The sequence below is a fragment of the Podarcis melisellensis genome, assembly GCF_964234715.1.
Source record: "Podarcis melisellensis genome assembly, chromosome: 3".
Classification (NCBI taxonomy): Eukaryota; Metazoa; Chordata; class Lepidosauria; order Squamata; family Lacertidae; genus Podarcis; species Podarcis melisellensis.
Genome location: NC_138530.1, coordinates 7,094,398 through 7,237,299, shown reverse-complemented (window position 1 = coordinate 7,237,299; position 142,902 = coordinate 7,094,398). Strand labels below are relative to the sequence as shown.

General features: G+C 44.2%; 4 protein-coding genes and 7 long non-coding RNA genes across 13 annotated transcripts; 2 read left to right on the top strand and 9 right to left on the bottom strand.

Moving 5' to 3' along the window:
• Nucleotides 1-22,791: 22,791 nt before the first annotated feature.
• Nucleotides 22,792-25,452, bottom strand: LOC309366103. Of its 2 annotated transcripts, none has more exons than XR_014166506.1 (3): nt 25,120-25,452; nt 24,712-24,810; nt 22,792-23,001 (listed from the first exon to the last, which is right to left on the bottom strand). It is a non-coding gene; the product is annotated as an uncharacterized lncRNA (long non-coding RNA). The 2 variants fall into 2 exon arrangements; XR_014166507.1 differs by having other exon boundaries at nt 25,167-25,452.
• Nucleotides 25,453-71,177: 45,725 nt separating this feature from the next.
• On the bottom strand, nt 71,178-75,282 carry LOC309366799 (uncharacterized protein). The gene is made up of 3 exons (XM_081905627.1): nt 75,021-75,282; nt 73,097-73,222; nt 71,178-71,373 (listed from the first exon to the last, which is right to left on the bottom strand). The coding sequence occupies exons 1-3, from the start codon at nt 75,271-75,273 to the stop codon at nt 71,366-71,368; spliced, it is 387 nt and encodes a 128-aa protein (XP_081761753.1). The 5' UTR covers nt 75,274-75,282; the 3' UTR covers nt 71,178-71,365.
• Nucleotides 75,283-77,321: 2,039 nt separating this feature from the next.
• On the top strand, nt 77,322-79,774 carry LOC309365922. The gene is made up of 3 exons (XR_014166297.1): nt 77,322-77,566; nt 78,925-79,050; nt 79,576-79,774. It is a non-coding gene; the product is annotated as an uncharacterized lncRNA (long non-coding RNA).
• Nucleotides 79,775-84,083: 4,309 nt separating this feature from the next.
• Nucleotides 84,084-86,567, bottom strand: LOC309366612 (uncharacterized protein). Its single transcript, XM_081905300.1, has 3 exons — nt 86,338-86,567; nt 85,633-85,758; nt 84,084-84,337 (listed from the first exon to the last, which is right to left on the bottom strand). Exons 1-3 carry the CDS (start codon nt 86,492-86,494, stop codon nt 84,207-84,209), a joined length of 414 nt encoding a protein of 137 aa, XP_081761426.1. The 5' UTR covers nt 86,495-86,567; the 3' UTR covers nt 84,084-84,206.
• A 5,608-nt stretch (nt 86,568-92,175) lies between these two features.
• Nucleotides 92,176-94,635, bottom strand: LOC309366224. Its single transcript, XR_014166591.1, has 2 exons — nt 94,368-94,635; nt 92,176-92,432 (listed from the first exon to the last, which is right to left on the bottom strand). It is a non-coding gene; the product is annotated as an uncharacterized lncRNA (long non-coding RNA).
• A 2,074-nt stretch (nt 94,636-96,709) lies between these two features.
• Nucleotides 96,710-98,060, bottom strand: LOC309366226. Its single transcript, XR_014166593.1, has 2 exons — nt 97,757-98,060; nt 96,710-96,972 (listed from the first exon to the last, which is right to left on the bottom strand). It is a non-coding gene; the product is annotated as an uncharacterized lncRNA (long non-coding RNA).
• A 2,057-nt stretch (nt 98,061-100,117) lies between these two features.
• Nucleotides 100,118-102,675, bottom strand: LOC309366225. Its single transcript, XR_014166592.1, has 2 exons — nt 102,516-102,675; nt 100,118-100,380 (listed from the first exon to the last, which is right to left on the bottom strand). It is a non-coding gene; the product is annotated as an uncharacterized lncRNA (long non-coding RNA).
• A 5,963-nt stretch (nt 102,676-108,638) lies between these two features.
• On the top strand, nt 108,639-112,389 carry LOC309366202. The gene is made up of 2 exons (XR_014166569.1): nt 108,639-108,804; nt 112,126-112,389. It is a non-coding gene; the product is annotated as an uncharacterized lncRNA (long non-coding RNA).
• A 4,300-nt stretch (nt 112,390-116,689) lies between these two features.
• On the bottom strand, nt 116,690-133,407 carry LOC309365942. 2 transcript variants are annotated; one of them, XR_014166310.1, is made up of 2 exons: nt 133,248-133,407; nt 116,690-117,040 (listed from the first exon to the last, which is right to left on the bottom strand). It is a non-coding gene; the product is annotated as an uncharacterized lncRNA (long non-coding RNA). The 2 variants fall into 2 exon arrangements; XR_014166311.1 differs by lacking the exon at nt 133,248-133,407 and adding an exon at nt 118,746-118,945.
• On the bottom strand, nt 121,145-122,845 carry LOC309367699 (uncharacterized protein). Its single transcript, XM_081907244.1, has 2 exons — nt 122,669-122,845; nt 121,145-121,466 (listed from the first exon to the last, which is right to left on the bottom strand). Exons 1-2 carry the CDS (start codon nt 122,796-122,798, stop codon nt 121,294-121,296), a joined length of 303 nt encoding a protein of 100 aa, XP_081763370.1. The 5' UTR covers nt 122,799-122,845; the 3' UTR covers nt 121,145-121,293.
• Nucleotides 133,408-135,901: 2,494 nt separating the features above from the next.
• LOC309366595 (uncharacterized protein) lies at nt 135,902-137,569 on the bottom strand. Its single transcript, XM_081905274.1, has 2 exons — nt 137,403-137,569; nt 135,902-136,200 (listed from the first exon to the last, which is right to left on the bottom strand). The coding sequence occupies exons 1-2, from the start codon at nt 137,530-137,532 to the stop codon at nt 136,028-136,030; spliced, it is 303 nt and encodes a 100-aa protein (XP_081761400.1). The 5' UTR covers nt 137,533-137,569; the 3' UTR covers nt 135,902-136,027.
• Nucleotides 137,570-142,902: the final 5,333 nt, after the last annotated feature.

Genomic DNA, 142,902 nt, shown 5'->3' with positions numbered 1-142,902 from the left:
ATAGGACTCATCGCTAGATTCCTCGTAAAGATTATGGAAGTGTGTTTCCCAGGCTTTCATTGATATGCAGCAGGATAGTTGTGATAGGCCCGTATCCGGCTGTATAGCTACGATTCTCCAGAATAATGATGGGTTACTTGATTTGGAGGCCTCTATCAGTTGCTGCCATAATAGCTTCATTGCGTACCTTTTCTTTGTGTCAGGAGTTTTTTGTAACTTCTTTTGGCTTCAAGCATCTTTTGTCTGTTATCCTCTGTTGGATTATCCTTATGGCAGGTGAAGGAGTGGATCAATGATTTCTTGGAGGCTATACACTCATGATCGAACCACTCCCTGGAAGTTTTCCTATGGTGGGGAGACTTGGAATTCAGTTTTACAACAAACTCTTGAATTTTTTGTATAAGCATTTCATATGTTGTCATCATGTTCGGGGCACTCTCCTCTATTTCTAAGCACCCTTCCATAATTGCTTTTGAGAGACGGTAGCTCTCCTCAGATTTGTACCAGTTAGATATCCGCTCGCTCACTTGTCCATTCCATCTGATTTTCTTGAGGCCTGTTCCGGGTGTTAGATCTGGTTGATATCTGTGTTGTGGTTTGGGCAGATCAAAGGGTAAATCACACACGAGGGATAAAGGTAGGTGATCACTTTCAGCTCTTGCTGTAATGGTGAATTTTGATATCCTAGGGATCAGGTCCTGGGAAACAATGCAATAATCTATCATTGACAGTTTTTGTCCTGACCAATATGTATATTGACCAGGATAATCTCCTTGTATAGCCCCATTCAGTAAGTGTAGATTCTGTCTGTAGGCCATCTGTGCTAGATGTAGTCCTCCAATGTTGCATGTCTTATCATAGGATGATCTTGTCATTAGGGGTGGGATAATTTCCATTTCTGGAGGCCATTGGTGAAAATGTGCGTATAGGGCGTTGTCGTTGGGGCCCACTCTTGCATTTAGGTCACCAGCTAGTAATATCATGGCTGACGGGTGTTGTCTCCTCCATTGCACCACGTGGGCTTCCACTTCTTTCCATAGTTGTTCTACTTGTGCCTGCCGTCGACATGTAGGTAAGTATAAATTTATGCATAGCAGTTTGATTTGTCCAAAATCTAAAACTGCTGCTACAGACCATTCATCATTGGAGGGTAATTGGGTAATATTAGCTTGTATCTGCGTTGAGAACAGTAAGGCTAAGCCTCCTTTGGGTCTGCCCCCTCTTTGACTAGGTGTTGCTCTTTTTATACACGAGTGGTAATTATCCAGGTAGAGCTCGTCTTTAAAAGTTCAAAGTCCAGCCATAAAGCCATTAATTAGGAGCTGGCAGGCTTCCCGGAGCAATGAGCACATACCTCTCATCAATCTTCTTGACGCGCAGAGCAGATAGCGTTTGATCTGTCCCTCTGCCTCTGCCGGCATTCCGATCCTCTGTTTCTCTGTTCCTTTGCCAGCAGCCATTATTCAGTCAGATTCCGTTTTTCTGGGCACATAACCAGAAATGTGAGATTTTGAGCAGCTTCGGCCCATCTGAAGCTGATAAAGGCTCGTCTCATCTTGTTTGTTTGTTTTTATAATTTTTTTATTAGGGTTTTTACAATATTACAAAATTTTACAATATTACAAAATAGAAAAAAGAAAAAAGAAAAAATAGAAATAAAACAGTTAAAAACAATCATCAATCTTTTCATCACTTATTTTTCATATACTTGTTTCCTGGACCTCCTCCTACCTCCCTTTTTTGTATTCCAGTTCTATTTATTAGTTCAGCAATTTCTTCCCCTCTTTATTTTACCCTGATCTTTAATCTTAAATTATTATAACATTAAATTTTACTTATAATAAACCATTTTTTCCTATTCTTTTGTACCATTACAGCTAGAAACCACTTAATTTCAATCCAACATTGTTCTAACATTCATTAATTTTGCAATATCTCTGTAAATAGTCTTTAAATTTCTTCCAGTCTTCTTCCACCGACTCTTCTCCCTGGTCTCGGATTCTGCCAGTCATTTCCGCCAATTCCATGTAGTCCATCACCTTCATCTGCCATTCTTCCAGACTGGGTATGTCTTGTGTCTTCCAGTACTTTGCAATAAGTATTCTTGCTGCTGTTTTAGCATACATAAATAAAGTTCTATCCTTCTTTAACACCGATTGGCCGACTATGCCCAGGAGAAAGGCCTCTGGTTTCTTCAAGAAGGTATATTTAAATACCTTTTTCAATTCATTATATATCGTCTCCCAGAAAACCTTAATCCTTGGGCACGTCCACCAAAGGTGAAAGAATGTGCCTTCAGTTTCTTTACATTTCCAACATTTATTATTGGGCAAATGATAAATTTTTGCAAGCTTGACTGGGGTCATGTACCACCTGTATATCATTTTCATAATATTCTCTCTTAAGGCATTACATGCCGTAAACTTCATACCTGTGGTCCATAACTATTCCCAGTCAGCAAACATAATATTATGTCCAACATCTTATGCCCATTTAATCATAGCAGATTTCACCGTTTCATCCTGAGTGTTCCATTTCAACAGCAAGTTATACATCCTTGACAAAATCTTAGTTTTGGGTTCTAGCAGTTATGTTTCTAATTTTGATTTTTTCCACCTGGAAGCCAATTTTCTTGTCCAAATTATATGCCTCCATTATCTGATAATAATGAAGCCAGTCTCGTACTTTGTTCTTTAGTTTCTCAAAACTCTGCAATTTCAATCTATCTCCACCTTGTTCCAAAATTTCCCAATATTTCGGCCATCTACCCTCCATATTGAGCTTTTTCTGAGCTTTTGCTTCCATCGGTGACAGCCACCTTGGGGTTTTATTTTCAAGTAGGTCCTTATATCTTATCCAGACATTAAACAATGCTTTCCTGACAATACGGTTTTTAAATGCTTTATGTGCTTTGACCTTATCATAGCATGAATATGCATGCCATCCAAATACATTGTTAAAACCTTCCAAGTCCAAAATATCTGTGTTTTCAAGAAGTAGCCATTCTTTCAACCAGCAAAAAGCTGCTGATTCATAGTAAGGTTTAAAGTCTGGCAGGGCAAATCCACCTCTTACCTTTGCATCTGTTAATATTTTAAATTTTATTCTGGGCTTCTTGCCCTGCCAGACAAATCTTGAAATATATCTCTGCCACCTCTTGAAACAGTCCACTTTGTCCACAATTTGCAATGCCTGAAACAAAAACAACATTCTAGGCAATACATTCATTTTTATGGCAGCAATACGACCCAGCAGTGAAAGCTTCAAATTTGACCATATTTCTAAATCTTTTTTCACTTCTAACCAACATTTATCATAGTTGTCTTTAAATAAGTTCCCATTTTTTGCTGTCATGTTAATCCCCAGGTATTTCACTTTCTTAACCACTGTTAAACCTGTCACATTCTGAAACCTCTCTCTCTCTCAATTGGTATTAAGTTTTTCTCTAAAACTTTGGTTTTTGACTTATTCAGTTTAAACCCTGCAACTTGACCAAATTCTTGAATCAGTTCTAAAACCCTTTTAGTACTAGATTCTGGCTCCTGTAACGTCAATACTAAGTCATCTGCAAATGCTCTCAAATTGTACTGTTTGGCTCCGACCTGTATACCTTTAACCAACTGGTCCCTTCTAATCATATTCAGCAGAACCTCCAGGACCGATATAAAAAGCAAGTCTCATCTCATCTTGAGCCCATGCAGAGCAGTCCACACAGCAGAAGGATAAGCAGTATGTGCCACATTCTTAACTTTATTTCCACTCTATGCTGAGAGAATACAAACATGCATCTTGTGAGAGCAGAGAAGCAACCGTCTCTCTAACAAAGAAACCGAGAGAACAGTGAAAAACAGAAAACCAGTGTATGTCACATCCAGTCTCCCATTTCCGTGGGAATCCAATAGTAACTCTGACTGTGGAATGCAGTTGCTGCTCAGTGAGGGAAATAGAAACCAACACAACCAAGTGCCTCAGTTTTAGAGAGAGAAAATCATTTCTGGCCCCGTCAACGATCATCCCAAAATTGCTCTGTAAAAGCTCTAATTTGAGGGTGGGTGAGACGGAAGTTCTCAAAGCAAAATGGCTGTGAGCTCCAGGGGAAGCAGTCCTACATAGGATTTCCCTTCCCCTCCACAGCAAAGGCTCATGCACAGGGCTGAATTTAGATTTCATTAGGCCCTAAGCTAATGAAGGTAATGGGGCCCTTTATATGTCCAGCTTTCTTTTGTCAACAACAAATTGTCACTGTTTTTTGTGTTGAATATATGCTATATGGTAATTTATGGACATAATATGGAGCCTACACAACACAAAACACTGTTGCTGCACGTAGGTTTTATTTTATTTATTTTTATCTTATATACAGTGGTACCTCGGGTTACATACACTTCAGGTTACATACGCTTCAGGTTACAGACTCCGCTAACCCAGAAATAGTACCTCAGGCTAAGAACTTTGCTTCAGGAAGACAACAGAAATCGTGCTCTGGTGGCACAGCAACAGCAGGAAGCCCCATTAGCTAAAGTGGTCTTCAGTTTAAGAACAGTTTCAGGTTAAGAATGGACTTCCGCATAGAATTAAGTACTAAACCAGAGGTACCACTGGCAGCTCGGTGTTTACATCACATGATGTGGCTAGCAGTGAGAAAGAATGTTCCCGGAAGTTCACAGGATTCCCAGGGCTTTGTTCTGTGTGTAATATGAAACCTTCCTGTTGCGTATGTGAAGGAAGTCTGTGTCACTTGCTCAGAAGAGACTGAACTGATCGGACATGTTTTTTGTAGAGTTGAACAGTCAGAAATAAGCAAGATGTAAAAGACTTTCTGACTATCTTCTTTCCCCTGCTGGTATGCAAGGAAGAAGGGGGGGTGCATCTACCACACAGGGAGATGTCACCTATCAAGATCTTCCTGGACTGCCGGGGCATCGACAACCAGAGTAGATCACCGGTAAACAAACCCCTGGGAGCCTGAGAGAGGGGCCAGCCTCCCCCAAGGGGGCAAGTTTTCCAACAAGTGGTAGCACGTGGATGGTGAAGGCTACAAAGCATATCTAAGGACAGCTGGAGCACCCGGTGGAGACGTTTTTGCTGATTTGTGACGTTCCACGGACCCCTGACGGTTGCTGATTGATGGCTGCATGATGAACGCGGATTGAACGGTTCTCCGGTTCACTGAAGAACTGCTGTTTTTGGATTAAAACAGACAGAGAAAGCCACATTACACGCATTCCGGGGGAGCCTGATAAGAACTGCCGTCGCCTGCTAAGGAGTCGTGAGTACTTTGGGGCCGATTAATGGGCTCATTAAGCATGAAAGGCAAGAGGGAAGCAAGCCACAGCAGTAAAAGGCTCAGAGGCTGGAAAAAGGCTGTTGGATTTTTCAGCGTTAGCTTGCTGCAAAGGGCTTGCAGCTTGTAGAATACAGCTGTAAACAGCTCACACACTGTTGGATTTTTCAGCTCTTAGCTGAAAGCTGTAACTTGGAATCAAGATGGATGCCAAGAAAGGGGCGGGTTTACCTTATCCACCCCACCCACCAACTAATGACAATTATTCCTCATGGTCTATGAAAATGAAAGCCCAGCTTCAGAGTCAGAGGATATTTGGAGTGATTGAAAATCCCATCCCAGCAGCACCCACAAGAGCTTGGAATGCCCAGAATGTGAAGGCAAGGTCAGCTATCATTCTATGTGTTTCGGACGATCAACTTGTGCATATAGGGGATTTGGAATTCGCGCGAGAGATTTGGGAAACTCTACAGCAAATTCATCCCCCTTCATGGATCACTGCCTTGCCGTGGCGAAGGGGCTTGAATAACTCAGAGAATAACAAGAGGAACAGCCATTTTAGATCTGGTCCTAACCAATGTTGATGACCTGGTTAGTGGGGTAGAAGTGGAAGGATCATTAGGCGCGAGTGATCAATCATGCTCTTCTGAAGTTTACTATACAGCGGAAAGGAGCAGCCAAGCATACTAGGACTCAATTTCTTGACTTTAAGAAAGCCGACTTCATAAAACAAAGGGAAGTGCTGGGTGAGATCCCATGGACAGGAATACTAAAAGGAAAGGGAGTTCATGATGGCTGGGAGTTTGTTAAGAGGGAGATAGTAAAAGCACAACTTCAGGCAATAGCAATGAGACGGAAACATGGAAGGTGCCTAAAGAAGCCAGGGTGGCTATCTAAAGAACTTTTAACTGAGTTAAGATTAAAAATGATGTGTACAAAAAATGGAAAAGGGGGGAAACCACCAAAGAGGAATTCAAACAAATAGCCAGCACGTGTAGACACAAAGTCAGAAAAGCTAAAGCACAGAATGAACTCAGGCTTGCTAGAGAGGTTAAAAGCAACAAAAAAGGCTTTTATGGGTATGTCCGTAGCAAAAGGAAGAACAAAGAAACAGTGGGGTCACTCAGAGGAGAAGATGGTGAAATGCAAACAGGGGACACAGAAAGGGCTGAACTCCTCAATGCCTTCTTTGCCTCAGTCTTCTCCGATAAAGAAAACAATGCCCGACCTGAAGAATTTGGAGCAAATGATTCAGCAGAGGAAACACAGCCCAGAATAACTAAGGAGATAGTACAAGAATACTTGGCTAGTTTAAATGTATTCAAGTCTCCAGGGCCAGATGAACTGCATCCAAGAGTATTAAAAGAACTGGCAGATGTGATCTCAGAACCACTGGCAGTCATCTTTGAGAATTCCTGGAGAACAGGCGAAGTCCCGGCAGACTGGAGGAGGGCAAATGTTGTCCCTATTTTCAAAAAGGGGAAAAGAGAGGACCCAAATAATTACCGCCCAGTCAGTCTGACATCAATACCAGGGAAGATTCTGGAGCAGATCATTAAGCAAACAGTCTGTGAGCACCTAGAAAGGGATGCTGTGATACCAATAGTCAGCATGGATTTCTGAAAAATAAGTCATGTCAGACTAACCTGATCTCGTTTTTTGACAGAATTACAAGCCTGGTAGATGAAGGAAACACAGTGGATGTAGCCTACCTTGATTTCAGCAAGGCATTTGACAAGGTGCCCCATGATATTCTTGAAAAGAAGCTGGTAAAATGCAGTCTTGACTATGCGACCACTCAGTGGATTTGTAACTGGCTGACTGACCGAACCCAAAGGGTGCTCATCAATGGTTCCTCTTCATCCTGGAGAAGAGTGACTAGTGGGGTGCCACAGGGTTCTGTCTTGGGCCCGGTCTTATTCAACATCTTTGATGATGGACTCAAGGGCATCCTGATCAAATTTGCAGATGACACTAAACTGGGAGGGGTGGCTAACAAGCCAGAGGACAGGATCACACTTCGAAATGACCTTGACAGATTAGAGAACTGGGCCAAAACAAACAAGATGAATTTTAACAGGGAGAAATGTAAAGTATTGCACTTGGGCAAAAAAAATGAGAGGCACAAATACAAGATGGGTGACACCTGGCTTGAGAGCAGTACATGTGAAAAGGATCTAGGAGTCTTGGTTGACTACAAACTTGACATGAGCCAACAGTGTGACGCAGCAGCTAAAAAAGCCAATGCAATTGTGGGCTGCATCAATAGGAGTATAGCATCTAGATCAAGGGAAGTAATAGTGCCACTGTATTCTGCTCTGGTCAGACCTCACCTGGAGTACTGTGTCCAGTTCTGGGCACCACAGTTCAAGAAGGACACTGACAAACTGGAACGTGTCCAGAGGAGGGCAACCCAAATGGTCAAAGGCCTGGAAATGATGCCTTATGAGGAACGGCTAAGGGAGCTGGGCATGTTTAGCCTGGAGAAGAGGAGGTTAAGGGGTGATATGATAGCCATGTTCAAATATGTAAAAGGATGTCGCATGGAGGAGGGAGAAAGGCTGTTTTTTGCTGCTCCAGAGAAGCGGACATGGAACAATGGATCCAAACTACAAGAAAGAAGATTCCACCTAAACATTAGGAGGAATTTCCTGACAGTGAGAGCTGTTCGACAGTGGAATTTGCTGACAAGGAGTGTGGTGGAGTCTCCTTCTTTGGAGGTCTTTAAGCAGAGGCTTGACAACCATATGTCAGGAGTGCTCTGATGGTGTTTCCTGCTTGGCAGGGGGTTGGACTCGATGGCCCTTGTGGTCTCTTCCAACTCTATGATTCTATTCTATGATTCTAAGCTATGAACTATGCCGAGCAGGGCACCCAAGATGGTCATAGTGGAGAGTTTTGACCAAACGTGATCCACCTGGAGGAGGAACTGGCAAGCCACTCCAGTATCCCTGCCAAGAAAACTCCATGGACAAAGACAAGAGGCTTATAAAAGTTATGACGCTGGAAGAAGAGCCCCTCAGGTCGGAAGGCGTCCAACATGCTACTGGGGAAGAGCGGAGGACAAGTACAAGTAGATCCAGAGTTGATGAAGCGGCTGGGCCAAAGCTGAAAGGACACTCAGTTGCGGATATGCCTGGAAGCGAAAGGAAAGTCCAGGGCTGTAAAGAAAAATATTGCATAGGAACCTAGAATGTAAGAACCATGAACCTGGGTAAGTTGGATGTGGTCAAAAATGAGATGGCAAGAATAAATATTGACATCCTGGGCATCAGCGAACTAAAATGGACAGGAATGGGAGAAATCAGTTCAGATGACTGTTATATCTACTACTGTGGACAAGAAACCCATAAAAGAAATGGAGTGGCCCTCATAGTCAACAAAAGAGTGGCGAAAGCAGTACTGGGATGCAATCTCAAAAATGATAGAATGATCTCAATATGAATCCAAGGCAGACATTTTAACATCAAGGTAATCTAAGTTTATGCACCAACTACTGGTGCTGAAGAAATTGAAATTGACCAATTTTATGAAGAATTACAAGACCTTATAGAAGTGACACCAAAGAAGGATGTTCTTCTCATTATAGGGGACTGGAATGCTAAAGTAGGGAATCAAGAGATAAAAGGAACAACTGGCAAGTTTGGCCTTGGAGATCAAAATGAAGCAGGGCAAAGGCTAATAGAGTTCTGTCAAGAGAACAAGCTGGTCATCACAAACTCTTTTCCAACAACACAAGAGACGACTCTGCACATGGACATCACCAGATGGGCAGCATTGAAATCAGATTGATTATATTCTCTGCAGCCAAAGATGGAGAAGCTCTATACAGTCAGCAAAAACAAAACCTGGAGCTGACTGTGGCTCAGATCATCAGCTTCTTATAGCAAAATTCAAGCTTAAACTGAAGAAAGTAGGAAAAACCACTGGGCCGGTAACGTACAATCTAAACCAAATCCCTTATGAATACACAATGGAAGTGAGGAACAGGTTTAAGGTTTTAGATTTGTTGGACAGGTTTAAGGCTTTAGATTTGTTTCATCCCAATGAAAAAGAAATGCAAGAAAGCAAAGTGGCTGACCAATGAGTCCTTACAAATAGTGGGAGAGATAAGGCAAGCAAAATGCGAGGGAGATAGTGAAAGATACAGAAAATTGAATGCAGATTTCCAAAAAATAGCAAGGAGAGACAAGAAGGCGTTCTTAAATGAGCAATGCAAAGAAATAGAGGAAAACAACAGAATGGGAAGAACCAGAGATCTGTTCAAGAAAATTGGAGATATGAAAGGGACATTTCGTACAAAGATTACCATAATAAAGGACAAAAGTGGTAATTTCCTAACAGAAGCAGAAGACATCAAGAAGAGGTGGCAAGAATACACAGAGGAACTATACCAGAAAGATATGGATGGCCCGTACACCCCAGGTAGTGTGGTTGCTGACCTTGAGCCAGACATCCTGGAGAGTGAAGTCAAACGGGCCTTAGAAAGGACTGCAAATAACAAGGCCAGTGGAAGTGATGGTATTCCAGCTGAACTATTTAAAATTTTAAAAGATGATGCTGTTAAGGTGCTACACTCAATATGCCAGCAAGTTTGGAAAACTCAGCAGTGGCCAGAGGATTGGAGAAGATCAGTCTACATCCCAATCCCAAAGAAGGGCAGTGCCAAAGAATGCTCCAACTACCGCACAATTGCACTCATTTCACACACTAGCAAGGTTATGCTAAAAATTCTACAAGGAAGGCTCAAGCAGTATGTGGACCGAGAACTCCCAGAAGAGCAAGCTGGATTACGAAGAGGCAGAGGAACCAGAGACCAAATTGCAAACATGCGCTGGATTATGGAGAAAGCTAGAGAGTTCCAGAAAGACATCTACTTCTGCTTCATTGACTATGCAAAAGCCTTTGACTGTGTCGACCACAGCAAACTATGCCAAGTTCTTAAAGAATCCCTAGCCAGAATTAAGATTGCCGGAAGAAATATCAACAACCTCAGATATGCAGATGACACAACCTTGATGGCAGAAAGTGAGGAGGAATTAAAGAACCTTTTATTGAGGGTAAAACAGGAGAGCGCAAAATATGGCCTGAAGTTCAACATCAAAAAAATGAAGATCATGGCCACTGGTCCCATCACCTCCTGGCAAACAGAAGGGGAAGAAATGGAGGCAGTGAGAAATTTTACTTTCTTCGGCTCCATGATCACTGCAGATGGTGACAGCAGCCACGAAATTAAAAGATGCCTGCTCCTTGTGAGGAAGGCGATAGCAAACCTAGACAGCGTCTTAAAAAGCAGAGACATCACCTTGCCAACAAAGGTCCATATAGTAAAAACTATGGTTTTCCCAGTAGTGATGTATGGAAGTGAAAGCTGGACCATAAAGAAGGTTGATCGCCGAAGAATTGATGCTTTTGAATTATGTTGCTGGAGGAGACTCTTGAGAGTCCCGTGGACTGCAAGAACATCAAACCTCTCCATTCTGAAGGAAATCAGCCCTGAGTGCTCACTGGGAGGACAGATCCTGAAGCTGAGACTCCAATACTTTGGCCACCTCATGAGAAGAGAAGACTCCCTGATTTTGGGAAAGATGGAGGGCACAAGGAGAAGGGGACGACAGAGGACGAGATGGTTTTATAGTGTTCTTGAAGCTACCAGCATGAGTTTGACTAAACTGCAGGAGGCAGTGGAAGACAGGAGTGCCTGGCGTGCTCTGGTCCATGGGGTCACATAGAGTCGGACACGACTAAATGACTAAACAACAACAACAACAGCGAATTCATCAGAGAGATGCCGCTGGCACAACGCTGTTGCATTTTGAGAAGCTTACAAACATGAGACTGGCGCCTGATGGGGATGTGCAGGTGCATTTGACAGAGATGAAATTTCTACGCCAGCAGATGGCGCAAAGAAACTTTCCTCTTCAGGAAGAAATATTCTGTTTTATGATTATTAACAGCTTGAACCGGACTTACAAAATGGTTGCAAGTCAACTTGGTTCTCTACCTGCCGCGGATCTGACGGTGGAGAGGATTTGTTCTGTGATTCTGAAGGAGAGAGACCGACTTTCTGCAATAGCTGTTGCTGATGGGGGGCTGAAGCATGGAGTTCAAGCAACCCCACTGCTGTTGCTGGAGAAGAGCAAGCTGTAGCTCTGAACATTGTTCGTTGCTACAATTGTGGTCAGCCTGGGCATATTCAGAAGAACTGTAAAAAGCCACGTCAGCAGAAAGGAGCAAACGGGGCTCTGTAAAGCCTGAGGCTTCAGGCAAAGGTCACGCCAAGTCGCAGGCAAGACCAGCAAAGGTTTTGATATCACCAAAAGCCTCTTCATTGGTTGAAAACGCATTTATTCTGGACACTGGAGCCACCCAGCGCCTCATGTTACACAGGGAATTGTTTTCTACATTTGAGAAGCAACGCTTCACTGTGAAACAGGCCAATGGTCAAGAGATTGATGTGACCGGAATCCGGACTGTGTACTTGGAAAGTCTGAACTTGACTATAAATAATGTTTATTATGTTCCTGATTTGAAGTTCAATTTGCTGAGTGTTTCTCAGATGACAAAGAAAGGACTGGTGTTGATAAGGAGATAAGGAGAGTTGCAAAATCTTTAAAGACGGAGAGCTGTATCTTTCTGCCAGAGAGAAAGATGGACTGTATCTATTGATTTTTTATGAGTCTGATTACAAAATGTGCACTGCATGTGAATCTAAAATGTTTTCTCTTGCAGGTGTATCGAAAGGAGCCAAGGATAAGAAAGCAACAAAGATTACCAGTGTTTTTCAGCAAGTGTATGCTGACGTAATTGGTCCTCTAGCACCATCTAGAGGCAATGCTAAATACTATCTTCTATTTGTTGATCACTACTCTCAATATGTATGGATTTACATATTGCAATCACCAGAAGAAACCTTAGCAAGGTTTAAAGATTTTTGTGATAAGGTTAAAACTCTTCATGATGCTAATATTGATTATCTTTTCACAGATGAAAAGCCAATTTTTCTTTCACAGGATTTTCAGGATTTCCTCGAGCAACAAGGGATAGAGCATAAAATTGCTGTCTCTGAAGCTTCATGGAACCAGTGTGTGTGTGTAAAGGTGAACAAAGAGTTGCAGAATGGCATGAAGGCACAATTGCTGAGTTCACACTTGCCACATGAGTTCTGGGCTGAATCTTTATCCTCTTTCTGCTACACTTGGGTGAGAAAGGTTTCAAAAGGTATGGAAAGTTCTCCTTTTGAGAAGCTCTTCCACAGGAAACCTTCTGTAAAATACTTTGGATCTCATGTGCAAGCGGAAACTCCAAAAGGGGTTAAGAATGCAAAAGGCATTTTTGTGGGTTATGAAAAGGGTCTCTACAGAGTAATTTTGTTTGAATCAGGTCAGGTGATTCTCACAAAGTTTCTAGAGAGCACACCTAGACAAGAGAGAGAGGTTATTCATACATTTCCCACTGATGACAGTTCAGATGAATATTCTGATACTGAAAGTGACACAGAGAGCTCAGAGAGTTCTGCTGACACAGTCATTGAGAGAGGTTCACACACAATGTCTAGACCTTCACAGGTTAAGGCTGAACTAGAATTGAAAGAACCATTGTTTACTGTTGGGCGTGGTTCTCCAAAAGGTCCAGTGGATGAACCAGTCAGCAAGGAGGATTTGCACTTTATTCGCAGATCTGAAAGAGTCACAAAGGGCGTACCACCCAAGAGGTATTCTCAAGAGTTTGCTAACTCAGCTGTTGCATGTGTTACTATTGTTAACAACTGAAGCCAGATTAAAGGTGTGTCTAAGTCAGAGACAAAGACACGACTGGGAGTTGCTAAGCATAACACATCCTTCCTTAGCCAAAGTAAAGCAGAAGCACTCATTCCTTGGAAAACAGACATCCAGAAAGTTACACTGGTGAAACCAGTGGCAGGTAGTTCCAAAGGTGGAACTGAAACAACAGGGGATTGTTATGTGTGTAACAACTGTTTGTTTTCTTCTCTGGATGAAGTCTTGTTCGCAGCTAATGTTGATTCATATGGGGGAGTATGTTGGAATATGAGTACAATGCAGCTGCAAACTGGCAGCTTGGTGTTTACATCACATGATGTGGCTAGCAGTGAGAAAGAATGTTCCCGGAAGTTCACAGGATTCACAGGGCTTTGTTCTGTGTGTAATATGAAACCTTCCTGTTGCGTATGTGAAGGAAATCTGTGTCAGTTGCTCGGAGGAGACTGATCGGACATGTTTTTTGTAGAGTTGAACAGTCAGAAATAAACAAGATGTAAAAGACTTTCTGACTATCTTCTTTCCCCTGCTGGTATGCAAGGAAGAAGGGGGGTGCATCTTCCATGCAGGGAGATGTCGCCTATCAAGATCTTCCTGGACTGCCAGGGCGTCGACAGCCAGAGTAGATCACCGGTAAACAAACCCCTGGGAGCCTGGGAGAGGGGCCAGACTCTCCCAAGGGGCAAGTTTTCCAACACTGTATACTATTCATTAAATTGAAACAATATGAACACTGTGGTTGGAAATAACAGACCCTCCAAGTGTCCCTATTTTCCAGGGACATCCCAGATTCACAGAAGCAACCCCGATTTCTGATTTGATCCCAGAATGCCCCACTTCTCCTTAGGACATCCCAATTTTCCTTGGAGAAATGTTAGAGGGTAGGGAGTAATGAGGGCCCTAAGCCAAGGAGATGAGTAACTATGCAACCTTTAGAAGACATCTGAAGGCAGCCCTCTCTTTGTATGTTTATATGTATGTGTATGTATACACGTGTGTGTGTATACAGTGTATACAGTGGTACCTTGCGTTACACATTGTGATGGGATGATGAGCTGCTTGTGAGTAAAAGCTTAGTCCCTCAGAGTTTGGGCATGGTTCTCAAACTCTGTCCTTAGTGGAGCCCTTAAACATGACTCCCTTAATCGCTGGCAGAATCCGACAGTGGGCGTTTACGGAATCTATTCCAGCATAAAAGCTCCTTAACGGAAACGCGTCTTCTGGATTCTCTGCGTGACAGTTTCTGGCGAGGAGTGGGTGTACCCATAGGAGGTCCTGAGACTTCTCCACTGTTCTCGCTAGAAGACTCCCTGAGCCATCCCTTCGACTCACTTTCTCTCTGATCTCCCTCTCTCCCCCTGCTGGTACCTTCCTCCGCTGCTGAGTCTCTCCTAGCTTCCGAGAGCCCCTCCACCACCTGCCTTTCCAATGGCAGTTCCCTGACATCCACCTCCCCTCCAGGGCCCCCTTCACCCCCTCCCGCCCCCTCCTCTACTGGCAGTGAGGATGGAAAACCCTGGAAAGAACACTCCTCATCGTCAGAGGATTCAAACACTTCTCTCCACTGACGCCCGTCTCTTCTCCCTGATTCCTCCTCCTCGTCGGAGTCTATTCCCTCTTCCAGCCCTGATTCTGGGAACCCTTCAAACTCCTCTTCCTCATCGGTGGTGCCGAAGTGTTCCCTCCCGAACCGTGCCACGGGCTGGGGTTTCCTTGGGAACCGTTGATAAAACGTTTCTATTAAAACCTCGTCATCGACCTCCTCTGCCGGTACCCATGTGTTTTCTGACTCCGGTTCCCCTTCCCATTCTACCAAATACTCCACCTGATTCCCTTTCCACCTGGAATCAATGATTTCTGCCACATGCATGTTGTGTTCCCTTTCTTCTATGACTGGTGTTTGAGTAACCTCCCTCTCACGCCCCCCCACTCCCGCCCTCTCGGTACGGCGACAGTAAGGACCTGTGAAATACTGGGTGCAGTTTCATGTGGTTGGGCAACCTGAGTTTGAATGCTACCGGGTTGACCTGTTGTATGACCTCAAAGGGTCCCAGCCGTTTGGGTCTCAATTTCTTACACCCTCCCTTGAACGGCAGTCCTTGGGTGGATAGCCACACCCGGTCCCCCACCCTTATGGTTTCCCCTTCCCGTCTGCTTCTGTCTGCTTGCTTCTTGTATTCTTCCTTGGCCCTCTCTAAGTTAAGTTGGAGTTGCCGGTGGATCGCTTCCATCTCTTCAACAAAGTGTTCTGCTGCCGGGACACTCCATCTTTCCCCTCCTTCTCCTGGAAATGCCCTGGGATGACACCCATAATTAGCCAGGAAGGGACTCATCCCTGTGGACACATTCTCCGCGTTGTTGTAGGCAAATTCTGCCAGGGCCAATTTATCTACCCAATCATTTTCTCTGTCATTAACATAACACCTCAGGTATTGTTGTAAAATACTGTTTGCCCTTTCCGCCTGCCCATTTGTTTCTGGGTGTCGGGCAGTCGAAAAATTGACCTCTACGTGCAGTAAGCTCATAAGCTTCCTCCAGAACCTGGAAGTAAATTGTTTCCCTCGGTCTGAGAACACCCTCAAGGGGGCGCCATGCAACCTAAAAATATGTTTTACAAACAACTTGGCGGTTTCTTCCGCTGTGACCGCATGCGAACAGGCTATAAAATGGCACATCTTAGTTAATAGGTCTACCACCACCATGACAGCTGTTTTCCCTTTGGATTTTGGCAGATCCGTCATAAAATCTATGGATACTGCCTCCCATGGCCTTTCTGGTGTGGGTAAGGGTTCCAGTAGCCCCGCTGGTGCCAGCCTCTCCCCTTTTGCTCGCTGGCATCGGTCGCACCCCCTTACATATTCCCTTACGTCTTCCCTCACCTTGGGCCACCAAAACTCCCTGGTAACCAGCCACATGGTTTTGTCTTGCCTGAAGTGCCCCGCTGTGGGGCTGTCGTGCAATTGTTTGAGTACCCGGCCCCTCAAATCTCCTTCGGGTATGTACAGTGCCCCCTTGTAATACAACGTTCCGTTCCTTTCCTCAAACCTCCCTGTGTTCTCTCCACCCCCCCCCCCCCCGGAGTCCTCTGAGCTTCTCTTGGGCGTATTCATCGTTCTCGGTTCCCTCTACCAGTTCTCTCGGCCCCACCACTGCCGCCCCACACACCCAGTGGTCCTCGGGGATGATATGTCTCTCCTCTGGCACTCCCTCTCCCTCTAAATACTCTGGTTTTTGAGAGAGAGCGTCCGCTCTGACATTCTCCTTCCCGGGCACGTAGCAAATTTCAAAATGGAATTTGGAGAACTCCTGGGCCCATCTCACTTGTCTCTGGTTCAGTACTCGGGCAGTTCTCCAGTATTCTAGGTTTTTGTGGTCGGTGCGCACTTGGACCTTGTGCTGCGCTCCAATCAGCAAGTGTCGCCATCTCCAGAACGCTTCATGGATGGCGAGTAGTTCTCGGTCGTACACGGTGTAGTTCCTCTCGGATTTGTTCAATTTCCGCGAGAAGAAGGCACACGGTCTCCATTCCGATGTATCCCTTCCCGGCTGAAGAAGCACCGCCCCCACCGCTCGGTCTGATGCGTCGGTCTCTACTCTCATCGGTTGCCACAGATCCACGTGCAAAAGTTGTTCTTCCGACACGAACGCCTTCTTTAACTTTTCGAACGCTCGCTCCGCCTCTTCCATCCAGACAAATTTCTTCTTGCTGCTGAGACAATCCGTGATGGGCACCGTTAAGTGGACGAAGTTCTTGATGAACTTCCGGTAGAAGTTCCCAAACCCCAGGAACCTTTGCACATCCTTCTTTGTTTTAGGTGTCTTCCATTCCAGTACCGCTTGAACCTTGCTGGGATCCATGGCTAATCCCTTGTCTGACAAACGATACCCCAGGAATTCCACCTCTCTGGTATGAAACTGTCACTTCTCCAGTTTCACCCACAGCTGGTTTGCTTGCAGCCTGCTCAGTACCTCTCTTACGTCCCGCACATGCTGCTCCTCATTCTTTGAGTACACCAATACGTCATCTAAGAATGCCACACAGTTTTTGTAAAGTAAAGGTCCCAGGACGTGGTTCATAAATGATTGCAAACAGGCTGAGCCTGCCTGTAGACCGAAGGGCATAGCGAGGTACTCAAAGGCCCCCAAGGGGGTGAACATGGTAGTTTTCCATTCGTCTCCCTTTCTCATTCGTATCAGGTTATAAGCCCCCCTCAGGTCCACTTTGGTGAAAATTTTCTCCTTCCTCACTCGGGTCAAAATGTCATTGATTCTGGGCATGGGGAAAGTCACTGGTTCTGACACTGCATTTACGGCCCGGTAATCCACGACCAATCTGGGTTTATTCGTGTCTTTTTTGTCCACAAAGAACACTGGACTACCCCTCACCGCTCGTGACTCCCTGATGAAACCCCGTTTGAGGTTCTTGTCAATGAACTCCCTTAACTCCTGCATCTCCCTGTCAGACATGGCGTACAGCTTGCCCACTGGCAGCTGGGCTCCTGGGAGTAGGTTAATTTGACAGTCAAAGGGTCTATGCGGGGGCAGTTTATCTGCATCTCTTTCGCTGAAGACGTTACCCAGATCGGCGTATTGTCGTGGTATCTTCCCCTTATCCGTTACTTCCATCCCTGCTAGAGTGGCCTGGGCTCCTCCCTGAGCCTCCCCCTCTTTGCAGTGTGCTAGGCAATGTGCTGACCCAAAGGAAACTACCCGCTGGTGCCAACCCACTAGCGGATCGTGCAGCGCTAGCCAGCTCATTCCCAATATGATGGGCGCTCCTCCCAGGGTGGCCACATTGAACTCTATTTCTTCCGTGTGTCTTCCCACCTTCATTATCATGGGGACAGTTTGTTGGTTAACTTCTCCACCCAACAGTTCCCTCCCATCAATCGCTGTCACCTGCAAACGGTTACTCAAGGGGGTAGTCTGTATCTGGTGTTCAGCTGCAAACTCCTTGCTCATGAAATTGCAGGAGCTGCCTGAGTCCAATAGCGCCTTTATCTTTAGCGGATGTCTGTTTGGCAGCTCTAGCACCACCTCTACGACAAGCGCTGGTCTTGGGGGTTCAGGTTTGGGCACATTCACTGATCTTTGGCCTGGCTGCTGTGCCCCGATGCTGGCAACCAGGCGTTGGCTTTTACCTGCTCCTTAACCCCCTCCTCTTCACCCCCAACAGCTCCCACCATTCCTTGCCATCCCTTCCTTTGAGGGCAGACTCTGGCAAAGTGACCTGGCTGTTGGCAGAGGAAACATTTCTTGGCGCTCTTTCGCTCCTTCTTCCACCCTTCGTTGGTGTTTGAAGCTCCGCGCGCGCGCGCTGCTCCAATTTCCATCGGCTCTACTGGCGGGGACTGCTCTGGCATCTCTGGAATGCGGAACTCACTCCAACATTCTCCTTTCCCTTCCCGCTTTTCCAAGGCTCTCGCCTCCTGGCGTGCTCCAATGGCAAGCGCAGATTTGGTCAGCTGGTCCATAGACTCCGCCCTGGGCACACGGGAAAGTTCGTCTTTCACCGCCAAGGACAGCCCTTCTTCGAACAGCATTTGAATGGGGTCCGCAGACAGGTCCCACCCCAATTTATGGATGAGCATGGTAAACTCTGTCCAGTACTCTCGGACGGATCGGTTCCCCTGTTTACACGCCATCAACTGTCTGCGCACCACCCCTTGCTCAATCTCGCTGGAAAACATCAGGTCCATGGCGCGGAAAAACTTTCTCGAGTCTTTTAGAGCGTCATTGTTCGCTGCCATCAGGGGCCTCACTCAGTCTTTCGCCCGCCCTTCGAGATGCCCAATGACAAACGCCATTCTCGATTCCTCATCGGGAAAGTCATCAAACTGCAGATTGAGGGCGTATTGCATCTCTGTCCTAAAGGCTTGATAATTTCTGGGATCACCCCCAAACTTTTGCACCAACCCTGGCACCTTCCTTGCGAGTGGGGTGGTTTTCCCATTGTCTTCATCCTGAGCCCGCCTCTCTTTTGCAGCACTAGCTGGAGTTCCAACACCCTGTACCTTTCTTCCAGGCTTGGACCCGCTCCAGCTCCTCCTGCGTCTCCGGCTCCGGTTGGGTTGCTCATGATGCCTCTCCTTGCACAAGCGGCTTTCAGGGACTGTCGGATTGCTGTGATGGGATGATGAGCTGCTTGTGAGTAAAAGCTTAGTCCCTCAGAGTTTGGGCATGGTTCTCAAACTCTGTCCTTAGTGGAGCCCTTAAACATGACTCCCTTAATCGCTGGCAGAATCCGACAGTGGGCGTTTACGGAATCTATTCCAGCATAAAAGCTCCTTAACGGAAACGCGTCTTCTGGATTCTCTGCGCGACAGTTTCTGGCGAGGAGTGGGTGTACCTATAGGAGGTCCTGAGACTTCTCCACTGTTCTTGCTAGAAGACTCCCTGAGCCATCCCTTCGACTCACTTTCTCTCTGATCTCCCTCTCTCCCCCTGCTGGTACCTTCCTCCGCTGCTGAGTCTCTCCTAGCTTCTGAGAGCCCCTCCACCACCTGCCTTTCCGATGGCAGTTCCCTGACACACATGCTCCAGGTTACATACGCTTCAGGTTACGGAATCCACTAACACAGAAATAGTACCTCGGGTTAAGAACTTTGCTTCAGGATGACAACAGTAATCGTGCTCTGGTGGCACAGCAGCAGCTGGAGGCCCCATTAGCTAAAGTGGTCTTCAGGTTAAGAACAGTTTCAGGTTAAGAACAGACCCCCCAGAACGAATTAAGTTCTTAACTCGAGGTACCACTGTATTGGAAATGTACATCCAGTTCCCCCCCTTTAATTTTTTTGGGGGCCCCCAAGAAAGTGGGGCCCTAAGCTATGGCTTGTTTAGCTTATATGTAAATCTGGCATTGCTCATGGGACAGCTTTTTCCCATAAGCCCAGTACACAGAGGAGATTTTGCTGCACTTTATGGGCCACAGCGCCGCCAGGAAAAGTTGGTGAGAGCCAGTGTGGTGCAGTGGTTAAGAGCGATAGACTTGTAATCTGGGGTACCGGGTTCGCGTACCCGCTCCTCCATATGCAGCTGCTGGGTGACCTTGGGCTAGTCACACTTCTCTGAAGTCTCTCAGCCCCACTCACCTCACAGAGTGTTTGTTGTGGGAGAGGGAGGGAAAGGAGATTGTTAGCTGCTCTGAGACTCCTTAGGGTATTGATAAAGCGGGATGTCAAATCCAAACTCTCTTCTTCTTCTCTTCCATGCTTATTGGGCACCGAACGGGGCTTATAAGAGAAATAAGTAAAATGAGCAGAAAGGGAAGAAGCACACACAGATACTTTCGTTGCAGACAGGTACAATTTTATTCTTCATTCCAATGAGCAGGAGTGTAAGAGCAAATGTAAGTACCTCCTTCAGCCTATTGGTCTGTGAGAGAAAAGGAATAAAAAGAAAAAAAATAAGACAAAGTCAAATTTGACCTAGAGCCCTTGAACAAGCGCACTACTCCATCTGTTGCTGATTTGTGGTGTTCTATTTTTAAAATAAAGTATTCTTGCCATTGATATTATTATTCACAACAACAAGCGCAAGAACAACCACCTTCAGGAACTGTATGCCTTGACAATATCTGGGGCAAGTGTAATGTGTGTGCAAGCCACCAGCAAGAATATTTCTAACACACCATCTTCAATTCACTTGCAAGTGAATCAATACTTTAATTACCAAGTATTTTTCATAGAATCATAGAAATGTAGAGCTGGAAGTGTCATCAGGTCCAACCCACCACAATATCTGGGAGCTTCATACTTACAGATTTGTGCAGCATGCAACATTCTCTGCACATTTTCCTAAACGAATATTTCCTGGACAATTGGATTTCTCACAAAACCCAAGGACCTTCTCACATTGCCTTTCATTTCTTACAGGAAATAGTTCTGCATATACACAGAGAGAGAAAGCAAGTGAAATGCCATCTATATATAATACCCTAAACCAATATTTCCAATTCTACATTAATTTAGCAAAAGTTATCTGGCAGAAGAATATTTGTAATTTTCAGAGCTCAATCCACTTCACTTGAACCTCCAGGTGGAAAGTCTTCTCTTGATGAAGGGGCAGAGAGTGTGGTCTTCAAAGACTTCCTGGGTATCAGTAGACGTCCAGCAGGCACTAACGTTGGTAGCCTCAGCTTTGAGCAAAGATTTTCAGTTCTATCCATTTCACTTTCTTTCATGTTCTTCATTTTCCATTCTTAATTTTTTAAAATGACACTATGCAAAGATAAATATTTGACTGACCTTTGTGAAAACTTAGAGCTGGACAGAACTGGTATCTTACCTAGATGCAAATCTGTACTCTACAAGGGAGGAGTGGGTTTTATTTCTTGCTGTTAGTATGAAATTCTGCTTAGGTTTGGATAGCCAATTAAATTAAATTAAAGTTATTGATTTTCTACTTGTGTATACCATTCTTCATCTGAAGATCACAGAGTGGTTTACAACATCAAAATACAAAACGAGAATACAATGCAAAACCAAACCAAACCAAACCAAACCAAACCAGAACCCATTCCCTCAAACCTATTTCAAAGGTCACGTATGGTTTTATCAGCCAAAGTCCTTTTTATACATTTTTTATTTTCCCCCCATGATGATCTTTATTAGGTTTTTTGTGTGGTTTTTTTGCCTGGGGAGAGCATTCCATAAATGGGAATTCACCTCAGAAAAGACCTGTTCTTGGCTTACCACCCTCTTGTGGAGGAGGCAGACAAAGGAGGACCTCAGAGGAATTTGGCAGCTTTGGGTCGGTTCATATGGGGAGAGCCAGTATTTGAGGTATTGCAGTCCTGAGTCATTTAAAGGCATTTCACGCTATATAGGTCAGCTTCCTCTCTTTTCTCCTTGGGTCTACTCTGGGCACCCACTGCCTTGGTCCCCTGCCTACCCAAACGAGAGGTGCCTCTTCAGGCCACCCCACAGGGGACTGGGAAGAGGATGCCCCCAGCCTAAGTGTCCAAACAGTGCTTGGCCAAAGGTGAATGTGAGGCCAGCACCTTACTCACCTTGGCAGGCGGCAGCTGGTGCCACCAGGCCACTCAGCTACCAGGCAAGGACAAGAAAGGCCAGCGTGGCAACTGCCTGTCTGCCCAGCCTCCCACTTGTCTGCCCGTTCCCAACACCAAGGGCTGGCAGCCTGGCTTGAGGGCTCCCTCACCCACTTGTGTACTCTGAGGCCACCTCAGCTCTTGACACCCAGCACCCTCTGGCTAATACTCCCCAAGTATCACCCTTTGGAAACATCCATCCAAGCGGAACTAGAACCACCGCAAAGCAGTGCCACCCACTCCCAACTCAGACAGTCCCTTCAGAAGCATGCCATGCTCAGTGGTTTCAAAAGACCCTGAGAGGTTGAGGAGAATTAACAAGGACTCATTTCCCCTGACAGAGATCAGCATACAGGGAGTTTCTGAGCCAAAACCAGGTCTCAACTGCAATTGAAATGGATCTAGAAAATCATTTCCCTCCAAGAATGTCTGGATCTGGTCCATGATCATCTACTCAAGAACATTGCGTAATAAGGAGAGACCAGCAACTAGCCAGTAATTACTTAGATCTTTTGAATCTAGGGAGGGCTTCTGAACTTGTGGTCTTACCACTGCCTCCTTCAAGCAGGGAGGCAATATCCCCTCTCTAGAATAGGCATTAATTAGCTCCCTGGTTTCCCAATACAAGTCAATAGGACTGCCAAAGTTTTTCATTTCATGGATACAGGATGGGCTGGGTTGGTCCAGAATCAGGCACAATCTAAATTACAAACTGGACCAGAAATCAGATCCGGTTATAGGGTCTTTATTCTTACCGTAAAAACAGCAACGAAGCTTTCCTCCACAATTTCCAATGACTTTAAAGTGACGAGGGCATTCCTTCAACACACAGTACCCTGCCAGATCGCCATACATGCATGATTCTTCATCTGTAATTGCAGTGAATCCTGTAGTAACAGAGCAGCAAATGGCCTTTAGCTACCTATCCACTTACAAGAGAATTCAAGTAGAATGGTGGGTATGATAAAATCTAATAAATAACAATACCAGCAAAAAATATTTAAGAGAATGCAGAGAAACTCAGGTGGATGTTTTTTTAAAAAAACAAGCAAGCAAGCAGACAGGCAAGCACCTATTTTAACTAAAAGAAATTGCAGAGATGGGTGCAACACAGAAGAACACATCAAAAATGGAATATGGCAGTCTCCTTCCACCTCCCTTCTTGCTGTAAAAAGGTAAAGGTAAAGGTACCCCTGCCCATACGGCCCAGTCGTGTTTGACTCTAGGGTTGTGCGCCCATCTCACTTAAGAGGCCAGGGGCCAGCGTTGTCTGGAGACACTTCCGGGTCACGTGCCCAGCATGACGATGCTGCTCTGGCAAGCCAGCACCAGCGCAGTGTGAGGAGAATCAAAACTTACAAGGTTAAACAGTTCTGAGTGACGTCTCACATTCTGAGGCGTGGCTATATTCACATACGGGAACCTTTCTCTCTGTGTGTGAGCTCTTTCGTTTTTGACAGAGAAGCGAAAGGATGCCAGCCAATTCGCCGGGCTGATTTATGATGTGCTACTCATTAAAGACTGTTGGAGATTAGAAAGAAAGCCTGCATTCAGTCTGATTTATTACCCACACAAAGCAACAGTTTTCTGCTGCTGCGAGGACTCTGCTAAGGACTTAAGTAAGAGAGCCAAGGGAGCTCGTGTTTTCTATCGGCACGGACGGACAGTGGCGGAGCAGGAAACGTGCCGGACGCCATCTTATCTTACATGGAAACGCTGTTTACCTTCCCGCTATAAAGCGGTCCCTATTTATCTACTTGCACTTAGGGGTGCTTTCGAACTGCTAGGTGGGCAGGAGCTGGGACTGAAAGACGGGAGCTCACCCCGCCATGGGGATTCGAACCGCCGACCATGCGATCGGCAAGCCCTAGGCACTGAGGTTTTACCCACAGCGCCACCCGCGTCCCCCTTCTTGCTGTACGTATACCCAAATTAAGCTTTAACCTAACCTTAAACTTAACCCACAATCCCCACACAAACCTGCCACTGGTACCCCATGTACTAAGGCCTCTGCCATGGTTCAAAATTGCATGGCAGGTGTGTTTAACCTGCGTGATTTCCATTGTAAGGGACAAGGTGAGGATGCTGTCGTGAGATGTCACAAGAAGTCAGTTTATCCTGTGACACCATGTAAGGGCATCCCTACCAGTCCCTGACCTGCATGATGATCGGCCTTTGCCCAAGAAGAAAGATTGAGAGTTTAAAGCTTTTTTCGCACCAAGTAAGTCCAATCAGATGCAGTGTGAAAAGAGCATTTAACTGTTCACCTTTCTTCCATGGTAATGCCTTTTCAGCGAGCCTGGTGTTTAGTTGGAAAAGACGTGGCTGGTGCTGTGGTCTAAACCACTGAGCCTCTTGGACTTGCTGACTGTAAGGTCAGCAGTTCGAATCCCCGCAGTGGGATGAGTTCCCACTGATCTGTCCCAGGTCCTGTCAACCCACCAGTTCACAAGCACACAAGTGCAAGTAGATACTGTATATGGGAATTGGAAATGTAGATCGGGGAAATGGGGAAAAAAGAGGAAGAGGATAAGCATTGGCCCTACACAGTGGTGTTACTCATTCCCGTCCAATTTAGGACTCAAATAATTGCTTACCTGGATTGGGAATGAGTAGCAGAGCAAACACAATATACAAAAAGTATATGTTCTTCATAGCTCCCAGAAGGTCAAGGTGGATGCTCCTTGTATCCCAACCTGAAAGGAAATGAAGAGGCAATGTGTTTTGGTGTGTCTTATACACCTCTGGGTATTAAAAAATATCCCTAGGCATTATACATTAAATTATAAATTGCCTTCCTGTATCACTGCTCAAGAGACCATGGTACGCAACTGAGAGTAAACTGTGGCAGAGTACATTAATCTGGCAATGCCTTCGCGGTTCAGCCGGTTGGAAAAATGGTTTCAATGTGGCTCAGATCCTACAGATAACTGAGGTCCCTATCAAGCAGCACCAGTTTTCTGGTTCTTCTTTGCTGTTCAAGAAGTTCTGTAGAGTACATTAACCTGACAATGAAGTGAAGATTCACTGGATTGGAAATATTGTTTCATACCCCCAGAAGCACCTATAGATCCACTCCATCATCATAGTCACTGATCAAAACAGTCAAAACTGGTAGGTTTCTGTTATGCCACTGTACCATTCTTGGAGTCACAAGACTCTATTGACATTCCAGACTGTTGGAAGTCTCATGGGAGACGGGAAATGGATATTGAAGTTACTGGTTTCCTGTTTCTTTGTTCCTGTTGTTTTCTGTCTCTCACAGAGAGCAGATGCATATTCTTTTCTGTCTTGCATAGTTAGAAATAAAGTAGCAATGTAGTACACATTTCTGGCTCCTTCTGCTGCTGTCTGAGTATTCTGCGCAATGGAGAGTGTGCCCGAAGTCTCATTCAAAGGCTTAGGCTGTTAATCACAATCGGAGGAGAGCCTAGATGGGGTTCCAAAGATACCGGAGGAGTAGCCATTACAGCTTGGTCGTACGGAGGCTGTGACCGGTATGCAACTGAGAGGAAACTGTGGCAGAGTAATAATAATAATAATAATAATAATAATAATAATAATAATAATAATTTTATTTATACCCTGCCCTCCCCAGCCAAGACCGGGCTCAGGGCGGCTAACAACCAATAATAAAAACAACTTGATTAAAATACAATTTAAAAGATTAAGATACAACATTAAAAACAATTACGGGAGGAATCTCTTCATAGGAGGAGAAAGGAAAAAGAAAGAGGGTGAGGGAATCAAACTGATTCTGAGCCAAAGGTCAGGTGGAACAACTCTTTCTTACTGGCCCTGCAGAAAGAGATCAGATCCCGCAGAACCCTGGTCTCAAGAGACAGAGCATTCCACCAGGCCGGGGCCAGTGATGGGCTTTAAAAGTCAAAACCAGCACCTTAAATCTGACCCTGTACTCCACCGGCAGCTGGAAAAGCACTGGGTGAATATGCTCCCATGGCAGAGACCCTGTGAGGAGCCTCACTGCAGCATTCTGCACCTGCTGGAGTTTCTGGGACAGCTTCAAGGGCAGCCCCGCATAGAGCAAATTACAGTAGTCAAGCCTGGAGGTGACCATCGCATGGATCACTTTGGCCAGGTGAGGGCAGGAAAGGTAAGGGACCAACTGTTTGATGTGGCAAAGGTGGGAAAATGTTGCCTTGGCTGTTGTTGTAACCTGTGCCTCCATGGAAAGAGAGGCGTCAAGGATTACACCCAAACTCTTAACAGAATGCAATGGCACTAATTGGGTCCCCGCAAGAGAAGGGAGTTTTTCCCTCATCCCCATACCATACCGAGGCAGCCAGAGGACCTCTTTCTTTGAAGGATTTACCATATTTTTTGCTCTATAAGACTCATTTTTTCCCTCCTAAAAAGTAAGGGGAAATGTGTGTGTGTCTTATGGAGTGAATGCAGGCTGCACAGCTATCCCAGAAGCCAGAACAGCAAGAGGGATTGCTGCTTTCACTGCGCAGCGATCCCTCTTGCTGTTCTGGCTTCTGAGATTCAGAATATTTTTTTTCTTGTTTTCCTCCTCCAAAAACTCGGTGCGTCTTGTGGTCTGGTGCGTCTTATAGAGGAAAAAATACGGTAGTTTCAGTCATCTCCCATGAAACCATCCAGCCACAGCTTCCAAACATCTGGTCAGTGTGTTAGGGATTGAGTCGGTATGGCCATCCATCAGCAGATAGAGCTGAGTGTCATCAGCATATTGGTGACAACCCAGCCCAAAGCTTCGGATATCTGGGCAAGGGGGCACATAAATATGTTAAAAAGAATCGGGGAGAGAATTGAGCCCCGCGGCATTCCACACACCAAAGGGTGGTGCGGCGACAACTCCCTCCCTAGTGACACTCTCTGTCCCCGACCAGAGAAAAAAGAACACAGCCATTTATGGGCTATGCCCTGTATCCCCACATCAGTGAGGCGGTGGTCCAAAAGATCATGATCGACCATGTCAAAGGCTGCTGACAAATCTCAGGGAATCAGCAGTTCCAACCCGCCTCGATCCAGTTGTCCGCGGAGATCATCTGTTAGGGCGACCAGAGCCGTCTCAGTCCTAAAACCAGGACAGAATCCAGACTGAAATGGATCTAAAGCCCATGTTTCCTCCAGAAACCTACCAAGCTGTTCAATTGCCTTACCCAGATATGGGAGATTTGAAACTGGGTGGTAATTGGATAGATCTAAAGGATCTAGTGAAGTTTTCTTTAAGAGCGGACACACCATTGCTTCCTTCAGCTCCCCTGGGAATATCCCTGTGTTAAGGGACAAATTGATAATTTCAACCAGGGGGGTCTGTGCAATATCTGGGCACGCCCTAATCAGCCAAGACGGGCACGGATCGAGGAGCCAGGTGGTGGGCCTACCAGCTTGGAGGAGTCTATCCACATCTGCAGGGAGTATCCAATCGAAATGTTCTAACACTGGACCCGAAGACAGTTGAGGGGCCTCCAGTTCTGTGACAGTATCTAAATTGGCAGGGAGGTCACTGAAGTGAAGGCACGAGACAGGTGTTGATCATCATGTGAGCTGCGCACAGGTAGTCTGAAGCGAGCTACCACCATTCCTGTGGAGCCTCCTTTTACTGAGACAAATATGCAAGCTAGGCAGATACATGTTTGGGCTGTGACCTTTACACATCTTCTGTCCCAGGATTGTGGGGTGGTACAAAGCTATTTTGGCACCTGTTCCACAGCGTCATTTTCCCCTTGCACAGTGTATGACGTAGGAGACAAAAGGTCTCAGGGAAAAAGTTACAGACAGGACTCCGCTGACTTCTGAGACCGCAAAAGGTCAGACACAGGGGACGATGTTCCGACAGCCATGGCTTGTCTGAGGGGTTTTTTTCCCTGCACCCCAAGGTCACACGTGCAGGCAGATTGTGGCTGCCTGCTGGCGGGGAAGTGTGCTCCCTCCGGAACCCACTCCCCACTCTGCGATATCCCTACAGCTCACGGTCGAGCAACAGGACTTTCTCCGCAGAAAAGCTTGCAAATGCCTCACAGCTGTGGGTTGAATTTGTGCTTAAATTTGGTTGTCCTGTTAAGGATGTTATTGACCTAATTATTCTAAAAAGTAGTGCCAGGGGAGAGCTAGTGGATGCAATGGAATCTGCAAAGTGAGATTTCTTAGCAGCTTTCATAGCCATCTCATAGGCTTTCATAAGCGTCCTATAAGATGTTCTTGAAGCTCCGTTACGAGTCTGTTGCCATACTCGCTCTAGCCTTCTGAGATCCCGCTTCATTTTCCAGAGCTCCACGGTAGACCAAGGGGCCCGGTTTCGATGGGGTCGCAGAGAGCGCTTAGGAGCAATCTCTTCAATGGCCATCAAGAGCCAGTTATTCCAGTCCTTGAGAAGGTCATCTAATGAGTCGCCAGGAGGAGCAGGGTCTTTGCGGTTGAGCCCAAATAGGCTTGCCACCTGAGCAGGGGAGGAGCAGGAAGTCAATCTGGGCTTTCAGAGCGTAGTGATCAGACCATGGCACTTCCACAGGGGGAGCATGATCACATGTATGCCAGCACCAAAGATCAAATCCAGTGTGTGGCCTGCTTGATGGGTCGGGCCCATAACAAACTGGGAGAGCCCCAGTGTTGCCATGGAAGTCACTAGGTCCAGACCCTGTGAGGAGGGGGCATCATCGGCATGGACACTGAAGTCTCCCAAAACCAATAGGTTTGGGAACTCCAAGGCCCAGCCTGCCGCCACCTCCAGCAGGTCTGACAGGGTGGCTGCCAGTGCGCTAGCTGGTTGGAACACCAGCCAGACAGCCAAGTTCTCCTCAGTGCCCCAAATGAGACTAATGCATTCAATACCGGAGATTGCCGGTGGTGGCAGAGCCCTGAAAAAGCAATCCTCCCGGATTGACAATGCTACTCCACCCCCCTGACCCAGAGTCCGCGATTGATGGAGGACAGAGAAACCTGGAGGTGTTATCTCATGTAGAGAGATTACTTCACCTTCCCGTACCCATGTCTCTGTCACGCGAGCCAGGTCAATCCCCTGCGAGACAAAAAAAGTCACGAATGGTGGTGGTTTATTGCCTATGGACCTGGCATTGCACAACACCAATGACGGAGGTGGGTAATCCCTGCTCACCCTACCCTTGTCCCTTGGGATGGGGCGTAGATGGGAAGGGATTCGAGCATCACTGCATCTCATAACCCTTCGCCGATAGTGATATTTAGCCCCACCGCCATTCTTCCCTAGCCCTTCAATAGTGGGAATCCCAGACCCCATACTAGCCTCCCCAATAGAGGGGTAAGATCTCCTCACTAACAAGTCATCTCTGGGCCAGGACTCTTGGGTCAGAATGGTATGAGGAAGAGGTGAATGTTCGATAGGGTAATTATCCCTAGATCAACCCAACCAACCGCAACCTGAGCAAAGAAGATGTTCAGTTCCTCTGCCAATGAGGTATCAGTCTTAACCATGTTCCTTGTATTGTCCTTGTGGTTGGTTAGGTGCTGCAGTCGTTGCCACTTGTTTCATGATGTTATCAGCTACATAATTTTCCACCTTCAGCTTATACTGTTGTTTTGCTGCCATAATGCCTTTTTTGAGATTTATTCTCGCCTCTCTGTATACAATGGTGCCCCGCAAGACGAATGCCTCGCAAGATGAAAAACTCGCTAGACGAAAGAGTTTTCTGTTTTTTGAGGTGCTTCGCAAGTCAAATTTCCCTATGGGCTTGCTTCGCAAGACGAAACGTCTTGCGAGTTCTTGCGAGTTTTTTTCCTTCCTCCCCTTTTTCTAAGCCACTAATAGCTGCTAAGCCGCTAAGCCGCTAAGCCGCTAATAGCGCTAATCCGCTAAGCCGCTAATAGCGCTAATCCGCTGATCCGCTAATAGCCATGCTTCGCAAGACGAAAAAACCGCAAGACGAAGAGACTCGCGGAACGAATTAATTTCGTCTTGCGAGGCATCACTGTATGTCTATATTCCCTGTCTTAAAGGCAGAATCCCGGATTTTCAAGAATGTTCTTACTTCAGGAGTCACCCATGGTTTACAGTTCCCATAGTGTCTAATGCATCTCTGCAATGTTACATTATAAATGCACACTTTAATATAGGAGAGTATAGCATCGGTGTATCTATGCAGATCTTGATGTTCAAACACAAGTACATTAATCTGGCAATGTATTCGCTATTCACCCGGTTGGAAAAATGGTTTCAATGCAGCTCAGATCTTACTGATAACTGAGGTCCCAATCAAGCAGCACCAGTTTTCTGCTTCTTCCTTGCTGTTCAAGAAGTTCTGTACAGTACATTAACCTGACGATGCAGTCAAGATTCACTGGATTGGAAATACAGTTCCATATCCCCAGAAGCACCCAGGGAACCATCATAGCTACTGATCAAAGTCTCTTCCATCTCCTTTTAAAAATAATTTAAGCCATCAACCGTCTCCGTTTTCCTGTTAGGCCTCTTTCTTCCACCCACCTTTCCCATGCATTAAAAAGTACCAGTTTTTTTAAAAATAATAATAATAATAATAATAATATTTATTCAAGATACACAAAAAATTTAAAGCATAAACAAACAAGAACAGAAAAAATGCAAAAGAAAAAAAGAAAAAGAGAAGAAATATATATATATATATATATATATATACACAAGATTCAAAATAACTTCATTTCTTTATATTGTGTCTTAGACCTCCTCATACCTCCCTTTTTTTGTAATGCAAATAAATCCTTATTTCAGCAAATTCTTCCCATATTTATCAAAAAAAGATTAATTTATCTTAACAATCTATTCCAAATTTGTCAATATTACCTTTAACTTTATGTTTACTTCCAAAACCATATACCTTTAAATTTAGACTTTAAATTATATTTATACTTATTATCTTCAAATCTTTCTACTAAAGCCAATTATTTCCTTTCTGCCACAATCTATTGTTTTACAAATATTACTCAGAAATAACCAAATATATAATAAACAGGTTCTCTTCTAGTTTAATCCATCGTCCCTTTCTTCCTGGTTTCGGGTTGCATCCGCCCTTTCTTCCTTTTAATCTTAATTTTCAGTCCGGCGTTCTAATGTCTGAGGCTCTCAAGCCACTTCCATGCCACCTCTGCCAATTTTCTTGCTCCTGGTTATGATACAACGCTTTCTTGTCCCTTGTTAAAGTCTTTCGTACTTTCTCCCCCTTTTCCTTGGGGAGTGGATCTTTGGGAAGTTCCATACAGTCATAGTCTCCATTTTCATTTATCAAGTTGTTCCATTCCCCCCAGTTCCACTCCCCATTGTTGAATTTGTAATCCAAACGGTAGTTGCTCCAAAAGTACTTATTCTCTTGTTTCACAGTCCCACTAGAGCTAAGAATCCCCTTAACTCCAGAAGTTTGCAGACACCCTTTGGATTCCACGACATTAGATCTCTCATTTTGTAGCTTTTGAGGCATATTAACAATCTCTTCCATCTCCCACTGCCCTTGGGTTTGCTTTAAGTCAGTTTCCTGGGTCAATTGTTGTAAGGTTTCACTCTCTTCTTCTTCTGTCAATCCATACTTTCTGGCTACAGCAGCCATGGCATCTAGTTTCTCATCTACCAAGTTCATAGCCTCCTGCAGCTGCTGCAGCATAGCATCCACTTTAATTAGGGCAGCAAGAAAAACTTCGTTCCTGTTCATTTTTAGTCAAGGTCAGATATCTGGTCTCACGCTGATTTCCACAGCTGTTATGTCTCTTTGTGAGCTGCAACAAAGAAACTAACAAACTCTCTCTAGAGGGCAAAACTTCTGTTAACCTCCATCTTTAAAATGTATCAAACAAAGGAGAATTAACTTTCAGTTTTCCAATACTTTGTTTCCTTGCAACAAGCACAAGCAGAAAGCGACATTAAAGTCTATTTGTTTCTATCTGTCCAAGTCCATTTCCTTCAAAGAATCTGTCCTGACGTCCCGTCCCCAGGTTGGGGGCAATGGAAATTTATTCCTTAACTTTCTATCTGCAGGATTAGATAATTAAAGTTCTTTTACCCCCTTTCCTCCTGCCATCAAGGGGGTTTTGATGGTCCTAAGTGCCGGAAATTTCAATTTTTAAATCAAATTCAAAGCTAATTAGTTTATACGATATTTGCTTCAGTCTGTTTACAAAAAACAGGAGGCAGACTTCCTTTTTATACCTTCCTGCTTCGCGCCTAATTAAAAAAAAAATTCCCTTAGTCCAATCCTCCGTTTTTACTCACGGGTACTTGTTTAGAGTCCAAATGTCATCAGGGAAAAGTCAGCACTTTCCGTCGATGGCTGTGCGGCTTCCCTCCGTGAAAGTAGCAGTTGGTTCATTTGCACCACGCTGCTCACACCACTTCCCTCCGGAGCCACAGAAAAGGGTTTCCTGGCGAGTAGGGGAGGCGCACTCGGTGCTCCGCCGAACCCCACATCCCCAGGCTTCTCCGCCTGGGGTTTCTAGCGGGTCCTCACCTTCGCCGCGGTGGGAAGACCTGATTTCCACGGAGCCCGTTCCTCCAGTTGGAGGAACTCCGGCATTCGACGATGGCGTCAACCCGGAAGTCTCCAAAAAGTACCAGTTTCAACCAGAACCAGGAATAAGCATGGAGACACAACTCAGTGGACTAAACCAGGGCCACATTTCACATACATGTTTTCCACAATATTACAGCCACACAGAAATTCTTACAGAGAGAGAGAGAAAGTAAAACGTTGAAGAGGACAGGCTTGTTTCTCTCACACAGAGAAATGAGGAAGATAGAGAATGTACATTTTACCTTATATCTCAGGTTCTCCTGACCTATGTATGGGGTGTTAGGGGAGGGGTAGTACCTCTGGAAGGGGGAGATATTGTTCTCCCCCTGTAGTAGTTCTTCAACAATTGGTCCCCAACCTGCACTCAACTCTACCTGTGGTTCCTAGAAGCTGTCTACGGGCCATTTAACCAGGTGAGGGTAGCTGATGGGTCTCAAATCCTGAGTGAATTAGGGACTTGTCTGTCCCCTGCGAATGTAGGCAAGCTTCAATGAATTGAGTGGACGAGACAAATACTGGGCCCAACAGTCAAGAAGACAGTTTCTGCACATGTGACAGCTAGACTGGCGACAGGGAGTGGTCGCCGAGACTATATAACACCAGTCCTAAAATACCTGCATTGGCCCCCAGTACATTTCCAAGCACGATTCAAAGTGTTGGTGCTGACCTTTAAAGCCCCAAACGGCTTTGGCACAGTATACCTGAAGGAGCATCTCCACCCCCATTGTTCAGCCTGGACACTGAGGTCCAGCTCCAAGGGCCTTCTGGTGGTTCCCTCACTGCAAGAAGTGAGGTTACAGGGAACCATACAGAGAGCCTTCTTGGTAGTGGTGCCTGCCCTGTGGAACGCCCTCCCATCAGATGTCAAGGAAATACTACCTGATTTTTAGAAGACATCAAAAGGCAGCCCTGTTTAGATAAGCTTTTAATGTCTGGTGTTTTATCGCCCCCCCCATGTTTTCAATTATCATTACAGTGGTACCTCGGCTTACATATGCTTCATGTTACATACGCTTCAGGTTACAGACTGCCCTAACACAGAAATTGTACCTTGGGTTAAGAATTTTGCTTCAGGATGAGAACAGAAATCGTGCTCAGGCGGCGCAGCGGCAGCAGGAGGCCCCATTAACTAAAGTGGAGCTTCAGGTTAAGAACAGTTTCAGGTTAAGAACAGACCTCCGGAACGAATTAAGTACTTAACCCGAGGTACCACTGTAATTCTTTTGGGAGCCACCCAGAGTGGTTGGCGAAACCCAGCCACATAGGTGGGGTATAAATAAATAAATTAACATTATTATCATCATCATTATCATCATTCTGTTGCTGAAGCTCATGTCCTCATCTTGGACTCTTGGACTTTGACTCTTGGGTGGTCCCACCATCCTTTCATCAGTGACAACTTTTTTGGGGGGTGGAGGGGAATAACTCTCTTGTTCAGGAAAGATTTGCCCCTTACTTCCAAGAAAGAGTCTCTGTCGTCACGTTCTGTTTGCAAGCATTGCATATATTTTGATTCTGCATGGAGTGAGTGGATGCAGCTGATATGCTTCACAGCATCATTTAAGTTTGGGTTTGCTGTGGTCAATCCACCCCCCAGACCCCTTATAGGTTCCCCCCTATACTATGTTGATCCTACACAAGGCCATTTCCGCCCTCACACAAACAATGTTCTTCAGCCTAGCAAAGGAAAGCCATAATTTTACTGAAGGAAAGGCAAAACAACCACAACAACCAAGTGTCTCAGTTTTAGAGAGAAAAATCAGTTCTGTCCCTGTCAACTATCAACCCAAAATTGCTCTGTAAAATCTCTAATTTGAGGGTGATTGAGAGGGAAGTTCTCAAAGCAAAATGGCTGTGAGCTCCAGGGAAAGCAGTCCTACATAGGATTTCCCTTCCCCTCCACAGCAAAGGCTCATGCACAGGGCTGAATTTAGATTTCATGAGGCCCTAAGCTAATGAAGGTAATGGGGCCCTTTATATGTCCAGCTGTCCTTTGTCAACAATAAATTGTCACTGTTTTTTTGTGTTGAATATATGCTATATGGTAATTTATGGAACTAATATGGAGCCTACCGAACACAAAACACTGTTGCTGCATGTAGGTTTTATTTTATTTATTTTTTATCTTATATACAGTGGTACCTTGGGTTACATATGCTTCAGGTTACATACGCTTCAGGTTACAGACTCCGCTAACCCAGAAATAGTACCTCAGGTTAAGAACTTTGTTTCAGGATGACAACAGAAATTGTGCCCTGGCGGTGCAGCAGCAACAGGAGGCCCCATTAGCTAAAGTGGTGCTTCAGGTTAAGAACAGTTTCAGGTTAAGAACAGACCTCCAGAATGAATTAAGTTCTTAACCACTGTATTGGAAATGTACATCCGGTTTTTTTCCCCTTTAATTTTTTTTGGGGCCACCAAGAAAGTGGGGACCTAAGCTATGGCTTGTTTAGCTTATATGTAAATCTGGCATTGCTCATGGGACAGCTTTTTCCCATGAGCCCATTACACAGAGGAGATTTTGCTGCAATTTATGGGCCACAGTGCCGCCAGGCAAAGGTGCCCCATGCTTATTGGGCATGGAACGGGGCTTATAAGAGAAATAAGTAAAATGAGCAGAAAGGGAAGAAGCACACACAGATACTTTCGCTGCAGACAGGTCCAATTTTATTCTGCATTCCAATGAGCAGGAGTGTAAGAGCAAATGTAGATACCTCCTTCAGCCTATTACTCTGTGAGAGAATAGGAATAAAAAGAAGAAAGACAAAGTCAAATTTAACCTCTGTCCCTTGAACAAGTGCACTACTCCATTTGTTGCTGCTTTGTGGTGTTATATATATATATATTTAAAGATATTTATTAAAAGTTTTCTTAATACAATAAAAAGAACAAACAAACAAAGTGACATAATCATACTTTCTTCACTTCATTGGACTTCCTCGAGTCCCTCGTTCCTGCATTCCAGGTTTATCAAATTTTATGCAGCAATTTATCACCTTATTTCAATTTCTTATTTTATAACTTTCAAATATTGTATCCCTAATTTTAGATAATTTGACCCAAACCGTAGAAACTTAATTTTGACATAATATTTATCCAAAGTATAACTTTTTCTTATATTTTAACTTATCTTCATACTCATTTCAACTAGTTTAATGGTGCCATTTTATCTGTAATCTTGCATCTTTCTTAACACTCATTCAATTTACAATATTTTTGTAAATAGTCCTTAAATTTCTTCCAGTCCTCCTCCACTGCATCTTCTCCCAGGTCTCGAATTCTGCCGGTCATTTCTGCTAGCTCCATATAGTCTATCAGTTGCATCTGCCATTCTTCCAGTGTGGGTAAATCTTGGGTTTTCCAGTGCTTGGTGCAAGTATCCTTGCTGCTGTTGTTGCATACATAAAAAATGTTTGGTCCTTCTTTAGCACCCTCTGGTCGACAATGCCTAAAAGAAAGGCCTCTGGTTTCTTAAGGAAGGTATACTTAAATACCCTTTTCAACTTGTTATATATCATTTCCCAGAAAGCTTTAACTCTAGGGCAGGTCCACCAGAGGTGAAAGAACGTTCCTTCAGTTTCTTTACATTTCCAACATTTATTATCAGACAAATGGTATATTTTTGCAAGCTTGACTGGGGTCATGTACCACCTATATATCATTTTCATAATATTTTCTTTTAAGGCATTACATGCCGTGAATTTCAAACCGGTGGTCCATAACCTTTCCCAGTCAGCAAGCATAATATTGTACCCAATGTCCTGTGCCCATTTTATCATAACTGATTTGACCGTTTCATCTTGTGTATTCCATTTTAACAGCAAATTATACATTCTGGAAAGTACTTTAGTCTTAGGTTATAACAGCTCCGTTTCCAACTTTGATTTTTCCACCTAGAATCCTATCTTTTATCCAATTTAAAAACCTCTTTAATCTGAGCGTAATGTAGCCAATCTCGCACTTTGTCTTTTAATTTCTCCATACTCTGCAACCTCCAATTATCTCCATCCTTTTCTAGTAATTCCCAATATTTCGGCCATTTGGCCTCCATATTGGGTCTTTTCAGAGCCTTAGCTTCCATAGGCGACAACCACCTTGGGGTCTTGTTCCCTAATAAGTCTTTATATTTTGTCCATACATTAAATACTGCTTTCCTAACAATATTGTTCTTAAAAGTCTTATGAATTTTAACCTTATCATACCACAAATATGCATGCCATCCAAACGTGTTATTAAATCCTTCCAAATCTAAAACATCAGTGTTTTCGAGAAGCAGCCAATCCTTCAACCAGCAGAATGCTGCTGATTCATAATACAACCTTAAGTCCGGCAGGGCAAACGCCCCTCTTTCTTTTGCATCAGTTAAAATTTTAAACTTAATTCTGGGCTTTTTACCCTGCCAGACAAATTTAGAGATATCTCTTTGCCACCTCCTGAAACACTCCATTTTATCCACAATCTGTAAAGTTTGAAACAGAAACAGCATTTTTGGCAATACATTCATCTTTATCGCAGCAATTCGGCCCGACAAGGAAAGTTTCAATCTTGACCAACCTTCTAAATCCCTTTTAATTTCTAACCAACACTTTTCATAGTTATCCTTAAATAGACTCAAATTCTTAGCTGTTATATTTACCCCTAGGTATCTTACTTTTTTAACCATGTTTAACTCTGTCTCTTTCTGAAACCTTTCTGATTCTGAAGGTGTCAATTTTTTCCCCAATACCTTGGTTTTCTGCTTGTTAAGTTTGAATCCCGCCACCCGACCAAACTCCTGAATCAATTGTAATACCCTTTTCGTACCAGATTCTGGCTCCTGTAAGGTCAAAACTAGGTCATCTGCAAAAGCTTTAAGTTTATACTGTTTCACTCCGACCTGAATTCCTTCCACCAACTGGTCCCCTCTAATCATATTCAAGAGCACCTCCAGGACCGAAATAAATAACAAAGGAGAAATAGGGCAACCTTGTCGTGTTCCTTTTTCAATTTTAAACTCTTCTGTCACCACATTGTTAACTATCAATTTAGCCTTTTGTTCTGAATAGATTGCATCTATCCCATTTTCAAATCCCCGTCCCACTCCCATCCCTTCCAGGTTTTTCTTCATGAACTTCCATGAAATGTTGTCAAAGGCCTTCTCCGCATCTATAAATATTAACACTGCTCTTGTATTAATGTTTGTTTGCAAAAGTTCCAAAATATCAATAATGTTCCTTGTGTTAGCAAACAAATGTCTACCTGGGTGTTATATTTATAAAATAAATGTCTACCTGGTGTTATATTTATAAAATAAAGTATTATTGATATTGATATTATAATTCACAACAACAAACGCAGGAACAACCACCTGCTGGACCTGTCTGCCTTGACAATATCTGGGGCAAGTGTAATGTGTGTGCAAGCCGCCAGCAAGAATATTTCAAACGCACCATCTTCAATTCACCTGCAAGCGAATTAATACGTTAAATACCAAGTATTTTTCATAGAATCATAGAATCGAACAGCTGGGGGACGCCAAGGGTCATCAGGTCCAACCCCCCCACCACAATGTCTAGGAGCTGTATACTTACATTAAGCGGCAGCATTCAACATTCTTTGCACATTTTCCTATAGGACGGTAATGCTCATTGCATCGGGTTTTGAAACATAACACCTTTTTCCTCCTACATTGCCCTTCATTTCTTACAAGATCTTGTCCTGCAGATACACCCAGAGAGAAAAAATATATTGCACAAGTCTTCATTCCATCGCTCGCTCTCTCATTCTCTTTGATAGGTGAACGCAGGTTAAAGGCCATCTGAATATAACAACCTAAACCAATCTTTCTTATTCTACGTTGATTTAGCAAAAGTTATCTGGCAGAAGAGTAATGTAAATTTGAGGGCTCAATCCACTTCTTCCTCACTTAAACTTCCAGGTGGGATGTTTACTCTTGATGAAGGGGCAGAGAGTGTGGTCTTCAAAGACTTTCTGGGTACCAGTAGAGGTCCAGCAGGAACTAATATTGGTAACCTCAGCTTTGAGCAAGGATTTACTGTTTTATCCATTTCACTTTCTTTCATGTTCTGCATTTCCCATTTTGTAATGGCAAATATTTCGGTAACCTTTGTGAAAACTTAGAACTGGACAGAAGTGGTATCTTACTTAGAGGCAAATCTCTACTCTACAAGGGAGGAGTGGGTTTTATTTCTTGCTGTTAGTACGAAACGCTGTTTAGGTTTAAATAGTCAATTAAATTAAATTGAAGCCATCTATTTACTACTTGTGTGTGCCATTTTTTATCTGAAGATCACAGAGTGGTTTACAACATAAAAATATAAAATGAGAATACAAAACCAATAATAAAAAACAGAACCCATTCTCTCAAACATATTTCGAATGTCACATATGGTTTTATCAGCCAACGACCTTTTTCTAAAGACACTTCTTTTCTTTCCTGGGGAGAGCCTTCCATAAATGGGAATTCAGCCCAGAAAAGACCTGTTCTTGGGTTACCACCCTCTTGTGGAGGAGGCAGACAAAGGAGGACCTCAGAGGAAGTTGGCAGCCTTTGGGTCGGTTGATATGGGGAGAGGCAGTGTTTGAGGTACTGCAGTCCTGAGTCATTTAAAGGCATTTAAGGCTATATAGGTCAGCTTCCTCTCTTTTCTCCTTGGGTCTACTCTGGGCATCCACTGCCTTGGTCTCCTGCCCACCCCAAAGAGAGGTGCCTCACCATGCCACCCCACAGGGGCCTAGGAAGAGGATGCCCCCAGCCCTAGTGTCCCAACGGAGAGTGGCCCAAGGTGAACATGAGGCCAGCACCTTATTCACCTTGGGAGGCAGCAGCTGGTGCCACCAGGCCTGTGTGGCAGAATGGCTCCCCTTTGGCACCGGCCACTCAGCTACCAGACAAGGACAAGAAAGGCCAGCGTGGCAACTGCCTGTCTGCCCAGCCTCCCACTTGTCTGCCCTTTCCCAACACCAAGGGCTGGCAAACTGGCTGGCTGGCTGGGCTCCCTCACCCACTTGTGTACTCTGAGGCCACCTCAGCTCTTGACACCCAGCACCGCCTGGCTAATACTCCCCAAGCATCACCCTTTGGAAACAACCATCCAAGCTGAACCAGAACCACCGCAAAGCAGTGCCCCCCACCCCCAACTCAGACAGTCCCTTCAGAAGCATACCATGCTCAGTGGTATCAAAAGACCCTGAGAGGTTGAGGAGAGTGAACAAGGACACATTTCCCCTGTCTCTCTCCTGAGAGATTTTCTGTGCCAAAGCCAGGTCTCAACCGCAATTGAAATGGATCTAGAAAATCAGTTTCCTCCAAGAACGTCTGTATCTGGTCCATGATCATCTACTCAAGAACATTGCGTAATAAGGAGAGACCAGCAACTAGCCAGTAATTACTCAGATCTTTAGAATCTAGGGAGGGCTTTTGAACCTGTGCTCTTACCACTGCCTCCTTCAACTCCCTGCTTTCCCAACACAAGTCAATAGGATTTCCAAAATTTTGCTTCAGGGGATATGATACCATTTTCCCAATTCAGTGAATCTTGAATGCATCATGAGGTTAATGTACTGTACAGAACTTCTTGAACAGCAAGGAAAAAACAGCAAATCAGTGTTGCTTGACAAGGATCTCGGTTATTAGTGGGATCTGAACCACATTGAAACCATATTTCCAACTGGGTGAATCGTTAATGTACTCTGCCACAATTTCCTCTCTCTGGAATACCACAGGCTCTGGAAGGGTAACACAGGGAAGGCATTTTGTAATTCATTGTGTAATGCCTAGGGCTCCATCACTGGAGATTTTGTAATCTCTAGAAGGGTCCACATTGCCTCTTCATTACGTCTCAGGTTGGGGTACAAGGAACATCCACCTTGACCTTCTCAGAGCTGTGAAGACCATATAGTTTTTCAATGTTGTGCTTGCTCTGCTAGTCATTCCCAATCCAGGCAAGAAATTACTTGAGGAGAGGAATGAATAATATCACCATGTAGGGCCAAAACGTATCCCAGATTCTTCGTCCTCTTCCATTTTTGTTTCCAAGTTCTGCCTTTCCAATTTCCATATGCAGTAGCTTTGCACCTCATGTAGGTGTTTGCTTCCAAGGGCAAAGCACATGTGCAAAATTTTGCATATAGACAAAATTAGGTTATCTTTTGATTCTGCCCTCAGCTACCTAACCTGCCTTCCATAAGGTGACTTATGAGGCAGGGAGAACCCGACACATGGCAGGTTGAAAATGCCTTTCCAGGGAAGCAAGGTGAAGAGCTCAAAAGCTCTTTTTACACTGGTCTGCTTGGGTTTACTTGCTGCGAAGTAACCACTCAGCTTTAAGCAAAGGCCTATCATCATGCAGCTCTGGGACTGGTAGGGATGCTCTTATATGGTGTCACAGGATAAACTGACTTCCTGTGACATCTCACAACAGCATCCTCACCTTGTCCTTTACAACTGAAACCGCGCAGGTTAAATGCACATGTCATGCAATTTTCAACAATGTCAGAGGCCTGAGTACACTGGGTACCAGCGGCAGGTTTGTGTAGGGATTGTGGTAGCTTAAAGTTGGGTTTCAGTACAGCAAGAAGGAGTCTGTTGTATTCCTTTTCTTTCACTGCGCAGCGATCCCTCTTGTTGTTCTCTCATCTATTCAGTCATTGGAAGTTGTGTTAAAGACATTTGTTGCTGTTATTCTGGTAAGAATAAATATCCTATTTTAAAAAATGCTTAGTATGGCTGTGAACAGATACCTGGATCTGATTTCTGACCCAGTTTGTAATTTAGATTGTGCCAGATTATGGACCAACCCAGCCCATCCTGTGTCCATGAAATGAAAATTTTGGAAATCCTATTGACTTGTGTTGGGAAACCAGGGAGTTGAAGGAGGCAGTGGTAAGAGCACAGGTTCAAAAGCCCTCCCTAGATTCAAAAGATCTAAGTAATTACAGGCTAGTTGCTGGTCTCTCCTTATTACACAATGTTCTTGAGTAGATGATCATGGACCAGATCCAGACGTTCTTGGAGGAAACTGATTTTCTAGATCCATTTCAATTGTGGTTGAGACCTGGCTTTGGCACAGAAAATCTCTCAGGAGAGAGACAGGGGAAATGTGTCCTTGTTCATTCTCCTCAACCTCTCAGGGTCTTTTGATACCACTGAGCATGGCATGCTTTTGAAAGGACTGTCTGAGTTGGGGGTGGGTGGCACTGCTTTGTGGTTGTTCTCGTCCAACTTGGATGGATGTTTCCAAAGGGTGATACTTGGGTAGTATTGGCCAGGCGGTGCTGGGTGTCAAGAGCTGAGGTGGCCTCAGAGTACACAAGTGGGTGAGGGAGCCCTCAAGCCAGGCTGCCAGGCCTTGGTGCTGGGAACGGGCAGACAAGTGGGAGGCCGGGCAGACAGGCAGTTGCCACGCTGGCCTTTCTTGTCCTTGTCTGGTAGTTGAGTGGACAGTGCCAAAGGGGAGCCATTCTGCACACAGGCCTGGTGGCACCAGCTGCTGCCTCCCAAGGTGAATAAGGTGCTGGCCTCATGTTCACCTTGGGCCACTCTCCGTTGGGACACTAGGTCTGGGGGCATCCTCTTCCTAGGCCCCTGTGGGGTGGCATGGTGAGGCACCTCTCTTTGGAGTGGGCAGGAGACCAAGGCAGTGGATGCCCAGAGTAGACCCAAGGAGAAAAGAGAGGAAGCTGACCTATATAGCCTTAAATGCCTTTAAATGACTCAGGACTGCAGTACCTCAAACACTGCCTCTCCCCATATCAACCGACCCAAAGGCTGCCAACTTCCTCTGAGGTCCTCCTTTGTCTGCCTCCTCCACAAGAGGGTAGCAACCCAAGAACAGGTCTTTTCTGGGCTGAATTCCCATTTATGGAAGGCTCTCCCCAGGAAAGAAAAAAAGTGTATTTATGAAAAGGTCTTTGGCTCATAAAACAATATGTGACATTCGAAATAAGTTTGAGGGAATGGGTTTTGTTTTTTATTATTGGTTTTGTATTCTCATTTTATATTTTTTATGTTGTAAACCACTCTGTGATCCTCAGATAAAGAATGGTATACACAAGTAGCAAATAAATGGCTTCAATTTAATTTAACAACTCAGAAAGTTGTGGATTCTCCTTACAGGGCGGAGGTTTGATGGCCATCAGTCATGGATGCGTTAGCTGAGATTCTTGCATTGCAGGAGGTTGGAATAGATGACCCTTGGTGTACCTTCCAACTCTGTGATTCTATTATTCTGATTTCTGACAATATTGCCCAATAGAGTTGTTTCATTTGGCATACTCCTCGTCATGTCAAACGTGGTGAAGAGGTTTTTGGAGTACTCAGTGGCAGACTGTGAGTGCATTGCATGACACTTCAAGGATGAAATCACTTAGCAAGCCATGACCAATGTTTCATCTGATTGGGGTACAAGGCACATCGAAACAATATTTCCAGCCCAGTGAATCCTCGAATGCCTGGTCAGATTAATGTACTGTGTGTTAACTTCCTCTCTCTCATACACCATGTTCTCTTCTGCCAACTGCATCACAACAGAAAGATTAATGAACAGAGCTGACACGTCAGCATATCACAGAGCCCTATAAATAAGCAGAGACTTGGCATTCGAGAAGCTGCAGAACAGTCACAGAGCTCTTTTCCATTATTGCTGTCTAACCTGAGATCCCTTTTGAGCATCAGCTATGAAGGTTCAATGGCTTTTCCTTGGTGTCCTTTCAGGGCTATGCCTGGTTTCTGCTGGTAAGACATACATCTGTTTTTGAAACATTCAGGCATAACTTATAGGATGTGGTGGTCAAGAGGTGGTCCTCCAGAGCTTAGAGGACTTCAACTCTCATCATCCCCATCAGCATTGTCAATGACCAGAGATGATGGGACAAAATGTAGAGGGCTAATCTTTAGCCAGCAATGTTGTTGTTGTTGTTGTTGTTTAGTCGTTTAGTCGTATCCGACTCTTCATGACCCCATGGACCAGAGCAGGCCAGGCACTCCTGTCTTCCACTGCCTTCTGCAGTTTGGTCAAATTCATGCTGGTAGCTTTGAGAACACTATCCAACCATCTCGTCCTCTGCTGTCCCCTTCTCCTTGTGCCCTCCATCTTTCCCAACATCAGAGTCTTTTCCAGGGAGTCTTTTCTTCTCATGAGGTGGCCAAAGTATTGGAGCCTCAGCTTCAGGATCTGTCCTTCCAGTCAGCACTCAGGGCTGATTTCCTTCAGAATGGAGAGGTTTGTTCTTCTTGCAGTCCATGGGACTCTCAAGAGTCTCCTCCAGCACCATAATTCAAAAGCATCAATTCTTCAGCGATCAGCCTTCTTTATGGTCCAGCTCTCACTTCCATACATCACTACTCGGAAAACCAGAGAATTAACTATATGGACCTTTGTTGGCAACTATGTCTCTGCTTTTTAGCCAGCCATGATACAGATGTTTAAAGCAATGGGCTTGAAGGAGTGACAAGTTCACATTTGGGGAGTAATCTATCCATTATGTGGAGTTCCATACTTCATTCTGCTACATTTTGGATTCATTGTATATCATCTCTCTGTGGGGGCTTCTCTCTACCATTATAGCTAACAGCCCCTGATAGATTGATTACTAAGAGATAGCATGGGTTTCTCAAAAAGAAGCCATGCCAGATGAATATTATTTCTATAGAGAGTTTCACGCTTGGTGGATCAGGGGAATGCTATGTCATAGTATATCTTGATTTCAGCAAGGCTTTTGATGGCTTTCTGCATGATATTCTTGTGGAGAAGCTGGTAAGATGATGTTCCCCATCGTCCTAGAAGAAAGTGACAAGTCAGGTCCTGCAGGGTTCTCTCCTGAGCCTGTTATTTTACAATGTCTTTATGAACGACTTGGATCAAGGAATTGAGGGGATGCTCAACAAATTTGCAATTGACACCAAACTGGGAGGATAACTAATGCTGCAGAAGACAGAATCAAGATTCAATATGGCCGTAACAGATTGGGACAAGTGTAAGGTTCTACTGTTAGGGAGGAATGATCAACTGCACCAATATCAGATGAGGGGCACATGGTTTGTCAGTAGTACATGTGGAAAGCATCTAGGGATCTTAGTAGACCACAAGATAAACATGAGTCAGTAGTGTGATGCAGCGGTATAACATAATGTTATTCCAGGCTGCATTAACAGAAGTATAGTGTCCAGATCAAGGGAACTAATAGTGCCGCTCTATTCTGACTTGGTCAGACCCCAGCTGGTGTACTATGTCCAGTTCTGGTCACCACAGTTTAAGAAGGATATTGACAATCTGGAACCTGTGCAGAGAAGGGTGACCAAGATGATCAGTGGTCTGCAAACCAAGCCTTATGAGGAACAGTTGTAGGAGTTTGGTATGTTTAACCTAGTAAAGAAGACTGAGTGGAGATATGATAGCTATTCTTCCACCACAGGCAGTGCTTATCCATCAGTGCTTAGGCATCATTTATAAGGGAGCTGAATAAATGAGAGGACTTTTAGCCTTACAGAAGACACAGAACTGTCACAGAGTTCTGTTGTCATTTTCCTTTCTGGCAGCCTAACTTGAGATCTTTGTCAAGTACCCGCTATTAATGTTTGTTGGCTTTCCCTTGTGGTCCTTTCAGGGGTATTCCTGCTTTCTGCAGGGAAGAAAAGTAAGACATAACCAAATTTGAAATATTTTGATATGAAATATTGACTGGGATGGTCAAGATGTGGCCCTGCAGAGCTTAGTGGACTCCTGTCATCCACACTACCATTGACAATGCTCTGGGTTGATGGGACAAAATCAAGAGGGCTACACTTTAGCTAACCATGCTGCAGGTGTTTAAAACAACGGGACTGAAGGAGGGACAAATCCACAATTTGGACATGATCCATCTGTTATCCTTCACTCTATGCCACTCATCGCCCTGCAAAAGAGCAGGCACAGAAGAAGGAGGAGGAGGATTCCTACAGGAGGGGGGAGAAGCAGTTAGTCAAAGGAAAGGCTCAGATAGTGACACAGACAAAGAAATAGGGAGAGGGGAATCACCCCGATCGTGTAGACTCATGAGATTAGCTGAGAAATGTGAAAAGTACAGGAAGGGGAGGTGGGGGTTTTCCTGTTGGGGGTGAAGGGGGCGAAGCTCATTCCTGGCAACAGTGGAATCGAAGGAAGATTGAAATTTGCAGAGCTCCAACTGGGGCTTTTTGTTGAACCAATAAATCTTAATAAATTAACTTCTAGAGTCGTCTCATGTGTGGGGGAGAGACCTAAGCCTCACTCTTATAATTTGTCTTGATTACATGGATGTAGAAGAGAGGCATAGGAGGGACGCAGGTGGCGCTGTGGGTTAAACCACAGAGCCTAGGACTTGCTGATAAGAAGGTTGGCGGTTCGAATCCCCGTGACGGGGTGAGCTCTCGTTGTTCATTCCCTGCTCCTGCCAACCTAGCAGTTCAAAAGCATGTCAAAGTGCAAGTAGATAAATAGGTACCGCTCCGGCGGGAAGGTAAACGGCATTTCTGTGTGCTGCTCTGGTTTGCCAGAAGCGGCTTAGTCATACTGGCCACATGACCCGGAAGCTGTCTGCGGACAAACGCTGGCTCCCTCGGCCTATAGAGCGAGATGACTGCACAACCCCAGAGTCAGTCATGACTGGACCTAATGGTCAGGGGTCCCTTTACCTTTATTCTGCCTGGGTTAGACCACACCAGGAATATTGTGTCCAGCTCTGGGTGCCACAATATGTGCAGAGGAGAGCGACCATGATGATCAGGGGTCTGGAGGGTAGGACATGAAACAATAGATTCAAGTTAGAAGAAAGGAGATTCTGACTAAACATCAGAAATAACTTTCTGATGGTAAGAGTTTTGACTGTGGAACGGACTCCATCAGAAGGTGGCGGACTCTCCTTCATTTAAGGTTTTTAAGCAGACGCTGGATGCTATCTGTCATGGATGCTTTACTTGAGATTTCTGCATTGCAGAGTTGTGCTAGATGACCATTAACATCTCTTCCAACTCTATACAATGGTACCTCGGGTTACATATGCTTTAGGTTACATACGCTTCGGGTTACAGACTCCGCTAACCCAGAAATAGTGCTTCAGGTTAAGAACTTTGCTTCAGGATGAGAACAGAAATCCTGCTCTGGAGGCACAGTGGCAGCAGGAGGCCCCATTAGCTAAAGTGGTGCTTCAGGTTAAGAACAGTTTCAGGTTAAGTACGGACCTCCGGAACGAATTAAGTACTTATTCCGAGGTACCACTGTAATTCTATGATTCTATGCCAAGGGCTCCATGACTGTTATATCCTCCATGAATTTGTCTCCTTTTCCTGCCAGTCCCCAAACCACTGTCCATGGATTTAATTGAGTGTCCCCAATTTTTAAGATCATAGGTAATAGAGAAATGTTTCCTTTATTTAAATTTAGAGATAGTGGAAAATCTCATTTGAAAATGCCTTATTTTGCAGAGAATTTGTAGGTTTCCAATCTGGAAACCTCTGCCCTTATCAGACTCCCACTTGCATCAAGCGTCTGCTCATGTTCAAGCCGTTTATGCATTACTGGTGTTAAAAATAGCTCAATAATTTATATGTAAAATTATAGACATATAGTTTTGCAGAATATGTGCATCAGTTTAGATGGAGTGTATATGTGTATACTGTTGAATGAAATACCGTACTTTTTCGTGTATAAGACGCCCACATGTATATGATGACCCCTATTTTTAAGCCCAAAATTAAGAAATAAATATTTTAAACATTCCATGTATAAGACGACCCCCAATTATAAACTTTTGAAAAATGGCAGAAAATATAGTCTTATACATGGAAAGATACAGTATATTAGAATGGTTTCAGTTATGATTCTCCACTTTTTTTCTTTTTAGATATTACTACTAAAAAGGAATGTGAAGACTTTCATTCTTATTGTGTTCGCACTTGTGACGACCATTCCGTACAGGTTGGAAAATGTGGTGGAGGTCTGGTTTGCTGCAGGCCCACTGGGTAATCTTTCTTATTTTCCTTCCATGGCACCCAAGTGATGCATACATTCAGACAATTCCATTCATGGGTGCCTTATTTTAATTCAAGGCAGCCATTTTCCATTTTAAACTTTCATCCATGCACATGCATTTTTCATTTCTGTGCAAATTAAATCAATTAAATCAATTATACCTAACAAAAATTAGGGCAGAGTTTTGAGATGGAGTTGCTGAAACAACACACTGACCTAAACCAATTCCTTTCAGAGTGTCTAATCTAACAGTGATTCACGGGAGAAAAAGGTCTGCCTCTCTTCAAGAAGCACAGGGAGCCCCAGCTGCTGAAGCGCCTCTGTCCTAGCTGACAAAGCCTCAAGGTGAGTTAAGCAGGGAGAGGGTAAGTAACAGCCATGCATTCTATTTTTTAAAAAATAAATTTTTATTAAGATTTTAAAGGTTACAGAAAAAAACAGAAAAAAACACACCAAGTTAAACAAAAAAGAGAAAACAATGCATAAAAACAAGTCACATCAAAAAAAGAAATAAGAAAAGAAAACAAACAAAAAAGAAAAAAGATACAATCAAAAAAGAACAAATCAAACCTTTACACAACTTTCTTTCCTTAGCTTATTTCCTTGACCTCCTCACACCTCCCTATTTTGTATTCTAGTTCAATTAGATATTTCAGCAAATCCTTCATCTTTGTTTTTATCCTAATAATTTATCTTAATATACTGTAATTTTACATTCTCTTCTTTCACCAATTAACAATCCATTTTTACTTTATTTAATTTTATTTCTCATTAAAACTAATATATTTGAACTTAATCTCTTAAGACATTTCCCCTAGGGTCATAAAAATTTCATTCCACAATTTTTCCATCTCTCATTAAATTTTTTAAAGTCTCCATATATACACTTTAAATTCCCAATCTTCTTCCACCATCTCCTCTCCCTGGTCTCGGCCCCTGCCATCAGTTCCATCAACCCCCAACAGTCCATCAACCTGGAGATCTTATATCCGAGGCTCTTAACTCTTCTTCGTGTCCCTTCTGCCGATCTTCTTGATAATCTTTGATGCTAAAAAGCAGATCTCGGGGAAGCTCCAACCCAACAATGCTTGTATTCCTTCTTAACAGGTTGGCCAGATTTCCATAATTAAAGCTAGGACCCATAAAGTATTCCAAATCTTGTTTCACAATTCCTCCAAGTCCAAAGGCCCCCAAAACTCCAATCTCCTCCTGGCCCAAATCCATATCCCAAAAGTCAATTGATCCCTGCATAAGGGGATCTCTCCAACTTTCCTTTTCCAGACCAGGCCAGGCTCCCATCTTCAAAATCTGGCTTTTCCTAGTTACAGTCATATAGGGCCTCAACTTGTAATCCTCCATTTGCCTCTGTAAGGTTAAGGCTCCCCCTTGTATTGCTTTATATTCAACAATAGTAACTTTCTCCTTCTCCGATTCATCAATTTGTTCAATTAAAATAGATTCCTGTGCCGGATTCTTGTCAACTTCTGTGCTGATGCCCACTTTTGTTTCCAAGATATCAATATTAGTAGCCATGACATCTATCTGTTTATGCAGCTTTCCCAACAGATAAATTGTCCTATTCAGTACAGACATTACTTCTTCCTTATCCGACATTCTTGAGATGTTCAAGGTCAGAACTGGTTTCCCACAGTCTTTATCTTAAAGCCAATTTCTCCAGCTGCACTCTTGTAGCCATGCATTCTATCATTTAATCAAAACAGCACAGACTAAGAAGGACTCAGGTCATTGTGCACTAGGAGTCAAATCCTGAAAGTACATAGGAGCTAAATTCCTGGGGTGTGAAGTCTCTCGAAAAGCTAGTGTTCAGGATTAGCCTAGAAGTCAAGCTTGAAGGGGAATAAAGTCCCATTTTGGAAAAGGGGTAAAAAGAAAATTTCAATATACTTCCATACAACAAATATCTAGCTTGTGGGAGAGTGAGCTTAGTTCTTAAAATAAGGTTAAGTCTTCTTTAAGAACACACCCACCCCACAAGTTCTGTCAGGAGCAGCCCAGTTTGCCTGAGTGGTTAGGAATGCCATTTACCAGCACTGACTGACATGAAGGTTTCTGGACTGGGATAGCCTGACTACGGCCATCCCTGATAACTTTCACAATGGACTCTATGCAGAGCTCTGTTTGTGGTTGACACGGACATTGCAGCTGGTTCACAACACAGTGCCTCAACTGCTCACTTGGGCAGAATATCACCATCATATTATGCTAGGGTTAAAAAGATTGCGCTGGCTGCCCATAAGTTACCGGACTAAGTATACCAGTTATCTTTCGACAAGGGCAGATGTTGATTCCAAAATCCAGCATTGCCTGAGCTCTTGGAGTACAGATTTCTCCCAACTGAAATGCAGAGAGTTTGAGGACTGGGACTTTCACAGGGTAACAAAAATGCTTGTTTACAAAGCTATCGTACTACCAACCTTACTGTATGCTTGTGAAACATGGACCACTTATAAACGCCATCTCCAACTCCTTGAAAGATTCCATCAATGGTGTCTCCATTTTTTTTTACACATCACCTGGGAAGACAGACAAACTAATGCTAGTGTACTGGAAGAAGCAAAGATCACTAGTGTCAAAGCAATGATTCTTCAACATCAACTTTGTTGGACTGGTTGCACAGATGCCTGATTATCATCTTCCAAAGCAACTACTCTATTCCAAACTTAAAAATGGAAAATGTAATGCTGGTGGTCAACAAAAGAGGTTCAAAGACTCTCTCTTTTTCTTTTTTTCTTTCCCCCCACATTTATTATCTTTATTGCAAAAAAATACAACACAAACAGACAAAAACAATACCACAATGACAACTAAATGTTAATTGACTACACATATCTAACATCACACATCTTTTTGACTTCCTAATCACTTCATTGTGCTTTCTAAATATTTTAAACCTATACACACTTCCTATTATATCTATTACATACGGATAATTTTTCTTACATTTATAATTTTCTTTAATATTCAAGATACAATCTATACCTGTCAGGAGATTTGCATTTTCACAGTATTGTTTGAAATATTCTTTAAATATTGTCCATTCTTTGCTCACTTTCTGATTCAAGTTTCCTGTTATTCTCCCAGTCATTTACGCAAGTTCCAGGTATTCTATCATCTTCACCTGCCAGTCAAGCTTTGTAGGAATTAAGTCACCTTTCCACGTTTTCGCTACCAGAATTCTGGCCGCTGTGGTTGCATACATAAAGATGGTCCTAAAGGGTTTTTTTATTTTATTTTTTATTTCAATGAACATAATGCCTAACAGAAAGACGACTTCTTCTTCTTCTTCTTCTTCTTCTTCTCCTCCTCCTCCTCCTCCTTTGAAAGGAGAATTTAAAGATCTTTTTAAGTTTGTTGTATATTATGTCCCAAAATTCTCATATCCTCACACAGTCCCACCACATGTGCATTAAGGTGCCCTCCCCTTTTTTTACATCTCCAACAAAAGTTTGAGGTTTTTTTAATACATTTTGGCCAATTTAGCCAAGGTCAAGTACCATCAATAAAACATTTTCATCCCGTTTTCTTTCAAGTTATAACAAGCGGTAAACTTTATATTTTCTCTCCAGAGCTGTTGCCATTCATATAGATATTATCTATATGCCATTCATATAGATGTTATGTCCAAAATCCTTTGCCCGATGGACCATAACTTATTTAACCTCTTCCTCCTCGACTTCCCAGTCAAGGAGGAGATTATGCATCTTAATAAATACTTTCCTTTCAGTTGAATAAATTTTTCCTCTAATTAAGATATTTCTATGGCACAGCCTTTTTGAGTCAAATATCTGTTGGTGAATTTGAATCCTCTTTCTAGTAGGGTGGGCTGCCATGACAATATAAAGGACAAGTGCTTTTGATGCAGCAGGTGAGTTATTGCCTTTAAATATGGAAAGCTGGCACAGAACTGGACTAATTTGCCAAAAACTGTGCTGATTTCCCCCATCACTGCACCCCAGAAAGAATTTCAATTTCCTCCCCAAGATCATGTTCCCATACTGACTTCAAAGCAAACAACAAGGGATTTAACAGGGAAAGAAAATGAAACATTTAATTATCTTTCTGTTGTTATCTTTCTGCAGATTTGTAGTTGGAGAAGACTCTTCTCATTAACTTCAGCATCATTATCTTATGTGACAAAATCACTTATTTGACCTCCAGAAAAAGCAACTGAAGAAGTGAGCTCACTGATCGCTGATTAATGAAGCCCTCCTTCTGAAAATGAATGAATAAAATGATTGGAATAAACACAATATGTCACTGAAATCTCCCTGTGTGTTTATTGTGAAAATCCACAGGACATTCCTGCAATTATATGTGCATCTCTAAATGTACACACTTTGGAAACATGCATCTCCAAATGCATTTGGATACATGATCTTAGCAAAGAACTGGGTTGGATGATCGGGGAATTTCAAAAGCTAGTAGATAATTAAGTTGTGGATCATAGAACCATAGAATATTAGAGTGGGAAGGGATCTAGTCCAATCCCCTGCAATGCAGGAATCTCAGCTAAAGCATCCATGACAGATGGCCATCCAACCTCTGCTTAAAAACCTCCAAGGAAGGAGAATCCGCAACTTTCCGAGCGAGACCATTCCACTGTCAAACAGCTCTCACAGTCAGAAAGTTCTTCCTGATGTTTAGTCAGAATCTCCTTTTTTGTAACTTCAAGCCATTGGTTCAAGTCCTACCTTCCAGAGCAGGAGAAAACAACCTTGCTCTATCTTTGGATATTAAAAAATGGCTATCAAATCTCCTCTCAGTCTCCTCTTTTCAAAGCTAAGCATACCCAGCTCCTTCAACTGTTCCTCATATGGCTTGATTATCTTGGCTGCCCTCCTCTGCACATGTCCCACCTTGTCAACATTCTTCTTAAAGGATGTGTGCTTGCTTGGAGTTGTGAGATCCTGGCTCTCACAGTACAGATTTGCTCCTTTGGGGCAAAGAGAGCTGAGCTAGAGAAGCTAAAACAAGAGAGCTTTCTGGATGCAGCCTTCAAGTAATTGGTTGAGGTGGCAAACCAATGAGCCTCAGAGAAAAGACAGGGAATAAAAGGCAAAGGTTGGGTCTGATCCCCAACATATTTACCCTATAATATACAACAGACTGCACAGGTCAAAAAAGGGAAACTGGTGATGCTCAGAGAATCATAAATTGGTTGGGGCAGAATTTGGAAATGACTATTTGGTAGGACTCATTTAGTACTGAGGCTGTATTCTAGCTCACCTATACTAGAATGCTCTTGAAATGGAAAATGAAATCATAGAATAGAATCATAGAGTTGGAAGAGACCACAAGGGCCATCGAGTCCAACCCTCTGCCAAGCAGGAAACACCATCAGAGCACTCCTGACATATGCTTGTCAAGCCTCTGCTTAAAGACCTCCAAAGAAGGAGACTCCACCACACTCCTTGGCAGCAAATTCCACTGTCGAACAGCTCTTACTGTCAGGAAGTTCTTCCTAATGTTTAGGTGGAATCTTCTTTCTTGTAGTTTGGATCCATTGCTCCGTGTCCGCTTCTCTGAAGCAGCAGAAAACAACCTTTCTCCCTCCTCTATGTGACATCCTTTTATATATTTGAACATGGCTATCATATCACCCCTTAACCTCCTCTTCTCAAGGCTAAACATGCCCAGCTCCCTTAGACGTTCTTCATAAGGCATCGTTTCCAGGCCTTTGACCATTTTGGTTGCCCTCCTCTGGACACGTTCCAGTTTGTCAGTGTCCTTCTTGAACTGTGGTGCCCAGAACTGGACACAGTACTCCAGGTGAGGTCTGACCAGAGCAGAATACAGTGGCACTATTACTTCCCTTGATCTAGATGCTATACTCCTATTGATGCAGCCCAGAATTGCATTGGCTTTTTTAGCTGCCGCGTCACACTGTTGGCTCATGTCAAGTTTGTGGTCAACCAAGATTCCTAGATCCTTTTCACATGTACTGCTATCAAGCCAGGTGTAACCCATCTTGTATATTTGCCTCTCATTTTTTTTGCCCAAGTGCAATACTTTACATTTCTCCCTGTTAATTTTTTTTTAAAATTTTTATTAAGAATTTTGTTAATACAATAGAAAGAAAAAACAGAGTAAACAGAAAACAGACAAGAAAGAAACAAATATAAAATTTGACATCTTGTGATACCCATCTTTTCTTCATTTTTAGACTTCCTCACATCTCTCGCTCCTGCGTTCCAAATTTATAAAACTTTAGCCAGCAACTTATCACCTTCTTTTGATTCTTATTGTACACATTTCCAATATTTTGACCCTAACTTTGAATATTTTTATCTAGGTCTTAGATACCTAGTTTTAACATGATATATATTCAAAATTTATTTTTTTCATAAAATTCACTCATTCACATGATCTTTTCAACTAACTTTATGGTGCCCTGTTGTTTTCAAATCTCTCATCCTTCTTAGCACTCATATAGTTTACAGTGTTTTTGTAAATAGTCCTTAAATTTCTTCCAATCCTCTTCCACTGCTTCCTCTCCCAGGTCTCGGATTCTGCCAGTCATTTCTGCTAGCTCCATGTAGTCCATCAGTTGCATCTGCCATTCTTCCAGCGTGGGCAAATCTTGAGTCTTCCAATATTTGGCGACAAGTATCCTTGCTGCTGTTGTTGCATACATAAATAATGTTCGATCATTCTTTAACACCCTCTGGCCAACAATGCCCAAAAGGAGGGCCTCTGGTTTCTTAGGGAAGGTATACTTAAATACCCTTTTCAGCTCATTATATATCATTTCCCAGAAGGCCTTAACCCTGGGGCAAGTCCACCAGAGGTGAAAGAACGTTCCTTCAGTTTCCTTACATTTCCAACACTTATTATCTGACAGGTGATATATTTTTGCTAGCTTGACTGGGGTCATGTACCACCTATATATCATTTTCATAATGTTTTCTTTCAAGGCATTACATGCCGTAAACTTCATACCGGTGGTCCATAACTTTTCCCAGTCAGCAAACATGATATTATACCCAATATCCTGTGCCCACTTTATCATAGCTGATTTAACCGTTTCATCCTGTGTATTCCACCTCAGCAGCAAGTTATACATTCTTGAAAGTAATTTAGTCTTAGGTTCTAACAGTTCTGTTTCCAATTTCGATTTTTCCACCTGGAATCCTAACTTTTTATCCAATTTAAAAGCCTCTTTAATCTGAGCATAATGTAACCAATCTTGCACTTTATCTTTTAGTTTCTCCAAACTCTATAACCTCCAATTGTCTCCATCTTTTTCTAGTATCTCCCAATATTTCGGCCATTCGACCTCCATATTGGGTCTTTTCACAGGCTTAGCTTCCATAGGTGATAACCACCTTGGGGTCTTATTTTCTAATAAGTCTTTGTATTTTGTCCAGACATTAAACACTGCTTTCCTTACAATATGGTTCTTGAAATTCTTGTGAATCTTAACCTTGTCATACCACAGATATGCATGCCATCCAAAAGCATTGTTAAATCCTTCCAAATCCAAAACAAGAAGCAGCCAATCTTTCAGCCAGCAAAAAGCTGCTGATTCATAATACAACCTTAAGTCTGGCAGGGCAAACCCCCCTCTTTCTTTAGCATCAGTTAATATTTTAAACTTAATTCTGGGCTTTTTGCCCTGCCAGACAAATTTAGAGATATCTCTTTGCCACCTCCCGAAACACTCCATTTTATCCACAATCTGTAAAGTCTGAAATAGAAACAGCATCCTTGGCAATACATTCATTTTTATAGGAGCAATTCGGCCCAACAAGGAAAGTTTCAGTCTTGACCAACTTTCTAAATCTCTCTTAATTTCTGACCAGCACTTTTCATAATTGTCCTTGAATAAATTCAGATTTTTTGCTGTTATGTTCACCCCTAGATATTTTACTTTTTTAACCACGTTTAACTCTGTCTCTTTCTGAAACCTTTCTGACTCTGAAACTGTCAATTTTCCCCCCAATACCTTAGTTTTTTGTTTGCTTAATTTAAAACCCGCCACCCGACCAAAGTCTTGAATCAATTGTAATGCCCCTTTCATACTAGATTCTGGCTCCTGTAGAGTCAAAACTAGGTCATCTGCAAAAGCCTTAAATTTGTACTGTTTCGCTCCGACCTGAATTCCTTCCACCAACCGGTCCCCTCTAATCATATTCAAGAGCACCTCCAGGACCGAAATAAATAACAGAGGGGAAATAGGGCAACCTTGTCGTGTTCCTTTTTCAATTTTAAACTCTTCTGTCACCACATTGTTAACCATCAATTTAGCCTTTTGTTCTGAATAGATTGCATCTATCCCATTTTCAAATCCCCGTCCCACTCCCATCCCTTCCAGGTTTTTCTTCATAAACTTCCAAGCAATATTGTCAAAGGCCTTCTCCGCATCTATAAATATTAACACTGCTCTTGTATTAATATTTGTTTGCAAAAGTTCCAAAATGTCAATAATATTCCTTGTGTTAGCAAACAAATGTCTTCCTGGGAGAAAGCCTGCCTGATCTTTATGGATCACTTCACTTAAAACCGTTTTGAATCTGTTTGCTAAAATGTCTGCAAAAATTTTGTAATCCACATTTAGAAGGGAAATAGGGCGGTAATTCTTAAGTTGTGTCTTTTCCAATTCTGAATTAGGTATCAATGTGATGAAAGCTTCTTTCCACGTTTCCGGTGCTTTCTTCCCCTCCATAATCTCATTGCAAACCTCCATTAGTGGATGTATCAAGTAATCTTTCAGTATCTTATAATATTTGGAGGTAAGCCCGTCTGGCCCTGGGGATTTGCCCAGTTGCATATTCTGAATGGCAACTTCAATCTCTTGTCATGTTATTTTGCAGTTCAGGATTGACCTGTTTTCTTGAGACAACCTTGGTAGTCCATTCTTTATCAAAAATTGTTCTATCTCCGCCTCGTTTTGCGGCCCTTGAGTATATAATTGTTTAAAGTATCTCTGGAAGCACTTCCTAATCTCCACAGGGTTCTGAATATTTCTTCCTTCAGTCTCTAGGTTACTGATTGTATTTAATTTTTGTCTCTTTTTCAACTGCCATGCTAGCAGTTTTCCACATTTATTTGCCGAGTCGAATGATCTTTGTTTCATCAACTTAACTTTCCACTCCACTTCCTGATTTATCAATTTGGAGTATTGTGCTTGATAAAGTTTAATTTCTCTCAAAATCTCCTTTGACTTCGGTCTCGATCTTAGCTTCTTCTCACATTCTTTAATTTTCTCCAGGATCTTGTCTTTTTTCTCATTCTGTGCTCTTTTCTTTACAGCGTTCTGTTGTATCAGAAACCCCCTCATAACCGCCTTACTTGCATCCCAGATGATTCTTTTTTCCACCGTGGTGTTCAAATTTATCTCAAAGTAGCCCTTCAAAGCTTTTTGGGCCTTTTTGGTAATCCCCTGATCTCTAAACAGATTGTCATTCATCTTCCATCTAAAGGAGCCGGTTGGGATTAGTCTCATATCCATCTTTACAGCGTTATGGTCGGAGCAGGTCTTTGGGCAGATTTCCACCTTTCTCGTCTTAGGTGCCAGACCTCTAGTTATCCATATTTGGTCGATTCTTGTCCATGTCAGTTGGGCTTCAGAAAAGAATGTTCCCTCTCTTCCCAGGGGGTTCTTTGTCCTCCAGATGTCAATCAAGTCCATATTGTCAGTCAGTTCAAAAAAAGTTTTAGGTAGTCTGCCATCTTTTGTCACATTTTGGCTTTGAGACTTGTCCATGTTGGTTGATGTCACCCCATTCATATCTCCCATCATAATGATGTTGTCATAGTCCAGATAGTCCAGCATTATCTCATGCAGCTTCTTATAAAATTCCGATTTCCCCTCGTTTGTTGCATAAATTCCTAATATCAAAAACTTTTCTCCCTGATTTTGTATCTCAATTGCCAAAATTCTTCCTTGCTCATCTTTAAATAGAAATTTTGGTGACAGGCTCTCCTTTGCATATATCACCACTCCTCTTTTCTTGACTTGGTCCGAAGAGATAAATTCTTGGCCTAATCTTTTATTTATTAACACTTTTCTGTGGAGCCTAGTCACATGTGTTTCTTGCAAGCAAATAATGTCCAATTGTTCTTTTTTCAATATGTGAAATATTCTTCTCCTCTTTTCCGGGGAATTACAGCCATTAATATTCCAGCTCAGATGTTGCAGAGACATCCTGAACAAATCTGTTATTCCTCTGGTGGTAGTATCTTTTTCTCCGGGTCTTCAGGTCCCAAAGGTGCAGGTACAGGTGATGGTCCAGACCCTGAAGGTCTTTCAATCCCTTTCTGAAGGTCCTCTCCGTAGGCACTCAAAAATTTATCTTTATCCTCGGCTGTTTTAATTTTAACCTTCTTCCCTCTGAATGTAAAGGACAGTCCTTGAGGAAATTCCCACCTAAGAACAATTGAATTGCTCCTCAGCAGTTTTGCTAACTCAGTATAGGTGGATCTAAGGTCCAAAAGTTGTTTTGGAATATCTTTATAAATTTCGACTCTTTTGTCCGAAATATCCAGTGACTTTCCGTAATGTAGGCCTAATATTTTGTCTCTTTCCTCCTTAGATCTCTCCCTGTTACATTTCTCCCTATTAAAATTCATCTTGTTTGTTTTGGCCCAGTTCTCTAATCTGTCAAGGTCGTTTTGAAGTGTGATCCTGTCCTCTGGGGTGTTAGCCACCCCTCCCAGTTTGGTGTCATCTGCAAATTTGATCAGGATGACCTTGAGTCCATCATCCAAATCATTGATAAAGATGTTGAATAAGACCGGGTCCAAGACAGAACCCTGTGGCACCCCACTAGTCACTCTTCTCCAGGATGAAGAGGAACCACTGATGAGCACCCTTTGGGTTTGGTCAGTCAGCCAGTTACAAATCCACTGAGTGGTAGCATAGTCAAGACCGCATTTTACCAGCTTCTTTTCAAGAATATCATGGGGCACCTTGTCAAATGCCTTGCTGAGATCAAGGTAGGCTACATCCACTGTGTTCCCTTCATCTACCAGGCTTGTAATTCTGTCAAAAAACGAGATCAGGTTAGCCTGACATGACTTATTTTTCAGAAATCCATGCTGACTATTGGTGATCACAGCATTCCTTTTTAGGTGCTTACAGACTGTTTGCTTAATGATCTGCTCCAGAATCTTCCCTGGTATTGATGTCAGACTGACTGGGCGGTAATTATTTGGGTCCTCTCTTTTCCCCTTTTTGAAAATAGGGACAACATTTGCCCTCCTCCAGTCTGCTGGGACTTCGCCTGTTCTCAAAGATGACTGCCAGTGGTTCTGAGACCACATCTGCCAGTTCTTTTAATACTCTTGGATGCAGTTCATCTGGCCCTGGAGACTTGAATACATCTAAACTAGCCAAGTATTCTTGTACTATCTCCTTAGTTATTCTGGGCTGTGTTTCCTCTGCTGAATCATTTGCTCCAAATTCTTCAGGTCGGGCATTGTTTTCTTTATCGGAGAAGACTGAGGCAAAGAAGGCATTGAGGAGTTCAGCCCTTTCTGTGTCCCCTGTTTGCATTTCACCATCTTCTCCTCTGAGTGACCCCACTGTTTCTTTGTTCTTCCTTTTGCTACGAACATACCCATAAAAGCCTTTTTTGTTGCTTTTAACCTCTCTAGCAAGCCTGAGTTCATTCTGTGCTTTAGCTTTTCTGACTTTGTGTCTACACGTGCTGGCTATTTGTTTGAATTCCTCTTTGGTGGTTTCCCCCCTTTTCCATTTTTTGTACACATCCTTTTTTAATCTTAACTCAGTTAAAAGTTCTTTGGATAGCCACCCTGGCTTCTTTAGGGACCTTCCATGTTTCCGTCTCATTGGTATTGCCTGAAGTTGTGCTTTTACTATCTTCCTCTTAACAAACTCCCAGCCATCAGGAACTCCCTTTCCTTTTAGTATTACTGTCCATGGGATCTCACCCAGCACTTCCCTAAGTTTTATGAAGTCGACCTTCTTAAAGTCATATTTAGTTTGATATACCAAGAGCTCAAGCTCATCTTGTTTATTTCCTATGCTTTGCACATTAGTGTACAGACATTGAAGTCCATTAATCATTCCCCCGTGTCTCTTATTTAAGGATTTTTTCCTCCCACCACTAGGTCTGTGAGCTGTTTGCTCCATTTGGTCTATGACATTTGGATTATCATCTTCATCAATTGATAGACTCCTACCTTCAGGAGCACTGTCTCCCTCCCCCACATTAGTCAGTTTAAAGCCCTCCTGATGAGGTTTCTGAGATTTTTGGCAAAAACATTCCTCCCAACCGTTGTGAGGTGCAGCCCATTGCTTGCCAGAAGTCCATCTTCAAGAAACTGCAGTCTGTGATCTAAGAATCCAAACTGTTCCTGTTTACACCATTTGCGAAGCCAGCTGTTCACTTCCACTATTTTTCCCTCTCTCCCTGGGCCACATCGTTCAACTGGGAGGACAGATGAGATGACAATTTGTGCATTTAATTGCTTCAATTTCATGCCCAGAGCCTCGTAGTCTCTTTTGATCTTCTGGAGGCTATTGCTTGCAGTGTCATTTGTTCCCACATGAACCAAGAGGAAGGGGTATTTGTCAGTGGGTTTTATGATTCCTTGCAGTCATTCAGTTACATCTTGGATCTTAGCCCCGGGGAGACAGCACACTTCCCGAGACATCTAGTCAGGCCCACAGATCACTGCTTCTGTTCCCCTCAGTAGGGAATCCCCATCACCACTACACGCCTCCTCTTAGGTTTGGTCGGGGTTCTTCCGTGAGCTGTCCGTTCCAAGGTTTACTGCACATTCCCTGAGGACTGACTTTGCTGCTCGTCTGATCGACTGTAATGAGGGAGAGATCCTCAAATGGAGTCTGCTCTTCGTCTTCCATGGTAGGGGAGAGGACCTCAAAGCGACTGTGTATTTCTAAACAATCAGAGCGAACCCTGGGCCTCCTACTTCTTTGAGTCACATTTCTCCATATATCTGGCTCCTGTGTTGGTGAACTAGCCTCCTTCTCAGGGGAGTCCCCTGTCTCCTCCTTGGTGGAGACGGTGTGCTCTGTTGCTTCCAAGAAAAGCTCCAGCTCTCTAATTCTTTGGAGCGTAGCTACACGTTCCTCCAGTTGCTGGACTTTGTCTTCTAAGAGGGCAATCAACATGCAATTGTTGCAGGTAAAGCTGCCTGCAACCTTTGGCAAGAAAGATTCCAATGAGAACTATTGGAATAAATAGTGATGTCAGTGATCCTCCTATGGGCTGCATAAAGGAACATTCTGATCCTCACAGAGAGAAGGAGAAGAAGAAGAAGAGGAGGAGGAGGAGGAAGAGGAGTAGTAGTAGTAGTAGTTTGGATTTGATATCCCGCCTTTCACTCCCTGTAAGGAGTCTCAAAGCGGCTAACATTCTCCTTTCCCTTCCTCCCCCACAACAAACACTCTGTGAGGTGAGAGAGGCAACACTTTGACATTTCAGAACTATTCAGGGGTGCTTCATGTTTAGGTATACCCCAAATCTCAAGGTGGGTTTGGGGTGGGTTCTCATGTACCTGATTTGGCTCTCACTGTTTACAAAGCATCTAGATCAGGCCCTGCTACTGTTCCCAGATCTGAGTTTCTCTGTAGGCTTCAGCTATAAAAAAAATAAAAAAATAAAAAATGCATTACTTTGAAACAAAACCAGGCTGAGGGGAAAATACTCTTTCAGATAGGACTGGGTATAGAGGTGGGGGCATATTTAACTTTGAAAGGCAAGTCAAGCTTTTAATCACAGCTAATTCTTTTCCCAGGGCACTCCAATTAAAGGGAATTGGGAGAAAGATGCTTTTAATTTTAAAGCTTTGCTTTTTGACACTCCTTCCAAGTCTTGCAGAAAATCAAAGCAGCTTCTCCTGAGGGTCTTTCAAGTGCTGCAAAGGGCACACTGCCATTTATTTTACTAAGCAAAGGCAGACAGAAAAAAGCATGCTAGGTCTGCAAGTGAGAGGGAACTCACTGAACTTAGGTGACCGGATCTGTCAAGCAGTAGTGAAGGCAACAAGAATAACTTCATTGCCACTTTGGCCCATAAGAGTTGCTTGCTTCATGTGGTCCAGAGCTGGTGATGTCAGAGGTGACTAATGAGCCTCTGGATGACTCAGTGGCAGACTCAGGGGTGTAGGAAGAGGGTTGGGGGGTGGCCCGCTCTGGGTGTCACCCTGACGGGAGTGACAAAATTGTGGACAGCACTCACTGTAGGGCCTGCAGTGCACCCGAGCCATGCATCTTGGCGCCCACAGGCTCCGCGCTGTCCACCCACTGCCTCCCCCCCCAGCTGTGGGGTGGCTGAGGCCCCATGGCGCATCCCATCCCTATGGGCACTGTGCACCCCATCCTGTCCCTATGGCTGCCATGTGTCCCACCACGATGGGCGGTTCGCCCCAGGTGCCTGAGAGGCTTTCTCCGCCACTGGGCAGACTGGAAGACCTTTGCATGGCATTTTAAGGATGAAATTACTTAGCAGACCTACATCGATGTTTCATCTGATTGAGGTACAAGGCACATCGAAACAATATTTCCAGCCCAGTGAATATGGAATGCCTAATCAGATTAATGCACTGTGTGTTAACTTCCTCTCTCTTGCACACCATGTCCTCTTGAGGGTTTCTTCTGCCACCTGCATTACAACTGGAAGATTAATGAACAGGGCTGACATGTCAGTATATCACAGAGCCCAATCAATAAGCAGAGACTTGACATTCCAAAAGCTGCAGAACGGTCACAGAGCAATTTTCCATTATTATAGTCTGACCTGAGATCCTTTTTGAGCATCAGCTATGAGGGTTCGATGGCTTCTCTTAGCACTTTTTCCAGGAATGTGCCTGGTTTCTGCAACGTGGCTTTCTGGTAAGACGTCCATCCATTTTTGAAACATTCAGACATAACTTCTAAGATGGGGTGGTCAAGAGGTGGTCCTTGAGAGCTTAGTGAACTTCAACTCCCCTTATCCCCATCTCCATTGTCAATGACATCTGGAGGGCTAATCATTAGCCACCCGTGCTACAGATCTTTAAAACAATGGCTTGAAAGGCAGACCAGTTTCGGCACAATCAATCCATTATGCTGCATTTCATATACCTTATCCCCCTACATTTTATATTTAGTGCATTGCAACTGTCAATGGCAGCTGCTCTTTGCCATTATAGCTAATAGACACAGATAGATACATTCAGAGGGCTTAATAACAGATGTATCCTCCATGATTTTCCTAAACTTCCTAGAGATGATAGATAGATTAGATAAATAAATGATAGATAGATAGATGATAGATAGATGATCTTCTGGAAGAGGTTGTCCATACATAGTTTTGAAGGTGTGAGAAACCGGGAGAAATAAAAATTGATTGATTTGCCTACATAATTCGTACATATGGCATCTAAGATTACTTTATTCTCCATGGCTGAGTTCTCTTTGAAGTTGTGCCCACATCTCTTGTACAATCCAACATTTCTGTTTACCTCAGTCGTCTTCCTAATAACCCCCGGCTCCCCATCTGCTGGTCTGTTTTCTCAACATCATGTGGCTGACGAACCCTGATTATCACAATGTCTCAGTCCTTATTCTGATATCTGAAGAGAGCTTCCTTGTTTCTACTTCACCTTACCTTTTTGGGTTAAAGATATTCCACTCATTCAACTATTTCCCGACTAAATAAAGAGCAGAAGGAGGACAAGGGAGAAAGATAGCTTTGAAACTGTTTGGATGCCCTACTTGGATCAATCTGCATATGAAAACAGCACTGCATCAGATCTTTTCAGATCTTTAAATCCATTTTTTTCAACTCCAAAAAGGTTTTTAAAAACAAAACAAAAAGCAAAAACATGGATTAAGGGAAATGTACCCAAACACAGTGAAGCTAACAGACTGGATGGATCATAATGTGGAAAAATAACTGAAAGAATGCACATTTCTCAATATTACATTTTTTAAAAAAAATGCTTATCAGGCTAAATTCAAACTAAGATGCTGTTGAATTATCCTGATGATTTTTTGAAGAAGAAGAAGAAGAAGAAGATCCCAGAAGAATATGAATAACTGAATTTACGATTGCAAACGTGAGAAACTGAGAGAAGCCCAAATTGACAATTTTGTTCATTTCCATAGCAAAATCATTCAATTATTGCAGAACTTTTGGAAACTGTGGTAAAAGGTTTCTTGAAAGCCAAGAGACCAAGATATTTCTGGAGATATCTCACAAAAGCCCTTGAATGATGTTACATGACATCTCAACATCACTTTCTCAACATCGCACAACGTCCTGATGTCACACATGCAATGTCTTCTAAATTTGAAAAGGCTTGTTGTTGCTGCTGTTTGTTTAGTCATTTAGTCAAGTCTGACTCTTTGTGACCTCATGGACCAGACCATGCCAGGCACTCCTGTCCTCCACTGCCTCCCGCAGCTTGGTCAAACTCATGCTGGTAGCTTCGAGAACACTGTCCAACCATCTCATCCTCTGTCGTCCCCTTCTCCTTGTGCCCTCCATCTTTCCCAACATCAGGGTCTTTTCCAGGGAGTCTTCTCTTCTCATGAGGTGGCCAAATTATTGAAGAGGCTCAGTCCCCTCTAAAGAAACATTGGGGGGGTGCGGAAGTGCCTCAGCCCCCTTCAGGGAGTTGGTGCCTATGCTAACTAGTAATATCTCTGCTCAATGGGGACTAGCTAGTACTGTATCTTCTCTTTGTTTCAGGCAAAGTAATGAATAGAATGAAAGGGTTCCCTAATATTATGTATAAACTTCATAACTTCATGTGTGATTGCAACTTGAATTTCACGTGTCTGGTTCCATGCAGTAAGAAAGACTGTTGTTCTTTGTTCAGAACTGTTTAAGACCAGGAATACCAAGCATGGATGTATAGAAAATGATGGTCAGTGCCATTTTCTGTTTTGCCCTTGTGGAACTGTGAGATTTGAGGCCTGCAACTGGATCTATGTCTGCTGTAGAAGGTGGGTCTTCATTCCATATTACAATGCATGTTCCTTTCTTTAAAAAGTTTTTGTTTGTTTGTTTAAGATATATTTCCACTCTAACCAAGTATTTTAAATATTATTAATATTTTTAATTAAGATGAATAAAATTTAATGAAATAATTAGGAGCGAAGTTGTTGTTTTAAAAAAGAAAACACAGATTAATGGAGAAATGATAGCTTTTTAATAAACTCTGAATGATGTGATGCAGTTCTTGGCTCAGCGTATCAAAGTGCAAAGCGCATTTGAAAATGCTTGTTTTCAGATAAATAGGGGCAGAAATGAATACTTTGCAAGAGAACATATTTAAAATGCACGATGGTCTCTTCTTCAGACATAAAATGCAGAGAGAGAGAGAGAGAGGGAGAGGGAGAAATGGGGCAGATTTTGATTGAGCAAAGGGATGGCACAAGCTGGCAGTATCCTGATACAACTATATCTCAAATATATAGTGTGATATTCATCACCATTCAGAGCAGACCAACTGAAATCTACAGATTTGAGAATAAATCGGTTCCTATCAATGGGTCTGTCCAAATGCTAACCCTGCCCTTGACAACCACAGACAATTCTGGGTAGTGCAACCCAGCCATGGAAATCCATGGCTGTCACAATCCAACTCAGCCAAAACTTGGATCTCCCCATTCAAAACAGGCTTTGGTCAAATCCAATGCACAACCCTGCCACCTTATAATGTCTTTCCGTTTGGACCTGCAATTGGCTGGTTGGCTAGTTAGGAAGTGTATTGACTGATGTTGTTTCTTGGGCTAATATTGTTCCATCATAGAATCCACAGAGACACACCTGAGTGTCTGGATGGGAGACCACTTGGGAACTTTTTGCATGCAGGGCATTTTGAGATCCCCCACTGACAAGCATATCAGATACAATAAGTTATCTTTCCGCTGATTTACTTAGGATAGCCAAATCAGAGCTGGAATACAATGGGTGTGAACCAGTCCTCCAATAGCACAAAAAAGAATTGGCACAGAAACCAATATGAATACTCGCCTACTCTGCCACAAAAAGAAAAGACCTAAAAACTTTTGCCGTTATGCTATTCCCAAAGTGAATGGATGAATCTGTCAGTGTGTCTCTTTGTGTAGGTGTGTTGAGTTTCTTTTTTAAGAAATCAAAATTCTCAGCTTCTATGTTCACATCTGGTAATCCACGGATTCTATCCAACTCAGTGTAGCCCCACTGAAATCAATGGACTCCCATTGACTTCAGCGGCTCTACTGGAACTGTCTTTGAAATCAGGTGACCTAGAGGAACAAAGACTAGAACCCTGAGGCATGAGGCTATATCCAGTTAAACGTCCTTGATGATCTTTCTCTGGCTCACTTAATTTCAAAGGCTAACACAATACATAAAAGTGACACTACTTTTTCTCAAGATGTCTCCCTATGAATAAAACAATTTCTCCCTCCCTTTTGTTTTTCTTTACCAAAAGGAAACAATATAAATTCTCATTTCCCGATCGTTGGTAGAAGAAACTTAAATGGTAGTCAAAATCTCTGTTACCTTGGATGTCAAAGAATCTACGATGGCATGCACCCGTCCCTTCCTCTCTTTCTGCTACTACTAATAAAAACACACACACAGCATATCCATTTTTTTATCATGTGTGCTTTGTTATTCATTCATAAATATCAAATTATAAGTTTCATTTCATTCTGTAAGATTGTCGGTATCGTCTCCCCTTTCAGAGCAGGATTGGGAACCTCAAGCCTACATGTCAGATATGACCATCCCCCCAACCCCCCAAATCCAGGCTTCTCTATATGACGGTGAAACTTTCCCCCTGCAGCTTCACACCCCTGTTTGGACTTCATTGCCGACTTTTGCCGACTTTGAAAGTATTGGTGTTTTGCAACTTTCTGACCTGTAGCCAGACCTTGGCAGAGTATGCGCATAGTTCATGAAAGCAATCGGTTGCAGGCAGGATGGACGAAGCAGGAACCAGTAACTTGTTACTTATAGGTGTTTATTATATACAGTGGACTTCAAATTACTATTTACAGGAACAGAACAGAACACAGATCTTTAATTAGCTCTCTCACCGCACGACTCTCACATTAACTCTTAACTCTCAACACTCTACTAACACATTCCAGTCAGTAGGCCATAAATCATTATTCCTGGGAGTAGGCTTGACCAATGAGGGAGCTGTCTCCCGGCCTCTCTATCTGCCGGCAGATTTTACTCCTTTACATTGTCTTGGCTGTGGGCCAAACTCCTAATTGACTGTGAAGCTGTGGGGGAAGGGGGAAGCTGCACATATTCAGATTCCCAACAGAAAGTGTCCTCAAACACTGATAATGTCACTTGTCTTCCTGGAGGATAGAGAAGGGTTTACAAGTCTCTGTACCAAGGTAAACCACACCTGGAAAGTTGAATGTGTGGAGGAAAAAGGACCCAAGACCCGGCCTTACTTGACCTCTTTCAAAACCTTCTGTCATATGAGGGTTTCCATCCCCCAAACTGACTTCAGATTCCTTGCCAAATGAGTAGTGTGGACCCTGAAAGAGTGAGAAAACCATACGGAAAGCCTTTTTTTCTAAAACAGAGAGTGCAAACTGCCTTTTTACCCTGGGTGTTCCTAGTGTCAGTCCTGAAGGACCAGCCCCTAGGGCAGTTTCAGAGATGGGAAGGGAGACCACTCAGCTGCAGAATGGGAGCGGTTCCATGGCACCTCAAGGATGGAATCACTTAGCAAGCCTACATCGATGTTTCACTTGATTGGGGTCCAAGGCACATTAAAACAATATTTCCAGCCCAGTGAATATGGAATGCCTAGTCAGATTAATGCACTGTGTGTTAGCTTCCTGTCTCTTGCACACCATGTCCTCTTGAGAGTTTCTTCTGTCGCCTGCATCACAACAGGAAGATTAATGAACAGGGCTGACATGTAAGTATATCACAGAGCCCAATCAATAAGCAAAGACTTGGCATTTGAGAAACTGCAGAACGGTCCCAGCGCTCTTTTCCATTATTGCAGTCTGGCTCGAGATCCTTTTCAAGAGTCAGCTATGAAGGTTCAATGGCTTTTCCTTGCTGTTTTTTCAGGAATGTTCCTGGTTTCTGAAATTTTGGTTTTGGGTAAGACATCCATCCATTTTTGACACATTCAGACATAGCTTATAGGATGGGGTGTGTGTGTGTGTGTCAAGAGGTGGTCCTCCAGAGCTTAGAGGACTCCAACTCTCATTATCCCCATCCCCATTGTCAACGACCAGGGGTGATGGGACAAAATCTAGAGGGCTAATCATTAGCCAGCCATGTTACAGATGTTTAAAGTGATGGGCTTTAAAGTGAAGGAGAGACTGCTTCAAATAATCAATCCATTATGTTGCATTCCATATCGTATGCACTTTTAAAATGTGTTGTTTTTGTGTGGAGGGTTGTTGTTTCTATTTCTATTATTTATTTTGGGGTTTTATATCTTGATTTCATTCTGTGAACCACCCTGAGATCCCTGGGTATAGGGCAGTAAAGGTAAAGGTAAAGGGACCCCTGACCAGTCGTGACCGACTCTGGGGTTGTGGCGCTCATCTCGCTTTATTGGCCAAGGGAGCCGGCGTACAGCTTCCGGATCATGTGGCCAGCATGACTAAGCAGCATCTGGCGAACCAGAGCAGTGCACGAAAACGCCGTTTACCTTCCTGCCGGAGCGGTACCTATTTATCTACTTGCACTTTGACGTGCTTTTGAACTGCTAGGTTGGCAGGAGCAGGGACTGAGCAACGGGAGCTCACCCCATTGCGGGGATTCGACCCGCCGATCTTCTGATCAGCAAGTCCTAGGCTCTGTGGTTTAACCCACAGTGCCACCTGTGTCCCATAGGGCAGTAAATAAATTCAAATTCAAATTCAAATTCATAATAATAATAATAATAATAATAATAATAATAATAATATCCATCTCCACTCCCACCTACATTTTTTATTCAGTGCATTGTATCTCTTCTCTGCCATTATAGCTAATAGCCACAGATAGATGCATGCAGGGAGTTCAATAACACATCTACCCTCCATGAGTATGCCTAATATCTCTTTACACTCATTTTGGCCACTAACCAAGAAGGCATAATCTGGGTGGCGGGATTCCCTACATTAATTAATATTGTTACAGTATTTTGAAGAAATGCTTTTTACTGCCAGTCCAAAACAGCCGCCCCTTGATTTGATTGTGTGCCCCCACATTTTAAGATTGTAGGCAATGGAGAAATGTTTTCTTCGTTCACATTTAGAGATGGAGGAAGAATCCATTTTAAAAGGGGTGGTTTTTTTGGTGGAGGGGGGAGGGCAGAGAATTTGTTGTCCTCCACCCAGTCCACCTTTGCCCACAAAAGGTGTGTGTGTGCCATGACATGTGATCAGTTATGTGGGACCCATTTTTTTTTTATTTGAGTTGGCACGCTGGATAGACTGTTTTTCTTTGTTCAGGAGGCCATAGGATCAACTATAGGTTCAGTCTATGTAGAAGAAAGGGTGGGCGTTGCCACTTTCTGAAATGCCCTTCTGGATCTTGGAGCTTTGGGTCGTGCAACATAATACATCGCTGCTGTAAAAGGTGAGTCTCCGTTTATTGTAATGCTTGCACCCACTGTTCTTTTCTTTTAGACGTTATGCTTGAGGGTGTTTTTTTTTAAAAAAAATATGTATTTCCACTTCACCCAAGCCTTCTTAATTACATTGCCACCACAAATCTTGGGAAATCTAGTTTGTTAAGGGTGCTGAAAGTTGTTAGGGGACTACTATTCCCCTCACAGTCCTACAGTTCCCAGGGTGGTTTTGAGAACAAAGGAAATAAAGTTAAGACAGAAGGCCAGAAAGGAAGGGGAACAAATGACCTCATATATCTCATGTGGATTTGTGGGAATGCAACTTGGAGGACAAAATTATACAGTCACATTTTCTGTAACGATATTATCAGAGTCGAAGGACCTCAAACACATTTTCTAAACAAGTAATTTATTTTCTGAAAATATTTTCCGGTTATATGAACTGGGATTCCTTTTAGAATCTAGGAATAATATTCATTTTGAGAGCGTTCGTCTTTCCACAAAGGGTAAGGTCTAATGACTCCCATCTATCGATGTCTGAAGAAACCTATCTGTATATTTGTTTTATATTAAAAGTTACTAACTGATTTAAATCTCTTGGTTTTAACAGATTCGGGGGGAAATGTGGAATTTAAACCCCTTAAATGAATGGATAAGCAAATTTTCACCTATTGGCATCAGTTCCGATTTGGACCAGTTAATAGAGTATCCTGATATTTTGCCGAAAGCATCTATCATTTGCATCAACATAGCAATAGTAATATGAGGTTAAGAAATAAATGGAAGAAGATCATCTTAAAATAAAAACAACTTATATTCAGCTGAATTATGGGCTATTCTGTAGATCTTCCGATATCACCAAATAGCGTAAGGCAGGGGTTGCAAGAAAATATGTACAAATATTTACTGAAGCACTTTCTGAATGCCTTTTGTCCCACCGCCACCTTGACCTGCATCGTTTGTGCCAGATGTGGCCAGTATAAATGGACCCGATACAGCTGTGGCAATACTGGTTGCAGTCTGCACTATGAGACGAAAGAGTGAAAAGCAAATGAGAGGCTAGCTCTCCTTATTTGGTCCTCCTTGCTGCCACCAAGTGGATAAATTTAATCTCCGGAATTAATTGACAAAGGGTGTGCAATTGTTCTGTGCTGGGGCTGAAGAACTGGAGCAATTCAGCCAATTGCAATGTTAATAAAGTGTTTCCAGTTGAACTCAGGGACCCACAAAGCTTTGTGTCATTCCATTGCTCTCTTTTTCTGCACTCTCTACTTCCCTGTGCACTGTGTTGGTCTGAGCCTCTGTGCTCCTCTAGTCCAAGAGCTTTTCCAGAAGTGAGGTTGCTTTAAACCAGAGCTGTGAAGGATTTTTTAAAATCCCCTTCTTTGTTTGAAAAATTTTAAAAAAGCATTCCAGAACTGTTTGTAACTTCAGAGAGTGTATTAGAGAGGGAGATTTGCCTTGAAATGTTAAACTGAAGCATTTCCCTCCCTGAATACAAAAACAACCAGCAGAAACTAAGCTGCTCAGTGTAAAGCTTGTATTCGTTTTTTGAAATGAAAGGAGAGCAGTTTCTATTTCTTTAGCTACAGTATTCCTCTCTCAAATTAATGGGGGCATCTTTGCTATGCCCTGGGCTCCCCCTGGTAAGAAGAACCAGATAGTATTTGATAGGTTGGACTAAATGACCCCATGATTGCTTCTTCCTCTACAATTCTATGATTCTAAGTGGGCCAATCTCTCAAGGGGATTCAGCCAGGCTTAAATAGACATCTTTCCAAAGAACTTTGAATCCCTCCATATGTAATATGGACTTTTTTTAGTTGCCTGTTTCAGGGAGCTGAGCACTAATTTTGTGGGGAGCCAGGAACCGGCCCAGAGATTCTGATATTTTGCCAACATCATACTATTGGGATTTCTTGTTCTGGAGTGGTGTTTTGATTCGTTAGTTGGCTTTTAGTCTGGCCAGAAGCATGCATAACTAGATCTCTTAGGGTAATGAGTTGTTGTTTTTTATGAAGGAATAAGAAAGCACATGTGCTAAAAATGTTTGTGTTGATTGTTTATTTGTAGTAGTAACAGCTGAAAGGAAGGAAGAGATTCTTGACTTAGCAAGGATAGACTTGTGCCATGTCAGGTTGCTTGGAGCCCAAATTAACAGAGATGATTACTTGATATTAAATTTCTTCCGCGGATGATCAAACAATGGTTCAGCTTTGAAATCCCTCTCAGTTACTTCAGTTTGCTAAAGAAAAGGGGAGGAAGAGGTGATTTTATTGAAGGCCACACATGTTGAGAATATATAGTGTTACATATATGTGCTGGATCAGTTCCAGCAGTCATGCTCATAGCAGGCCCATTGAAATCAATGGGTCTACACTGAATGACATGGGAGATCACCCTGTAATTAAATAGCTGCCCTTCACCCGATGGTCCAACAGTGAGTTACAGCAACTAACACTCCGAGCTCATCCACAGTTGCACTTATCCCATGCCTGGGAAGAGTGGGTCTGAGAGGTTTTCTTTTTTTAAAAAAAAATATTTATTAAGAATTCCATGTAAATACATATAAAATTCACAATACAGTATATATCATAACATATTTTCACAACTTCTTTGGACTTCCTCACGTCTCCCGCTCCCATTTTCATCATTAAAAGTTTTTATCCGCAAATTATCATCTTATTTGCATTTTGTGTCCCGCAAACTTAGTTTATAATCTAGTAGATCTCCAAAAGGTTTTTACTTTCTCAATCTCACTTCTCTTCCAAATTCTATCTAATTTAGTGGTGCTCAATTATTTCTGATTTAGCAACCTACTTAGCATTCAACCAAATTACAATGTTTTTGTAAATAAATCTTGAATTTCTTCCAGTCTTCTTCCGTCCTCTCCTCTCCCAGGTCTCAGATTCTGCCAGAAAACCTCAGGCAGGGTCTGAGAGGTTTTCTGCTTGACCCACAATTTCGAGGCATGGGTCCACGTGGTTTTCCCCTTGCCGCACGCCATTCGCAGGAAAACCCACTCTTTGCTGCTAAATCAGAGCAAGTGTCAACCTGGAGAAAACCCAAATTGCTGTTTGCTCTCTTTGATAAACCCTCAGGGTTGAAAGCATTATAAAACAACTTATGAACACAAAAATAAAGAGAAGGTACATCTCAGGTGTCAAAAGCCAGAGTCTATTTCAGGCAGCACAAGAGAAGGCAGGTTTACCGGGCCAACTGTGCATTCCTCACAAGCCTCAGACGGACTTCAATCAGCCTTCATGGCAGCTGCCCTACCTCTTTCTTGCAGTCAGTCCAGATGTTGGCCCTGACTGTCAGCTTCCTTCTCCTCCTCCACCTCAGTTTTGCTCCAGTAGAAGCAAGAGAGGAGGAAGATGGGGACCAAACGAGAATTAGCTGGGGCTGCCTGCCATTGGCTTTGGTGCCAGCAGCTGTAGGTCTCTCTGCTTTCCTCCCTACCAGTCCCAATGGGCACCAGTGTAGTGTAGTGGTTAAAAGCAGTAGACTCGTAATCTGGTGAACCGGGTTCGCTTCCCCGCTCCTCCACATGCAGCTGCTGGGTGACATTGGGCTAGTCACACTTCTCCGAAATCTCTCAGCCCCACTCACCTGACAGAGTTTTTGTTGTGGGGGAGGAAGGGAAAGGAGAATGGTAGCCGCTTTGAGACTCCTTCGGGTAGTGATAAAGTGGGATATCAAATCCAAACTCCTCCTCCTCCACCACCATCCACCACTGGGCAGCCATACTCAAAGAATCCTTGTGTCATCCATTTAATTTCTAAATGAAATGCTTTAGCTAAGAATCCTGCATTGCAGGGGGCTGGACTAGATGACCCTTGGCACCCCTTCAAGATCTACATTTCTATGATTCTATGTGCAGGCAGGTGACCTGTGCACCCCACTTTTGCTGTAATAAACATTTACTAATAAACGTGAGATGTCTTAATGAGGAACGCAGACTTCACCTTTACAGCAGCGACGGAATCGGCCGCATTTTCCAATGCGCATAGATCCACGAGGGCAGAAGGCAAAAAAGCATTTACCACCGGCACTCTCACATAGATTGGTACCATTCCTACGTTTCATGTTTCCTGCACAGAGAAAAACAGTCCTGTTACATGGAACCTGTTACACAGAAGTCTAGAAGCATTCACACAAAGCAGAAATGATGTTATCTTTATGCATTACACTGATGGTGAACATTTGTTTTGGGGATGAATGGGAAAATTTGATGAATGGAAGCCTTTCTTATTGCTAGTCAGCATGAAACAAACAGAATCTGTAATAACAAGTCCCCGTTGAGTAGCCAGCTATTCATTCATCATTTTTGCCTTTCTGATTTCTCTGGCTTTCATTTCTCCATAGCCAGCAGTTGCCTGGTTGGTTGGTTGGTTGGATGGATGGAAGGTGGAGGAAGACAGAAGCAAGCAGGGGAAAGGCTCCTTTACCCCCCAGCCCCATTATTCACTATAGCATTTCTGTCCCCCATTTTCATCCAAGGAGCTCAAGGTAGCGTAAATGGTTCCCCCTCTTTTATCCTCACAACAAACCTGTGAGGTTGGCTACAGCGAAAAGAAAATACAGTGGTAGCTCGGGATGCGAACAGGATCCATTCCGGAGCCCTGTTCGCATCCCAAATGGAACGCAAGACGTGACGGCGCGTCTGCGCATGCGCGGGCCGCATTTCGCCACCACCGCACATGCGTGTGACGTCATTTTGAGCATCTGTGCATGTGTGAGCAGTGAAACCCGGAAGTAACACGCTCCGTTACTTCTGGGTTGCCGCGGAGTGCAACTCGAACGCACTCAACCCGAAGTGCATTCAACTCGAGGTATGACTGTAGTGACTGGCCCAAGGTCACCCAAGGAGATGCATGACTGAGTGCAGATTTGAACCCAACACTCTGACCACTGCACCATGCTGCCTGTCTGCATCACTTGCATGTGGAGGGGAAGGCATGTCAAAAGTAAGGTGAGAGTCATGCATTTAAACACACAACACAAAGTCACACTGCACTTCCTGGCTTTTTTGCAGCAGGGAGTTTTCTGTGTGCATGGAAGACCCAACTCTAGGGCCCATAATGGCATCAGATAAAATTCCCTTGCACAAGGCTTCCCAGGCATCCAACAGCCGTCTGTCTGGCATTTAGGAGTGTTGCACAATGTGTACTGCAAGGCCTGTTCTCAGCAGTTACCAAGCATTAGATGCAGATCAGGAGATCTCTCTGCTGAGCTAGGTTGTGCTCAGGAGCGAACCAGCCTGCTCCTTCAGTAGTTCCCTTGTTTCCTCATTGTGCTGAGAAGCCACCATGCCACCACCCTCTCAACCAGAACCAGAACTTACATGGCATGTTTCATTATTTCGGCTGCTTATTGTAAACCTTAAGCTCCTTCTTGGACTTTTTGCTTTCTGTCACATCAACAGCAGAGGGCGCAGAGCAAGTTTCTGATTGCACATGGCTCTCTGAGTGCGGGCTTAGCTCTGTGAGATTCAACATAGGCCAACAACCTCTCTTCCCTCAGACCTAAGACCACCCCACTCCACTGTAACAAGCACAGATGTGTCTGATCCATTGTGTATCCCCCCTACATAGTTCAAACTCTAAAGAAACAAAACCACTCATGGAAGAATGCACTAGGTGATATCCTATTTCAGACAATTATCTGTGAGATGCTGTACCACTAAATATAGCCTTGATAACGTATTAGAGAGTTTCAATGTAATGTCCAAGAGGACCATGCCTAAGAGCATGTACAGACTACTAATCACCATTGAAAATACTATCATTAGCTCATGATCCAGCCAAGGAGAAGTATTTCTAACTGAGTTCAATGAGTGAACTCTTCCCAATGAAATGCAGTCCCGCCCACCATGTACATTACAATCACCTTCATCCTCCAAAGCTTCATCGTAACCAGCTGGGTTTTCATCCTGAGGACCACTCAGATCTTCCAAAGCCTCTGCCTCTTGCTTCTCTGCTTGGTCCAGATCTGCTTCATCAGACTGGGCAATGCCAAGGAAGACCACAGCAAAGAACAGACAGATGAACTTCATGGTCCTTCTAAGACTTGTTGTGTGCTGCTGAAAGGAGTCACAAGGATGAACTGGCAATGGTGATGCCTTCACAGAGTTCATGCCCATATATGCAGGTGGGATGCCAAGATGGCTGCCCTAATGGGACAGGTTTCATTTTCTTTGAAGTAGCTCTCTAGATAAGGGTGTGAAATACAGGTGAATATGGCATTTGAGATTATTTCAGACTTTGCAACACAATTCTCTTTGATGTTGCCCCCAATCTGTAGTTCAGTGTTGCCATCTTTGCATTTGCACTGTTGCTAATAACCCTCTCGCTCCCCATATGCTTGCCTATTCAATTCCCCATCAGGCAGCTGGCACATCCTTGCCATAATCTATGAAACAATATTTATTGTGATGGTTCTGGGCTCTGAGAGAAAGAGGGGGGTGGAAGACTGGCACTGGGTGTATCAACAGCAGCTGCAACAAGTGCAAAATCAAGCTGGAAATGTAAAAGTCTGCTTTTAAGTACAAAAGAAAAAGAAAAACATACAATATTGGGAAAACTTCCGTTAGCAGCAGCACAGGTGAGATTATCTCATTATCTCAGCTCATTATTAGCTAAACAGGTGCCATCAATTGCCCGCTAAAATAGTCTAATCTTAGGCTGCAGGAACAAAGAAATAATGAATCGTTTTAGTCAGTGTTCTCCCACCCCCTCCATAAAAATAGATTTTGGTACTTGCAATGACCCCTTCATGGATCACTGCCTTGCCGTGGCAAAGGGGCTTGAATAACTCAGAGAAGCTATGTCGTGCAGGGCCACCCAAGATGGACCAGTCATAGTGGAGAGTTTGGACCAAACGTGATCCACCTGGAGCAGGAACCAGCAAGCCACTCCAGTATCCCTGCCTAGAAAACTCCATGGACAAAGACAACAGGCATATAAAAGTTATGACGCTGGAAGGTCGGAAGGCATCCAACATGCTACTGAGGAAGAGCGGAGGACAAGTACAAGTAGATTCAGAGCTGATGAAGCAGCTGGACCAAAGCTGAAAAATCACTAAGTTGCGGATATGCCTGGAAGCTAAAGGAAACTCCAATGCTGTAAAGAAAAATATTGCATAGGAACCTGGAATGTAAGAACCATGAACCTTGGTAAATTGCGGGAGGCAGTGGAAGGCAGGAGTGCCTGGCATGCTCTGGTCCATGGGGTCATAAAGAGTCAGACACGACTAAACGACTAAACAACAAACTTGCAATGAAGTTGTTACAGTGAGTAAGAACAAAAAAGAGGTGCTGGTACTGCGTACCTTTGAGTACCCCCTGGGAAAAATGCACTGGTTATGGTTTCACTCTGATCTACACAGCTTGGGTATTGTAGGTTGTTCTGAACACCACACTGAAAAGGAGGCTGTCCGGAGTAGGATGACCAGGTTGGTGAAGGGATCTCCTAATAAAAAATATTGGAAAGATAGGACTTTGTTTAACCTGGAAAAGGTAAGATGAAGGACAAACAAGATACCTGAAGAACTAATAGATCGATCAGGATGTTTCAGCCACATAATGGTGAAGAAACAGTTCAGCAGATGGGGAGGCAGGGGGTTATTAGGAAGGAGGTTAAGGTAAATAGGTGCTGCAATTCTGATGAAAGGACCAATATATTTGGAGGCAACGTCAAAGATAAATTGGCCATTAATCTCTAATCCCATATGTGGTGTTATATTGCACTCTTATCAGGGGTGTGAATTCCAATATTTCTTATTAGGAGATCCCCTCACCAACCTGGCCGTCATATTCCAGACAGCTTCCTTTTCAGCGTGGTGTCCAGAAACACCCCCCTCTTTCTCTCAGAGCCCAGAACCATCACAATCAATATTGTTTCATAGATTATGGCAAGGATGTGCCAGCTGCCTGATGGGGAATTGAATAGGCAAGCATATGGGGAGCAAGAGGGTTATTAGCAACAGTGCAAATGGAAAGATGGCAACACTGAACAAAAGGCCTACAGATTGGGGGCAACATCAAAGAGAATTGTGTTGCAAAGTCTGAAGAAATCTCAAATGCCATATCCATCTTTATTTCACACCCTTATCTAGAGAGCTACTTCAAAGACAATGGAACCCGTCCCATTAGGGCAGCCATCTTGGCATCCCACCTGCATATATAGGCATGAACTCTGTGAAGGCATCACCATTGCCAGTTCATCCTTGTGACTCCTTTCAGTGGCACACAACAAGTCTTAGAAGAACCATGAAGTTCATCTGTCTGTTCTTTGCTGTGGTCTTCCTTGGCATTGTCCAGTCTGATGAAGCAGATCTGGACCAAGCAGAGAAGCAAGAGGCAGAGGCTTTGGAAGATCTGAGTGGTCCTCAGGATGAAAACCCAGCTGGTTACGATGAAGCTTTGGAGGATGAAGGTGATTGTACAGTACATGGTGGTGGGGATTGCATTTCTTTCGGAGGTGTTCACTCTTTCATTGAACTCAGTTAGAAATACGTCTCCTTGGCTGGATCATGAGCTAATGATAGTATATTCAATGGTGATTAGTAGGCTGTACATGCTCTTAGGCATGGTCCTTTCAGACAGTACATTGAAACCCTCTAATACGTTCTGGAAGTAATGCTGACTTAGACTAAGGTAGTTGTTGTCGCCATGCAGAGAGTCACAAGGCCAGCTTGCTAGCCCCAGTTGGATTGTGTTCTTCCAGCTGTCCCGATGCAAAGACCCATCGGCCTCTACTCCGACATAAATCAGCAACCCAGGCTTCAAAGCCAGGGCACACTATCAGCAAAGCAAACTGCGCACACAGAATAGGTGTGAGGCTTGTGGAAGCATACTACAACTACGGATTTATTAATCATAAATCAGGACAAAGAAACATGTTGTCTCTCTCTTTGTCTTCTCGGAGAGACAGAGAAAAGCAAAAGCTATACACACAACGGAAGTTGCCTGCAGACTGTGCTGGAATGTAAACAGACATGTGACACGCAACAGTTCCATGTCTGTAACTAAAGGTGGAAAGGAATTTTCCAACAGTTACCTCCTTTTCTCCAGCACTGGAAATTTCTAGCAGGGGTGGCCACCTTGTCCCCTGCATCTTCTCGTCAAAGATGCACTGCCTTCAAACATGGCTGAAGCCACTGATGATATCTGATTATCAATTTCAGATAATTGTCTGAAATAGGATATCACCTAGTGTGTTCTTCTCTGTGTGGTTTTGTTTCTTTAGAGTTTGAACTGTGTGATGGGGATATGCAGTGGATCAGTTTCATTTGTGCTTGTTACAATGGAATGGGGTGCTCTTTCTTAGGTCTGATGGAAAAGAGGTTGTTGGAGCATATAATAAATAAATAAATAAATACATTTTTATATTTTTTTATATCCTTCTTATCTGGTTGGGTTTTCCCAGCCACTCTGGGCGGCTTCCAACAAATGATTAAAAATACATTAAAACACCGGACATTAAAAACTTCGCTAAATAGGGCTGCCTTCAGATATCTTCTAAACAAAAGCTAGAGAAATCAGAAAGGCAAAGTGTGATGAATGAGTAGCTGGCTACTTAATGGGGACTTGTTATTACAGAGTCTATTTGTTTCATGCTGACTAGCAATAAGAAAGGCTTCCATTCATAAAAAAAAAAATCCCATTCATCCCCAAAACGAATGTTCACCACCAGTGTTATGCATAAAGATAACATCCTTTCTGCTTTGTGTGAATGCTTCTAGACTTCCGTGTAACAGGTTCCATGTAACAGGACTGTTTTTCTCTGTGCAGGAAACATGCAACGGAAGGATCGTACAAGGCAATGTTGGAATTCTGGTGGTAGATGCTTTTTAGCCCTCTGCCCTCGTGGAACAACTCGCATTGGAAAATGCACCTTTTCATATCTCTGCTGTAAAGGTGAAGTCTGTGTTCCTCATTAAGACATCTCACGTTTAGCAGAAAACCTTTAAGATATCTCACGTTTAGCAGAAAACCTCTCAGACCCACTCTTCCTAGGCATGGGACAAGTGCAAGTGTGGATGAGCTCTGAGTGTTAGTTGCTGTTACTCACCCTTTGACCATCGGGTGAAGGGCAGCTACTTAATTACAGGATGATATCCGATGTTATTCAGTGTAGATCCATTGATTTCAATGGGCCTGCCATGAGCATGACTGCTGGAACTTATCCAGCACATATATGTAACAATATATACAGTGGACCCTCCAGATACGAACTTAATTTGTTAAAGGGGTCCGTTTGCACCCCCAAAAATATGTAAATAGAGGCGTGCTTCTGTGCAAGCACGTGTGGCGAAACTCGGAAGTATACAGGCCATGGCCATAACCCAAATATTCCGTATCCAGAGGGATACATAAGTAGAGGTATGACTGTATTCTCAATATGTGTGATCATGACTAAACTCTTCTTCCCCTTTTCTTTAGCAAAATGAAGTAACTGAGAGGGATTTCAAAGTTGGACCATTGTTTGATCATCAGCAGAAGAAATTTAATATCAAGTAATCATCTCTGTTAATTTGGGCTTCAAGGAATCTGGCATGGTGCGAGTCTATCCTTGCTAAGTCAATAATCTCTTCCTTCCTTTCAGCTGTTACTACTACAAATAAACAATCAACAGAAATAATTTTAGCAAATGTGCTTTCTTATTCCTTCATAAAAAACAACTCATTACCTTAAGAGATCTAGTTATGCATGCTTCTGGCCAGACTAAAAGCCAACTAACCAATCAAAACACCACTCCAGAACAAGAAATCCCAATAGTATGATGTTGGCAAAATATCAGAATCTCTGGGCCGGTTCCTGGCTCCCCACAAAATTAGTGCTCAGCTCCCTGAAACAGGCAACTAAAAAAAGTCCATATTACATATGGAGGGAGGGAGGGATTCAAAGTTCTTTGGAAAGATGTCTATTTAAGCCTGGCTGAATCCCCTTGAGAGATTGGCCCACTTAGAATCATAGAATTGTAGAGGAGGAAGGGACCCTGGGGTCATCTAGTCCAACCCCCTAGGACTCCATAGGTCAGTGATGGCAAACCTTTTAGAGACTGAGTGCCCAAACTGCAACCCAAAACCCCCTTATTCATTGAAAAGTGCCAACACAGCAATTTAGCCCAAAAACCAAGTGGGACACGGGTGGCACTGTGGGTTAAACCACAGAACGTAGGGCTTGCTGATCAGAAAGTTGGAGGTTTGAATGAGCTCCCATTGCTCGGTCCCTGCTCCTGCCAACCTAGCAGTTCAAAAGCACGTCAAAGTGCAAGTAGATAAATAGGCACCGCTCCGGTGGGAAGGTAAATGACATTTCCGTGTGCTGCTCTGGTTCTCCAGAAGTGGCTTAGTCATGCTGGCCACGTGACCCGGAAGCTGTACACCGGCTCCCTCGGCCAATAAAGCGTGATGAGCACCGCAACCCCAGAGTCGGTCACGACAGGACCTAATGGTCAGGGTCCCTTTACCTTTACCAAGGTTTTAGTTTAGAAGGGGCGATTGGCGCATCCATGTGAAGAGAGAGAGAGTGGAGCAATACAGTGGTACCTCAGTTTTTAAACAGCTTTCTTCTCGAACTACTTGGAACCTGAACACTTCAAACCCGGAAATGAGTGTTGTGGTTTTATCAAACTTTTTTCGGCAACAGAAAGTGCTCTGTTCTTAATATAACTTTCGTTTTGATTGCCACACTTCCATTTTCAGAGTGACGGAAGGCAGACTGGGTGGCAAGCGAGCAGGCACCTGCCGCCCTCCAGCACTGGGTCCCTTTCCCGCTGCAGCCACAACAGCAACCACCCCCTCCTCTAGCTCCAGGGGCGCTGAGTGAGGGCAGGCTAGACTGGGGCAGCAAGTGAGCAGGCAAGGGATGTCACTGTCACCCTCCTGCCAGCCTGCTCCTGCTTGCAGGCCAGTAGGAGTGGGATGGGGATGCTCTGCTAGGCAGCGTTGCTGCTTGCACGGGAACAGGAGCTGGATCGGGGCTGCTCAGCTGGGGAGGTCAGGCTCCGTCACACTTTCCATTGAGGGGTTCGTGGCTGCACTCACCTCAAGGGACCCCCCACCTCCACATCAGATCCCCTGCAACCCCGTGAAGGCAGCCAGGCTGACTAGTTGCTGAGGTTGGGAGAGGTAGAGGCAGCCCAAAGCTGCATCCGAGAGCCCCTGTAGCACCTGAAGGCAGCCAGGCGCTCCTCAGCTGAGCTGCCCAATCCCGCTCCTACTTGCATGCAAGCAGGAGCAGGGCAGGGATCTCTCAAAAGTGAAGGTTTCGTGCTTCCCAGCTGAGAGATCCCCACGCAAGTATGAGCAGGAACGAGCCTAGCAGCAGGAGGAGGCGGAAGGCGGCTGCTCGGAACTCTCAGTGGCCCAGCAACGTAGCAGCGTGCTTCTGAGCGGGTGCATAGCGCTGCGCCCTCCCCACCCACAGCGGAGGCTCCCCAAGGGAAAACGCGCGCCCTGGAGGTTGTGGCTTCGTTTGGCACACACACCCTGACGCCCATCCGAGGCGCTTGCACTCGGACACAAGTTAAGCGGAGGACTCTACTCGCACCATCGCAGCAGCAGCTGCTAAAGAGGAGTGCAAACTCCAGCACACATTGAAAGAGTGTGTGTTTTCCATCTCTGGCCAGGGCGTTCAGTTCCCCCCACTTTGCGTGCTTGAGCAAGCAAATTAGAGAGACCCCTCTTGATGAAGGTAACAACATGGGTTACACTCTTACCTACACTCTTACTGCAGCACCCGGCAGGAATAATCACTGCTGAACGCGGCGTGCCTTTCTTCCAAAAAGATACAAGAGATCCAGCTTGGAATATAGGTTTTTTAGGGCTGCCATTCAATCCTGTACCCATTTATCAGGGAGCAATCCCTAGTGGGATTTATTCTAGCATACTAATATTAGACTTACTAATTGCCTTCTAAACCACCGTCTCAAGCAACTTATGTCTAAGATACTGAAATAATAATAATAATAATAATAATAATAATAATAATAATAATAATAATAATATAATATAATATATTTATACCCCGCCCATCTGGCTGGGCTTCCCCAGCCACTCTGGGCAGCTTCCAACTAAATATTAAAACACAGTAATGCATCAAACATTAAAAGCTTCCCTAAACAGGGCTGCCTTCAGATGTCTTTTAAAAGTCTGCTATAGTGGTACCTCTGGTTGCGAATGGGATCCATTCCGGAGCCCCGTTCGCAACATGAGCAGAACGCAACCCACGTCTGCACGTCGCTATTTGCCGCTTCTGCGCATGTGCGTGATGTCATTTTGAGCATCTGCGCATGCATGAGCAGCGAAATCCAGAAGTAACCCTTTCTGGTACTTCTGGGTCACCGCGGGACACAACCTGAAAATGCTCAACCTGAAGCAAACACAACACGAGGTATGACTGTAGTTGTTGTTCTCTTCTCTTTGACATCTGGTGGGAGGGCGTTCCGTAGGGCGGGTGCCACTACTGAGAAGGCCCTCTGCCTGGTTCCCTGTAGCTTCAATGCGAAAGCATCCATGACTGATGGCCATCCAACCACTGCATAAAAACCTCCAAGGAAGGAGAGTCCATTAACTCCTGAGAGAGACCGTTCCACTGTCAGACAGCTCTTACTGATGTTCAGTGAGAATCTCCTTTAGAAGGCATTGGGTTGAGTCCTACCCTGTATTTTATGGTACAGTGGTACAGAAATACTTTTTTAAAAATTGAAAAGATGCTACTCCTCCCCACCCCAAAATAAAACACCCCTAGAAGAGAATTTGGGGTGCCCTTTTTCCTTGGGATAATAACAAGAGCAAGCACTGTGAGGGGGGGGGAGAGACTTGGTGCTGTTTGTCAGGCAATATCTGTTTCCACCTGCCTTGCCTCATCCTCCACCTGTCAGGGACTGGACTGCTGGTGAGAAGAGGCGGAGACTGCAGAAGCATTCCAGTGAGGGCAAAGGGGGAGACAATAATGTTTTGGACTGGTGGTTTGAGACAGGAGAGAGGAAGGAGTTGGGAAATAATGGGTGATGAAGGACAGGAGCAGTGCACAGAGGTAGGAGTCAGATCTGTGCAGCAGCCAAGTGACTCGCCGTCTCTGGAGAGTTTGCCAGAGCTCCCATCCTTCCCTAAGAACTAGGAATGCTCTGCATGTCGCACAACAAGGAGCCCAAAGGCGGTTTGCCCTTAGCATCCACCATAAGCAGCAGGAGGGGTCTAATTGCTAGGAAGTAACAGCCAGGGAGCCGGTGGTGCGTTATTCCGAGCAATGTTGGCTTTTCCCTGTGTCTAAAAGCTCTTTCTCTCTGCATTTCTGCTTTCCTGGGCAGATAGCCAGGAACTGTCAACAGCACCCACTCCTAGGAGCCTTCATAAGGGAGTTGTTTCCAGAGAAAGAACTGGGAGGGAGAAGAGGCCCCTGTGCTGCCCCACATCCAACCCAATAAACCTTCAGAAAGGAGTTCCTGCCATGGGCAAGATGTCGATGTGTATTTTAATGAGCTGAAATCATGAAATTTGAGAAGAGTTTGTGTATGAATTCAACAGGGCTTAGTTTATTATTTTTTTGCAATTTTGTTAATGCTGTTAAGATTGTTGTATAAATTGTGAATGCTGTAGTACTTTGTTAATCCCATAATATGACTTCTGTTGTGATTATGCTGCTTTGCTTTTTGTTGTTGTTGTTTTGTTAATAATGTTTTACTGATTTGTTCATCATTCTATATGATTTGTGATGTTCTGTTCTGTTATTGTTATTTGCTCTTTCGAAGCTGCTTTGAGATTCATGTGGATGAACAGTTGCATAGAAATATAATAAATAAAATCAAATTAAGAAATCAAGAAAACTGAGACTTTTTCGGATAACTTGGGGCACTGGGAGAGTTTGTAGTAGTAGTTACAACAGCAGTGGTAGTTGAGCGCCAGTGATAACTAGGAGTAATTCAGTCCCTGGAGTAAGAATGATTGGATGCAAACTCAATTTTAATTGAAAAGGAATGATTTAGCATTAATTCATCTTGATCGGTTTCTTCCTCTGTTCCGATCATACGCTGTTGATCTTTCTTGCCTCTTTCTCGCGCATGCTCTCTACTGAAAACGCACACAGCAGGACATAGTTGCAAAGCATCGTCCAACATACTTCTCAGAGAGACCGCACTTGTGACGGCATCTCCCCCCCATAGAATTGCATACGATGGGATTACTTGGGAGGGGAACTTCTACAGGGGGAAAAAAGGCAAGAGACTTTAACGGGCTTTTCAGGTATCTCACCCTTTTTCTGCTTAGCTTAGTGTTAAGCTCACTTTAACAAAGCAGACACTGCTTTTCTGTAATAAATAAACGTTTTCCAAATTAAAGCATGATATATTTCATCTCCATGCATTTAGCTTCTTTTTAGTTTCTCTCATGTCCTCACTTTCCACCCCCTGCAAAAATTAAAGTTCCATTCACCACATTTATATACTAGTTTGCAAATTTTATTTTTTTAAAGTCCTCATGAAAATCCATCAACCTTCTCCTAATAAAAACATATTTGCAAGCAAAGACAGACCATTTTTTCAAAGCAGTTTTACACAATATGGTATCTATTGCATACCACTTTCATTAATATATGCATATTTCGACAAGCGTTGCCCAGGTATTTTATGCAATACTTTTTTTTCTTTCTTTCCTCTAGATTACCGGTAACATTTTTGTTTTGACAAAAAATGACAACCATCTTTGCATTTTTCTTTATAAACCATACAAACACACACACACACACACACGAGAGAAAAAACAATGCCATACACCCCTCCAGGGGGAGCAAATTTGTCACACCCCTTCTCCCATGTGGATTCCTATGGAACTATCCTAAAATGCGTGTAGCTGGTCTTATGGGCAGACTCCTTGGATTACACCTGCCCCAGTCTTCCATCCCAGAATGAAAGTGGGATCTCGTAGGATTGCCCCAAAGTGAAGCACTTCAAGGAACTTCAGAGATGAACATGTTTTCAAAACTCTGTAGACAATGAAAAACTTGTTGTGTTTCTCTTAACACTTCCTGTATAATACCCAGGAAGTGGGGGCAGAAATGAAGCAAGACAGAGCTCTGGAAAGGTCCAACTTCTGACCACATGAATTTTTTTTACAGAACTCTCCAGTTCCCCTTTTGGGCAGGGTTCTTGAAAGCCTCTTGTTCTTGTCCGATCTGTGCTTTCTGCTGTATCTACTAGAGGGAAGTACGATACTGAAGGTCTCTTTGCTTTCCTCCTTACCAGCCCTAATGGGCACCATTCACCATTGGGAAACACAACCCAAAATATATGGTTGCCATCCATTAAATTTCTGAATGGAATGTTTTAGCTGATACTCCTGCATTGCAAGGACTTAAACTAAACGACCCCTGGGGTCCCTTCCAGTTCTACAATTCTATGATTCTGTGTGCAGGCTGGTGACCTATGAACCCCATTTTTGCAGTAATAAACATCTACTAATAAGAACAAGGTGTCTTAATGAGGAACACAGACTTCACCTTTACAGCAGCTCTCGAAAGAACTGCATTTTCCAGGGGGCACAGATCCACAAGGGCAGATGCCGAAAAAGTATTTATGGCCACCACTCTTACATTGACCGGTACCATTCTTCCGTTGCATGTTTCCTGTACAGAGAAAAACAGTCCCATTGCATGGAACCTGTTACACGGAAGTATAGCACAAAGCAGAGATGAAATGAAATGATGTTATCTTTATGCATAACACTGGTTGCAAACATCTGTTTTGGGGATGAATGGGAAATTTTGATGAATGAAGCCCTTTCTTATTGCTAGTCAGCATAAAACAAACAGAATCTGTAATAACAAGTCCCTGTTGAGTGGCCACCTACTCATTCTATATTTCCGTGTGCTGCTCTGGTTCGCCAGAAGCGGCTTAGTCATGCTGGCCACAGGACCTGGAAGCTGTATGCCAGCTCCCTTGGCCAATAAAGCGAGATGAGCGATGCAACCCCAGAGTCGGCCACAACTGGACCTAATGGTCAGGGGTCCCTTTACCTTTATGTAATGTGTGAGATGACCACGCCTAAGAGCATGTACAGCCTACTGATCACCATTGAAAACATTGCCATCAGTGCATGATCCAGCTATGATCTAATTGAGTCCAATGTAAGAGTGAAGACCTCCCAAAGAAATGCAGTCCTGCCTACCATATATGTTGCAATCTCCTATGTATGCTACAATTACCTTCATTCTTCAAAGCTTCATCATAACCAGCTGGCAAAGCTGTGTTTTGGTCCTGAGGACCACTCAAGTCTTGCTCTTCCCCTTGATCCACATCGGCTTCATCTGCCTGGGCTCTGCCAAGGAAGACCACAGCAAAGAAAAGACAGATGAACTTCATGGTTCTTCTAAGATTTGTTGTGTGCCACTGAAAAGAGTCGCAAGGATGAACTAGCAATGGTGATGCCTTCACAGAGTTTGTACCTATATATGCAGGTGGGAAGCCAAGAAGGCTACCCTAATGGGGCAGGTTTCATTGTCTTTGAAGTAGCTCTCTAGATAAGGGTGTGAGATAAGGGTGAACGCGGCATTTGAGATTACTTTATCCTTAGCAACACAGTTCTCTTTGATGTTGCCACCAACCTGTTGGCCAGTCTGTTCAGTGTTGCAATCTTCCTATTTGCACTGTTGCTGTTGCTAAAATCACCTTTGCTCTCCATATGTTTGTTCATCTCTCCATCAGTCAGCTGACACATCTTTGTGATAATCTGCAAAGCAATATTCAACAGGAGCTGCAACACGTGCGGAATCAAGGCACTCAGCAACATTCATAAATGTGATTTCCCTTTATAGAGTTTACAACTCGTTTAACTGAAATGCTTCTTTGATGTGCCTAGATCATAGCTGTCAACTTTCCCCTTTTCTTGCAAGGAATCCTATTCGGAATAAGCAAATTTCCCTTAAAAAAGGGGAAACGTTGGCAGGTATGGCCTAGATCCAGCCAACGAGAAGCGTTGAAATTCTGCTTTTAAGTACAAAGTGGGGGGATGGGACAAGGTCCGGAAAACTTGCATTAGCAGCAGCCCAGGGGAGAATTTTAATTGTCTTAGCTCATTAGAAGCTAAACAGGTGCCAGCAATTGCCGGCTAAAATAGTCTAATCTTAGGCTGAAGTAACAAAAGTATAGTATCCAAATCATGAATGATTTATATAGATTCACTTTGTTCTATACAAATTGTACACTTTTCCCCCTACACAACCTGGGTCCTGGGTCTGGCTCTGGGCACCGCATTGAAAAGGAGGAGGCTGTCTGGAGAATTATGGCCAGGTTGGTGAGGAAAACCCCTAAGAATAAATATTTGAAAGATTGGATTCTGTTTAACCTGGAAAAGGTACGATAACAGAGAAACAAGGCAAATCTCTTCAGTTACCCAAATAACGACTAATAGACTGTGATCAGGGTGTGTCTGCAATGTGATGGTGAGTAAACAGGACAAGGGATGGGGAGGCAGGGTTTGTTTAAGGAAGGTGGTTAAGGTAAATAAATGCTGCAATTCTGATGAAAGGGCCAATATATTTTGAGGCAACGTCAAAGATAAATCTATTAAGTTGTGGGTTGACATAGCAGCCGGCACAGCGAGTTCTTCAAGTAGCTCTTTATTTTGTAAGCTGGAATAGAACTGACTGCAAACAGCTCAGCCGGCCTGCTTTTATAGGCAGCCGGCTGTCAACATTGTAACAACCACAGCCCAGAGTTCCCGCCTAAAATAACTGCTGCGGACCTGAGTGAAAACTATCTACAGACCTGAGTGAAAACTATATACAGTATCCCCCTGTTGGCCCAGGGTGAAACTACACTACATAACAAAATCGGCCGTTAAGTATAAAGTAATCTCAAACACCATATTGCACTCATATTGTTTCCGAGCACAATTCAAAGTGTTGGTGCTGACCTTTAAAGCCCTAAACGGCCTCGGTCCAGTATACCTGAAGGAGCGTCTCCACCCCCATCATTCTGCCCGGACGCTGAGGTCCAGCGCCGAGGGCCTTCTGGCGGTTCCCTCATTGCGAGAAGCAAAGCTACAGGGAACCAGGCAGAGGGCCTTCTCGGTAGTGGCTGCCACCCTGTGGAACGCCCTTCCAGCAGATGTCAAAGCAATAAACAACTACCTGACTTTCAGAAGACATCTTAAGGCAGCCCTGTTCAGGGAAGTTTTTAACGTGTGATTTTACTGTATTTTTGGTTTTTATGGAAGCCGCCCAGAGTGGCTGGGGAGGCCCAGCCAGATGGGTGGGTTATAAATAATAAATTATTATTATTATTATTATTATTATTATTATTATTATTATTATTATCAAGGGTGGAAATTCAAATCCAGTGGAACACAGCCCATTACAAATCCTGTACATAGGAATATTTTATTAATAATAAAAATAGTGGCTGGGGCAGCCCAGCCAGATAGGCAGAGTATAAATTATAAAACTGTTGTTGTTGTTGTTATACCCTGCCCATCTAACTGGGTTACCTTGCTGAGCAATATGTTGGGCACCAGTTTGACTGCTGTGAGATTCGTCACAGCCCCTTAACAACCCTATATAGAGAGCCAGTATGGTGTAGTGGTTAAGAGCGGTAGACTCGTGATCTGGTGAACCGGGTTCGCTTCCCCGCTCCTCCACATGCAGCTGCTGGGTGACCTTGGGCCAGTCATACTTCTCTGAAGTCTCTCAGCCTCACTTACCTCACAGAGTGTTTGTTGTGGGAGAGGAAGGGAAAGGAGAATGTTAGCCGCTCTGAGACTGCTTCGGGCAGTGATAAAGCGGGATATCACATCCAAACTCTTCTTCTTCTTCTATATATAGGAATAAATTGGTTCTGCTGCTAATTATCTTTATGGCCTTGCTGAGCCATAATATGTTTGGTACCTGTTTGGCTGCAGGAGTTGCTGGAAGGAGGAGTACAAGGCACCATCCAACCATCTTAGGGACTTCACTTGGATTTGTGTTGAGTTTACTTCCTAGCCTTTTCTTCTCCCAAAGATATCCTACAAGGCAGTGGAGGTTTAAGATCAAAGTTTTGCTTCTCCTACATGGGCTGCCTTCCCAGGTTCATGAGCCCCTTCTCCCCGCTCAAGTCCCTCTACAGCACATGCAGAAACCATCTTCTTGACCATTGGACCCACTATTGGTCTTGTCCACTCAATCTTCCAGAGCCTGTCTTCACATTCAGGGGAAATCCCAATCTCACCAAGGGTTTGAGACCCATCGGATACAGTGACACCTGCTTTGGCCACCCAGTCGAAGCCATATCCTGGGGCAGCACATATTGACAACTTCAAGGATCCACAGGTGAGAGCTGAGTGCAGTTGAGGGGGACCAAAGGTGGACAAAGTACCATAGAAGGAGCAAGATGTGTCTCACAACAGAGGTATCACCCCACCCCTAACACCCCATAGATACCCAGTTCATTATGGCTGACAACTAGAGGTGATAGAGTGCTTTGAGGAAGAGTGAAATACCAATATTTACTTAGGAATAAGTCCCATGTAACTGAATGGGATGCACTTCTGAGGGGACAGTCTTAGAACCATAGAATTGTAGAGTTGGAAGGGACCCTGAGGATCATCTAGTCCAACCCCCTGCAATACAGGAATATGGCAGCTGTCCCAGAAGTAGATCAAACCTCCAACCTTGTTGATATCAGCACCAAGCTCTGAGATACCCAGTGAATTGGATCCAAACATCAGTTAAATTGAAAAGGAAGAATTAAGCCTTTATCAATCTTGACTGAGCAGTGGTGTCACAGTCTGGGTTACGGGCAGTCAGAGTCTCGGCTTTGTACATCAGGACCGGAGTAGAGGGCAGGAAGCAGGAAGCAGCAGTCCAGGGTCCACGGTCCAGGGGTCAGAAGGCCAAGAGTCCACAAATCAAGAAACCAGGAGTTAGGAAGCCAAGAGTCTGAGGGTCAGGAAACCAGGAGTCAGGAAGCCAAGGATCCAAGAGTCATGAAGCCAAAGCACAGCTAGGTGGGTAGCATGTTGCCATGGCAAAGAGCCAGAGGGAAATGCTGGTCTTATATACCCCTCCCGGCCCTTGCCACCAGGTGCTACAAGTCTTCTGTCAAGCATCACCTGTGCAGTAGTGCTTTGCCCTTCCAGGCCAAACTCAGGAAGCCCCCAGTCCTGTGAGGCCCTACCAGTCACAGGGCCTGGCTCCTGCAAGCACTCCTGACAGGTAGTTTCATATTACCTTGGAAGGGACCCCAAGGGTCATTTAGCCCAACCCCCTTCAACGCGAAAGCATCCATGACTGATGGCCATCCCACCTCTGCATGAAAACCTCCAAGGAAGGAGAGTCCACTACCTCATGAGGGAGACCGTTCTACTGTCAAACAGCTCTTCTTGTCAGAAATAATGTTTCGTCAGATTCTCCTTTTGAAGGCATTGGGTTGAGTCTACCCTGTATTTTATGATACAGTGGCACAGAAATGCTTTTCTAAAAAAACGAAAAGATGCTACTCCTGCTCCCCCCCAAAAAACACACACCCCTAAAAGAGAATTTGGGGTGACCTTTTCCTTGGGATAATTACAAGAGGAAGTACTGTGAGGAGGGAGAAACTTGGTGCTGGCCATCAGGCAATATCTTTTCCCACCTGCCTTGCCTCACCCTCCAGCCCTTGGAGCCTTCCTAAGGAGGAAGGTTTCCAGTGCCCTGCGGGACTCGACATCTTTCCACAGGGCCTGCAAGATAGAGCTGTTCCACCAGGCCTTTGGCCAAGGCGCAGCCTGACCCCCTCCTTTGGCAATCCTCACAGAACTCTAGCCCAATGGTTGCCATTAATCTGATTTGAACTGATTTTATAATGAAATGATTTTAGAATGTTGTATCATTTAACTGTTGTTAGCCGATCAGAGCCCGGCTTCAGCTGGGAAGGGCAGGATATAAATAAAATTTTATTATTATTAATAATAATAGAGAAAGAAATGTGGGGGAGAGACACCTTGTCTGTCATCAGAGGGAGGTTGGTTTCACCTCGGCTGCCCCACATCCAACCCAATAAACCTTCAGAAAGGAGTTCCTGCCATGCACATGATGGGGATGTGTATTTTAATGAGCTGGACAGAGTGGAAGATTTTGAGTAATAGTGGCTGAGAAATATTAGTGCATGAATTCAACAGTGCTTAGTTTATTTTTTTATTCCTATTTTGTTAGTGTTTTTAAGATTGCTGTATGCCTTATGAATGCTGTAGTACAGGGGTAGGCAACCTAAGGCCCATGGGCCACGTGTGGCATATGGGGGTCATTTAAACGGCCCATGAGCTTCCCCCTAACTGACTCCCTCACTCAGCAAGTCCCCGCGCACTGCACTAAACCTGTTCAGCGCGACGCGGGGACTCGCTTCCGCGGCAACAGAAATCGCATTTGCACAGACGTCAGAAATCGCAGGCGCGCACACTGACACACGTGTGCAATCCTGCCCACAGAGGGATCTCCACTGGAGTGAACTGGCCCAGGCAAGGCCAACCTTGCTGACCCCTGCTGTAGTACTTTGTGAATCCCATAATATAACCTTTGTTGTAATTGTGCAGCTTTGGTTATTTTATTTTTTTGGTTGTTTTGTGAATTGTGTTTTAGAGACTAATTGTTTTACTGATGAATCGTTAATTGTTCTATATGATTTAAGTGGCATTTGTGGTGTTCTATTAAGTCATTGTTATTTATCGTTTGCAATATATATCGTTTGCAATCGTTTGCTCCCTGTATAAGGAAGTTTTTAATGTTTGATGTCTTACTGTGTTTTAATTTGTTGGAAGCTGTCCAGAGTGGCTGGGACAATCCAGTCATGTGGGTGGCATTTAAATAAGGCCTTATTATTATTGTTATAGTTGTTATTTGCTTTGTGATTCATGTGAACGAAAAGCTACCTAGAAATATAATAAAAAATCAAGAAAACAGAGTGTTGTGGGTAATTTGGGGCATTGGGAGAGTTTGTAGAAGTAGTTACAGCAGCAGTGGTAGTTCAGTGATAGTGATAGTGATGAGTGATTGCTTTGAGGAAGAATGAAAGACCATATATTCACTGAATTGGATGCAAACTCAATTTTAATTGAAAATAAATGATTCAGCATTATTTCATCTTGATTGGTTTCTTTCTCTGTTCCGATCAAATGCTGTTGGTCTCTCTTGCATCTCTCTCAAGTATGTTTTCTACTGAAAACGCACACAGCAGGACCTAGTTGAAAAGCATCGTCCAACCAACTTCTCATTTTGACCGCACCTGTGACGGCATCTCCCCCCCATAGTAATGCATACGATGGGATTTTTTGGGTGGGGAACATCTTCTGGGGGAAAAAAATTAACAAGAGACTTTAACATGCTTATTAGGTATCACTCGTTTCTTGGGCTTAGCTTAGTTTTAAATAGCGGACACTCCTTTTCTGTAATAAATAAACGTTCTCCAAATTAAAGCCTGATATATTTCATCTCCATACGTCTAGCTTTTTCTCTTTTTTCTTAGCTCTGGTTTTCATTTGTATAGGGGTTTCTTTCAAGTTGGCTTTACTGTAAACTGTTCTGAGAAAATAAAAAAATCTGAAGAAGTGTGCATGCACACGAAAGCTCATACCAATAACAAACTTAGTTGGTCTCTAAGGTGCTACTGGAAACAAAATAAAAAAATTCATTTGACTACAGCAGACCAACACAGCTACCTACCTGTAACTTGAATTATGAGGCGAGAAAAGTGTCTGACAAAAATAAAATTAATGATGGTGATATAACAACAAAAGCTTCCTCTCATCTACACAGGTGTTGCTGGTTATACCCCTGTACTAATCTACACAGGTTTGGGTAAGACTACCCTGCAGAGAAGTTAGGGATTTTGTTTCTCTATGAACATGCTATTGGCCCCTTGCCAACAATGAACAGTGGGTGACTCTGTCAATTTCAGTTTCTCTTTCACCCCTCCACCTACAAATAATTAAGTTCCATTCAGCACATTTATAAAGGGACCCCTGACTTCCCCTCTAACCCTCCATGGTTTCCTTGTTTCCCCTTATTCTGCTGCATATTATATCTAACATCCTTCTTCATCCTTACTTAATATCTACATTGCTTTACTGCCAATTACAGTTCAAATCCTACTCGCGTATTAATCTGTTATCAAAAGGTAAAGGTAAAGGTTAAGGTACCCTGACAATTAAGTCCAGTCTCAGACAACTCTGGGGTTGCTTCACTCATCTCGCTTTATTGGCCGAGGGAGCCGGCGTACAGCATCCAGGTCATGTGGCCAGCATGACTAAGCCGCTTCTGGCGAACCAAACCAGCGCACAGAAGCGCCAATTACCTTCCCACTGGAGTGGTACCTATTTATCTACTCACACTTTGACATGCTTTAGAACTGCTAGGTGGGCAGGAGCTGGGACCGAGCAATGGGAGCTCACCCCATTGTGGGGATTCGAACTGCTGACGTTCCCATCGGCAAGCACTAGGCTCTGTGGTTTAGACCACAGTTCCATTTGCAAATATTAATTTTAAAAAGCCCTCATGAAAATTAATCAACTTCCTACTAATAAACACATATTTTCAAGAAAAGCCAAACATTTTTAACAAAGCAGTTTTACATAATATAATACCTATTGTATAATTATAATTATTTTAGTTATTATTCATACCCTGCCTATCTGGCTGGGTTTCACCAGCCACTCTGGGTGGCTCACAACAGAATATTAAAACCACAATAAAACATCAAACATGAAAAACTTCCCTAAACAGGGCTGCCTTCAGATGTCTTCTAAAAGTCAGATAGTTGTATATTTCCTTGACATCTGATGGGAGGGTGTTTCATAGGGCGGGCACCAATACCAAGAAGGCCCTCTGCCTGGTTCCCTGTAGCCTTACTTCTCGCAGGGAGGGAACTGCCAGAAGGCCCTCAGAGATGTTTTATGAATAGGCTGTTTTCATTCATATGTGCATATTTGGACATCCTTTACCCCAGTATTTTATTCTTCTCTCTCTCTCTCTCTCTCTCTCTCTCTCTCTCTCTCTCTCTCTCTCTCTCTCTCACACACACACACACACACACACACATAGAAAAATAGACCATGGCTAAGAGCATGTACAGCCTACTGATGACCATTGAAAACACTGCCATTAGTGTGTGATTCACCCAAAGAGAAGTATTTCTAATGGAGTTCAATGAAAGATTGAAAACCTCCCGATGAAATCCTGCCCTGCCCACCATGTATGTTGCAATCTGCTATGTATGCTACAGTTACCTTCATCCTTCAAAGCTTCGTCATAGTCAGCTGGCAAAGCTGGGTCTTGGCCCTGAAGGCCACGCAAGTCTTCCAAGGGCTTTCTCCATTGCTTCTGGTCATCGGCTTCATCAGACTGGGCAATCCCAAGGAAGACCACGGCAAAGAAAAGACAGACAAACTTCATGATTCTTCTAAGACTTGTTGTGTGCTGCTGAAAAGACTCCCAAGGATGAACTAGCAAATGTGATGCCTTCACAGAGTTCTTGCCTATATATGCAGGTGGGAAGCCAAGATGGCTGCCCTAATGGGACGGGTTCCATTGTTTTTGAAGTAGCACTCTAGATAAGGGTGTGAGATAAGGGTGAATTTGAGATTACTTCATCCTTAGCAACACAGTTCTCTTTGATGTTGTCCCCAATCTGTAGACCTTTGACCAATGTTGCAATCTTTGCATTTGCACTACGGTAGTACCTCAGGTTACAGACGCTTCAGGTTACAGACCCTTCAGGTTACAGACTCCGCTAACCCAGAAATAATACCTTGGGTTAAGAACTTTGCTTCAGGATGAGAACAAAAATTGTGTAGAGGTGGTGTGGCGGCAGTGGCAGTGGGAGGCCCCATTAGCTAAAGTGGTACCCCAGTTTAAGAACAGTTTCAGGTTAAAAATGGACCTCCGGATCGAATTAAGTTCTTAACCCGAGGTACCACTCTATTTCTAATAACCCTCTCGCTCTCCAAATATTTGCCTGTTCATCTCTCCATCAGTCAGCTGACACACCCTTTTCTAAATTTTATTCTAACTTGAATGAAACAATGTGGGGTCCCAGGTAAGTCCCGCTCTGTATAATCGATCACATGGCACAGCGCGCACACCCCATTTAATTACAAATGCCCTTTAACTTTGGGGGACCCAGCCCCCTTAAATATTTTATTGTGGGGGGTCAAAAAAACCCTTGGCCCCTAGGAGTTGGCTCCCATGTCCTTGCCATAATCTGCTAAACAATATTTGTTGTGATGGTTCTGTGCTCTGGGGAAAAGGCTGGGGGGCAAGGCTGGCACTGGGTGCTTCAACAGGAGCTGCTACAAGTGCAAAATCAAGCTAGAAATGTAAAAGATTGTTTTTAACGTACAAAAGAAAAAAGAAACACATGCATGATCAGGATCAGGGAAGCTTGAATCAGCAGCAGCACAGGTCAGATTTTCCAGTTGTCTTAGCTGAACAGGTGCCAGAGATTGCTGGCTAAAATAGTCTAATCTCAGGCTGCAGTAACAGAAGCACAACATCCAAATCATGAATGGTTGTAGTTTCACTCCGTTCTACACAACTTGAGCACTGTGTCTTGTTCTGGATTTACATAGATTCACTTTGTTCTACACAAATTGTACACGCAACTTTGGTACTGTGTCTTGTTCTGGACACCACATTAAAAAGGAGGATGCTGTTCAAAGGAACAGGTTGGTGAAAAGATCTCCTAGGAATAAATGCTGTATTGGAAAATTTGGTCATCCAATCTCTGCTTAAAAACCTTGAAAGAAGGGAGGGTCCACTACCTCCCAAGGGAGACCGTTCCACTGTTGAACTGCTCTTGCTCTGAGAAATAATGCTTAGTCGAGTTCTCTTGTCTTGTGACTTGAAGGCATTGGGTTGAGTCCTACCATGTTTTATTTTATGACATAGTGGTATGGAAACAAACATTTTTAAAGATGCGTATTTTAATGAGCGGAATATTATGAGTCATGAGAGTTGAGAAGAGTGTAAGAATTCAACAGTGCTTAGTTTATTTTTTGATTGCTATTTTTTCCTCGTTGCTAAGATTGCTTTATTGGTTATGAATGCTGTAATACTTTATGAATCCCATAATATAGCTTTTGTTGTAATTGTGCTGCTTTGCTTACTTTTTTTTAGTTTTTTTGCTAATAGTGCTTTATAGCCTGTAGTTGTTTTACTGATGATTTGTTGATTGTCCTATATGATTTAAGTGATATTTGTCATGTTCCATTGCACCATTATTATTTATTGTTTGCAATATATTATTTCCCTGCATAGGGAAGATTTTAATGTTTGATGTCTCACCGTGTTTCAATTTTTTGGAAGCCGCTCAGAGTGGCTGGGGCAACCCAGTCAGATTGACAGTATATAAATAATAAATATTATTATTATTTAGTTTTTTGTGATTTCTGTGAATGAAAAGTGGCCTAGAAATAGAATGACTCAAATCAAGAAATCTAGAAAATTGAGACTGTTTCAGAGAATTGGGGGCACTGAGGGAGTTTCTAGTAGTAGTGGTAGTTCGGTGCTAGTGATAGCTATAAGTGATCGAATGCTTTGAGGAAGAATAAAATACCAGATAGCCACAGAATTGGAAGCAAACTCAGTTTTAATCGACAAAAGAGGTTTAGCATTAATCCATCTTGATTGGGAGGTGGATTCTTCCTCTGTTCTGATCGTACGCTGTTGGTCTTCCTTGCATCTCTCTTGAGCAGGCTCTCTACTGGTATGCCACACAGCAATAAATACTTGCAAAGCATTTTCCAACAGACTTCTCATTGGCATGGCATCCGGGGCGGCAATTTCCCCCCATAGTATTGCATGCCAATGCATTTCTTGGGCGGGGAACATGTTCTGCAGGAAAAAAATAGAAAACGCCAGAGACCTTAACACATATTTGCAAGTAAAGCAAAAAAAAAAATCTGTGAAAGCAGTTTTACACAATATGATACCCATTGTATAATAATAATAATAATAATAATAATAATAATAATAATAATAATAATAATTTATTAATACCCTGCCTATCTGGCTGGGTTTCCCCACACACTTTGGGTGGCTCCCAACAGAATATTAAAATAAGAATAAAACATTAAACATTAAAAATTCCCTAAACAGGGCTGCCGTCAGATGTCTTCTAAAAGTAAGATAGTTGTTTATTTCCTTGACATCTGATGGGAGAACATTCCACAGCGCAGGCACCACTACCAAGAAGGCCCTCTGCCTGGTTCCCTGTAACCTCACTTTGTACAAGGAGGGAACTGCCAGAAGGCCCTCAGAGCTGTTTTATGAATAGGCTGTTTTCATTCATATGTGCATATTTAGACATCCTTTACCCCAGTATTTTATTTTATTCTATTCTCTCTCTCTCTCTCTCTCTCTCTCTCTCTCTCTCTCTCTCTCTCTCTCTCTCTCTCTCTCTCTCTCTCTCTCTCTCCCTTTTTTGCACATAGAAAAACAGACCATGGCTAAGAGCATGTACAGCCTACTGATCACCATTGAAAACACTGCCATTAATGTGTGATTCACCCAAAGCGAAGTATTTCTAATGGAGTTCAATGAAAGATTGAAAACCTCCCGATGAAATCCTGTCCTGCCCACCATGTATGTTGCAATCTCCTATGTATGCTACAATTACCTTCATCCTTCAAAGCTTCATCATAGTCAGCTGGCAAAGCTGGGACTTGGCCCTGAAGGCCACGCAAGTCTTCCAAGTGCTTTCTCCATTGCTTTTGCTCATCGGCTTCATCAGACTGGGCAATCCCAAGGAAGACCACGGCAAAGAAAAGACAGACAAACTTCATGATTCTTCTAAGACTTGTTGTGTGCTGCTGAAAAGACTCCCAAGGATGAACTAGCAAATGTGATGCCTTCACAGAGTTCTTGCCTATATATGCAGGTGGGAAGCCAAGATGGCTGCCCTAATGGGACGGGTTCCATTGTTTTTGAAGTAGCACTCTAGATAAGGGTGTGAGATAAGGGTGAATTTGAGATTACTTCATCCTTAGCAACACAGTTCTCTTTGATGTTGCCCCAATCTGTAGACCTTTGACCAATGTTGCAATCTTTGCATTTGCACTACAGTGGTACCTCAGGTTACAGACGCTTCAGGTTACAGTCCCTTCAGGTTACAGACTCCGCTAACCCAGAAATAGTACCTTGGGTTAAGAACTTTGCTTCAGGATGAGAACAAAAATTGTGTAGTGGTGGTGTGGCGACAGCGGCAGTGGGAGGCCCCATTAGCTAAAGTGGTACCCCAGGTTAAGAACAGTTTCAGGTTAAAAATGGACCTCCAGATCGAATTAAGTTCTTAACCCGAGGTACCACTCTATTTCTAATAACCCTCTCGCTCTCCAAATATTTGCCTGTTCATCTCTCCATCAGTCAGCTGACACACCCTTTTCTAAATTTTATTCTAACTTGAATAAAACAATGTGGGGGTCCAGGTAAGTCCCTGTCTGTATAATCGATCACATGGCACAGCATGCACACCCCATTTACCGTATTTTTTGCTCTATAAGACTCACTTTTTCCCTCCTAAAAAGTAAGGGGAAATGTGTGCGCGTCTTATGGAGCCAATGTAGGCTGCACAGCTATCCCAGAAGTCAGAACACCAAGAGTCTACCACTCTTAACCACTATAGGAATATGGCCAGGTTTGTGAAAGATCTCCTAGGAATAAATACTGTATTGGAAAGTTTGGCCATCCAATCTCTGCTTAAAGGTTCTACTTGAGTGTAGGCCTAGCTCCTGACAACTCCCCCCCCCCCACTACCTGGGTTTTATCCTTATAGAATCGTAGAATTATAGAGACAGAAGGGACCCCGAGGGTCAGCTAGTCCCACCCCCTGCGGTGCAGGATTCTCAGCTGAAGCATCCATGACAGGTGGCCATCCAACCTCTGCTTGAAAACCTTGAAGGAAGGAGGGTCCACTACCTCCCAAGGGAGACCGTTCCACTGTTGAACTGCTCTTGCTCTCAGAAATAATGCTTAGTCGAGTTCTCTTTTATTGAAACTTGAAAGCATTGGGTTGAGTCCTATCATTTTTTATTTTATGACATAGTGGTATAGAAACACCTAAACAAACATTTTTAAAGATGTGTATTTTAATGAGCGGAATATTATGAGTCATGAGAGTTGAGAAGAGTGTATGAATTCAACAGTGCTTAGTTTATTTTTTGGTTGCTATTTTTTCCTCGTTAAGATTGCTTTATTGGTTATGAATGCTGTAACACTTTGTGAATCCCATAATATAACTTTTGTTGTAGTTGTGCTGCTTTGCTTATTTTTTTAGTTGTTTTGCTAATAGTCCTTTAACCTATAATTGTTTTACTGATGATTTGTTGAATGTTCTATATGATTTAAGTGATATTTGTCATGTTCCATTATCAGCTTACAATCTATTATTTCCCTGCACAGGAAGGTTTTTAATGTTTAATGTCTCACCATGTTTCAATTAATTGGAAGCCACTCACAGTGGCTGGGACAACCCAGTCAGATTGATAGTATATAAATAATAAATGTTGTTGTTGTTATTTGTTTATTTATTAGCTTTTTGTGATTCCTCTGAATGAAAAGTGGCATAGAAAGACAATCATACCTTGGGTTGAATTTGCTTCGGGATGAGCGCGTTCAAGTTGCACTCTGCAGCAACCTGGAAGTCATGGGTTTCGCCACTTGCGCATGCGCAGACGCTCAAAATGATGCCATGCGCAGAAGCGGCTAAAAGCGCTGTGCACGTGCGCAGACATGCCGTCGCTAGTTACGTTTGCTTCTCGATGCGTACGGGGCTCGGGCACGGATCCCGTTCGCATCCAGAGGTACCACTGTATAATAAATCAAATCAGGAAATCAAGAAAATTGTGACTGTTTCAGATAATTGGGGGGCACGAGGAGAGTTTGTAGTAGTAGTTACAGCAACAATGGTAGTTTAGTGCTAGTGATAACTAGAAGTGATCAAATGCTTCAAGGAAGAATAAAATGCTAGATAGCCACTGAATTGGAAGCAAACTCAGTTTTAATCAAAAAAAGAGGGTTAGCATTAATCCTTCTTGATTGGGAGGTGGATTCTTCCTCTGTTCCGATCGTACGCTGTTGGTCTGCCTTGCATCTCCCTTGAGCTGGCTCTCTACTGGAATCCCACACAGCAACACATATTTGCAAAGCATTTTCCAATAGACTTCTCATTGGCATAGCACCCGGGGCGGCAATTTCCCCCCATAGCATTGCATACCATGGCATTTCTTGGGCGGGGAACACCTTCTGCAGGAAAAAAAAAGAAAAGGCTAGAGACCTTTAACATGTTTATCAGGTAGTTCTCCTCTCTTTGGCTTAAAGGTAAAGGTAAAGGTACCCCTGCCCGTACGGGCCAGTCTTGACAGACTCTAGGGTTGTGCGCTCATCTCACTCTAGAGGCCGGGAGCCAGCGCTGTCTGCAGACACTTCCGGGTCACGTGGCCAGCGTGACAAGCTGCATCTGGCGAGCCAGCACAGCACATGGAACGCCGTTTATCTTCCTGCTGGTAAGCGGTCCCTATTTATCTACTTGCACCCAGGGGTGCTTTCGAACTGCTAGGTTGGCAGGCGCTGGGACCGAACGACGGGAGCGCACCCCGCTGCGGGGATTCGAACCGCCGACCATGCAATCGGCAAGTCCTAAGCGCTGAGGTTTTACCCACGGCACCACCCACGTGCTTAGCTTAGTCTTATCTCATTTTAACATAGCGGACACTCCTTTTCTGTAAGGTTTTCCAAATTAGAGCATAATATACCGTATTTTTTGCTCTATAGGACACACTTTCTCCCCTCCAAAAATTAAGGGGAAATGTTTGTGCGTCCTATGGAGCGAATGCAGGCTCCTTGGCTTCAGCGAAAGCAAAGCAAAGCCTCCAAAGCTCAGAGGGAGCACTCCCTCTGCGCTCTGGAGGCTACAAGTTGCTTTCGCTGAAGCCTGGAAAGCAAGAGGGGGCAGAGGCTGTGCGCAGCTAACCCCAAAGCCTTTGGAGCACAATGTGAGTTCTGGCTGTGCTCCAAAGGCTTCAGGGATACTTGCCTGAAGCCTTTGGAATGCAGCAAGACTCTCCTGGCTACAGCAAAGGAACCCGAAGCCTTTGGAACACAGCGCTAGTTCCCGCTGCGCTCTAAAGGCTTTGGGTGGCTATCCCTGAAGCCTTTGGAGCGCAGCGGGAACTCGCACTGTGCTCCAAAGGCTTCGGGGTTAGCTGCGCACAACCTCCGCAGGGCAGCAGGGTGCCTTCACCCCGCTGCCCTGCGGAGGCTTCAAAGGCTGTCCCCGAAGCCAGAACAGCGAGACGGAGCGCTGCACAGCGCTCCATCTCGCTGTTCTAGCTTGGAGATGGCTGCGCAAAAAACCAGCACTCCATCTCGCTGTTCTAGCTTGGGGATGGCTGCACCAAAAAACAGCGCTCCATCTCGCTTTTCTAGCTTGGGGAGAGCTGCGCAAAAAAAACAGTGCTGCATCTCATTGATCTAGCTTGCGGATGGCTGTGGCAAGGCCGAGAGGCTCAGTGGTTTAAACCACAGCATCACCTGTGTCCCTTGCTCATGGCTACAAAGATTCCTGTAGAAAGCAGGCCAGAAAGCAAGCCCCTCCTTTCAGGAGTCCTCTTTACTTCGTAGCTCTGACTAGGAGTTCTCGAGTGAAACTAATCCCAATGGGATTTGCATTTGGTGCAAAAACTAAAAGGTGCCAAAGTCCTCATTTGTAGAGGTAAAATCAGGACCAGATTCCTAGTTGTTCCTTTGCCACTGCGGCTTTACTTGCCCCACACCTAATGTTATATGAAGTCAGGTGTGGGGCAGGGAGCCATGACTGGATGAAAACAGACTTTGGGCCCAAATTAGAATCCCTGATGGGTCTAATTTGACCCATGAGCCAAAGGCTCCCAAGACTCGTTTTAGATAACACATGTCATCCTGTGTCCTCTGTAGCTCTCTCAAAGGCTTTAGGGCTCATATCTGACATTCAGAATGTGGTTGCAAGGCAAATCCTGGGTGTTTGGTGAGTGACTGAGAAGTTAGAAAGTGGCAGCATCTTTCCTTCAGAACCAGTAGTGATGCTGATATGTCTAAACAAAAGTGGTGGCCAAATTGCTCTTGTGTATATACTGTGCCTGTGTGCAAATTAACTGACTCTTGCCTGGGTGAAGAGACAGGATTCTGGAAACAGCTAAGGTAAGAATCTGTGGGACCTTGCATGATGCCCTTCAACTCTAGACCTAGTGGTAGAAGCCAGCAGATGCAGGAGAATGAGGGCATGAGAAAAGAAACAAATTGGAAAGGTGAAGGAACCACAATGATATGAACACACTATTGCAAGAGGAGGGGAAAGAAAGAGAAAGGGGGGGAGGGATAAGTATTTGCTTAATTCTACTCACCCGCTGGCATTTGGGCATCATCTTCTGCTAAAACATCAGGATTTGGCTTAGCCGTTGCCTGGAAAACCAAGAAGGCCAAAGCCAAGAGAACGAAAGCAGTCTTCATGGTGCACAATTGGCTGAGATCTCAGAATTGGAGGAGAGAACAGCAAGGCTGAAGAATGGTTGAAGGACGAGATTGCAGAAACCCTTTATTTATACGGAATTTTGTGGCAGTGGGCCAGCGAATTTATGACCAGTAAACTTCTCAGTTGTGGAATGAATAGCCTCAGGGCAAACATCCTGCAACATCTGTCAAAACCCCACCTGGATAGTAAATCATGTGGGAGTATTTGCTGATTATTGGGCAATTATAGTCATGGTGATCCTTTGCAACACAGTGGAGGACCAAGAATAAATGCATCACCCCAAACATCTTAATCTGATGGCTTTATGCAGTTGTCAAATAGTATATGCAATAAGATAGGAGCTGGGGGCATTTATTTAAATGGCTATGAACTGGACTGCAGTGGAGTAGGGAATTAAAAGCCCACAATCATGCAACAATATCAGCGAAGCACCAAAGGGTAAAAGTGCCTTATCAAAAGAAACCAGTGAGTGAAGTGGAACATTAGGAATCAGAAAGTCCAGAAGGTAGTTTGGTCCCAAGAACCTTGAAGATAGACTTCAAAGAATTGGAAGGGGCTCCCTCAGCCTGAAATGCAAAATGAGCGTTGCACCCCATAGTTGCCTTTGACTGGACAGCATAGACCTGCATAATGGCCTTGTACAAGCAGGTGAATTCTGTGGCCCCTTGAGAGTGGTGAAAGCACTGAAACAGGACACGAGGTGTTGGGTCAAAACTGTCCAAAACTTCACAGACTATCAGACACAAGCAGGTTTGCATGGCAGTAGGACAAGGATAAATTCCTCATTCCGCCTCAGCCTTCACTGATTGAATGGGACTCCGTTGTGGCTGGGAAATGCCCCAACTCCTTCGTTGAGAACCACTCAGCATTGAACGCTGTCATGGGGCAAGCCAAGCATCCAGGCTATTGCTTGATGACTGGAGTGGAAGATTCCACAGATGTTTCAACCTGAGCTTAGGGTGTGCTCTGATGGTGTTTCCTGCTTGGCAGGGGGTTGGACTCGATGGCCCTTGTGGTCTCTTCTAACTCTATGATTCTATGATTCTAATCCATCCCATCAGGGGCCACTCATTACTATGCTGATTCTACCCTGTGCCATTTTCGCCACAAGGAGTTACTGTGACACCACAGCTCAACTACCACCATACTGTTAATACTGGGGTGTGGGACATGCCCAAGTGACTCACTTGGGTAGCAGTTGGGGGATCATCTTACTCGATTCCAGGGGGGGTTAAGGTGGATTTTTATGGAGGGAACTCTATATAACCCTACCTCCAAAGCATGGGAACCTAAGTCTATCAGACACAAGCAGGTTTAGCATGGCAGTAGGACAAGGATATATTCCTCATTCCGCTGGTCATGTTGTGTGGATGCCTGATGATCATCTTCCAAAGCAACTACTCTATTCCGAACTTAAAAATGGAAAGTGTAATGCTGGTGGTCAACAAAAGCGGTTTAAAGACTCTCTCAAGGCAAATCTAAAACAATGTAGTATAAACACTGACAACTGGGAAACACTGGCCTGCAAGTGCTCCAATTGGAGAACAGCCTTTCCCAAAGGTGTCATGGGCTTTGAAGATGCTCAAACTCAGGATGAAAGGGAGAAATGTGCTAAGAAGAAAGCACGCTTGGCAAACCCTCACCGTGATCAATTCCAGCCTGGGAACAAATGCCCCCACTGTGGAAGGATGTGTGGGTCCAGAATTGGCCTCCACAGCAACTTATGGACTCATTGTTAAAACTGTGCCTATGGAAGACAATCTTACTCGGCTATGAGTGATCGCCAAAGAAGTTCCGGCCCCCACAGTGTGGCGCCCAGTGCCAGCCACATTTTGTTACGTTTGTTGACTGAACTAAAAAGTTTCTTGAGTCCATTTTTTAAAAAATAAAATCCTCATATTTTTGTCATTTTGTCACTGCCCACCCCCGTGATGACACTTGGGGTGGCCCGCACCCCCCCTTCCTCCACCACTGAGTCCACCACCTCCTGAGGGACACCATACCACTGACAGACCTTACTGTCAGACAGTTCTTCCTGAAGTTGGGTTGGTATCTCCTTTGTTGTAACTTGAAGCCATTGGTTTGAGTCCTGCCCTCTGGAGCAGGAGGAAACAAGCTTGTCCTTGGGCTAGATCTCACTCCTATGTTGACCCAGAACAGCACACCCGCTCTCCAGCTGCAAAGACTATTTACCACTCATTTATAAATTGTTTGAATTGCCCCAATATTCGCTCGTTGAAATGGAAATAATGAAGTTCAAATATCCTTTTTTTATGACAGTTACAGGAAGAGTGGATGCAAAGGACTTTATTTCCCGGATGACCTCCTGCACTGCGGCTGCCTGCTGCTGCAAGAACAGCCTGCCAAGAGAAGGGCCTTTCCTCAAGGACAGAGCATATGCTTGGCATGCAGAAAGTTCATCTCTAGGTTTTACTGGAAAAGGATGCCTGTCTGAAATGGTGGAGAGATGCTGCCATTCAGTGCAGACAAACCTGAGCTAGATGAATCAGCGGTCTGACTCTGGATAAAGCCATCTCCCATGTTCCACAATACGATGCTCCAAGGACACCCACACGTCTTTGCAAACCTGCCTCCAGCTCTTTTATTTCCCTTCTCTTCCTTCCCCCTCCCCTTTTAGGAAGATCACCCACTCTGAGACCCCACAGCTAATTTTCCCCTGGCCTCTTCGCTGTAACAAGTAGGACCAATTCAGCCAGCTAGCCCTAGGGATTATCTAATTGATTTTTTAATTTTATTGTTATTCATGTTTTTATACTGTATTTTATGCAGCTTTTATAATTAAGTGTTTTAAAGTATTTTGATTTTGTTGTTAACTGCCCTGAGCCTGGTTTTTGAACTGGGAAGGGCGGGGTATAAATAAAAATTATTATTATTATTATTATTATTATTATTATTATTATTATTATTATACTTACGGTGAAAGGCCTGGAAATGGATTGGGACATAGGGACATTTGCCCCACCTGCCAGCAGTCAGGACAAAGGGGGATTGCGAAGAGCTCCAAAAGGACCTCTCCAAACTAAATGAATGGGTGACAAAATGGGAAAGTGAGCAAATGCAATGTGAGCAAATGCAAAGTGGCAAAAGGATATTAGTTTCAAACAGATGGCCATAGGGTGGTCCATTGGTGGTGCCTGACCAGGAACAAGACCTTGGGGTCATGGTAGATTTCTCAAGCAAGATGTTCACCCAGTCTGTGAAAAATGCAAATTCTGAGCTAGGCATTGTAGGGAAGCAGTGGGAAATAAAACTGCCAATATCATAAGCGTTGTTCTGTGCATAATAATAATAATAATAATAATAATAATAATAATAATAATAATTTATTATTTATACCCCACCCATCGGGCCACTCTGGGCGGCTTCCAACAGAACACCAAAATACAATAACCTATTAAACATTAAAAGCTTCCCTAAACAGGGCTGCCTTCAGATGTCTTCTAAAAGTCTGGTAGTTGTTTTTCTCTTTGCCATCTGGTGGGAGGGCATTCCACAGGGCGGATGCCACTAGCGAGAAGGCCCTCTGCCTGGTTCCCTGTAACTTGGCTTCTTGCAGCGAGGAAACCACCAGAAGGCCCTTGGTGCTGGACCTTGGTGTCCAGGCAGAACGATGGAGGTGGAGACGCTCCTTCAGGTGACTGTGTGTAATGCCTCCCCCCACCCTCAGGACACAGTGTCTGGAAAGTGGTGTGGCGGTCATATCCCATATCCTTCTTAGGCTCTAGAGGGATCTTGCAAGATGCAGTCAGGACAAACCTTTCTCTTGGCAGCACTTTCTGGAGCTGTAAGGCATGATATGGCCTTCTCTACTGGGGAGGCAGGTGGATGGCAGCCACCCTCTTTAATGTTTCTGGCCTGTGGCAGTCTTCTTCCCCATATGGCCCACTGGACTGTCTTAGAAAGGCAAGACAGCCCAGGTTAGACCCCCCATACTGTGACCCACCCCTCCAATATTTCACAAATGAAAATAGGGGTGTCCGATTCAATAATAATAATAATAATGATGATGATGATGATGATGATGATGTCCATCTGACTGGGCTGCCCCAGCCACTCTGAGCAGCTTCCAACACATATAGAAACATAAGAAAGCATTAAACAAGGGGAAGCAGGTGGCACTGTTTTCGTGTGCTGCTCTGGTTCGCCAGAAGTGGCTTAGTCATGCTAGCCACATGACCCCGAAGCTGTACGCCAGCTCCCTCGGCCAATAAAGCGAGATGAGCACCGCAACCCCTGAGTCGGTCACGACTGGACCTAATGGTCAGGGGTCCCTTTCCCTTTCCCTTTTAAAGCATTAAACATTTAAAAATGTCCCCATACAGGGCTGCCTTCAGATGTCTTCTAAAGATTTGTATATGAAAATGCCTGAAGAAGTGTGCATGCACACGAAAGCTCATACCAATAACAAACTTGGTTGGTCTCTAAGGTGCTACTGGAAGGATTTTTAAAATTTTGTTTTATTTTGTTTATTTTGTTTCGACAACGGCAGACCAACACAGCTACCTACCTGTAACTAAAGATTTGTCTAGTTACTTATCTCCTTGGCTGGTGAAGTCGCATAACTTCAAACCCTCCAACATTTCTCTAATGAAAATAGGGACGTCCTGAGGAGAAGAGGGACATTCCGGGATCAAATCAGAAACTGAAAGGGCTTCTCTAAATCAGGGACTACCCTGGAAAATAGGGACACTTGGAGCGTCAGCCCATCACAATAGTGTGTTGGAACTACAATCAAGTAAAATGTCTATGTGACTGGTGTAGCTATCCCATGATTGCAGAAGTCCTGTGCAGGACTTAGGTTCCCATCACTTGAGGGTAGGGTTATATAGAGTTCCCTTTATAAAAATCCAACTTAACCCCCCTGGAACTGAGGAAGATGACCCCCCAACTGCTACCCAATTGAGTCACTTGGGCATGTCCCACACCCCAGTATTAACAGTATGGTGGTAGTTGAGCTGCGGTGTCACAGTAACTCCTTGTGGCAAAAATGGCATAGGGCTGAATCAGGATAGTAATGAGGGGACCCTGATGGGAAGGATTAGCTTTGGCACACCCTAAGCTCAGGTTGAAACATCTGCCTGGCTGCAATCTTCCACTCCAGTCATCAAGCAATAGCCTGGATGCTTGGCTTGCCCCATGACGGAGTTCAATGCTGGATGGTTCTCAATAAGGGAGTTGGGGCATTTCCCAGCCACAACGGAGTCCTATTCAATCAGTGAAGGCTGAGGCGGAATGAGGAATTTATCCTTGTCCTACTGCCATGCAAACCTGCTTGTGTCTGATAGTCTGTGATGTTTCGGACAGTTTTGACCCAACACCTCGTGTCCTGTTTCAGTGCTTTCACCACTCTCAAAGGGCCACAGAATTCACCTGCTTGGACAAGGCCATTATTCAGGTCTATGCTGTCCAGTCAAAGGCAACTATGGGGTGCAACGCTCATTTTGCATTTCAGGCTGAGGGAGCCCCTTCCAATTCTTTGAAGTCTATCTTCAAGGTTCTTGGGCCCAAACTACGTTCTGGACTTTCTGATTCCTAATGTTCCACTTCGCTCACTGGTATCTTCTGATAGCGCACTTTTACCCTTTGGTGCTTCACTGATATTGTTGCATGATTGTGGGCTTTTAATTCCCTACTCCACCCCAGTCCAGTTCATAGCCATTTAAATAAATGCCCCCAGCTCCTACCTTATTGCATATACTATTTGACTACTGCATAAAGCCGTCAGATTAAGATGTTTGGGGTGATGCATTTATTCTTGGTCCTCCACTGTGTTGCAAAGGATGACTATAATTGCCCAATAATCAGCAAATACTCCCACATGATTTACTATCCAGGTGGGGTTTTGACAGATGTTGCAGGATGTTTGCCCTGCGGCTATTTATTCCACAACTGAGAAGTTTACTGATCATAAATTCACTGGCTCACTGCCACAAAATTCTGTATAAATAAAGGGTTTCTGCAATCTCGTCCGTCAACCATTCTTCAGCCTTGCTCTTCTCTCCTCCAATTCTGAGATCCCAGCCAATTGTGCACCATGAAGACTGCTTTCGTTCTCTTGGCTTTGGCCTTCTTGGTTTTCCAGGCAACGGCTAAGCCAAATCCTGATGTTTTAGCAGAAGATGATGCCCAAATGCCAGCGGGTGAGTAGAATTAAGCAAAAACTTATCCCTCCCCCCCTTCTCTTTCTTTCCCCTTCTCTTGGAATAGTGTGTCCATATCATTGTGGTTCCTTCACCTTTCCAATTTGTTTCTTTTCTCATGCCCTCAATCTCCTGCATCTGCTGGATTCTACCACTAGGACTAGAGTTGAAGGGCATCATGCAAGGTCCCACAGATTCTGACATTAGCTGTTTCCAGAATTCTGTCTCTTCACCCAGCCAAAAGTCAGTTGATTTGCACACAAGAAGACACAGTATGTACACAAGAGCAATTTGGCCACCACTTTTGTTTAGACATATCAGCATCACTATTGGTTCTGAAGGAAAGATGCTGCCACTTTCTAACTTCTCAGTCACTCACCAAACACCCAGGATTTGCCTTGCAACCACATTCTGAATGTCAGATATGAGCCCTAAAGCCTTTGAGAGAACTACAGAGGACACAGGATGACATGTGTTATCTAAAACGAGTCTTGGGAGCCTTTGGCTCATGGGTCAAATTAGACCCATCAGGGATTCTAATTTGGGCCCAAAGTCTGTTTTCATCCAGTCATGGCTCCCTGCCCCACACCTGACTTCATATAACATTAGGTGTGGGGCAAGTAAAGCCGCAGTGGCAAAGGAACAACTAGGAATCTGGTCCTGATTTTACCTCTACAAATGAGGACTTTGGCACCTTTTAGTTTTTGCACCAAATGCAAATCCCATTGGGATTAGTTTCACTCGAGAGTTCCTGGTCAGAGCTACCAAGTAAAGAGGACTCCTGAAAGGAGGGGCTTGCTTTCTGGCCTGCTTTCAACAGGAATCTTTGTAGCCATGAGCAAGAGACACGGGTGATGCTGTGGTTTAAACCACTGAGCCTATTGGGCTTGCCAATCGGAAGGTCGGTGGTTTGAATCCACATGACAGGGTGAGCTCCTGTTGCTCTTTCCCAGTTAGCAGTTCAAAAGCATATCAGCACAAGTAGATAAACAGGTACCACTGCAGCAGGAAGGTTAACTGTGTTTCCGTATGCTGTGGCACTCGTCATGGTGTCCCGTTGTGCCAGAAACAGTTTAGTCATGCTGGCCACATTATCCGGAAAGCTGGCTGCAGAGAAATGCCAGCTCTCTCAGCCTGAAATGCGACATGAGGGTCACACCCCATAGTCGCCTTTGACTGGACTTAACCGCCCAGGGGTCCTTTACCTTTACCTGTAACCATGGCTTGAATTCAAGCTGAGGAAGCAAAGACTCCAGAGCACTTCTGAGTGTACTTTCAATCCTTCCCTTTGATTTGAATCACCAATACTTGGTGATGGACAGTTGGCCAGCATCACCTATCTGTCAAAAGTGGTCCAGTTCTCCCTTCGGCAGCACATATACTAAATTAGAATGATACAGAGAAGATTAGCAAAAGTAGTCCAGTTCTGCATCTCAGCCACTGACTGCTGGATCTAGTTTCTTTCATATAGACCCATTCCAATATGGCTTCAGGTTTGGGCATGACTTTGGTCACCCTGACGGATGACTTTTATCGGAAGTGATGTGGTTCTAAACCAGAGTTTCACAAACATGGGTCTCCAGCTGTTTTTGGACTACAATTCCCATCTTCCCAAGCCACTGTTTCTGCTAGCTAGGGATGATGGGAGTTGTAGCCCCCAAACAGCTGGAGACCCAAGTTTGGGACACCCTGGTCTACTTTCTTGACTCTCCTTAACTTCTCAGTGGCTTTCAGTACCATGAGAACAGAGGGTTAGGGGCACAACTTTGCAGTGTCTCCACTCCTCTCTTAAGGGCCACCAAGAGGGAATAGAATCGGGATGCTACCATTTAGACCTATAGCATTGACACTGTGCGGTCCCTTAATGTTCCATATTGCCTCCCTTGCTGTTTAACATTTATGTGACACCACTGGGAGATGTTATCCAGAGATCAGAATGCCCATCTCTCTCCCTCCATTCTGTCTGAATCAGGAGAAGCTGTGCAGGTGCTGGGCCAGTGTCTGGAGGCAGATGGGATGGGGGTCAATAAACAGAAGCTGCATCCTTATTTCTTGGATATGAGAATTTCGAAGACAGTTACTGTATTCTGGATAGGGCACCAGACCTCCCGAAGGAGCAAGTGCGCTGCTTGGAGGTGCTCCTTCATTTTAGATGGGCAACGAGTGCCTATGCCCAGTAATCACTGACAGTCTCCGATGTAGACTTTAATGAGCTCTGTGTGGATCTGACCTTGAAAGTGGTCCAGATGTTGAGGCTGGCACTGCAGCCCAGATGCAATGGGGCACCATTGGACAGGAACACATCCTGTACTGGCTGCCAGTGAGAGAACAGGTCTGATTCCAGGTAGTGACTAAGAATGATGGAAAAATTTCATTTGGTTAGCAGTTAAAGGTTTAGCTCCCTAATTCACACTTTCCTGGAAAATACACAAATGGAAACACAGCCATCCTTCAAAATTGACACATTACTCAATTTTGTTTTTAAATATTTTTTATAAAGAAAAATGCAAAGATTATCGTCAAATATCTTCTCTTTTTTTGGTCCAAATGAAAACATTAATCTAGAGGGGCAAAGAAAAAGAGAATAACAGACAATACTGGGGTAAAGCATGTCTAAATAGGCACATATTAATGAAAATGGCATGCAACAAGTACCATATTATGTACAACTGCTTTGGGAAAATGTCTGTCTTTGCTTGCAAAATATGGGTTTATTAGCTGGTGAATTTTCATGAGGACTTTTTAAAAAATAAAATCTGCAAACTAGTATGGAAAGATGGTGAATGGAACTTTGTTTTTTTTTGGGGGGGTGGAAAATGGGGACTTCAGAAAAACTGAATTTGACCAACTCACCCAATTCTATTTGCTGGCAACGAGGCTGAGGTCTTGTTCAGAAAGAAACAAGATCTCTGACCATTCTGCAGAGTAGCCTTACCAAAACCTGTGCAGATGTATAACCACAGATGTATAACCACAGTATTTACAACAGTATAACCAGCAGCACCTGTGTAGAGAAGTGAAAGTCCATGTTATATCATCATTATCATTAATTTTATTTTGGTTAGACACTTTTCTTACCACATAACTCAAAGAGCGGTTTACAGTAACCCCCCCCCCAAAAAAAACCCCACAACAATAAAAATGAGAACCAAAGCTAACAAAAAAAAGGTGGGAACATATATTATGCTCTAATTTGGAAAGCTTTACAGAAAAGCAGTGTCCACTGTGTTAAAGTGAGGTAAGACTAAGCTAAGCCAAAGAGAGGAGAGCTACCTGAGAAGCATGTTAAAGGTCTCTTGCCTTTTCTTTTTTTTCCTGCAGAGGATGTTCCCCGCCCAAGAAATGCCATGGTATGCAATGCTATGGGGGGAAATTGCCGCCCCGGATGCTATGCCAATGAGAAGCCTGTTGGGAAATGCTTTGCAAGTATGTATTGCTGTGTGGGATTCCAGTAGAGAGCCAGCTCAAGGGAGATGCAAGGAAGACCAAGAGCGTATGATCGGAACAGAGGAAGAATGCACCTCCCAATCAAGATGGATTAATGCTAACCCTCTCTTTTTTGATTAAAACTGAGTTTGCTTCCAATTCAGTGGCTATCTAGTATTTTATTCTTCCTCAAAGCATTTGATCACTTCTAGTTATCACTAGCGCTAAACTACCATTGTTGCTGTAACTACGACTACAAACTCCCCCCGTGCCCCCAATTATCTGAAACAGTCACTGATTTCTTGATTTGATTTATTATACAGTGGTACCTCTGGATGCGAACGGGATCCGTGCCGGAGCCCCGTTCGCATCTTGAAGCAAACGTAGCTAGCGATGGCACGTCTGCGCACGCACGCGTCAAATTTAGATGCTTTTGCGCGTGACATCATTTTGAGCGTCTGCGCATGCGCAAGCGGCGAAACCCAGAAGTAATGCGCTCCGTTACTTCTGGGTTGCCACAGAGTGCAACTCGAACGTGCTCATCCCAAAGCACATTCAACGCGAGGTATTCCTGTATTTCTATGCCACTTTTCACTCAGAGGAATCACAAAAAGATAATAAATAAGCAACAACAACAACATTTATTATTTATATACTGGCAATCTGACTGGGTTGTCCCAGCCACTGTGAGTGGCTTCCAATGAATTGAAACATGGTGAGACATCAAACATTAAAAAAACTTCCCTATGCAGGGAAATAATATATTACAAGCTGATAATGGAATGTGACAAATATCACTTAAATCATACAGAACATTCAACAAATCATCAGTAAAACAACTACAGGCTATAAAGCACTATTAGCAAAGCAACTGAAAAAAAAAGCAAAGCAGCACAATTACAACAAAAGTTATATTATGAGATTCACAAAGTACTACAGCATTCATAACCAATAAAGCAATCTTAACAAGAAAAAAATAGCAACGAAAAAATAAACTAAGCACTGTTGAATTCATACGCTCTTCTCAACTCTCATGACTCATAATATTCCACGCATTAAAATACACATCTTTAAAAATGTTTGTTTAGGTGTTTGTATACCACTATATCATAAAATAAAACATGGCAGGACTCAAACCAATGCCTTCAAGTCACAAGACAAGAGAACTCGACTAAGCATTATTTCTGAGAGCAAGAGCAGTTCAAGAGTGGAACGGTCTCCCTTGGGAGGTAGTGGACCCTCCTTCCTTTAAGGTTTTCAAGCAGAGGTTGGATGGCCACCTGTCATGGATGCTTCAACGGAGATTCCTGCACTGCAGGGGGTGGGACTAGCTGACCTTCGGGGTCCCTTCTGACTCTACAATTCTACGATTCTACAAGGATACAACCCAGGTAGTGGTGGTGAAAGTTGTCAGGAGCTCGGCCTACACCCGAGTAGAACCCTGACAGAGACACATGCCCGACTGGCAAGTTCTCTCCCTCCTGGTTGATCGTTTGGGAGCTTCAAAAGCTTTCTTCAGCCCAAACATCATAGTGACTGATGGCAACAGACACCAGCACACTTAGGGATCCGCAGAGTTTGCACAGTTTGCTTAACAGACCTCAGCAACTCAGCATTTTGGCTAATCTACTTTATTTACATATAAATACACACGGAGCACTGCAACATGGCTCCCTCTCTCTCTCTAGCATCAGACCGCAAAGAGAAAAAGAACAAAGGACAATAGTCCAACTTCACGGAACACAGTAACACAAACATCCTGTTTCCATCACTTCCCACTCTGTGGAGTCAAAACATATGCCATCATGTGATAGACAATAATCCCATGACTGCAATCATGGAGCAGGAATTCTAACAGAAGGGAAGGAAGGTTTTTTTTGTGACTGGAAGATCCAGCTTCTAATCTCATGAAGGAATTTTACCAGGGCTCTTCAATTCCCCTTTGGGGAAGGATTGCTGAAGTCATCTTGTTCCTGCCTGATCTGAGCTTTTTGCTACTTCTGCTAATGGTGCTTTGCTCAAAAGGTGCTGGGCATTCAAGCCCTTCTGCCTCTGTGCCCCACACCCAAGTTTCCATTCCTGGCAAATAAGCTTTGCACTTCCGCTTGTGCAACGGGGCTTCGCACCCCCTCCTTCCCTCAAACACCCCCACGCGCCCCCCAAATGGCTTGTGAGTATGGGCGAACTCCCAGAATGGCACACAGGGGTATGAGAGGGGGGAACCTGGCAAGCTCAAATGCTTAGGATTGCCTTGATGTGGCCTTGATGAAGGCTGAATTCCTTCCTCTATCCTCCGATGTCACACTCACCTTTCTAAAACAATTGCCTAATCTAAGATAGGAACCTATGTATTACAAACACTGTGTCCTTTTAAAAAATAGAATAAAATGCAAGCAGTGGGGCTAAAATATCACAAATTGCACACACACACGTGTAGCATTTCTCTGCTGATCCAAAGCACACAAGATAAGACCTGCTTTATTGCAGATAACTTTGTTTTATTATCACCGTGCTAATTTAACACCTGTTAACACTTGGCCCGATAAAGGCTACTCATATTTACATTCCGGAGTTTCCGTCCCAGTTTGTGTGTAGGCATGTGTACAATATACATATAAATCTTTTTCTCCGTAGAAACATACAAAGAACTTTGAACACAAATAAAATTCTGAACATAACCCAGAACATTTATTAATTTAATTCATGAAATTTATTCACTGCTCTATTGCTGTTGTTGTTTTTTTAAAAAAAGAATTCAAAGTGGCTTATGAAAAAGATAAAACAATAAAATCATCAATAAGGAATCAGGTAGGTAGTCATGTTGGTCTGACACAGTCGAAATAAATTTAAAAATTGTCCAGTAGCACCTTAGAGACCAACTATATTTGTTCTGGGTATAAGCTTTCGTGTGCATACACACTTCTTCAGATACAGTGAAACAGAATCTGAAGAAGGGTATCTGAAGAAGTGTGCATCCACTCTGGGCAGCTTCCAACATATATAAAATCGTAATAAAACATTAAACATTTGTAAAAACCCTTCAGACAGCTTGAGAGTCAGATAATTCCATACCCTCAGGAGCGTCGCTAGTGGGGTGTGGGGGTGTGGTCGGCCCCAAGTGTCTTGCCTGGGGTGGGTGGGTGACAAAAGGTCAGGGTGAGAGAGGTAAGGACCCTCCCTCCCTGCTAGGAATCAATCAAGGGTTCTGTTCCTAGAATCATAGAGTCCTAGAGCTGGAAGGAACCCCAGGATCACCTAATCCAGCCCCCTGCAGTATAGGAATCAGTTTCTTTGCTTTCCACAGCCTCCAGTCCTCCAAGGAGAGCATTTTGTCTGGTTTCATTGTGATGTGGGAAATGGGAAACGAAGGGATTAAGCAGGCACATGCACACATATGCATGCCTGTTACTTTCTCGGAAACTCTTGGCATTCAGTGGGAAACAGGATATCTGTGCAAAGCTTCAGGAGGCTATATTAGTCTTATAATGTGCCAAATGATGCCAGGCAGCATTGGTAGGGAAGTTTTCTCATAAATTCAGTTTAATGCAAGGAAAGAAGCACATTTTCACCACAGCATGGTGCAATTTTATCATGCACACCAACAAACTGGGGGGAAAGGAGCAAAGTAGCTGCATATACAGCTATCTGGACTGGAAACATAAAGAAAAACAATTTGAGGAGGCTGTGTTTTCTCTTAAGAGGTTGTTTATTGAAAGATGGGGGACAAATTAACCAATGGTTCGCTGAAAGGATTGGAATCAATTAACCCATGATTTATTCAAAGTGAGTTCCTCATTCTTCCTCCTGCTTGCAGAAATTTCTGCTGGTTTTTTTTCAGGATTCCACCTAATCTTGCATCAGCGCACTTCAGAACATCAGAAAACAGGAAGTCGAATTGCGCCCCCCCCCATCACCCATCATTCTCAAAAAGTCAATGCCGTCTCTGGAGTGTTCAAGCAGAAGTTCTTTACTTTCAGGGCAAACTCAGTTGGTTTACCTACAGTTACCTTTACCTACAGTTATATACAAAAAAACTCCCTCCCTTCCCCAAGACAAGGTCATGCTTCTGGCGAACCAGAGCAGTGCACGGAAATGCCGTTTACCTTCCCGCCAGAGCAGTACCTATTTATCTACTTGACTTTGATGTGCTTTCGAACTGCTAGGTTGGCAAGAACAGGGACCAAGCAACGGGAGCTCACCCGGTCACGGGGATTCGAACCGCTGACCTTCTGATCAGCAAGCCCTAGGCTCTGTGGTTTAACCCGCAGTGCCACCCACATCCCTTGCCCCAACTTAGCCATCCATCATCATCATCATCATCATTATTATTATTATTATTATCATTATTATTATTATTATTATTATTATTATTATTATTATTAAATAAGCAAGGATTTCAGATTCCCCAATCTTTCACGTAGGCAAACAGAAAACATAAAGAAAAACCAACAGAGCCAGGTTTATGTGCAGTTAATGAGTCATTTATTGAAAGAAGGAGAGAGAATTAACCCATGATTTGGTGAAAGGAGTGGAATCAATTAACCAGCAACTTCTGCGAAAGCAGTGGAGTGGCACATTCTTCCTGGTGATTGTAGAAAGGTCTGCCACTGGGTTTCTCAGGACTCTGTCATCTGACATCAGCGCACACAGCACTTCAGCACTTCAGAAAACGGGCAGTCATTATACCGTTCTTTGAATACCAAGAAACCATGACATGAGAAGCCCCGGGGCAGGCAGTATCCATCGAAGCCTTGGCACAGGACCACCTTAAGTCGTTCAGAATCATCTGGCGGGGGCATCAGCCCAGGGTCTGCATATAAAAGAGAAAAGGAGCATTCGTGAAAATACTTCAAGGGTCAACAGACATAGAAAAGAGAAAAGACCTCAGGAACCTAAATCTATGTGAGGGTAGATCCTGATGGTGAAAGTAGTTCTGTTCCACTAGGGCAAACTGGGCACTCCCCACTGCAAAACCTCAGATTGCCTCCATCTGCCTGCCTGCCCCCCTTTTTTTACCATTTTCTTTTGATTTTCAAAAGTTAATTACATATTTGGTTTCCCGCAATACTTTTTAAGAAGTTTGAACCTCCCCTCCAACCCTCCATTGTTTCCTTGTTTCCCCTTATCCTGCTGCATAATACACCTAATATCCTTCTTCATCCTTGCTTAATATCTACATTGTTTTACAAATCCTACTTGTTTATTAATCTGTTATTAAAAGGTATATGTAAAGGTAAAGGACCCCTGACAGACCACAGCGCCACCCGCATCCCTAGCGCCACCCGCGTTTGTTATTACATTTCTTCAAATACCACAAAGCTCCCACCCCTCTCTTATCACAGACTCCTCCTAGTCTCTGATTCTTGTTGTCAAATTTGCTAACTCCACATAGCCTGTCTGTTTATTCAACCAATCATCCTTGGTTGGTTTACCTTTATCTTTCCACTTTTGTGAACTTTTTTTTGCTTGCCTTCTTATGTCAAACTACCTGTTGCTTTCCTCCTCCTGTAGTCACTGTATAACTCAACAGAGGGAACGAGGGGAACATGACCAACCACTGTTGGCCTCCTTGCCTTCTGCCCTACCAGTTCTAGTGGGTGGCATTGGAGCAGTTCAATCAATATTCTACTGGCTTTGTTAATATTTCTTGGGGGGGGGGTGTTTGCTTCCTTTTATTGTTTTATGCCCTTGCTGGTGTCAACTATTCGGTTTTAGACTCTGTGCAACTTATACATTTTACATCTATTTCATACCTATTTGTAATTTTATATTTTGCCTTTGGTCATTATGAAAAAGGTGAGTAAGGCATCCCATTAAATAAATTATGCCCATATTGAATGCTATTTGCTATAAACATGACACACTTTCCACTAAGATATGCATCTTTGTAACATTATTTGTCTAGGAGAACCACCTTGAAAAATTCATAGAAGGCTGAAGTTCAAATGATGGATATGTTTCAATTTGCATATAAAGAAAACAATAAGTACATGCAGGATTAGGCCAGTGGACCATCTAGTCCAGCATCCTGTTCTCACAGTGATCGCATGTCCCTCTCAGGAACTAGGGCAGGAGTGATGGCACTAAGATTAGGGAAATGGTTTGGGGGAGAGGGAGAGAGAGGACATGGAAAAAGGGATGCCCTGCAAATTTGGATTCCAGTCTCAACCACTGACACAAAGAAGCTCCTGACAGTTTGCTTCTGAAGGATTCTGGGGGGGGAAACAGCCCATCCCAACCTCTGAAGGAAGGTCAGGAAGAAAGTCCTAAAACACAAAGTCCCATCAAACTCAGTAAGAAGTAAATGCATCATGATGAGCTGGACAATGAACCAGATTGCCCAGGTCCATCCTATGAGGCTGGAAAGTCCATGATAACTAAAGCTTGTAAGTCAAAAGAATTCTCTTTCTGCAATAATATGGCAGAGCTAACCTAGAGTTGTGCTTCTAAGCGTGATTCTAGGATTCCTCCACAAGCTGCAATATGAAAGAATGACCATTTTCAGCCCAACTTACCCTCTTTCAACTTCATCTCAGGGTCAAGAGGCTCCTTGGCTTCATCCTCAGATGGTGGTTTGGGATTGGCCTGGACCTGGTAGACCAAGAAGGCAACAGCAAAGAGAACGTAGAGCATCTTCATGGTGGAAGATTGGCTGCAGTCGCAATGCTAATGGAAGGAAAAGGCTCAATGAAGAGAAGGGTGGAGAATCTATGGAAGCTTTGCTGGTATTTATACGGTTTATACCAGGAAAAGGGCAGAATGGTGTTAGAGACTGTTGCCAAATCAACTGTTGACACTCAACAATCCAAATCATTTGAAATACTTTCATTTTGCATTTTATGAAATGTTTGTGAACCTGAAATTCTGATTCCCCAAACTATTATTCTCTTTGTTGTCACCTCAAATATGTGATTATGTATCTATTGACTTTACAACACCCAAGCTTACAGAATACCTTACAGGCCTTACAGAATGCGGCCAGATTCAATCTATCACTCTCTTTATTATTTTCAATGACAGATATTCAGAAAGAAACATATGATGTAACCCAATCCTGCACTGTAGGAGCTTGGTATAGATGACTCTTGGGGTACCTTCCAACTTTACAATTCTGTGATTCATGTGTGTGTGTGGTATGTGTGTATGTATTTTTTATTATTTTTTTATTTTCAGAGGACACCATCGACCATAACATCCTTCTGGACAGTCTAGAGGGGCTGGGAGCTGGGAGCAGTGTTATACAGTGGTTCCGCTCCTTCCTCCTGGACCGTGTTCTGAAAGTGGTGTTGGGGGATGAGTCTTCAGACCCCTGGGCTCTCACTTGTGGGGTGCCTCAGGGTTCTGTCCTATCCCCCATGCTTTTCAACATCTACATTCAGCCACTGGGAGAGATCATCAGGGGGCTGGGCTGGGTGTTCATCAGTATGCGGATGACACCCAGCTCTACCTCTCTTTCAAATCAGAACCAGTGAAGACAGTGAAGGTCCTGTGTGAGTGTCTGGAGGCGGTTGGAGGATGGATGGCGGATAACAGATTGAGGTTGAATCCTGACAAGACAGAAGTACTGTTTTGGGGGGACAGGAGACGGGCAGGTGTGGAGAACTCCCTGGTCCTGAATGGAGTAACTGTGGCCCTGAAGGACCAGGTGCACAGCCTGGGAATCATTCTGGACTTACAGCTATCCATGGAAGCGCAGGTCAATTCTATGTCCAGGGCGGCTGTTTACCAGCTCCATCTGATACACAGGCTGAGACCCTACCTGCCCGCAGACTGTCTCGCCAGAGTGGTGCATGCTCTAGTTAAATCTCGCTTTGACTACTGCAATGCACTCTATGTGGGGCTACCTTTGAAGATGACCGGGAAACTACAACTAATCCTGAATGGGGCAGCTAGACTGGTGACTTGGAGCGGCTGCCGAGACCACATAGCATCGGTCTTGAAAGACCTACACTGGCTCCCAGTACATTTCCAAGCACAATTCAAAGCATTGGTGCCGACCTTTAAAGCCCTAAATGGCCTCAGTCCAGTATACCTGAAGGACCTGGCTAGGAGAGGGCGAGAGAGGTAAGAAGCCTCCCTCCCTGCCAGCAATCAATCAAGGGTTATATTCCTGGAATCATAGTAATCCAGCCCCCTGCAGTACAGGAATCAGTTTCTTTGCTTTCCACAGCCTCTAGTCCTGCAAAGAGAGCATTTCACCTGGTTTCATTGTGATGTGGGAAATGGGAAATGAAGGGATTAAGCAGGCACATGCACACATATGCATGCCTGTTACTTTCTCGGAAACCCTTGGCATTCAGTGGGAAACAGTCTATCAGTGCAAAGCTTCAAGAGGCTATATTAGCCTTATAAGATGCCAAATGATGCCAAGCTGCATTGGCAGGGAAGCTTTCTCATAAGTTCAGTTTAATGCAAGGAAAGAAGCACACTTTCACCGCAGCGTGGTGCAATTTTATGGTGCACACCAACAAACTGGGGGGAAAGGAGCACAGTAGCTGCATATACAGGGATCTAGACTGGAAACGCGGGACGTGGGTGGCGCTGTGGGATAAACCACAGAGCCTAGGACTTGCTGACCAGAAGATTGGCAGTTTGAATCCCCATGACAGGGTGAGCTCCCGTTGCTTGGTCCCTGCTCCTGCCAACCTAGCAGTTCAAAAGCACGTCAAAGTGCAAGTAGATAAATAGGTACCGCTCTGACAGCAAGGTAAACGGCATTTCAGTTGCTATTCTGGTTTGCCAGAAGCGGCTTAGTCATGCTGGCCACATGACCTGGAAGCTGTACGCCGGCTCCCTCGGCCAAAAAAGCGAGATGAGCGCCGCAACTCCAGAGTCGGCCACGACTGGAGCTAATGGTCAGGGGTCCCTTTACCTTTTAGACTGGAAACATAAAGAAAAACAATTTGAGGAGGCAGTGTGAATAGGTTGTTTATTGAAAGATGAAAGATGCTGAAAGGATTGGAATCAATTAACCCATGATTTATTCAGAGTGAGTTCCTCATTCTTCCTCATGCTTACAGAAACTTCTGCCGGGGGTTTCTCGGGATTCCACCTTCTCTTGCATCAGCGCACGCAGCACTTCAGAACATCAGAAAACGGGCAGTCGTTCCATGGTTCCTTGAATGCCAAGCCATTGAGACACTGGAAGTCACGTGGCAGGCAATAGCCATCGTTGTCGGAGCACAGAACCACCTGAAACCGTGAAGAATCCTTTGGTTCTGGGTTCAGTCCAGGGCCTGCATATAAAAAGAAATAAAGGGCAGCATTCTTCAAAATATTTGAAGAGCTCTCAAAAAGCAAAGGACTTCTTGAAGGGCAGATTTCAGTAGAAAATACATATGATTTTTGTACACATCGTTGAGCTGGGAACCACCTTGCAAAATTACAGAAGGGGCGAATTTCAAACAATGGCTGGAGTGCAAACTGAATAGCATCTCTCCCTCATTCTTATTACCAGGTAAATGGCTGCAGGGCTGCAGCATTAAGCACACAAATTCCCAGAGAGAAATATGAAGGTGCAGATGCACAAACAGCATGCCTCTTTGAACATCTTACTTCAGGCATAGGCAAACTCAGCCCTCCAGATGTTTTGGGACTATAATTCCCATCATCCCTGACCAGTGGTCCTGCTAGCTAGGGATGATGGGAGTTGTAGTCCCAAAACATCGGGAGGGCTGAGTTTGCCTATGCCTGTCATACGTCTTACAGAAGATAACATTGAGGGTAACTTAAGCAGAAACTGTTTTCAGCAATTCCCCACCTCCCAAAAAAGGAATGGAGGGGATGAATTTTCAGCCGTGCCCTAGAGTAGGGGTGAGCAAATTGCAGTCCAGCGACATCAGAAACTGGCAGGTGAGGAGTGAAATAAACAAAGGGTGAAGGAGAGAAAGAGAGAAGGGGTGGGAGATAGAGAAAAGGAGGTCACAGAGAGAGGGAATGCCTCACCCACTTTTGAGCCTAGTCTCAGCCACTGCCACAATGCAACTTCTGACAAATTGCCCCTAAAGGATTCTGGTGGGGGGGACTTCCCACCCCAGCCATTGTAGGAAAATCAGGAAAAAGGTCCTAAAACACACAGTCCTCTCCAACTCAGTAAATAAGGAACCTGAATGCATTCCCTCATCCCAATATGAGCTGGGCAATGAACCAGTTTGCCTAGGTCCTTCCTGCGAGGCTGGAAAGACCATGGCAGCTAGACCTTGTAAGTCTAAAGAATTCTCTTTATGCAACCCCATTGCTAAGCTAATTTAGGATTGCACATCCAAGTGGGATTCTAGAATTCTTTCTCACCTCTCAGTAACTACATGGGGTTAATTTATTAATTAAATTACTCCATCACGTCATCTTTCTTGGGACAACCCAAGGCAACTTACAACCAAACTAATAGACAATAACCCCACATAGATGCATTGAAATGTTGTTCTTCAACCCAACTTACCGTCATCTTTATAAGCACGAGACTCGAGAAGCTCCTTGGCTTCCCCTTCAACCTTGGAGGGTGGTTTGGGATTGGACCAAACCTGGAAGACCAAGAAGGCAACAGTAAAGAGAACGTAAACCATCTTCATGGTTGAAGATTTGCTGCACCCTCGATACTAATGGAAGGAAAAGGTTCAATAAATAGAAGAATGAAGAATCTCTGGAAGCACTGCTGGTATTTATACAATTTATACCAGGAAACGGGGAGAAGGGTGATTGCTGCCAGCATCAAACATCCATTGCCAACTATTGGTTGAAACCACCTGAAATTATTTCACTTTACAGTTAATCCAACAATTGCTGGGATTAGCATTCTGCTTCTTTCAAACGCTGATTCTGTGTTCTCACTTTAGGAAGGCAATTCCGCATCAATTGACTCACCAATACCTGAACTGCGGACATCTTTCAGAAGGCACCTCAAATGTTTTTTGTTGAAACTGGGGAAACTGGCAAGAGCAAGGTGGGGCTTTTGTAATCAGTGGAGCTGGGGGTGTTAGAATGAATGTATTGTTTCCTGCTATAAGCCTTGCACCATATAATCATTGCATCAGTCTGACAGCTAAAGATGAAGGGATCAAGCTTCAACCAATTTTCCCCCTGAGAAACTACAAAATACTGCGGGACATGTTTTCAGGGCCAACTCTCCCATTGGACAGCACAGGGCAGCTGCCTCTGTTGGCAGGGGAGAGACAGCAGCAGTCTAAGTTTGCCTCATGCTTAGTGTGGTCCCAGCACCAGTGTTAAGTAAGATTCAAGTGCTAGTCCTGTAATATTCTGCATTTGGTATGGAGAGGACACCAGCCTGTCCATTACAGCAGGCAGTAACATGGCTCAGCTGCCCCTGAGAGCTATGTTCTGTCTTCATATAAGCTAATAACAGCTGGCCAATGAATGATCCGGGAAGCTGGACAGATCCATGTTAGGTAGATTTTATGAGTCTATAAATTCCTGTCAATGTATTGCCAGAACCTAGCTTAACCAGAGATGGGTGAATTTGTCTGTTCTGGTTTTTCTCCTCCTCCTCCTCTTCTTCTTTTTCTTTTCCAAAACTTGAATGTAATTCTCCACTTTCCCATATCAGTTTGTGAAATGGCAAGTCCTCCTGAAAATTCATCAGCATCTTGCTACAAATTTATCCCAATGCGCGTGTATTTTGATGCAATTTTGCCCAATGCACACATTTTTGGCAAGCCATTTCCCCTAAGATAATGCAGTTTCATATATTAACAATATATGCATCCCTGTGCACATTTTACCCTGGTATATGCATTTTGGGTACATTTTGCTTAGCTGAAGAGCTGCATTGCAAAATGCAGACAAGTGTTGCTTTTGAGGGATGACCGTGGTTCAGCTGATATATTGCCTCAGAAAGTGCAACGTTGGTAGATTTGCCTTTAGATGTGAACTGAATCAACTTTCTCCCCCATCTCTACCAACAATCCTCCTTCTAAATTTGATTCCTTCTAGGATTTTTACACCCCCCACAATTCCTAACTGAAAAACACTCCTTTTCTTTTTGTTTTGCTTGATAAGTAGCACACTCAGCCTCGGAATCTGTGCTGTTTTTTCAGTCTGCCTGCAGACCACAAATCTAGCCTGGCTGGGCTATGGAGAACCAAGAAGAGGACTATACAGTAAAGACAAGGTGAAGGGCCTTCATGCTCAAAGGTAAGCTGCATATGTCCACAATTTCTGATGGAAGTAAAGAACCTAAGAGGTTCTCACAACTTCTGGAAAGGTGTGCAGAGTCCCTGGTATTTATTCAAATATTTTCTTTTCTTCTGGCAAAAAATTAGGAGCAGGATTGAGTCAACTATGTGCCAATGCTCTTGAAGGGCAGCTCTCAATGCCCACTCAGAAACTCTTGAAATGCTTTTGACTGAAGGTTTACCCAACTTTAGGAAGACAGGCAGCTTCCTTGTAAAAGGCTTTTTGCCTATCTAGCCCAATATTGTCTACTTTGACTGGCAACAGCTTTCTCCAGAGCTTCAGACAGAGAAAGGATTTTCCCGTCAGCTCTTACGTGAGGGACGAAAACAGCTCCATTTCTACCTTTTCAACTCCATGCATAATTTGCACATCTCTACTGAGTCCCCCAAATTTTTCTAAGCTGAATATCCCCCAAATGTAGCAAAAAAAAATATCTCAAAAGGGATTTGCTCCAAGCATTCGATCCATTAAGTCTTTCCTTTTCTGCACCTTTGGGATGTTTCTAGTGGTGTGGGTATCTTGTTGCAGTATACACAGACAAGACTTATTCTTCTGTCTCCTGCATGTGAAACTTCTTCGTCTTTAAAATTGGGTTTTATAAACAAGAATAATGCTATACAAACAAGTATACCACGTTTTCTCATGTCATTTTCATATCACAAAAATAGTATAAAAATGTGGGAAAATATCTCCAACACATGTTTCTGTTGGAATTCTGCCCGGGTCAGAGGAATGTGCCACAGCGTAGGCACCAGCAGATATTCCTTGGCGACCTCCCCGCTGCTACTCCCGACAGATAAGCAGCTAGGTCTCGGCGATTCTTCCCAGATGTTTGAGAGGAACACACCGTTCATTCTCTCTCCCCTTTGGTGTCCCCCAGGGAGGGGAAAGAAGCAGACAGAAATCTATTTACATCTTTTATTCCTGTCTCTTATATCAGTACAGAGAAACATGTCTGCACTCAACAGCAGTTAGAAGAAAACTCCACCCATGTACTTCCAGTACGGGTCATATGACACACACACTGAGCTAACATCCGGTGCTCAGTACAGAATGCACTGCCCCTTTGTTTCCATGGCAACAGACACAAACATCCTGTTTGGCTTTCCAGCCACAAGCAGCTGACTGAGCCTTTGCTTGAGCCTTTGCTTGCTGCAGCATTGGTGCTTTATGATAACAGTTTCATTATTAGTGGTCAATGGATACGTTCTTGGTTTATGAATTGGTTTAAGCAGTTAGGAAGAAGAAGAGAGAAAAGAAAAAGAAAGAAAGAAGAAAGGGGAGTGGCAGGTGAGGTGGTTATGCTTCTATTATTCTACTTAGTGTGTGTGAGGGGCTGTGTCAGTGTTACTTGTATGAGTTTTCTTACTATTCACTTCTTGTATTTCCTTGATGATGAGAGAGGTTGGGTGTGGCTTAGGGTGTGGTTAATTGTCTTTCGTTGGTTGTAATGAGAGTTGCTTTTGTGTGAGAGCGGGGTGCGAGTGTGTATTTTTCAATCTGGATAGCCAGATTGATTTGTATGCTGTCGGGGGATTCTTGTTGTTGTCTTGTCGGGCTGTGTATGTGAGAAAGGGGAACCAAACTGGGGTGAAGAAATCTTCTTCTATTTGTCCACGTGTCAGTTTCAGTTTATTGGTTAGTTTTTCTAATATGGCTGTTTCCCATGCTATTAGATACCATTGGTTGCATGTGAAACTTCTTAAACCAAATCAAGATCGTGTGGAAGTGAAGTCATAATTTATCAGAGAATTCCGCCCCCCCCCCCATCACCCATCATTCTCAGAAGGTCAGCCCTGTCTCTGGAGTGTTCAAGCAGAAGTTCTTTACTTTCAGTGCAAACTCAGATGGTTAGAGCCTGGTGTTGATAATGCCAAGGTTGCAGGTTCGATCCCCGTAATGGAGAGCTGCTTATCATTGTAGAGGGTTACTTGTATGAGTTTCTTACTATTCACTTCTTGTATTTCCGTGGTGGTGAGACAGGTTGGGTGTGGCTTAGTGTGTGGTTAGTTGTCTTTGGCTCGCTGTAGCGAGCGTTGTTTTTGTGTGAGAGTGGGGTGCGAGTGTGTATTTTTGAATCAGGTTAGCCAGATTGATTTGTATGCTATCAGGGGATTCTTGTTGTTGTCTTGTCGGGCTGTGTATGTGAGAAAGGGGGACCAAACCGGGGTGAAGACGTCTTCATACCGCGAGTTGAATATGCTTCATTTTGAGCGTGTTTAGTTGCACTCCATGACAACCCAGGTTTCACCGCTCGCGCATGCGCAGATGCTCAAAATGACGTCACGCGCAGAAGAGCCTAAAAGTGACACTCGTGTGCACAGACGTGCCGTCGCTAGTTACGTTTGCTTCTAGATGCGAACGCGGCTCCGGCATGGATCCCGTTTGCATCCAGAGGTACCACTGTATAATAAATCATATCATGAAATCATATCATGAAATCAAGAATATTGTGACTGCTTCAGATAATTGGGGGCACGGGGGGGGGGAGTTTGTAGTAGTAGTTACAGCAACAATGGCAGTTTAGTGGTAGTGATAACTATAAGTGATCAAATGCTTCGAGGAAGAATAAAATACTAGATAGCCACTGAATTGGAAGCAAACTCAGGTTTAATCAAAAAAGAGAGGTTTATCATTAATCCTTCTTGTTTGGGAGTTGGATTCTTCCTCTGTTCCGATCGTACGCTCTTGGTCTTCCTTGCATCTCTCTTGAGCAGGCTCTCTACTGGAATCCCACACAGCAATACCTACTTGCAAAGCATTTTCCAATAGACTTCTCATTGCCATTACATCCGGAGCGGCAATTTCCCCCCATAGCATTGCATACCATGGCATTTCTTGGGCGGGGAACATCTTCTGCAGGGGAAAAAAGAAAAGGCAAGAGACCTTAACATGCTTATTAGATAGCTCTCCGTTCTTTGGCTTAGCTTAGTCTTATCTCACTGTAACATAGCGGACACTGCTTTTCTGCAAAGTTTTTCAAATTAGAGCATAATATATGTTCCCACCTTTTTATTGTTAGCTTTGGTGTTCATGTTTATTGTTGCTTTTGGGGGGTTGGTTTTACTATAACTCTTTGCATTATGCAGTAAGAAAAGTGTCTAACCAAAATAAAATTAAGGATGTTGATGATATAACAATGGACTTTCTCTCCCCTACACAGGTGCTGCTGGTTATACTGTTGTAAACATCTGCACAGGTTTTGGTAAGGCTACTCTGCAGCATGGTCAATGATCTTGTTTCTTTCTGAACAAGATCTCAGCCTTGTTGCCAGCAAAGAGCATTGGGTGAGTTGGTCAAATTCAGTTTCTCTGAAGTCCTCATTTCCCCCCTCCCCCCCAAAAAAAGTTCCATTCACCATCTTTCCATACTAGTTTGCAGATTTTATTTTTAAAAAGTCCTCATGAAAATTCACCAGCTTTCTCCTAATAAATGCATATTTTGCAAGCAAAGACAGACATTTCCCCAAAGCAGTTGTACATAATATGGTACTTGTTGCATGCCATTTTCATTAATATCTGCCTATTTAGACATGCTTTACCCCAGTATTTTCTGTTATTCTCTTTTTCATTCCCCCCTCTAGATTAATGTTTTCATTTGGACCAAAAAAAGAGAAGATATTTGATGATAATCTTTGCATTTTTCTTTATATACCCTAATAAAAAAATATTTAAAACCAAAATTGAGTGACGTGTCAATTTTGAAGGATGGCTGTGTTTCCATTTGTGTATTTTCCAGGAAAGTGTGAATTAGGGAGCTAAACCTTTAACTGCTAACTGAATGAAATTTGTCCATCATTCTTAGTCACTATCTGGAATCAGACCTGTTCTCTCACTGGCAGCCAGTGCAGGATGTGTTCCTGTCCAATGGTGCGCCATTGCATCTGGGCTGCAGTATTCTGTGCCAGCCTCAACTTCTGGACCACTTTCAAGGTCAGATCCACACAGAGCTCATTAAAGTCTACATGGGAGACTGTCAGGGATTACTGGGCATAGGCACTCGTTGCCCATCTAAAATGAAGGAGCACCTCCAAGTAGCACACTTGTTCCTTGGCAATTGTCGCGAATTCCTCGCGGCACTTTTAGCAGAAACGCTCAGAGTCCCAGGTTTTTCCCAGTGCAGTCTTTTTAATGTGAGCTATATACAGGTATTTACAAAAACAGTCCATACAGAGTACCTGCTCCTTAAGGCAAACAAATACTCTCCACCACAGCATCGCCACACCACAGCACAACCACCACAACCACTGTTGAGCAGGCTTTCCTTTTTAAAACAGGTGATAGCCAATCACATCCCCGCTGAGTCACTCTGACCCAGCACTTCACAGATTATTGCATCATCCTGTTGAAGCCTGCAGACTTACTCAGTATCCTGTGAATCCCAACAGACGTCTGTTGCCCCATCCAGAATAACTGTCTTCCAAATTCTCATATCCAAGAAATAACTGTAAGGATGCAGCTTCTGTTTATTGACCCCCAACCCATCTGCCTCCAGACACTGGCCTAGCTCCTGCAGGCCAAGGGAGCCACTTTACAGGCCGAGGGAGCCGGCATTTGTCTGCTCCGCAAACAGTTTTTCCAGGTCATGTGGGCAGCATGACCAAGACACTTCTGGCACACGGAACACTGAAACAAGAGCAGTGCACAGAAATGCTGTTTACCTTCAAGAAGGACACTGACAAACTGGAACGTGTCCAGAGGAGGGCAACCAAAATGGTCAAATGCAAATGATGCCTTATGAGGAACGGCTAAGGGAGCTGGGCATGTTCAGCCTGGAGAAGAGGAGAAGAGCTGGGGTGATATGATAGCCATGTTCAAATATATAAAAGGATGTCACATAGAGGAGGGAGAAAGGTTGTTTTCTGCTGCTCCAGAGAAGCGGACACGGAGCAATGGATCCAAACTACAAGAAAGAAGATTCCACCTAAACATTAGGAAGAACTTCCTGACAGTAAGAGCTGTTCGACAGTGGAATTTGCTGCCAAGGAGTGTGGTGGAGTCTCCTTCTTTGGAGGTCTTTAAGCAGAGGCTTGACAACCATATGTCAGGAGTGCTCTGATGGTGTTTCCTGCTTGGCAGGGGGTTGGACTCGATGGCCCTTGTGGTCTCTTCCAACTCTATGATTCTATTATTCCCGCGGAAGCGGTACCTATTTATCTACTTGCACTTTTGGACATGCTTTTGAACTGCTAGGTTGGCAGGAGCTGGGACCGAGCAACGGGAGCTCACCCCATCATGGGGATTCAACCCACCAACCTTCTGATCGGCAAGCCCAAGAGGCTCAGTGTTTTAGACCACAGCATCACCCGCATCCCTAGCACCACCCGCGTCTTTTATTACATTTCTTCAAATACCTCAAAACCTCCACCCCTCTCTAATCACAGACTCCTCCTGGTCTCTGATTCTTGTTGTCAAACTTGCCAAACTTAACATAACCTGTCAGTTTATTCAACCAATCTTCCTTGGTTGGTTTATCTTTATCTTTCCACTTTTGTGAACTTTTTTTTGCTTGCCTTCTTATGTCAAACTACCTGTTGCTTTCCTCCTCCTGTAGTCACTGTATAACTCAACAGAGGGAACGAGGGGAACATGACCAACCACTGTTGGCCTCCTTGCCTTCTGCCCTACCAGTTCTAGTGGGTGGCATTGGAGCAGTTCAATCAATATTCCACTGGCTTTGTTAATATTTCTTGGGGGGGGGGGGTGTTTGCTTCCTTTTATTGTTTTATGCCCTTGCTGGTATCAACTATTCGGTTTTAGACTCTGTGCAACTTATACATTTTACATCTATTTCATACCTATTTGTAATTTTATATTTTGCCTTTGGTCATTATGAAAAAGGTGAGTAAGGCATCCCATTAAATAAATTATGCCCATATTGAATGCTATTTGCTATAAACATGACACACTTTCCACTAAGATATGCATCTTTGTAACATTATTTGTCTAGGACAGTGTTTCCCAACCTTGTGCCTCCAGCTTTTTTTGGACTACAATTCCCATCATCCCTTGCCACTGGTCTTGCTAGTCAGGGATGATGGGAGTTGTAGTTCAAAAACAGCTGGAGGCACAAGGTTGGGAAACACTGGTCTAGGACAGTGTTTCCCAACCTTTTTTGGGCAAAGGCACACTTGTTTGATGAAAAAAATATCGAGGCACACCACCATTACAGCCCCATGACGTCAGCGCGCAGCGTCACGCCGGGAGGGACGCACGAAAGTGTAAGTTTCAATTTTTTCCCCTCCCCCTTGCCTTCCTTCTGTGCCAACCGCCAAAAAGCCAAGAAAAAAGCCAAGACTTTAGGGCAGCAGGTCGACACGGAAGAAGCTCCTACCTAAGGACAGGTGCGACGGCCGTGTCCTCTTCTGCCACACTTGGCAGCCCTGCCTCACGGTCGTGACTCCCACCCTGATTTCTCCCCGCAGTCTGTCCCCCGACCTCTTCTGAAGGCTGGGGGGGGGACAAGGGCTTTTCTTCCGACCCCCAGCATTTTAAAAAACCCCGGGACAGCGGAGGACTTCTCCGCTGTCCGGGGCAATCTTAAAATGCTGGCGGGCGGCATTTTAAAATCGCCCGGGACAGCGGAGGACTTCTCCGCTGTCCGGGGCGATTTAAAAGCCCCTGGGAAGGCAGGCAGGGGGGACAAAGATTTTCGCCCCCCGCCCGCCTTCAGAAGAGGTCCTGGACCTCTTCTGAAGGCGGGCGGGGGCGAAAGCCTTTGCTCCCCCCTGCCTGCCTTCCCGGGAGAGCGGAGAAAGGCAGCGCGTTTCTCCGCTGTCCCGGACAGCTTTTGAAGGCAGGCTTTTGAAAGCCGTCCGGGACAGCGGAGAAACGCAGCGCGTCCTTGCCGCTGCCCCCCGACTTGGCTGGAAGGCTGGCGGGGGGGGAAGCCTGCTCCTCCCCATCGCCAGCCCCGCAAACTCGGGGAACAGCGGGAGAGGCGCAGCGCGCCATCCCGCTGTCCCCCGACTTGGCTGGAAGGCTGGCGGGGGGAGAAGCCTGCTCCTCCCCATCGCCAGCCCCGCAAACTCGGGGAACAGCGGGAGAGGCGCAGCGCGCCATCCCGCTGTCCCCCGACTTGGCTGGAAGGCTGGCGGGGGGAGAAGCCTGCTCCTCCCCATCGCCAGCCCCGCAAACTCGGGGGACAGCGGGAGAGACGCAGCGCGCCATCCCGCTGTCCCCCGACTTGGCTGGAAGGCTGGCGGGGGGAGAAGCCTGCTCCTCCCCATCGCCAGCCCCGCAAACTCGGGGGACAGCGGGAGAGGCGCAGCGCGCCATCCCGCTGTCCCCCGACTTGGCTGGAAGGCTGGCGGGGGGAGAAGCCTGCTCCTCCCCATCGCCAGCCCCGCAAACTCGGGGGACAGCGGGAGAGGCGCAGCGCGCCATCCCGCTGTCCCCCGACTTGGCTGGAAGGCTGGCGGGGGGAGAAGCCTGCTCCTTCCCGTCGCCAGCCCCGCAAACTCGGGGGACAGCGAGAGAGGCGCAGCGCGCCATCCCGCTGTCCCCCCGACTTGGCTGGAAGGCTGGCGGGGGGAGAAGCCTGCTCCTTCCTGTCGCCAGCCCCGCAAACTCGGGGGACAGCGGGAGAGGCGCAGAGCGCCATCCCGCTGTCCCCCCGACTTGGCTGGAAGGCTGGCGGGGTGAGAAGCCTGCTCCTCCCCATCGCCAGCCCCGCAAACTCGGGGGACAGCGGGAGAGGCGCAGCGCGCCATCCCGCTGTCCCCCGACTTGGCTGGAAGGCTGGCGGGGGGAGAAACCTGCTCCTCCCCATCGCCAGCCCCGCAAACTCGGGGGACAGCGGGAGAGGCGCAGCGCGCCATCCCGCTGTCCCCCGACTTGGCTGGAAGGCTGGCGGGGGGAGAAGCCTGCTCCTCCCCATCGCCAGCCCTGCAAACTCGGGGGACAGCGGGAGAGGCGCAGCGCGCCATCCCGCTGTCTCCCGACATGGTTTGGAGGCTGGCGGAGGGCTTCCTCCTCCCCCAGCCCCGCAAGCTCCCAGAGCGATGCCAAAGCTGCGCGCAGCTTCGGCATGGCTCTGGGTCCCGTTCTGGGGGCGGGGGAAGCTCGGGCTTCCCCCGCCCCAGCCCCACGCCTGGCGGTGGGGGAATAAATTTTTTCCCCTTTATTCCCCCCCCCGCCAATTTTTCCCGCGGCACACCAGGCAAAGTCTCGCGGCACAGTAGTGTGCCGCGGAACACCGGTTGGGAAACACTGGTCTAGGAGAACCACCTTGAAAAATTCATAGAAGGCTGAAGTTCAAATGATGGATATGTTTCAATTTGCATATAAAGAAAATAATAAGTACATGCAGGATTAGGCCAGTGGACCATCTAGTCCAGCATCCTGTTCTCACAGTGATCGCATGTCCCTCTCAGGAACTAGGGCAGGAGTGATGGCACTAAGATTAGGGAAATGGTTTGGGGGAGAGGGAGAGAGAGGACATGGAAAAAGGGATGCCCTGCAAATTTGGATTCCAGTCTCAACCACTGACACAAAGAAGCTCCTGACAGATTGCTTCTGAAGGATTCTGGGGGGAAAACAGCCCATCCCAACCTCTGGAGGAAGGTCAAGAAGAAAGTCCTAAAACACAAAGTCCCATCAAACTCAGTAAGAAGTAAATCCATCGTGATGAGCTGGACGATGAACCAGATTGCCCAGGTCCTTCCTATGAGGCTGGAAAGTCCATGATAACTAAAGCTTATAAGTCAAAAGAATTCTCTTTCTGCAATAATATGGCTGAGCTAACCTAGAGTTGTACTTCTAAGCATGATTCTAGGATTCCTCCACAAGCTGCAATATGAAAGAATGACCATTTTCCGCCCAACTTACCCTCTTTCAACTTCATTTCAGGGTCAAGAGGCTCCTTGGCTTCATCCTCAGATGGTGGTTTGGGATTGGCCTGGACCTGGTAGACCAAGAAGGCAACAGCAAAGAGAACGCAGAGCATCTTCATGGTGGAAGATTGGCTGCAGTCGCAATGCTAATGGAAGGAAAAGGCTCAATGAAGAGAAGGGTGGAGAATCTATGGAAGCTTTGCTGGTATTTATACGGTTTATACCAGGAAAAGGGCAGAATGGTGTTAGCGACTGTTGCCAAATCAACTGTTGTCACTCAACAATCCAAATCATTTCAAATACTTTCATTTTGCATTTTATGAAATGTTTGTGGACCCTGAAATTCTGATTCCCCAAACTATTATTCTCTTTGTTGACATCTCAGCTATGTGATTTTGTATCTATTGACTTAACAACACCCAAGCTTACAGAATATCTTACAGGCCTTACAGAATGCGGCCAGATTCAATCAATCACTCTCTTTATTATTGTCAATGACAGATATTCAGAAAGAATATCTGTAATGTAACCCAATCCTGCATTGCAGGGGACTGGACTAGATGACTCTTGCGGTCCCTTCCAACTTTACAGTTCTGTGATTTATCTCTCTCTGTGTGTGCATTTTTTATTTTATTTTTTATTTGCAGAGGACACCATCAACCATAGCATCCTTCTGGACAGTCAATCACTCTCTTTATTATTGTCAATGACAGATATTCAGAAAGAAACATATGATGTAACCCAATCCTGCACTTTGGGAGCTTGGAATAGATGACTCTTGGGGTACCTTCCAACTTTACAATTCTGTGATTCATGTGTGTGTGTGTGTGGTGTGTGTGTATGTATTTTTTATTTTATTTTTTATTTGCAGAGGACACCATTGACCATAACATCCTTCTGGACAGTCTAGAGGGGCTGCGAGCTGGGAGCAATGTTATACAGTGGTTCCGCTCCTTCCTCCTGGGCCGTGTTCAGAAAGTGGTGGTGGGAGATGAGTGTTCAGACCCCTGGGCTCTCACTTGTGGGGTGCCTCAGGGTTCTGTCCTCTCCCCCATGCTTTTCAACATCTACATGCAGCTACAGGGAGAGATCATCAAGGGGTGTGGGCTGGGTGATTATCAGTATGCAGATGATACCCAGCTCTACCTCTCTTTCAAATCAGAACCAGTGAAAGCGGTGAAGGTCCTGTGTGAATGTCTGGAGGCGGTTGGAGGGTGGATGGCAGATAACAGATTGAGGTTGAATCCTGACAAGACAGAAGCACTGTTTTGGGGGGACAGGAGGTAGGCAGTTGTGGAGGACTCCCTGGTCCTGAATGGAGTAACTGTGGCCCTGAAGGACCAGGTGCACAGCCTGGGAGTCATTCTGGACTCACAGCTGTCCATGGAGGTGCAGGTCATTTCTGTGTCCAGGGCAGCTGTTTATTAGCTCCATCTGATACACAGGCTGAGACCCTACCTGCCCGCAGACTGTCTTGCTAGAGTGGTGCATGCTCTAGTTATCTCTTGCTTGGACTACTGCAATGCATTCTATGTGGGACTACCTTTGAAGATGACCGGGAAACTACAACTAATCCAGAATGCGGCAGCTAGAAAGGTGACTTGGAGCGGCCGCCGAGACCACATAGCATCGGTCTTGAAAGACCTACAGTGGCTCCCAGTACATTTCCAAGCACAATTCAAAGCGTTGGTGCTGACCTTTAAAGCCCTAAATCGCCTCGGTCCAGTTTACTTGAAGGACCTGGCTAGGTGAGGGCAAGAGAGGTAAGAAGCCTCCCTCCCTGCCAGGAATCAATCAAGGGTTATATTCCTAGAATCATAGTAATCCAGCCCCCTGCAGTACAGGAATCAGTTTCTTTGCTTTCCACAGCCTCCAGTCCTGAAAGGAGAGCATTTCATCTAGTTTCATTGTGATGTGGGAAATGGGAAACGAAGGGATTAAGCAGGCACATGCACACATATGCATGCCTGTTACTTTCTCGGAAACCCTTCACATTCAGTGGGAAACAGTCTATCTGTGCAAAGCTTCAGGAGGCTATATTAGCCTTATAAGATGCCAAATGATGCCAAGCTGCATTGGCAGAGAAGTTTTCTCCTAAGTTCAGATTAATGCAAGGAAAGAAGCACACTTTCACTGCAGCATGGTGCAATTTTATCGTGCACACAAACAAACTGGGGGGAAAGGTGCACAGTAGCTGCATATACAGGAATCTAGACTGGAAACGCGGGACGCGGATGGCGCTGTGGGTTAAACCACAGAGCCTAGGACTTGCTGATCAGAAGGTCGGCGGTTCGAATCCCCGTGATGGGGTGAGCTCCCATTGCTCAGTCCCTGCTCCTGCCAACCTAGCAGTTCGACAGCACCTCAAAGTGCAAGTAGATAAATAGGTACAGTTTCGGTGGGAAGGTAAACGTCGTTTCCGTGTGCTGCTCTGGTTTGCCAGAAGCGGCGTAGCCAGAAGCTGTACGCCGGCTCCCTCAGCCAATAAACAGAGATGAGCACCGCAACCCTAGAGTCGGTCACGACTGGACCTAATGGTCAGGGATCCCTTTACCTTTACCTTTTAGACTGGAAACATAAAGAAAAACAACTTGAGGAGGCTGTGTGTTCTGTGAATAGTTTGTTTATTGAAAGATGGGGGACAAATGAACCAATGGTTTGCTGAAAGGACTGGAATCAATTAACCCATGATTTATTCAAAGTGAGTTCCTCATTCTTCCTCATGCTTGCAGAAACTTCTGCTTGGGGTTTCTCAGGATTCCACATTCTCTTGCATCAGCGCACGCAGCACTTCAGAACGTCAGAAAACGGGCAGTCGTTCCATGGTTCCTTGAACGCCAAGCCATTGTGACACTGGAAGTCACGTGGCAGGCAATAGCCATCGTTGTCGGAGCACAGAACCACCTGAAACCGTGAAGAATCCTTTGGTTCTGGGTTCAGTCCAGGGCCTGCATATAAAAAGAAAGAAAGGGCAGCATTCTTCAAAATATTTGAAGAGCTCTCGAAGAGCAAAGGACTTATTGAAGGGCAGATTTCAGTAGAAAATACAAATGCATTTTTGTACACATCGTTGAGCTGGGAACCACCTTGCAAAATTCACAGAAGGGGCAAATTTCAAACAATGGCTGGAGTGCAAACTGAATAGAATGTGTACCTCATTCTTACTTCCAGGGCTGCAACATTAAGCACACAAATTCCCAGAGAGAAATAGGAAGGTGCAGATGCACAAACAGCATGCCTCTTTGAACATCTTACTTCAAGCATAGCAAACTCAGCCCTCCAGAAGTTTTGGGACTACAATTCCCATCATCCCTGACCACTGGTCCCGTTAGCTAGGGATGATGGGAGTTGTAGTCCCAAAACATCTGGAGGGCCGAGTTTGCCTATGCCTGCCTTACTTCTTACAGAGGATAACATTGAGGGTAACTTAAGCGGAACCTGTTTTCAGCAATTCCCCACCTCCCAAAAATGGAATGGGGGGGTGAGTTTTCAGCAATACCCTAGATTAGGGTCATGCAACATGCAGTCCAAGGGCCAAGGGCCTAGGAAACTGGCAGGGGAGGAGTGAAACAAAGAAAAGGGTGGAGTAGAAAAAGAGAAAAGGGGTGGGAGACGGAGAAAAGGGGGTCACAGAGAGAGGGAATGCCTCACTGACTTTTGAGTCTAGTCTTAGCCACTGCCACAATGCAACTTCTGACAGATTGCCCCTAAAGGAATCTGGGGGGGGGGGGACGGACTTCCCACCCCAGCCATTGTAGGAAAATCAGGGAAAAGGTCCTAAAACACACAGTCCTGTCCAACTCAGTAAATAAGGAACCTGAATGCATTCCCTCATCCCAATATGAGCTGGGCAATGAACCAGATTGCCTAGGTCCTTCCTGCGAGGCTGGAAAGACCATTGCAGCTAGATCTTGTAAGTCTAAAGAGTTCTCTTTATGCAACACCATTGCTGAGCTAACCTAGGATTGCACATCCAAGTGGGATTCTAGAATTCTTTCTCACCTCTCAGTAACTACATGAGGTTAATTTATTAATTAAATTACTCCATCACGTCATCTTTCTTGGGACAACCCAAGGCAACTTACAACCAAACTAATAGACAATAACCCCACATAGATGCATTGAAATGTTGTTCTTCAGCCCAACTTACCGTCATCTTTATAAGCACGAGACTCGAGAAGCTCCTTGGCTTCCCCTTCAACCTTGGAGGGTGGTTTGGGATTGGACCAAACCTGGAAGACCAAGAAGGCAACAGTAAAGAGAACGTAAACCATCTTCATGGTTGAAGATTTGCTGCACCCTTGATACTAATGGAAGGAAAAGGTTCAATAAATAGAAGGATGAAGAATCTCTGGAAGCACTGCTGGTATTTATACAGTTTATACCAGGAAACGGGGAGAAGGGTGATTGCTGCCAGCATCAAACATCCATTGCCAACTATTGGTTGAAACCACCTGAAATTATTTCACTTTACAGTTAATCCAACAATTGCTGGGATTAGCATTCTGCTTCTTTCAAACGCTGATTCTGTGTTCTCACTTTAGGAAGGCAATTCCGCATCAATTGACTCACCAATACCTGAACTGCGGACATCTTTCAGAAGGCACCTCAAATGTTTTTTGTTGAAACTGGGGAAACTGGCAAGAGCAAGGTGGGGCTTTTGTAATCAGTGGAGCTGGGGGTGTTAGAATGAATGTATTGTTTCCTGCTATAAGCCTTGCACCATATAATCATTGCATCAGTCTGACAGCTAAAGATGAAGGGATCAAGCTTCAACCAATTTTCCCCCTGAGAAACTACAAAACACTGCGGGACATGTTTTCAGAGCCAACTCTCCCATTGGACAGCACAGGGCAGCTGCTTCTGTTGGCAGGGGAGAGACAGCAGCAGTCTAAGTTTGCCTCATGCTTAGTGTGGTCCCAGCACCAGTGCTAAGTAAGATTCAAGTGCTAGTCCTGTAATATTCTGCATTTGGTATGGAGAGGACACCAGCCTGTCCATTACAGCAGGCAGTAACATGGCTCAGCTGCCCCTGAGAGCTATGTTCTGTCTTCATATAAGCTAATAACAGCTGGCCAATGAATGATCCGGGAAGCTGGACAGATCCATGTTAGGTAGATTTTATGAGTCTATAAATTCCTGTCAATGTATTGCCAGAACCTAGCTTACCCAGAGATGGGTGAATCTGTCCGTTCTGGTTTTTCTCCTCCTCCTCTTCTTCTTTTTCTTTTCCAAAACTTGAATGTAATTCTCCACTTTCCCATATCAGTTTGTGAAATGGCAAGTCCTCCTGAAAATTCATCAGCATCTTGCTACAAATTTATCCCAATGCACATGTATTTTGATGCAATTTTGCCCAATGCACACATTTTTGGCAAGCCATTTCCCCTAAGATAATGCAGTTTCATATATTAACAATATATGCATCCCTGTGCACATTTTACCCTGGTATATGCATTTTGGGTACATTTTGCTTAGCTGAAGAATTGCATTGCAAAATGCAGACAAGTGTTGCTTTTGATGGATGGCCGTGGTTCAGCTAATATATTGCCTCAGAAAGTGCAACATTGGTAGATTTGCCTTTAGATGTGAACTGAATCAACTTTCTCCCCCAACTCTACCAACAGCCCTCCTTCTAAATTTGATTCCTTCTAGGATTTTTACACCCACCACGGTTCCTAACTGAAAAACACTCCTTTTCTTTTTGTTCTGAAAGAAGCCCTCAGCTTAACATCTGCTTGATAAGTAGCACACTCAGCCTCGGAATCTGTGCTGTTTTTTCAGTCTGCCTGCAGACCACAAATCTAGCCTGGCTGGGTATGGAGAACCAAGAAGAGGACTATACAGTAAAGACAAGGTGAAGGGCCTTCATGCTCAAAGGTAAGCTGCATATGTCCACAATTTCTGATGGAAGTAAAGAACCCAAGAGGTTCTCACAACTTCTGGAAAGGTGTGCAGAGTCCCTGGTATTTATTCAATTTTTTTTTTCTTCTGGCAAAAAATTAGGAGCAGGATTGAGTCAACTATGTGCCAGTGCTCTTGAAGGGCAGCTCTCAATGCCCACTCAGAAACTCTTGAAATGCTTTTGACTAAAGGTTTACCCAACTTTAGGAAGACAGGCAGCTTCCTTGTAAAAGGCTTTTTGCCTATCTAGCCCAATATTGTCTACTCTGACTGGCAACAGCTCTCTCCAGAGCTTCAGACAGAGAAAGGTTTTTCCCGTCAGCTCTTACGTGAGGGATGAAAACAGCTCCGTTTTTACCTTTTCAACTCCATGCGTAATTTGCACACCTCTACTGAGTCCCCCAAATTTTTCTAAGCTGAATAGCCCCCAAATGTGGCAAAGGGATTTGCTCCAACCATTCGATCCATTAGGTCTTTCCTTTTCTGCACCTTTTGGATGTTTCTAGTGGTGGGGGTATCTTGTTGCACTATACACAGACAAGACTTATTCTTCTGTCTCCTGCATGTGAAATTTCTTCTTTTTTAAAATTGGGTTTTATAAACAAGAATAATGCTATACAAACAAGTATACCACGGTTTTCTCATGTCATTTTCATATCACAAAAAATAGCATAAAAATGTGGGAAAATATCTCCAACACATGTTTCATTATTAGTGGCCAATGGATACGTTCTTGGTTTATGAATTGGTTTAAGCAGTTAGGAAGAAGAAGAAGAGAGAAAAGAAAAAGAAAGAAAAAAGGGGGTGTGGCAGGTGAGGTTGTTATTCTTCTATTATTCTACTTAGTGTGTGTGAGGGGCTGTGTCAGTGTTACTTGTATGAGTTTTCTTACTATTCACTTCTTGTATTTCCTTGGTGGTGAGAGAGGTTGGGTGTGGCTTAGGGTGTAGTTAGTTGTCTTTGGTTGGTTGTAGTGAGAGTTGCTTTTGTGTGAGAGCGGGGTGCGAGTGTGCATTTTTCAATCAGGTTAGCCAGATTGATTTGTATGCTGTCAGGGGATTCTTGTTGTTGTCTTGTTGGGCTGTGTATGTGAGAAAGGGGAACCAAACTGGGGTGAAGACATCTTCTTCTATTTGTCCGTGTGTCAGTTTCAGTTTATTGGTTAGTTTTTCTAATATGGCTGTTTCCCATGCTATTAGATACCATTGGTTGCATGTGAAACTTCTTAAACCAATTCAAGATCGTGTGGAAGTGAAGTCATAATTTATCAGAGAATTCCGCCCCCCCCCCATCACCTATCATTCTCAGAAAGTCAGCCCTGTCTCTGGAGTGTTCAAGCAGAAGTTCTTTACTTTCAGTGCAATCTCAGATGGTTAGAGCCTGGTGTTGATAATGCCAAGGTTGCAGGTTCGATCCCCGTAATGGAGAGCTGCTTATCATTGTAGAGGGTTGGACTAGATGATCCTCAGGCCCCTTCCAACTCTATACTTATATAGGGACACGGGTGGCATTGTGGTCTAAACCACTGAGCCTCTTGGGCTTGCTGATCGGAGGGTCAGAGTTTAAAATCCCCGTGATGGAGTGAGCTCCCATCGATCTGTCCCAGCTCCTGCCAACCTAGCAGTTCAAAAAGCTTCCAGCATGACTAAGACACTTCTGGCAAACCAGAGCAGCACACGGAAACACCGTTGACCTTCCCGCCAAAGTGGTACCTATTTATCTACTTGCACTTCGTGCTTTTGAACTGCTACGTTGGCAGGAGCAGGGACTGAGCAACGGGAGCTCCACCCTTCGCAGGGATTCAAACTGCTGACCTTCTGATCAGCAAGCACTAGGCTCTGTGGTTTAACCAGCAGCCCCACCCACATCCCAACTTAGCCTTCCATTATTATTATTATTATTATTATTATTATTATTATTATTATTATATAAGCAAGGATTTCAGATTCCACAATCGTTCACGTAGGAAACAGAAAACATAAAGAAAAAACCACCAGAGCCAGGTTTATGTGCAGTAAATGAGTCGTTTATTTGAAGAAGGAGAGAGAATTAACCCATGATTTGGTGAAAGGAGTGGAATCAATTAACCAGCAACTTCTGCGAAAGCAGTCGAGTGGCACATTCTTCCTGGTGATTGTAGAAAGGTCTGCCACTGGGTTTCCCAGGACTCTGACATCTGACATCAGCGCACGCAGCACTTCAGATCTGCAGAAAACGGGCAGTCGTTATACCGTTCTTTGAATACCAAGAAACTGTGACATAAGAAGCCCCGGGGCAGGCAGTATCCATCGCCGCTTTGGCACTGGATCGCCGTAAGTCGTGCAGAATCGTCTGGCTGGGGCAGCCCAGGGTCTGCATATAAAAGAGAAAAGCAACATTCGTGAAAATACTTCAAGGGTCAATAGACATAGAAAAGAGCAAAGACCTCAGGAACTTAAGTATATGTGAGGGGAGATCCTGGCTGGCAGAGCATCCTGATGGTGAAAGTAGTTCTGTTCCATTAGAGCAAACTGGGCACTCCCCACTCCCAAACCTCAGATTGCCTCCATCTGCCTGCCTGCCTGCCCCCCTATTTTTAAAATTTTCTTCTGATTTTCAAAATTAATTACATATTTGGTTTCCCCCCAATATTTTTTAACAAATCTGAACTTCCCTTCCAACCCTCCATTGTTTCCTTATTTCCCCTTATCCTGCTTCATATTACACCTAACATCCTTCTTCATCCTTACTTAATATCTACATTGCTTTACTGCTGATTACAGTTCAAATCCTACTTGTCTATTAATCTGTTATTAAAAGGTAAAGATAAAGGACCCCTGACAGTTAAGTCCAGTCTCAGACGACTCTGAGGTTGCGGCGCTCATCTCGCTTTACAGGCCGAGGGAGTGGCGATTGTCTGCTCCACAGACAGTTTTTCCGGGTCATGTGGCCAGCATGAATAAGCTGCTTCTGGCACAACAGAACACTGAAACCAGAGCAGTGCATAGAAACGCTGTTTACCTTCCTATTTATCTACTTGCATGTTTTGGCAGGCTTTTGAACTGCTAGGTTGGCAGGAGCTGGGACCGAGCAATGGGAGCTTCCTTTTATTGTTTTATTGTTATTCCCTTGCTGGTTTCAGCTATTTGGTTTTAGACTCTGTAAAACTTATACATTTTACATCTATTTTATATCTATTTGTATTTTTATATTTTGCCTTTGGTCATTATGAAAAAGGCATCCCATTTATTAAATTATGCCCATATAGAATGCAGTTTTGCTATAGACATGACACACTTTCCCCTGATAGAGGCATCTTTGTAAAGATTATTTAGGAGTACCACCTTGAAAAATTCATAGAAGGCTGAAGTTCAAATGATGAATATGTTTCAATTTGCATATACAGAAAATAGTAAGTACATGCAGGATTAGGCCAGTGGACCATCTAGTCCAGCATCCTGTTCTCACAGTGATCGCATGTCCCTCTCAGGAACTAGGGCAGGAGTGATGGCACTAAGATAAGGGAAATGGTTTGGGGGAGAGGACATGGAAAAAGGGATGCCCTGCAAATTTGGATTCCAGTCTCAGCCACTGACACAAAGAAGCTCCTGACAGATTGCTTCTGAAGGATTCTGGGGGGGAAACAGCCCATCCCAACCTCTGAAGGAAGGTCAGGAAGAAAGTCCTAAAACACAAAGTCCCATCAAACTCAGTAAGAAGTAAATGCATCATGATGAGCTGGACAATGAACCAGATTGCCCAGGTCC

What these genes read in the sequence shown, in the direction of transcription:
- LOC309366799 (XM_081905627.1), bottom strand. Translation starts at nt 75,273, where the DNA reads ATGGGCATGAACTCTGTGAAGGCATCACCATTGCCAGTTCATCCTTGT. An exon ending in TGAAGCTTTGGAGGATGAAG is followed by an intron (nt 73,223 to 75,020) that starts GTGATTGTAATG and finishes TTCTCTGTGCAG; the next exon opens with GAAACATGAAACGTAGGAAT.
- LOC309366612 (XM_081905300.1), bottom strand. Translation starts at nt 86,494, where the DNA reads ATGAAGTTCATCTGTCTTTTCTTTGCTGTGGTCTTCCTTGGCAGAGCC. An exon ending in TGAAGCTTTGAAGAATGAAG is followed by an intron (nt 85,759 to 86,337) that starts GTAATTGTAGCA and finishes TTCTCTGTACAG; the next exon opens with GAAACATGCAACGGAAGAAT. An exon ending in TTTCGAGAGCTGCTGTAAAG is followed by an intron (nt 84,338 to 85,632) that starts GTGAAGTCTGTG and finishes TTCCCCCTGTAG; the next exon opens with AAGTTCCCCTCCCAAGTAAT.
- LOC309367699 (XM_081907244.1), bottom strand. Translation starts at nt 122,798, where the DNA reads ATGAAGATGGTTTACGTTCTCTTTACTGTTGCCTTCTTGGTCTTCCAG. An exon ending in TCGTGCTTATAAAGATGACG is followed by an intron (nt 121,467 to 122,668) that starts GTAAGTTGGGTT and finishes TTTTATATGCAG; the next exon opens with GCCCTGGACTGAACCCAGAA.
- LOC309366595 (XM_081905274.1), bottom strand. Translation starts at nt 137,532, where the DNA reads ATGAAGATGGTTTACGTTCTCTTTACTGTTGCCTTCTTGGTCTTCCAG. An exon ending in TCGTGCTTATAAAGATGACG is followed by an intron (nt 136,201 to 137,402) that starts GTAAGTTGGGCT and finishes TTTTATATGCAG; the next exon opens with GCCCTGGACTGAACCCAGAA.